The following is a 116,221-nucleotide window of genomic DNA, read 5'->3' on the forward strand; positions in this document are numbered from 1 at the left end:
GAGCCTGCCATCCTAACCGTTAGCTCTGAGTCCAGGAATTCCCTGGTCACATTAGGGATAACACAGAACCATTGCTGTATGATTCTATGACAGGCAAGACTCCTAAACATAGTATGTGGCACACTGAGATTTTGCCAGTAAATTTCTTATCAGCAAAACTATGATATCTGCTCCAAGTGAGTTCTAGGCCTTATAACATTCTTTTAAAAATGTAAAGCAGTATGGTGATGTCTTTTTTAAAGACTGAATAGGTAAGAAGTGGGGTTGGAAATGTACAGGAAAAAAAAACTAATAAAAATATAGATAAGCTAACTCAGAATATCCTGAGGTTTCTTACATATGGGGACATGTGGTAACTTTCCTTCCTGAAGCCACAGCTAGGTAGACCAGACTAAAACAAATATTCTTCAAATTATAATAATGAAAATCAGTACTTGTACGTACCAGTATGAGTTTTCACACTTTGTGCTTTTTCTGAATATGGAATACAAGGAGAAAAAGAAAGCCATGAGGTTTTATTTAATAGGGAATAGAGAGTGTGTAAAAACTGGTAGCACACCAGAGCTCAGGACTGTAGCAATTTACGGGACATGCAAAGTCTAAGACATGGTACAGGAGACTTAGGCAGTTGGAGCTCAGGTGAAGCTAATGGTATATGCTCCAGAACCAAAGCAGGGAATGACGCCATCTCCCCCAGGACGCACACATAATCACGGCTAATATACATGTACATAAATAAACACAAGGGCTCCCAGGAATGTACAGTCTAATTTTTGGTGGACCTATTTGCTGCTTCCTACTCTGCTATCTTTTTTAACCTGGTGTCAGCAGCCAGGTACAGATCTTAATGGTCCCAACCACCTTTTAGTGGAATCCTTACATTATGCATCAACCTTCAGGTGGGTCACCAAAAAGTTATTCCAAATCTGTAAAATACAAACAATATTAAAAAAAAAACCTCACCACATACAAACATAACTTGAACAATCGTTTAAAATTCAGTGGGAGGGAAATTCTTGAGCATTATCGGCTAGATTCTCTTTCCTAAAATATATATATATACTGAATCTACCCAGAGGTTTCTCACACCGAGAGGAAACTTAACATGCACGAGTCTGGAATAAAACATATTTTGGTGGCTGAATAATAATCTTACTGAATAAGAGACACAATTTTTGTAAACTACACAAGAGTATCAACGTTTCTTCAGTGTGCCTTTAACTAGATGTCTGTTTCAACTGGGGAGTTGAGACCAATGGGCTTTCCCCTGTAAAGGTGAGGCCAGGGGGAGAAGGCACACATCCTGTGGGAGAGCTGCTGTCGGAGTTTCCCAGTCATGTTTTCGCCAGTGGGTCAAACACCTGCAGCACCGTCCTCTCGTCCTTGTCACTGGTTGTCACCCAGTGACCGAAGTCTTCTTCTCTGTGCTCCAGTGGCAGCTCCTGGGCAGGTGAGGCACTGACTTGCTGGGGGGCTGTGTGTGCTCTTCTGAGGTTCCTATTCCCCGACTCCAGGGGGTCAGGGCTCTTGGGAAGGCAGGAGTTACTGAACAGGTTACGGTGGTGGAGAAGGCTCCAGAAGGGATCCTGATAATCCTGATAATCACCGAGGAGGGGGGCGGCCTCTGGCTTCGTGGCCTTGGTGCCATCAGCCTCAGGGCTTGCAGGTGATGAAAGGCCAAGGAAAGCCGGCTGGGGGAAGAGCGCGCCCCCAGCAGGCAGGGGTGCGGGGGGACAGTCGCTGCTGGGGCTGCTGCAGGGGGGCCCCTGGAGAAGCTGGCAGTTGCTCTGCAGCACCTGCAGGTGCAAGGCCGCCGGCGCCGACTTCTTCCTCCGCGGGGGCACCTGGGGCACGAGGGGCGGAGCCTCCGGAGGGGGCGGGGCGGCCGCGGTCGGGGCCTCGTCCGGCGCTGGCTTCCCGGAGGCAGCGGCACCTTTCCCGGGCTGAAGTGTTCTCGGTTTGGGAACGGGAGGGACTGTCGCTACAGGAGGGGTGTCAAGGCTCGTCTCCGGGGGCCCGATTGTAAAATGGACGGCCTGATGCCCAAACTGTTCTTCTGGTGACGCGGGCTAAGAAAAGGCACGACAAAGAGCGTCAATAAGCAGCCCGCCCCGGGAAGCTGGGAATCAGAGCACACAGACGCTGTCCACAGGCGAACAGAGGAGGGGACAAGCGGACATTCTAGCAAATTCAGGATTTGAGAATGTCTGGGATGCGGGAACGTGACCAGGCAGGACGGAGCATGGGAGAAACACACGTATCAAGGAGGACCAGCAGGTCCGATGAAATATGAGTGGGAGCTCTCAAACCAGGGCCACCGTGAATAATCTGAAACAAGTTTCTGTTACCTAGGAAACAGGGTGATGCTCTTCCTTTCTTAACAGCAAACCTCTCTGAAAACTTTTCTTCGAGGCCGCAGCTTTGATAATTCAGTCTGTACCACACTAAGGTGAAGGAGCTTATGTCACGGCATTAAACTAATAGAAGGACTAATGGGTATACTTGCTCCTTGAATCTTTGATATTTAAATAAAGAAGAATGGAAAATTTCATACAGGAACTTCACTTCCTTGGTTCTGATTCAAAAGGATCACAAAGAAAACAACTGCATGAGGCCAGAGGAAACTCTTGTACACACACGGCTGTCGGTAGCTTAAGCGTCCGCATTTCAGTACTTCCACTGGTTCTTTAGGAAACTAGCTGCAAAAACGACCCTTTCTCCGACAGCCTTTTACTGCAGCTCCTGTGCTGTGGGTGGGGAAACTGAATCCATTTCTACCCCTGGCTTTGAAGACAAAGCGAGAATAGAGAAGAGGAGGAAAGAGGTCTGTTGTGTAAGGAGGCGTGGAAAATAGGCAGATGAATGTGCAGACGTGGGACAGCGAGCAACCCAGAAAACACAAAGCAGGCTCTGTAAGGACCACGCACCCAAACCACGCTCATGCTTTCTACAGGTGGAAAAGCAGCCATTCTGTAATGACCAGCCAAGGGATTACCAGGAGTCCGTGACTAGCACACTGAGCTCAAACGGAAGATCCAGATGTCTCTAGAGGTGCCAGTCTTTGGGCTGCTACTGTCCTGACAAACTCATGTCTTTGAAGCAGCAAGCAAGGCTGAGAAGCTTGAGAGCGAGAGCAAAAAACAATCTGCAAGAAAAGTGGCAAGAAAAGCTGTCGAGCCTCCAGGGTCCGGGGCCACACAAGCGCTTGTCAACAAACATGGCCAGTCCAGGAACCGGTGATTGTTTTTCTAATGCAGATAAAAATCTGTACAAGTCAAACTGTGGGCATAGGACACAGACCACACACAAATGGGAATCATTGGGACGCTTGGAATAAAGCACCCCACGGTGGTTCGGTTTGGGAACTGAAATGGAATATTTGGGCAGTGTGATACCGCCAAGCTGTTCCTGACTCGGTGAGAAATTCCCAATGTTTCTGCTCAGCTTGAGCCAAGAAGCAGCAGGGATGCGAAGAAGAAAGCGATTGCTGGGCATTTTCCTCGAGGATGGGGCTGTGTCCGGGACTCGTGAACATGTATAAAGAGACCAGACCCATCGGAGACGTAATTCTTATCTAACAAGACATTTGAGCAACCCAGGAGCAACAGGCTTGTGCAACCAGGTTCTTACCTTTCCTGTCCTCCTCAAGGTTGGCTTCTTGATGGCAGGAACTCTGGGTGCGGGCCGACGGGGCAGGAGTGGGGCCACCCCCGCTGTGGGCTCTGGTTTGGAGGATCCCTGGTCCCTCAAGGCTGTGGCATTTAGGGCTTCTCCTGGGGCACCTGAAACATACAATTGCATGGCTAAAGTGTAAAGGACAAGGCATCGAATTATCCTTATTCTAAGAATAATTTACTAATGCAATGTATTTCTTTGCTATCTAAAAATAAATCTTTGAAGGTTGTCAGGACCAACCACTAGGTTTGGTCCCCAGCTTCTCATTCTCACCTTCTCAACAGGGATGGTGATCTAGGGTCTGTGGAGGGGAGGCTCAGTGACGCCCTAACATCACGTGCAAAGTTTAACGTGTCCCTGTGCTTCTCAGGGTAGATGATGCAAAACTCAAAACCTCAGCAGGGCCCGTGACCAAGAAAATGTTAAGTTGGGACCCTGGGTAGATTTCAAACCTCAAACCTCTGCATCTATAGACTTAAAAAAACAAACAAACAAACAAAAAAAAAAACCTTTACTGCAATATAATTCACGTACCGTAAAATCTACACTTTTTAAGGATATAATTTGGTGGTTATTAGTGTAGTCACAAAGTCGTACAACTATCACCACTATCTAATCACCAGAATATCTTCCATCACCCCAAAAAGAAACCCCACACATTCCCATAGCAGTCACTCCCCACACCCTCCTCTCTCCAGCCTCTGGAAACCACTATAACTTTCTCTCTGTATAGATTTGACTATTCTGGACACTGCACATAAATGGAACCACACAATACATGGCCTTTTGTGTTTGGTTTCTTTCACTTAGCACACTATTTTCATGATTCACCCATGATATAGCATGTGTTAGTACTTCATTCTTTCTATGGCTGAATAATATTCCATGGTATGGATATACCCCATTTTATCTATTCATCAGTTGATGGACACTTGGGTTGTTACATCCATACAATTTGAGTTATTTTTTTTAATAAAAAAGAAACCATGGTGTTATCCTACAAAAGTGTTTCTCAGCCTCTTAATCCATGCCCTCCTTAAATGTTTGGGAATTCCAAATAAATTAAATACCTGGACTATAAGCAAATCAGGCAACTGTAACTGCATCTGGCTTTTCAGAGGGCATAATTTTCCCTCTTCAAGAGATTCTAGTATAAAATCGCAACAAAAAACCAAAAAATGTTAATAACCAGTGATTTTGAATGCATAGAGGAGATTTCAAGTTAAAACTTGGTTAACATGGGTAAGGTGAAGTAACAGCAACAAAAAATTAACAGGCAGTACGGCAGAGAAGGGGTCCCTGCCTGACAGTGTCCCTGCCTGAAAGAATCTACAATTGCTGGCGATTTAAAAAAACAGATGTTTTGCCTGAAAGAGAACGCCTACCTACCTATCTCTTTTTATAGAGCCAGCAGAATGAGTTAGTGCCCGGAGCACCAACCTCTTCTAAAACTCGTTTTTGTTTATTTCAGTCTCTCCCTTAAGTGCACTTAATAATCTTGGGATGATTTTTACATACTTACTGAATTTTAAATATATAGTTTTAAATGGACAATAAGTCTTAGTAGCTGAATTTTATAAAATGTTGCTAAAGGGTACTTTCATTGAATACTGCCTCCAGAAAAAAGAGTGTTTTTCTCTTCTAGGCCCCTTGTAGTAGGAAGATGAAAAGAAAAGCAGAATTGGCAGGAGAGCCCCAGGGGAGCACCCACCTCCTCTGGCTTCCAGGAGACATCGGATTGCTGCTTCCGCCTCCTGAGCGTTGGTAGTTTTGATCTGCTTGACGTTATAAGGCTTACTTATCCCAGTCCTAGCTTTGGGCTTGAGGACAAAATCAGGATTAAAAGCATATTAGCACAGGTAGGAAACAGCCTCACCTGGTGAGTTCTCTGCCTACCGATCTGTATAGGAGCGTGAAGTTGACAGAGCTCCTTCAGACAGGGATTAAAACACAACTTCAACCCAAACCGCATCCCTCAAGCCTCTTCCCCCCGCCCAGCACTCACATATCAAGCGTGGGGGGAACACAATAAAGTTTAGACGACCCTCGTCTCCTGAACTGGACGATTCCAGGATTTTGCAATGTGAACAAACCATCCTCTATCTTTATTTCAATAACCAGGTAAAAGCCAGAAAGCATAGTCAGAAGCTACTCCTTCCACAGTCCAGCGGAGTCATTAAAACACTTTTCCAGATGTTTTCTCAGAAGCGCTCTTTCTACCTCTTTGCTTTTCTGCCTCTTAACTGAGACCTCTGGGTCGCCTTTGAGAACCTGCTTTCATCACTACAAACCACTGAGGTCGAGTCAACCGCCTACTCCTGCAGTGACCATGACCGTCGGCTGGCCCAGCTCTACACGCTCTCCTGGGACACGTCAGCTTCCACCCAGCCCCCCGCTGCACCTCCCCTTCCCTCAACCTCTAGTCCATTGACCTTCACCTACCGGCTTCTTTAGATCTCACAGCCATCCTCCAGAACTCCCCGCCTCCAAAACCCTACACGACTGTTATGATTACTAATGTCCCTACTGCGTTATTTGGGCCCCATTAGATCTCTTTTTAGCCTCTTCTCTCAAGACAACTGATCTGAACTTCTCTTATTTACCCTTCTGTCAGCCCCTGCTCTATACACCAAGGTCAAAGGCAAACACTGGAAGGGAGAGAAGCAGGTGGGTCTGGAAACCAACAGTCCCTCCCTGAAGGGGCACTTGGGAGTTTTCATCAAACGTGATTTTCTCTCTCACGCTCTGTACGACCATTTAAAAACCCTATGAAGGGCCTGGTACTAAGTTATGGGGTTTGGGGATGAATGGTGGACAGGCAGAGGGTTAAAGAGACAGACATATATATATTCACTGAAAAGAGGTGATCCTGCATCATGTTAGGGGCTGAGGATGAACCACGGGGCAAATCTCTTGGGTTTGAAATGCTGACCCATTTCACTATGATCTGAATACAGGAGAACTCACTGCTTGCTGAGGTGCTCCTGGCAGAAGTTTTGCTGTCTGCAAAATCGAATACTGCCCGTGGGTGCCAGAGGAGATGGACACATCCGAGGCTGACTTTTTCACCATCAAACCAGCTGTAAAGACCAAGGAGGGCAGAGTCTCAATCTCAGTGAAGTTGCAGCTGCTTCGATGCAAATTCCCAGCCAGCTGAGAGCAAGGTCACAGTTAGGGCCTGAGTACATCCATGGCCTTTGGGGATTCAGAGGCGCTACTGAGTTTCACTAATAACTTGGGCTTACTGATGTAGATTCTCTGGAGAAGCACTGTTTGAACGAAAATTTTAATCTAACATCCTGGGGGAGTTAAATCTGATATAAACTCTGATCAATCATTTTTAAGTGGTTTAAAATACACTACTATTATTAGGACCAAATTTTTAAAACACTTTGTGGGCAAAATCTAACAAAAAAAAAATCCCAAAGTAGGGGAATAAGCTAGATTAAATAATACCTGCAGCCATTAACAAGTCATGTCTTAGAACAACAGTTAATACAGAGACATTAGATGAAACACAAATGACCAAACAAAATGGACACTAATTCTGTAAAAAAAAAAAAAAAAGAAAAATTGTGTATACAGGGCTTCCCTGGTGGTGCAGTGGTTGAGAGTCTGCCTGCCAATGCAGGGGACGCGGGTTCAAGCCCTGCTCCGGAAGATCCTACATGCCGCAGAGCAACGAAGCCCATGCGCCACAACTACTGAGCCTGTGCTCTAGAGCCCATGAGCCACAACTGCTGAGCCTGCGCGCCTAGAGCCCATGGTCTGCAACGAGAAGCCACCGCAATGAGAAGCCCGCGCACCGCAACAAACAGTAGCCCCCGCTCGCTGCAACTAGAGAAAGCCGGTGCACAGCAACGAAAAGCCAACGCAGCCAGAAATTAATTAATTAATTAACTAATTTTTTAAAATTGTGTATAGATATAGATATATCTAATTGGAAAAAGGATGGAAATCTTTTGGTTAACAACTATTATCTCTAGTTAGGTGAAATTAAAAACTTTTATTGTTTATATTTATCTCTTCGTAAATCTCTACAATAATATAGGACATAAATTTGTTTTTTATTTATTTAATATTTTCTTTTCTGAGTATCCACTCAGAAAAATTAAAAAAAATATGCTTAACAAGTCATGTGTTTCTGGCTTGCCACTGATTACTATTGTGATGTAAGCCAAGATGAACCCAATTCTGAAAGTACAGTCTTAGAAAAATGTTTACCGTCACACTGCGGGGGCAGGGGAGGGAGGAGAAGTGAACAGTGGAGGTAAACAGAAACTGATCAAAAGCATGGCATGACTTTATTTCAGATGGCTAAGGAATGGCTCACCGACAAAGCACTGCTATTTTTGAGGAGCCAGGAAGAAAAGTGCTATCCTGAGACCCGGGCTAGGAAGTGCTGTTCTCAGCAGGCTCGGGCTCACAGACGGGACGGCTCCTGCTTAGAGGTGGGCGTGTGGTCACCTTATGGGTCAGAGCACCTGGGCTTACTCGAGTCCTCATATGCAGATTGAGGGTGGGCAGCAGTCCAGGAGAGAAGACGTGGAAAGAAGCCACGGGAGGTGGGGGAGGAAGGAGCTCAAAATGTCCCTAGCTTGTCTGTGGCCCCAATGTTTCCATCCCATAAGGTTTCAAACTGAAAGCAGCTTAAAGCAAAAGCACAGCCTCGGGAGGACGAAGAACAGCTTTATAAAGGACTCACGTGATTTGCCGTGAGAAACATAGCTATCTCTGATATCCAACTTGCCATGGATTTAAGACAAAAAGGAGCCCGAGGAGGGGAAGAAAGCACTGTGGAAACTCAAAGGCTAGATTTCGAGCCGTTTGTGCAGTAGCAGGAAGCACGCAATTATTCCCAGCAGGCATCGTGGTGAGCGGAAAGCGAAGTCTTACTTGGAGGGGGGGGTCTCTGCGGTGGGTGAGGCGCCCGAGGCCTATTGGGAACCGACAGAGACCGACTCGGAGAGCGGTGGCGGAAGTCCCCAACTGCTTCCAGCTCCTGCTTTAAGGCCACCAGGTCAGCATCATCTGGAGGACATGGCAGGGCGTGAGTCAGATGAGTCAGACTCAGGTCTGCAGGGACCCGGCAGTGGCAGGAACTCCTCCCACAGGACAGCTTCAGGGTCCCTCTCTGCTGGCATGGGGGACGGGGGAGGGGACCCAATGCCTGCTTGGAACATTCAGTGAACCGTGGACAAGGTGTGCTGTCCAGACACGAGAGACACTGAAATATTTTAAAGTGTAGGCATGCTTCCTTCTGAAATAATCCACAAGACTTCCACACAGAGTAGAGAGTTGAAAACCAGAGCCCCTCATTCTGAAACAGGACAAGAGTTCTGGACTTGAGAATATTTTCACTTCTCTGCCAGCAGGGCAGCCTGCCAATCCCTTGCCAAGGTTCAGCATGGAGCGTCCCTGCTCATTCAAGCCCCAAATCCTACAGCCCATGCCAGCTACTGCCCAGGCATTCGCCATCCTGACTCACCCTGCAAAATCCTTCTAAGGCTAAGAGGGGTGTGGGGAGCTGACGGCTTCTGTTTTATTACATGTACATTTATTACACTTAAACTCAGGACGATTGTAGGTCTTCTCGCCCACACTACAACACACTCTGATTCATCTTATTCTGGCTCATACCCCATCCCTCAAATCCAATAACTCAACCTCATGTGTCTCTGGCGTTCTGTTGGGACAGGCAGGATTTCTCCTTCTGAAGGGAGTGCCTGGACGCCCTATAGCACTGAGGAGATGTTCCCTTGACGTCCACCAGGGGGCAAGGCTGCTCACAGGTGAGAGCCCCATGCTGCTCTATTAATTCTTCATTCCAAGGGGCACATCTGCCCAGCCCTTGAGAGGATGCCTGAATGATGGCCACCCTGGAGAATAGGACTGCTTCTTGTCTCAAGAGCACATCCCTCCAGCCATTTTCACTCCAGGGCAGGAGCCCTCCGGACGTGCAATGTGCAGAACCCCCTGGATTCGCTGATGAATCCAGTCCCCAAACCTGGATATGCGTTCCCAATCACCTGCGGAGCTTCATGAGTTGCCAGATTTCCAGGGTCCCAGCCCACACCTGCCAAACCCACATCTCTATGACGGGGCTCAGCAACCTGTAAGTTTAAAAGCCCCCTCTGGTTCAATGAAGCCAGGCTACTGACCGGGTTTGGGACCAAATACAGTCAAAAAGGCTTGGGGGTTCTTTGTACCTGTCCCAGAGAAGTACCTTTTCTGGGAAGCATCTTATTGTCAACTCTGTTCTCTGTTCTCAGCCGCAGCTCAAAGGGTCCTGACACGTGGCTAAGCCCCTGCACCTGCTCTCCTCCAAGGGGGAGACACAATGTCCAGCAGCTGGAAGGCACTCGTGGCTATGGCTGAAACTGAGCTGAAGAGTCTGATGCGGAATATGAACTACTCTAATTATCTAGGGACCTGGAGTTCAATCCCAATGACTTTCAGTCCCTCTTAAGTCTAAAATGACATAATGATGCTAAGGTGTAATATTACTGTATAATAATATAACGTTATATGAATATAACCAGACACCAGCAACTCAGGACATAGATATTGAATATGTCTCTTATGGGATTGAATCAGAGAAGTTTTGGAGAGGGAAAAAAATCACAAATGTAAAACCAGTTCAGAGCTATGACAATTTAAATTGCACAGAGGAAACTAATGATCATGAATCTGGTATGTTATAGGGGTACCAGTTGTTGGAAAAAAATTAAATCACTAGAGGAAATCAGTGTGGTGGCAGCTGGATTCCTTCTCAGAGCCCAGTTTTCACCCCTTGCTCTGACCTCTTTTACCCCTTTGCTCGTGGGCCATGCGTACTTGATGGCGGCATTATGTGATGCCCAGCTGCTGAGACAGTGACCGCTATACCAGAGGTGATTTAGAAAAGGAAGGTCCAAGCTACCTCTGTAGGTTGGATGCTGCTTCTTTTTGGTGAGTGCTGGTGACCGGCTGGGAGGCGCCACTGCCATGGAGCTGGGGGCATCGGCGAGCTCGTCTCCCCCGGCTTCACTATCTGAGACCACAGGCTGACTCAGCTCATCCACCAAATAGTCTTCGTCGTCTTCGAGAATATCCCCTTGGAGAAGGAAATGTCACAGCAAACAGTTAGGGGGAAAGGGCCTAGTCTTTTATCTGTGGGTCTGTTTCAACACCGAGGCCTAAGGCTGGTGTCAGGACACCTGAGGCATAGCCACCAGCAGCCCAGGGCATCCACGTGGCAGCAGAGCTGGGACCCCAAGTCCATGGATGCCTGAGACACAGGACAAGCCCACAGCCCTGACATCCTCCAAACTGTCTGCAGTGTAATTTTAGACGCCTCCCATCTTGCTTGTCATTGTGTGCATCACTCGACATGTGAATACCACCCAACTCTGGCACGGAGAGTAAGCCTGAACTTAAGCACCCTCTCTGACCTTCCCGAGGGTGGGTCTTAGAACGGATCCTGAGGCTCTCGTGTGGGTTGCTGGGAGAACGTCTCTCCTGCCCGCCTCACCCTACGCACCGGGAAGTCCTCACTCGCAGGATGACTCACCTTCTGACTCATAGTCCAGACTCGTGAAGTCGAAGTTTTCCTCCAGCAGACAGGAGTTGGCGGTGGGGGACACGGAGGCCACGCTGTCCCGCTTTCCAATGATCTCCTCTTGCAAACCTTTCAGCCAGTCCTTGGTCTTCGGTCTAATCTTCACAGCTCTGCCTTTCACCTGTGAGGACAGAGAGGCCACCTGTGAATGAGCGCAGACGTCAGACCCTCTGACCCCAAAGTGCTTCTCGCTCAAACGCATGCATCGGGAGCCTGGCCCACCTTCACTTTTGCCAAGAAAGGCCGAGGGTCTAGACCTCAGGTGGGACCACAGCACAGCTCACATGTGGCCTGAAGAAAAGTTGAACTGTCACTTTTCATTCCATGTGAACTTAAAACCAAGATATTATCAAAACGGAAACTACCTATGAGCTGCATGTCCCAAACCACATGCTCTTAAGTGAAGGATCACAACACTCTCATGGGAGGGTGTGAGTGCAGACAGACCCAGCAACACAGGGGGAGCTGGGCTCCAAAACGTGCGCTTTCTCCCCAGTTTTACGAGGAGCCAGGGCTGCAGAGTAGACGCCTCGACGAAGCTACCAGAATCAGATGCCGGAATGAAGAGGCCCAGCTCCCGCTCTCCTGTGGCGTCTACACCCGCAGACCCGGCCACGTGAAAGCACAAGAAGCCCACGGGGACAAGCTGCCCCACTCCCCGGGTGACCAAGCACAACTCACCTTCATTCCATCCACATCCAGGACGCTGAGCGCCGAGTGACTGTCTGCAAAAGTCACCAGCATCTGCCCTTGGTTGATCCTGGGAGAAATGAGATTTGCCAGGTCAGCCCCGGGAGCGCGCCCTCCAGCGAGGCGCGCACCAGCCCCGCCATGCGCGCACCAGCCCCGCCATGCGCGCACCAGCCCCGCCATGCGCGCATCCCTACCTGACAAGCAGGATCGTCCCGTAACTGCCCAAGGTCTGCATGAGCTCCATGCGCACGTCCTCGGGAAACTCGTTTTTCTCTTCGGAGGTTGGCGACTGAAGGTTGACGACGACGGTGGCGTCCCGGGGGCCCTGGAAAGAGGACACTTCCTGGAACACCCTGTCCCGAGCACCCACATCGACTTCTTGCACTTCCACCTCCACGATGGCCAGCACGGGTCTGCGTCAGACATGGAGGGAAGACGGGGCACCGTTAACTCGGGACAAGACAGCCCCCAGGCCCATCCCGACTCCACTGTCAACAGTAAACCTACACCATGACACAGCCTGTGTGTGTGGCCCCCTCCCCCTGCCATGGTCCCCGGAACTAAGCTCTCCGGTCCCGGGGTTTCAGTCTGTCTTTCCCCAACCTTATTCTCTTGGCATTTCTATCTAAGGATAATGTGAGAGAAAACCACAACAGCCACGAGCAAAGCTTCTTTACGTGCAGCCCCAGGACAGCCGAGGATGCAGAGAAGAAGGGATTCTCCCTGGGCTAAGGGTTCAAGCTTTTTGGGGGGCTGTTTGGCAACTTGTATTAGGAAACTCAAAAATGTTGATCTTTCAACCAACAACTCTCAATTCTAGAACTTTGTTCTAAGGAAATGACCAGACGGTCAAAGATTTATACACGAGGTTGATCATTACAGCACTGCTGATGGAAGGGACAAAGGGGAAATAATCTAACTGTCCCAGGATAGGGAAGGCATTAGGTTGCGATGCAGCCACATGACCATGTGCCATGCACTCATTAAGAATAATGTTGTAGAAATCTATCTGACATACACAGAAAAACAGATCAGCAGGAAATAATGCAAACCTTGTTGTAATTTTTATACAGGGGTGGGTTTACCCTACAAAAAATTTAGAAAATCCTTTCTTATGGAGATTATGTAATCTTATTGAAGACATGTACAATATTAGGTGGAAACAAAACATAATACAAAATAGCATATAAATACGGTGGCAACCTTTAAAACCAGGGAACATTGAAAAAATTAAGAGATATGGGTGGTAAATCAGTAGTATCCCCCCAAATTCATATTAGTATTATTAGATTTTTTTTGCCTCTAGAAGCAAAAAAAAGACGGAGAAAAATCTGACACAGGAATATGCGCTGAGGGTTTTTTAAAACTTTCTGTGGGAGAAAAACTTTCCCGAGGAGCCTCATGTGTTAGAAGCGGAGCATCTCTGATGAAAGTGGGTGCGGACACGGGAAGGCAGCCTCACTCACTCAGCAGTGAAAAGGGACCAATCACTGACACACCAGCAACTGGAAGAAGCCCCAGAGAATCCTGCCAAGTGAAAAAAGCCAGTCCCCCAATTCTGTTCCATTTTATAACATTCTTGCAATGACCGAATGCTGGAAAAGGAGAGAAGAGGAGTGGTTGACGGGCGTTGGGGGGGGGGGGGGGAGGAGGGTCCCCGTGGTGACAGACGTTCTGTCCCGACCACATCGACGTCAATATCTGGGTGGGACACTGCGCTGTAGGTTACAGGGTCTTAGCGCTGTGGGGAGCTGGGTAAAGGGTGCACAGGATCCCTACATAATTCCCTATAACTGCAAGCGAGTCTGTAACTACCTCCTAGTAAAAAGCTTAATTAAAAAAATTAACGTATACTCAGACATAAAAAGAAACGAAGTTGAGTTATTTGTAGTGAGGTGGATGGACCTAGAGTCCGTCATACAGTGTGAAGTAAGTCAGAAAGAGAAAGACAAATACGGTATGCTAACACATATATGTGGAATTTAAGAAAAAAAATGTATGAAGAGACTAGGGGTAAAGACACAGACCTACTAGAGAATGGACTTGAGGATATGGGGAGGGGGAAGGGTAAGCTGGGACAAAGTGAGAGAGAGGCATGGACATATATACACTACCAAACGTAAGGTAGATAGATAGTGGGAAGCAGCTGCAGAGCACAGGGAGATCAGCTCAGTGCTTTGTGACCACCTAGAGGGGTGGGATAGGGAGGGTGGGAGGGAGAGAGATGCAAGAGGGAAGGGATATGGGAACAGATGTATATGTATAACTGATTCACTTTGTTATAAAGCAGAAACTAACACACCATTGTAAAACAATTATACTCCAATAAAGATGTAAAAAAAAAAAACTAATGTAGCAAGTAAGAAAGCAAATGGTAACAGTTCACATAACATAATCCTAATTTTCTTATCCACATTTAAACATCTATAAGCTTGCATGCATGTCAGCACACACTACACACACAGGTTAATGTTTCGGTGCAAAATGTATGTGGAAAATGCAGTGGAAAGACACATAACGAACTGTCACCAGACATGGTCTCAGAGCATCGGACTATGGATGATTTGTCTGTGTATATTTCCCCTAATTGTCAAGAACCAAGATGTTCTGGTTTTGTAATTAGAAAAATCAATAAGTGTCTAAGATGCGTCTCAAACCAGGATGCTCAGACCCGCACTGCCCAGTCTTCCTAGCTAAGTAAATGCTACTTCATCCTTGTAGCTGCTCAGGCCCAAAACTCTGGAGTCACCCTCACCTCGTCTCTCTCACACCCACACCCACTCCATCAGCCAGTTCTGCTGGCTCCACTTTCAAAACCTATCCAGGACCCACCACTGCTCACCATGGCAACCCACGACCCCCCTGGCCCAAAGCCACCCCGTCCCTAGCTTCCTCCCTGCCTCCCTCCTTCCACGCTGGCCCCGCTGGAGTTTCTCCAGGTGACTCTGTTCTAACCCGGCCACGCAATGCCACTGCGCTCACAGTGAAACCCAACGTCCTTTTTACGGCCCACAGGGTTCCACGCGGGCTGATTCCTGCTCATCTCACCTCGTTTCCTATGACCCTTCCCCCTCTAGCCTCTCTATTCTCCGAACTCCTAGATGTTCACTCCACACTCCCGCTCTGGAATGCTCTCTCCCTGATACCCACATGGCTCACACTCTCCTTTCCTTCAGGTCTCGGCTCCAAGGTCACCAGAGGCACCTTCCCTGAACACTGGGTATGTAATAGCACCAACCCCTTGACTGACCCCAGCCACTACTTTTTTTTTCACTCATGGCACTTCTGTTTCTTGTCTGGCTGTCCTCACTAGAAAATTCCTTGAGCGCATGATGGTATCATCTGTTTTGCTCACTGCTTATCCTCAGCGCCAGGAATAGGGCCTATATATCAATATAAGGCCCCCCAATAAGTACTGGTTAAAGGAATGCTTCTAAATATACTCACTGAACTAGCAAACCTGAAAGTCATACATCTGTAGATATCCCCACGCTCACTTCTAGGAATGTATTTGCCACAGCAGCTTTCTCAAGAAATCAGAAGCATCGAAAGATTTCGACCTAGTGGTTGACCAATCGCTCACCACCAACTCTCTTTCTTAATTTCTTTTCTTGCAAAAGTTGAAATGGACATGATAGTTTTGGTAGCAGCCGTGGGAAGGTCAAATGCCATCTTCTGTCTTTAAAGATGTTCTACAAGAATAACCTCCCTCTGAGGCCAGTCCCGGTGCGTGCCGAGCTGACAGGCCTCTGCTGCTGTGCTCCACCCTTAATCCACAACGCACTAGGCCAAAGCAACAGCTCAGAGCATCAAAAACCCTGAATGCAACACTGTAAAACCCTATGGTGTTTGCAACAATGAAACACTGGAAAAAATATTCATCGGTAGATGAATGGGTAAATCGCATGGATATATTTAGCGGAATACCGGACAGCGGTTACAAATGGAAGAGTCAGATCTCTAATAATGACGTGACTGTATCTCAAAAATGGTAAGTAACAAATAAAGCAAGTTGCACAATGACATAATGTATCAGAATTTAAAAGACATAAAATACCACAGGTTGTGTCTTTGCAATTTTCATAAACGATGTTACCTGTGACATGGAGAAATGACAAAATGTTAACAGTGATTAATTCTTAGTGGCAAGTACACAGCTACTTGTCATACTGTTCTCTGCTCTTTACTGTGTGTCACACGTGCATTCGGATGGGGAAGGCAGGTCCGTTCTCTGCGGGGAGCAGCCAACCCTGCCTTCCTCAGCAGAGGATGTGCCCACGGCAGCCAGGACCATACCTGTGGTCAGACGCTTGCAGCTCTGCTCGGCCGTAATACTTGAGGGCGCCAGGAGACCAGGCATGTCTGACTTTGGTGTCAGCGTCCAGATCACTGTCTAGAAGGTTGAGCTCTCCAGCTACTCACGGGGATTCCAATCAAGAGACACAGATACAACACAAAATTGTATCAACATTCATGATTGCCCATTACAGACACGTGCACCAGGGAGCTGCGTCCCGGACCACCTCCTGTCTCAGACTCAGTCGTTCTAACCCCCTGGGCTTGAAACCCTGTCAAAGTGGCCTTGGGACCTGGGGTAAAAACTCCTCCCCAGCGGGCAAACTGGGTGAGAACACAGAAATCGCTGCTGCAGGGATTTTGCCTCAGGCCCATGGGAAACAGGAGACCTGCAGCTCTTTGTACAGCAGGAGATGCAGAGACTAAGAACCTGAAGGCATCCGGCCTCTTGCATAGATGTCCACAAAAGTGATCTGAACAAAAATGCATCTTCTCAATCTGCAGGTGAGATTTCTGGGCTTTGAAATCTCAGCATCCGCCTCACCAGAAAAGCTTAGTTGTTTATGTGTTAGTTTATAGGCATTCGAATTTTAAACAAACTGCACTTCCTAGCTGGGTATCAATAACTGTTCAAAACATGATAGACCACTAACTGATAAAAAAACAAAAACAAAACAAAACTCTCATCTTTCCTGGGTCTTGCTCATATTTGATTTGGAATTGGGGCTTTAAGCAGATGAGAGTTCGGCTGAACAAAAGGGCTGGAAAAAAGGCGTGAGTGTGAGAGGCAGAAGCGCCAGAGAGGAAGAGCTGTAGCCTCTCTCCTCATCCCTGCCGGGAACAAAAGGTGGCAGGGTGGTGTAGGGGGACAGCCGTGAGGCAGGGATTGGGGGAGCCAGGAGCAGGGTCTCTAGAAAGAAGCCAGAGGGGAGCTCCCCCAAAATACAACTCCCACAGCTTAGGGCTAACATCTGGGGCGACTTTTGAGTAGTTCTGGGTTATCAAGAGAATTGTTATTTATATAAGAAAGAGCGCTGGACTACAGAAAAGTGATCTTCCTTCTATGGTACTGGTCACTCGCCCTCTTCCAGCTCTGACAGCGCACACGTCCCAGGCACCTGTTCTGTCAAAAGGATGCCTCTTGCTCCACCACAGGACCCGGTCCGTCCAGGCCGGGGTGCGGCATTTATCACTTGTGTCGTACGCAGCAGAGCCGACATCATACTTGTAGGTGGGTCCAAAGTCAATGGTGCCTTCGTGAAAGCCTTTAAAAATCTGTTGGGAGAAGAAGTCACAGGACCATCTTACTTCTCCTAGACCGTGTACATTACATGCAAATAGAAGGCAGGTTCCAGAGTGTTTTTTTATTCCTAAAGTAACAGAAGCTGTATCATATTTGCAAATATGTCAAAAACTGGACATATATGTGCCTTTTAATCGGCAAAAAAAAAATGATGATTGTCACTTTGCTCTGCTGACTTACACACCATTGGGTCTCCCCCCAGCCTCAGCACCCGATCTGTCACACGCCTGCTTGTCAGCGCCCGGGTGACACTGACAGGCACAGGCCGAGGGGAACGCCTGGCCCAGCCCCGGCAAGGCCTTGATCCATATTTGTTAACAAAACCAATTGGGTAAAAAGCAGCCCAGAACTGAAGTCCGGCCCTCCTCCGTCTTCACTTAGCCCTGGTCCAGCCCTGATGCTGCGGGAAGACCCAGGAACAGACAGTCACTCAGCGCCCGAGGGGAAGGATGTGGAGAATATCGACAGGAGGAAGGAAGAAAGACCCTTTGCAGGAAGGAGTGGTGTGGCTACTCTGCCCTCTGGCCACCCCCAGAGACCCATGTCACTGAGGGGGGACGACAGGAAACCTCGAGGCACATCCAGATCTCACTGCAGGCGGAGCCTTAACCTCCCTGCCTGCACCATCTAACTCGCTGCATTTTCACCAGGGAAATGGAATTTAGCTGTGCCTCCCTCCCCTCAGCCTGTCCTGCTAGGAAGCAAACAGGCACCAAAACAACAAACAGTTTCAGGTGGGAGAGAAGATAAGTTCTGAGTCATGTGGAGGCCAGCCAGTGTGACCCTGAAGAAGTGAGGACAGATGCTATGGCTGAATCCTCCCTATTACATCATGGCCTAAGGAGGCACACTACAAGACCACACCAGGTCAGGGAGGGGAAGTCTCATCGGGACCGTGACAGTCTTGGGCTCTGTCATGCCTCTGTTTACTGACTGTGTGACCTTGGACACGGTGTTTGACCTTGGCCTCAGTCTTCTTATCTATAAAATGGGTGTAATACCTAATCTGTAGGATGGTCTTGAGGATTATGTGTACAAATTGGCGTGTAAAGTGTATTAGACCTTGTTAGTGTATTAAATTAATTTGTTAGTATGTTCACTAACAAGAAACAGAGATATCACCAAAATAAAATGTTCTGAGCAGAATCTAGCGTGTCACTTGCTGGTTTAGTGTACCTGACACACAGCCGTCCCTACGAGCGTCACCCTGAGTACAGGGCACGTGGACTGCGTACATCACACCCACCAGCCTCACCGGCCATGTGCTCAGATGCTGACATGGGGCTGTCTGAAGCAGCTTGGACTCAAACTGAGCACAGCTGGACCAGGGCTCAGCTTGTGCGAAGGAGGAAGGGATAGCTGACCCCCCCTCCAACCACAGAGCGTGGGCAGAGAGGCTCCTGTCGCCCTGAGCTCCTGCGGTGGCTTACATGTGTCCAGTGTCCTTTCATAGAGCAGTGGCCCCTCTGGGCATGAGAAGACACAGATCCTGACCGTGGCCACCGAAAGGAGGAACAGGACGTGAGTGTGGATGGACACTCACGTTTCTCTAACTTCTTACGCCAGACACCTTTTTTTTACCATTATCAGAATCAGTTAAATTCATGCATGAAGCTTAATTCGCGAATGCTAGCGTGTACATTTAGCAGAAGCTATTCCATGTTGGAGCAGGTGTTAAAAACTATTTTAAAAGCACAACTTACTTTTCCACTTGATTTCTGTAGCTGTAGCTGATCAAATTCCAGGAGCTTCTTCCAGTCTTGGCGTTTAACAAAATAGAAGACTTCTTCGTAAGTGAGATCAATGCGGTAGTTGAAATCGCCGCACCAAAACACATAATCGTGAGAAAAAATGTTTCTTCCCTAAGTCATAAAAAAAAAAAAAAGATGATTCGGCCCATTGCAAGGAAGGTGGGAGAAGGGAGAAAAATAAACTCACCGTACAGATGATAAGCAGATGTGTTTTTAAAATGTTACTTAAGAAGAAAAGTCTGCTAGAGCATCTCATTTTTCACTAATCCCATAAACTTATTGAGGGACTTTCACATGGCTTAATTTTCAAATTTTAAATAGTGTTTTCGAGTGGTTTGGAGAAAGCTCCAACTCTAACAGAGGGAGCATGACTACCAATATTGGTATTTACTCTGCCGAGTGGATCTCAGCCATCAGGCTGTACCCCTGCTTTGTTATGTCTGCATCCTAAGAAGAATTGCCCTAACATTCAATGTTATGAGAATGAGGTTTAAGAAAATAAGTATAAATGCTCAGGACATGCAACTTCGTAAAACCTGTCGGATTTCATACACTTTCATCCTGTGATCCTCCACCTCTCTCTCTCCCCCTCCCCCATCTTGCCCAGGGCAGCCCTGGAGAGCTGTGGCATCTTCCCCTCCCTTCCCCAGGAATCACAACAACAATAGCAGCATGATATCAGCTGTCTACAATGCTGGGCTCTGTCCTGGGGCACACTGTCCTCCCAGCAGCCCTGTGAAGCACACACTAATGGCTCTCTGACAGATTAAAAAAAGTTCAGAAACTTTGCTGAAGGTTACACTGCTAGTACATGATAAAGACATGAACTCAGATCTGCCAAGCTCCAAAATCTGTTTCCGTTATACAAAAGACTGAAATTATCACAGCCAAATAAATGTGCAGAGCAGCACTGCCTAATAGAACACTCCGTAGTGATGGAAATGTTCTCTACCCGTGCTGTCCAAAACAGGAGCCACCAGCCACATGTAGCCATCGAACACTTGAATTGTGGCCAGTGTGACCGAGGGATTTTTAGTTTTATTTAATGTTAGTTATTTTACATTTAAATAGCTACTTGTGGCTAGTGGCTACTCTACTGAACAGGTACAGAGTATTAACTTATAGGTACCGTCAATATTTCTGTTGAAATAAGCTATAGTATAAACCCTTTAATTATTTTAAATGTGTCCCATGTTTGCTACTTTGAAACAGCACTTTTTAAGTGAGAAGGGTTGGACTTTTCTTTTTTAACTACATAGACCCACAAAGAACATGTTAGCCCTACATAATCTGGAAAACGACAATTGCAATTTTCCCCACTCACTTATTTTTTAATCCAAGAAATAAAAACTCCAACAAGGATTACAGCACTTCTTAATGAAAACTAAGGAATTTTTGCCTTGAGGGCAGCCCAGTGAACAGGATGTCAGTTTTAAGGGACCTGGCCTCACATGGAAGAGCTCCGTGACCCAGCCAACCTTGTCTCAGGCACGAGCAGAATGTGTGGCAGGGATGGCTAAAGTCTACCCTCACTGCTGGGAAACAGGTGCCTGCACCAGGCTGAAGGTGTGCGGGACCATCATCTTTGCACAGAAAGGAAAACATTCAAATCTGAATTCGAAAAGATCCCCCGGCTTCAGAATGAAAACCTCTGGACCACCACTAGAGGGCGGCACGACGCACGGTATTGGCAACCGCGAGACCATACCAGGATCCAGAGCTCCTGAGCCAAGAATTCACTGGTTTCAGAAACGTGTACTCTCTTCTGAGCCACAACGGAATGTATGTGTGAGTCTCAAGAAAACCAAGTCTTATACTGGTTGGATTCAAATGTTCTTCACCAACTTGGACAAAGCATGGACGCACTGGTTTTCTTTCCCCATTCCGTACAGTTGAATTAGAATAAGAAAACGCAGGGCACATCAGGACATTCAGGAAACGCACAGAGATACAGGAGGCAGAATACTCCTGGGCCGGGCTCCCTGCTCACCGCTACTGCAGCACCCCTGGTCATTTCCCCGCCGCCAGTGCTGAGCCCCCAGGGGCAGGGGCCCTCCTACGGTCGTATCGCCACCGCCTGCCCATATCAGCAGCTCAGAAAACCGTGTGTGGGGCTGACCCGAGCAGGGGGGCCTCGCACGTCACTGCCTCGCTGCTCACCATCGGGAAGCTCAGCCTCTGGGTGATCTCCCTGTAGTCCTCGTTCCTCTCCTTCACCTGGGACTGCCCGGCCGTCAGGTGGCTGCATATGAAGCAGAAGCTGCTGCTGTGGAACTGGAAGCGGATGGCCACGGCGCCCTTGTTCCCCGCCTTTCCCCCCATGCCCGTCTTCACTGTGTCAATCGCCACGTCCCTGGAACAGAGAATGCACACGCGGGGGGCCTCTCAGTGGCTCCGAAGGAAAAGCACGAGCAGCTTTGCTACAGAGAAGATCCAGGCGGCAGCGCAAGGCCTGCGGATCTGAGAGCCTCAAAGGCATCAGCTCAGAGGCTGGTTCATCCCATCTTCAGCGGCCAGGCCGCACAGGGACAGCGGGACTGCCGTCAGCTCCGCACCACTCCTGACCCTCCTCTCATCGTGGGCAGCTGCCCCGTGGGAGGGGCTGGAGCATCCTCTCCACGGCCCCAGCCCCGAGGTGCTCACATAAGCACCCCACAAAGCAGCATGGAGCTGAATCACCTCCACCCCGGCCCTCCGCTGCCGGTCTCGCTGCTGCGGCAGAAGCAGCAGGGAGTTCCCCGCCCCCAACCCCACCCCACACGGCTCTCCTGCAAAGTACAGGGGGTGCCATCAGGTGATCAACACATTTTAGAAAACAGGAACCATCCAGTTATCTATGCTGGGCTGGGCGGGTGGTCTCCAAGCAGACGCCTGGCACTAAAATGCCAACTTACAATGCACACAGGTGCGTGCGTAGGTCCACAGGACCAGGGGCCGAAGCCTCCACCTGCTCCCTGGGACTGTCACCCAACAGACAAGGTATGGGGAGAACCTGCCAACAGTGTGCAAGCTTGAGGCTAAAGGGACACAGGTGTTGGGGCCTTAGTTGGCACCTGGGAAATCCGGAGCCCCTCGGCATCATGTTCTATCTCTGACCTCTACCCTAACCTCACCTTTACTCTGACCGTAACTGACTTTTACCCACTCACTGTGGACACTGCCAGACTGTTGCAGCAAACAACTGGGGGACAAAGACTTTAACATTTCCCAAAGGTCATAGAAGAGGATTATGAGCACAGAGCGCAGTCTTGCTCTCCAAGTATCTCTTTGTCTGGTATCGGCAAAGAGAAAGACCAGAGGACATTCCGACAACGTGAATGAGACCAGGGAGCAATGGGTGTTCCTCCCAAACCTTAAAACCCCCATGCACGCACACATGCACACACACACACAGACACGCAGGGGCTTTCTAAAAGACACGCTTTTCCTAAGCTTTTTCCCTTTCTGACATTCACAAAGCTGTCACTTTGGAGACCCAATAATGGGGTGACAGTGGTAGAGGCCTTCTGCCCACACATCTTATTTAGAATGCTTTTAAAAAGAGACAAAAGAATTGGCATTTCCTGATGAGTTACCCAGCTCTTGGTCAGAGGTTTCCTGTCTTACATTTCAGCAAGGAATCCCTTTGCTTGTGCAAAACTGAGCCTGGGTGACAACGATCATGAAACACTCTTTCTAAAAGGGTCCAGCTTCCTGAGCTAGAAGGTTCCCACTGTGGCTTTTTAAATGCTACACAATATTCTATTCAGCTTGGTTTTTCCTTGGGGGTTTTGTTCCATTTATCTAAAATAATGGCAGGTCCCGATTCCTGTTGCAGGAAGGGGGTGGGGGGAAGGAAGTCAGAATCCAACAATCCCGTGTTCCCCCAGATGTTTGTAAGCCAAATGTTCTTACCTGATGAAAGGGACGTGGTACGGACGTACAAAGATATAAAGACAGACGCCGACCAGCTGTGCCGAAGTCAAGAGAATATACCTATGGGAGCGTGAGATGGCTTTCTGAAGCTGCTCACCCCACATCTTCCTGTTGGTGGTACTGGAGAAGAGAATGATGCTGTTTAGCGTGAGCTGGAAGCAGGCTCTCCCTCCTATCAACTCCTCTCGCCCTGAGTTGGTTCTTTATTGACGTCACGCTGCCTGCGCTCCTGCGTTAGTGCCACGTGAGCCTTAATCCCTGCAATGGGCTATCCGCGTATTTCTGGTTGTGTTGTACACACCAAACATGTGCCCCACCCAACCCCTGCCACCTGAACCCCAGCACAGGGCCCTGCTCATAAGACCTCCATAGAACCAGGTTTTATTATTTGTTCAGAAAGTGCCTTGAAATGGACCAGGAAAGAAAGAGCCCAGCTGACCTCGCACCAAATGTTAATCCAGTGGTTTTCTTTCCTTTCTTTCTTTCTTACACTCGCACACAGGAATCGTGAGTCAGCCGCTGCCCAGCCCGGCCCATGCCCTCGGGGCTCACACATGCCAGCTCGCAGCACCCATGGAGTACAGCCTAACCCACCCTTCCTTCTATTTCCTTAATCAGCAAAGAGAGAGGAAGGGAGAGGCGTGTGTCCGTGAGGACGCAGCGGGAGCACAGTCAGAAGTGCAGAGGCTCCCGGCTCAGGATCCCACCCCACCACGCCTGGCCGCCTACCTGGCGTTGACGATGTTCCCTGCGCTCAGTTCCACCATCTCTTCAAACCCCACGGCAAACACGTCAGCTGGGTTGCTGTCATCTGCAGAACAAGCAGAAGACAAGGGAAGTCAGACCCACGGAGGCCTGTGCTGGCCCACGGCCTGGTGGCCCCTGCAGACCACGTGGTGAGCTCCACGCACCCACCTCCCTCCAGCTCCCACTGCGCCCACGGCTCTTCCCTGGCTACATCCTGGAAACGTCACTAACCTCTCCAAACTCTGCTGCTTGCTCTGCAAAAGGGACGGTAGCGGCCACCTCCCAGGGTGGTCGTAAAGCGTAAATCGGAGAACACGTGTAGAGTGCCTGGACCGGTAACTTCCACACGCAGCAGACCCCCCGCCCCCCAACCAGACCCTAAGTTGCCAGGGGGGAGCACAGGCTCATACTTGTTTGTATCCCTCAGTACTTTTCACAGCACTGGGCCAGCCTTGCCGGGATCATGTCTGACCGTGGTCCTGTCCCAGGGCACTGTTGTCCTGGTAGTCAAAGAGGACATCCAGCCCTGCTTGGGACCCACTCTGATGAAATCTGCCCCAGACATGCCCGTTTTACAGGGAGCACAGCGAGCAGACGTGTTGCGCATCCCGTTCTCTCTTTGCCCCTTTTAACAGGGAAGCTTAGGTTAATAGAAGCCCTGAAGACACCTGCTGCCTGCCTCCAGATGTGTCCTGACGCTCAGCTGCCTGAGGCATCCCAGCGACTCCGAACAAGGTACTCGAGCTACCCTGCCCCCAACCCCCTGCCACGTGCGGACAGTGCACAGAGAGCGGGGACGGGGCTCTGGGCACCAGTCCCGGACAGCTGTCGATCAAGGTACGTAAGCAGAGCTGGCCCCGCCCTCTGCCGCACGTCAACAGGCAGGGAACCAGACCACGAGTCTTTCCAGAATCCAAGTGAGCGGGAAAAAGCAAAACCCCTACATAAACGCTGACTGGAGAAAAAGCACGTGTTCGAGTCCTGAGTTCTCAGGCCATTAAATATTACCTTGCACAACGTAAGACAAAAGGTGAGGTATCAACCTTGGAATTGTTTTATTCTTAAAAGGTACACAGGGAATTCCCTGGCAGTCCAGTGGTTAGGACTCCACACTTTCGCTGCCGAGGGCCTGGGTTCGATCCCTGGTCGGGGAACTAAGATCCCGCAAGCCGTGGCCAAAAAAAAAACACACGTGTCTGTGGTCTAACCTTCCACAGAGCTTTCTAAACATTCCAAGGAGCAAGAAGGCCAAATACCCAACTTCCCAAGTCCACCTGCGGACGAGGCGAGACGGCGGACAGGGCTGGGGGTCTGCACCTGCCTGTCCCGGCCACACTCACCCTGGGATCCAGAGACTCCGGAAAACACGGGCGCGTCCAGCAGCCAGTCAGCCAGCTCGGCAGTGCCCAGCAGGTTGCTCCTGAACTGCTTCCCTCCATTCACGTTCCAGGTGCCCACGGCGACGCGCACCGGCTTGAAATTTGTGAACTCTGACTGGCGCTCCGACATGGCTCGCAGGATCCTGGGAGTCACTGCTGGGGGCACAGAAAGGCCATGTTTGCACCCCAATCCCCATGCACCCCCCCCCCCAGAAACACGGCCAGGCTCTCTGTCAGAGGGGGATGCACAATCCCATCTATATGGACCAGTGGATGCTCCTTATAAAGGTGCTAAGAGGCTAAAAACCACCCACGAACACTTTCCTGTGGCACTTCTGCCCTAATGTCCCCTCCGCTCCCTTCCCCCAACAGAGCCACAGAGGCTGTGACATCAGATCACAGGGAATCTCATCTTCGGTGGTCACGCCACGATTACTTGGGAATTTAATCAAGGGGACACTGCAACTTTCCATATTAAATATATACACACGGAACTTTAAGGGTCTGACACCCATTTTTGCATTTTCCACCTACCAATCTGCATGCCTGAAATGTTTTGTTTTACCTCAGACTTAAGCCTTTAAGAAATCATTCCTCTGAGCCAAGTCCATCCTCTAGAGAAGCCAAAACATAGTCCATTTTTTAAACTAGGGACTCAGCCTAAATATCCATCACATTTACTTTGCTATGAAATAAGATAAGACTCACTGTACTACTCAGAGCTTCTTTCCACATTAATGAGCGGGCCTTGTTTCCAGGGCTGACAAAATGTCACCTTGGCTACCAGAAGCCAAATAGGAGTTCCCCCCAATGATGGAAGAAAAAAAGTAGAAAAGGGGTAAGAAGTCATTTTAAGCATGGGTAAACTAATTTTTCAAAAACACCCAAAATTTCTAAACCAAGAGTTATACATTTTTATAAGGAAAAATGCTGGGTCTCTCCTTCTTTTCCATGAGCCCTCTAATGTTTACAGGCTCTGCGGGATAAGATGCCACTAAAATTTTCCCAAAGAAACCTCCAGCTCACTTATATGTGGACTCTTACACACACACACACACACACAATGAACTCATAGATGCAGAGAACAGTTGTCAGAAGTTGGGCTGTGGGTGTGGCGAGGTGGGGGAAGGTGGTCAAAAGGTAGAAACTTCCTGTTAAATAAGTCCTGGGAATATAATGTACAGCATGGTGACTACAGTTAACAATACTGTGTTGTATATTTGAAAGGTGTTAAGAGAGTAGTTCTTTTTTTTTTTTTTGCCGTACGCAGGCCTCTCACTCTTGTGGCCTCTCCCGTTGCGGAGCACAGGCTCCGGACGCACAGGCTCAGCGGCCATGGCTCACGGGCCCAGCCACTCCACGGCATGTGGGATCTTCCTGGACCGTGGCACGAACCCGCGTCCCCTGCATCGGCAGGCGGACTCTCAACCACTGCGCCACCAGGGAAGCCCGAGAGTAGTTCTTAAAAGTTCTCATCACAAGAGAAAGAATTGTAACTCTGTGTGGTGATGATGTTAACTAGACTTTCTGTGGTGATGATTTTGAAACATATACAAATATCAAATCATTATGTTGTACACCTGAAACGAATGTAATGCTATACATCAACTGTATCTCAAGTAAAGAAGAAAGAAAAAAAGAAACCTCTAGCTATTGAGGGAATCATGACAGTCTTGCCCCTGAGAGTGGAAGGTGTCCTCATCCCTGGGAGATTTCTACAGGGTCCTGGGGCCAGAATAGAAACAGGAGGCCACCCTCATGGAAGACTCCCCACAAATGACACCTGGCAATGGGAACAAGAACCCTTTCAAGCTGAGAAAGATTCCTGGATGAGTTAACACGCAAAGACATCGACTCTGACCCCAGGGGACCCCTCTCCACTTCTCCCCGCCTCTCGGTTTGGAAATGGTGCAAATTAAGTAGAACAGTGAGCTCTCACGTGAGTCCGGAAAGCACCAGGAACCACAGTGACAGCTGGTACTGTGGACACATTTTTATCTTCTGTATATTGTGGTGTCTGACCTTCTGGCTGGGGAAAGACTGCCTCTCCCGGGGCTAAGCCAACTCTCAGACTCAGCCAGAGCCTGTTACACGCAAACAAGCCACCCAGAGCCGTACCTCCTCCTTCTGGCCGGCACACCCCGGCGGTGATGTTCCTCTGCCTTAATCATCCGAGGACCAGGTCCCATCCAACGAGAGCCTATCCCTGGCCCAAAGCCCCCACGGTTACTCAAACGAGCCAGTCCTACACCTTGCCCAGCCTTCCCTACGGAAACCCCAATAAAGGCTGTGGCCTAAGTGCCCCTCTGGCTCCTGACAACCCTGGCGTTTTCCATGTGGTCCCGAGTGGCATTTCTAGGACCTGTGAGTGTATTAACTTTGTTTTTTCCTAAGCCTCTCCTCTGCCTCGTGTGGCTGCACCCGGCTGAGCATCTCCTAAGACACGAAACACGGCGGCAAGCTGCTTAGATCAGCTGGTCAGACCATGAGACTGATCACGCTGGGGCCGTAATAGAAACAGGAGGCCACCCTCATGGAAGACTCCCCGCAAATGAGGGTTGGCAATGGGACCAAGAATGCTTTCAAGCTGAGAAGGATTCCTGGATGGGTTAACGTTCAAAGACACGGACACTTCGAGAACAGTCAAGGGTCAGATCTGAGCACAGAAGCTCCCTCCTGCTGCCCTGCAGCTCAGGGGGCGCCTGCCACTCACCATCTGGGATGACGTGAGGGGTGGGAAGGCTGCCTAGCACCCCCCAACCACCGCCCTCTGGATGGCAGGGCAGCCGGACGCCTCCCCAGGCAGAGCGGGAGCCCCTCACCCAGCAGGGCCTGGTTGTCCAGCAGCATCCTTCCTTTGTCCGCAGACTCTTCAGTGTAGACGTCCCCGACCAGCAGCAGCTTGATGGCCTCCTGCTTCACCCCGTCGAAGAAGTTGGACTGGATTGTGCGAGACACAGACCGGGCCCCGTCCTTCAGCTTCCCCACCTGCCACGGGCCGGACGACAGGCCGTGAGAGGGGCCCCTACGGGCACCCCCCGCCCCCCGTCCCCCGCGGCCTGCCCCTACCTTGGCCTTCCCTTCCAAGGCCCGGCTGCCCGTGAACATCTTGCTCAGGCTGTGCCCGTTCAGAGACCACATGGCTTTGAAGGACTCCACGAAGCGGTCGGCAATGGGCTTCGAATTCAGCCCTAGGCTCTCAAGCTGCAGGTGGAGGACCTGGGAGACGAGGGGACGGACGGTGGTCACCAACTTCTCACCCGGAAGCTGCCCCACAGACGCCCAGGGGACACCACCAGGCGCCATCCCCGCGAGTTCCTACTCAGAGGGTTGCCGTGGGTGACTCTGTGCCCCCCAGAGGACAAGGCACCCTCGCAGCAGAGAATGGGGCTTCTACAGCTCACCCAACTTTATCTATACTTCACCCAGCCCTCCTCTGACACCCTCCCCCCTCCCTCCCCCATACCACCCGCAAACAGGACAGCAAGGGATGGACGGCAGGCGGCGCGGACCCCACTCCTCCTCCTGGCAGTCAGTCAGGAGAGGCCACCCAGGCAGCAGACCACAGGCTTCAAACTCCCTCCCAGGCTTCAAACCCAGCCTCATCTCAGGCGGTCCCACCCTGCCTTCCTCTAAGGGAACATTCACAATAATCACTGCCCACGGCTACCGTTTCTCCTTTGGGCCACCATGTCTGGGGTGCATTCCAAAGTGTGTGAAAGCGTGCCTGTGATAGGCCAAAGGCATCTCACGGCATCGGCAAGCCAGCTACCCAGGGAGACCTCTCTCTAGATGCCGGACACATTACTGTCCCCTCCCCTCAGTGGGAACGTCAGCCCAGTGAGACCTCCCTCATCTTGCCGACAGGGTGCTGAGCCCAGCCCGTCCCCCTGAAGGCACAGGACACAGATGGCCCGAGAGACACACCTCGAGGGCGATGAAGCTCTGCACCGTGTTGGTTCGGTCCAGGCAGTCGAGACAGTTCATCCGCAAAGTGCCTTTCTGAAAACTTCGGGAAACAACACACACAAGTTACAAGTGCTGCTGGAAGGAGCACTGGCCATGGCACAATGGCCCATCTGACTGCAGGCCCCCAAGGAACCTCGTCCCGAGAAAGAACCCCCCACCTCCTCCCTGGTAGAGCCCACCGGGGCGGCCCAAAGCCACCAGAGTTACTCAGCCCGGTGGATCCTAAGCTGTTTGTCTTTCCCACGGAAACCCCAGCGGAGGCTCCGGAACGGTACACGGCGCGGTGGTCCCAGCAATGCTGCAGTGGTGGCCGAGCCCAGAGCGCGCTCTCGGCGGCCTGCACGCCAGGGCCGTCACAAAGACAGTCAAATCCCGTTATCACCATGGTTACGTTCTAGAAAGTTTCATGAACTGTTAGCGAATCCAACTGTTAGCAAAGCAGCAAACGCTGAGTCACGCTCCTGGGGGCCTATGTTCCCGTGAGCCTCTGGTCATGGATTTTCATCAACTGATCAATATATCACCTCGTGTTATGTATGTCTCTGTTTAAAGAGACCTACTTTAACAGATGTTGTTGATTCATCCACCATCAAGTCTTGGCCATCAGCACTGTAACTCGTGCCTGAACGAAACTTCTCGAACACACGCACTCTCTCCGTGAGGCACATCACACCCTTTTTGGGCTTAGGACCCTGGACAGCACTTAGCACCACACCTGGGGGGTATTTTAAACAGTGAAACCTCCGACAAGATGCACAAAAGAGCGAAAACGTGGCACCAAGCAGACGGCACGGGAACACCTGTTTGCAGGGTGAGTTGAAACAAGAAGGCCGAACGGGGGCCTGGCTCCACCTCCGCCGGGAACATGCACGGCAGGCGCCTCGGATTTCTCACTGTTCTGGGCAGGTCTGGTGAACGACCGTGAATGCTCCAAGAGTTTGATTTGGGGTCACAAATAAACTTTAGCAAGTGGGCAAATCTGCAAATATGGAATCTGTGAATAATGAGCATTAACTGTACTGACTTGCGGAAACTGGACTTCTTCTCCTCCGCTCTGGGCAGGGAATCCGCGTCCCAGTTCCCTTAGGCAATCGGGTTTATGCCAGCTGGACCCCCCCAACTCTTTGTAATTTTCATCACAGCTCGGATGATAAGTTATACGGTCACCGTGGCTCCACCGTTTAACCCGGTCCCCGCCATCAGTACATTTGCCAGAAAACCATGATTTATCATCTGCTCACAAAATTCACAAGCAACTCCGATTGTGGGAAGGGAAAGGAGAAGGCCAGAACCCAAGGTGCCCGATACCAGCGAGCCTGCGGCCCCAGAAACTGCAAGCGTAGGAGCAGCGAGGGAGGGAACGTTCCCGGCAGAGCCCCTGTCACTCGGCAGCTCACCCGGCAGGAGGACGAGACGCAGGCGAGACTCACCGTGGACTTACATTCTTGCCCCTGGCGAACACATCAAAGTCATCCCAGTGCAGCTTCAACTGTGGCCTCAGCAGGTTCTCCAATTTCTCTAGCTTCCCGCCTTTGGCAAACTGATGGAAGTCAAAGTTGATCATAGGCGTGTCGCCGGCGTGGCAAGAAGCCCAGAGCAGCTTCTGAAAGGGGAGGGAGAGGGTGGCAGGGCACCTGAGCGGCCAGCTGCGTCACTCGACACCGGGCAGGGCTTGGCTTGAAGGCTTACGGTGGACCCGGTTCTTTACCAGCCCCGACCCGGATCGGGCAGCACAGAACAAACACCCCGGGGACAAAACCACAAAGAGCATCTCGCCTGCAAAAGGGCAGAAGGTCCACCTTGGACAAAAGACAGCCAGAGTGGGCGTGGCTCCCCGGGGCAGCCCAGGGCCCTGCACCAACATCACCGCCCAGAGGGCTCTCTGGAGGATGCCCAGAGGGAAGGACCGCTCTGTTCTGCAGGCACCCGCGTGCCACAGGCACACCAGGTACAGGGCAGCGCAGCAGGCTGCGGAGCTCATAATCCAGCTCCTGTTGCCCTGGTAACCAGTCCCATCCTGACGAGCCAAGACTCCGGGAGGGCGTGCTCAGAAGCGGCCAAGTACCTCGGCAAGTCCTCCAGGCCGCCCAGTGAGGGGAGGCGCAGCCCAGTGAAACTCCAGGGAGGGGGAGACGGGCTCAGGGCCCACTCGGGCGCGGGTCCAGCATGTGAGCTGAAGGCGGAGCCAGACGTGAGGAAGCACGGCCGGGGTGCCGGGCAGGCGTGGTGCCCTGGCAGAAGTCTGCCTTCCACACCAGAAGCCTCAGCCAGCAACTCCTCAGCACTCTCACCAGGCAGCCCCGGGGCAAAGGATGAACCACTGCCTTCCCAGGGCACCCAACCTCAGACCGCCAACCACACCCTCCTGTGCGGCTTCAGGTCAGACTTGTCCAGCATTGGCCCAGCCAGAGTCTAGTGACTCTGAAGGACTAGAAGGGCTTCGGGCCATCTGGTCCCGAGGACTCTGAGCGCCCATCCCTCCTGTGCTGGAATGCAAATCAACGCACAGCTGCCGTCATCAAGAAGGTCTTGTTGGGAAGTAGTCAGCCAAGCTGAAGCATTCACCCTTGGTGGCTTCATGATCTGGAGCAAGTGCCTGGTCCCCTGTGGCCTGATAACCACGGGTCACACGCCGGCTGCCTGTGCGTGGACCTCAGCATGGCAGAGCTGGCAGGCTGAGGGAGCTCCTTCTATGTGATACCCCAGTTGGGACCACGACCCAGGTCTCTCCAGGTAAGGTCCACCTCTTACCTCCTACCTGCCCAGGAGTCTGGTCTCCCCTGCTGGGCCAGAGGCCTGCAGTCATCTCCTGCCTTTCCAGCACAGGGGCCCACCAGCTGATGGGGGCGTGCTGAGGACACCTTCTCCCCAGAATCAAGGCATAAAGGGGAAAAATTCTTGAGGGTTTTTTTTTTTCCTTCTTCTTCCTTAAAATAAGCTGCCAACATGGCTGCCCAGATGGGTGGCAGTGGAGATACTTCTCGAGCTTGTTGCCAATAGCAACAAACCAAACAGGAAAAGCAGGTCTGGCCAAGTGAAACTGGCCACCAGAAAGTCTCAGCTCCAAGCACATGGCTTTCCTAAACAGGGAGAAATGAGCACCCAGCTGGATTCAGCTTCTACTGGCCAGGGGCCAGGACCACAGGGAACACTCTTCCCGTGAAGTGAGGTGTGACTTCAAACTCTCTCCATAAGGGGCTTTCTTGAGCTCTGAACAACCACAGGCTTTTTTTCCCATTCAGCAGGGAACATGGGCTGCTGGGTAAGGACTGTGGAGGCCCACAGCCCACCGCTCAGTCTACAGTAGACTGAATACACGTGGGAGCACTAGGAACGGAGAGATGCAGGCGAGATGGGCGGAGCCTTTTGCTCACTGCTCCCTCCTCGTCCAGGGTTTCTCCATGCATCTCCCTTGAATGTGTGCCGGAAGCCGCGGGGAGCCCACAGAAAGCTGGACACAGGAAGCAGCTTTCAGGGGCAGCCCAGACAAGGATGGATGACTTGAAGGCTCCAAGTTCACAGGAGGACATTATCTAGGGTTGCTTGCTTTAAACCGAGCAGGGGCTCTAAAGAGCCACTTAGGCACAAGTGCCCTGCGGGTGTCTGTGTGAACGTGCCAGAAGGTGCTGGCCAGCAGCTGGGCCGGACCAACAAGGGAAGAGGGAACTCCGGCTCCCTGAGCAGGTCGGGGATGCGCGGGGTGAAGCCCAAACATACGTGTGCATGTGCATGTGTGTGTGCATTCACGCGTGTGTGTGTGTCCGTCCAAGAGAGCCAGGGAAAGGCCTGGCCACCCCGAGTGGTCGATGCCCCAGTGGGGAGCAGTGGAGGAAATGCAACTGGAGATGGGAGATGCTTTGTTTTCATTTTGAGCAAATTCTCCCAACCATTGCTTTACAAAAATTAAACTGCATTTGTCAGTAGCCCAAATCACCTAATGCTGAAGCTCTGATGGAGAAAGTCTCCCCCAGCATGGGGAAAGCAGGGCTGTTGTCCCCAGTCCCCATGGAAGCCCGCCCTGAGCAGGGGCCCCTCGGCTCCCTCATTCCCTGCCCCCCAGGCGGGGAAGCCAGTTACCTTGAAGGCTCTGTTGAGCACCTCCTCTCCGCCTCTGCTCCCCAGCAGGTTCACGACCACTTGCTTCCCATACTGCTCCTTGAGAAGCACCATGTGCCTGCAACAGAGCAGGGCCGCGCGTGATGCCATGTCCCCGCGACACACACTGACGGCCCCGCCCTCGAGGGGACCTGCCAGGCACTGGAGGTTCTGGATGAGCTGTTCCCCATGAAAGGCACTGGCCAAGAGTACACAGCACATCAGACTTCTAAACACACGTGGTATCAGGTGGAGGATATGCTGGACTTTCTGTAAAGTCCTCCATTAGATCCAGAACAGCTAATCTGGCCTTTCACTAACAGAGCCTTATAACTGTGACGTACGTATCTCTGAAGTTAATCCACTTCACTTGGTACCTTCTCAGAACTAGAAAAACTGGTAGGAGAGGCATCAACCTCAGGGCCCAATGTTTTCATCTAAGTGCTGCATTTCATGATGTTTAACCTCAACCAGAAGGTATAATGAAATTTCAGTTTTTAGGAAAATTCTTTGTATACCAGAGACTATTTTTAAATACAGATATTGAAATAGCAGGGAGAAACTCTAATATTTGTCTTTTACCAGCAGCTTTTGCAAAGTAACTTTATAAGTTTAATACTGTTAGAAATATTTAAATGTAGTTTTTTTTAAAAGGGAAAATACACAATGCAAAAAGCAAATGTAAAATTAATTTAATACTGCAATCTTAACATCTAAAACGAGAAAAAAATAACACACCACAGTGTTAAAAGTGGTAGAATTTTATGTGATTTTAAGTTCTTTCCTTCTTTAAACATTTTTTGTATTTTCCAAATTTCTACAATAACACGTTTGTCTCATAAATGGAATTTTTTTAAAGTTAATTATCACAAAAGAACCATTTTTAGCCCAATAAGAGAAAAAGGGACTCTCTTACTAACTCGGAGGGACAGCACCGCATAGAGGAATATGGATCCTGAAGTGGGAAGTTTATGTCCCTCTGCAGACAGCGGAAGACGAGCCGCCCGAGGGCTCCGCCCCCACGAAGAATTCTCCAGGGCCATGCTCCTGGCAGCCCTGTCCTGTCTGCAGTCCCTCCCAGGGGGAGGATGCAGGACTGGATCAAATCTGGGAGATCAGGGCCTCCTCACAGCCATAGGCTGTGCACGGCCCCTGGAGCCATGCTATGTGGAAGCCCCGGGGGAAGGTGCCGAAGAAATAACATGCAGTGGCCTGGCCCCTCCGGCTCTTTTGGTTCCTCCTCCCCGGAGAAGGTGCATCCTGGCCTGAGGTCTGACAGGTGCAGACAGAGCAGGCCCTGCTCAGGTGGGGAGTCTGAGCTGCTCAGCGCTGAGTGTGCCCTGTGTGTAACATGCTAATTAGGGGGGCACAGGTGGGCTGGTGTCACCAACCTTAAGGTAAATAAGAAGGCTGCAAGCAAATTTAAAGTCCAAATGAAGCTTCAGCTAGAATGATTCAAACATTTAAAAAAATTACTTTGAGGACTTCCCTGGTGGCACAGTGGTTAAGAATCCACCTGCCAATGCAGGGGACACGGGTTCGAGCCCTGGTCCGGGAAGATCCCACATGCCGCGGAGCAACTAAGCCCATGCGTCACAACTACTGAGCCTGCACTCTAGAGCCCACAAGCCACAACTACTGAAGCCCGCGCACCTAGAGCCCGTGCTCCGCAGCAAGAGAAGCCACTGCAATGGGAAGCCCTCACACCGCAACGAAGAATAGCCCCTGCTCACCTCAACAAGAGAAAGCCGCGTGCAGCAATGAAGACCCAACGCAGCCAAAAGTAAATAAATAATAAAGTAAATTTTAAAAAAATTACTTTGAGAAGTATTTTATACCCATTAAGATTATTTTAAAATTAACATTTAGAGTAAAAAAACAAATATTTTAAAAAGCTATTAACTATTTCAAGTACAAATTACCAAGAGTTCAGGTTAGCGATGTCTTTTCTTAAGCGAGTTGTAAAACAGTAAGTGTGTAATGATCCAATTTGTGTTTTAAAAAATGAACTATGGGGACTTTCCTGGTGGCACATTGGTTAAGAATCCGCCTGCCAATGCAGGGGACACGGGTTCGATCCCTGGGTCCGGGAAGATCCCACATACCGCGGAGTGACTAAGCCCATGCATCACGACTACTGAGCCTGCGAGCCACAACTACTGAGCCCACACGCCACAACTACTGAAGCCCATGCGCCTTGAGCCTGTGTTCCACAACAAGAGAAGCCACTGCAATGAGAAGCCTGCACACCGCAACGAAGAGTAGCCCCCGCTCGCCTCAACTAGAGAAAGCCCACGCACAGCAATGAAGACCCAATGAAGCAAAAAAAAAAAAAAAAAAAAAAAAAAAGAACTATGTATAAGTCAGAATTTTTTCTAGAACGATATGTAGAAAACTAACAGTGGGAATTGGGAGTTAGGGTACTTCTAATTCTTCCTTTATACCTTTCCACACTGTGACTTTTTAAAGCCTGGGAATATGTTACCTTAAAAACACAAACAAACCAGCTTAGAAATATCCTATAGTTTAGATGATCCCTTATTAACCAGGACAAATAGATAAAGCTTCAGTGCAGAAGGAACTGATAAGATAAAATAATTGCAAAGTGTTACCTGAGCATTTATGAATGAACCTTCAGGGAAAACTGAGAGCAAGTAAAAATTCCATTTTGTAAGCTGCCTTTTTGTATAAAGGACCAAAGTAAAAGGCAGATTCAGATTCCAGATTTGGGGTCTCCCGTTTCCCATGGCACCCTGGCTCCTGTGCTACTGTCTGATGGGAGGAAGGACAACAGACTTAGGATGCGGCCGGACGACCTACCTGTCGAAAGCAGGGGCGTTGGCTTCCAGGCCTCTGTTGAGTCTCAGATGATGGGAACCCACCTAAATCAAAGCGAAAGGACACCGGTGACTCCTCCCGCCCTGCAAGCCCAGCACACGCTGGCCTTCCCACTCGCCCTCTTGCCGCCAGCCAGGCCACAAGCAGCAGCCACTCGGCCCCTCCATGGCCTTTACAGCTCAGGACGGCCGGGCCCTGAACGCAGGTCCTGCAGCCTGAGTCTGGCTCTGCTTCAGCCCCGTCCTAACGGCAGCATGGACCACGTGGGCTGGGTTCTTCTACAAACAGAAGACAAACTTCAGGGTAAGACCACGAGGCCCACATCAGATCCACAAACCCTTCTGTGGTGCAGAGGTGAGGCTAAGCCAACCGGGAGAAAGAAACCGCTTCCGGCCTCTTCTGCAACTCCAGGGATCCTGACTGCCCCTAAAATCTGAGCTGTCATAAACTACTTGCAAACGACTTTGCCTTATTGTTGAGAACTACCTATTTGACACTGGAAGCTTAAAAAACAAACTTAAAACTACTTATTGTTATTGCCTGAGGGGACTCTCTCTGGACAGATCTGGGACAATCCGAACATCGACTAATATAAGGACACAGGGAGGGTGGGAGGGAGGGAGACACAAGAGGGAAGAGATATGGGGACATATGTATATGTACAGCTGATTCACTTTGTTATAAAGCAGAAACTAACACACCATCGTAAAGCAATTATACTCCAATAAAGATGTTAAAAATAAATAAATAATGTAAGGACAGCAGTGGATTATAACCTGATGAATAAAATAGGAATCCATGAATCTATGCAGATGAGAGCTGGATGGATGGGTGGATGAGTGGATGGACAGATGGATGGGTGGGCAGGTGCACGGATAGGTGGTTGCCTGGGTAGATGGCTAGCCGGGGGGCACGTGTGGGACAGGGAGAAGAGAGGGTTCTTCCTTACAGAAAACACCAACTGATAAACATGGAGGGAGTGGTGGAAAATCATCATCTTATATCAATCATAGTAAAACATTATTCAGCAAAAATCATCCACTGGCCATAAATCTTGGGGGAAAATTTGATGAGGAGTAGGATACTTGCATGGTCTCAAAGTGTCTCCATAAATCACTTGTTAGTTGAAAAGTAAAACATATTAAGCGTAAGTGGAGAAACTGAAGAACACCTTACCCAAGTTATCAAAACTAATACCACTAATGAGGGGCCGAGGGACACTGGGGACTTCCAGATGGGAAGGACCTCTGAGAAGGACATGGTTGATCGGCGTTCTGGCCAGGGGTCAGTACCCTGAGCCTGATCATAATGCAATACCAGGAAACTCCCAAATGAGGAACAGTCAATTTACAGAAAAAGAAGACCTACATTCTCCAAAAACATCAACTTCAGGAAAGACAGAAAGGCAGAGGAACTGGTCCAGATTAAAGGAGACTGGAAATGTGAGAACTAAATGCAGATGGGATGCTGGCCTGGATCCTGGGCTGAAGGGGAAAAGGAGCCACGATGGACACTAATTACTGAGAAAACTGATAAACCTGGAATATGGGCTGCAGATCTGATTAAAGTCCTGTGTCCACGTTAAATTTCCTGAATGTGTACCTACCCTGTGGTGACGTAAGAGAATATATGTGCTCCTTGGGAAAACATCCTGAAACATTAACAAGTAAATAGACTAAATAGATGTATGCAACCTACTCTCAAGGGATTCAGAAATAAATAAAGCATAGGTGTGTGTGGCAAGATGTTAACATTTAGTGAATCCGGGTAATGATGTGTAAGAGTCCTTTCCGCTGTTCTTACGACTTTCCTGTAGGTCTGAAATTATTTCAAGATAAAAAGTTTCTTCAAATGTACTGCTCAGTTTTGCTTGGTATTGAAGGTTGTAGAAGTGGTGTCCTTGGATTCATCCATATCATCAGATGTAGATATGACTGAACATGTGAGAAGCGTTATTTTATGACCCTTAACATCGCAGATAATACATGTGTCCCTCTCCATACGTGAGGAAAGTACCCACCTAGAAAACTCGTGTCTCAGCAATAGATTTAGAAATTACTGGGATTAGGTTTGTCCACATAAATGACTCTACAAATAGACTGTAGTCCCTTTTGGTCCTCAGAAGCGTTGGTCACGAAGGAAATGAGCCAGTAAACTAAGGCATCAAAAGGCATCGAAAAGGAGGCATCTTGCTCTTAACTGTGGGTGTTCCTAGGAAAGTCTCAACCCAAACACCTTCATTTTGTGTGTATTCTGCCCTCCTCTCCTGATGGCCATTGACGCCTGGCTGACGAAATGCCAGTTACTTAACCCCCAAAACCATCACAGCCCCTGAGTTCCCAGAAGACAGCCATGTCCTGCACCCAAGGCAAGTCAGCTCCTGTCTTTCTTCTGAACTTACAAGGAAGGTGCCAGTGGAAAGTGAGTCCACGCTCCTCCAGCCACCCTCTGAGGGGTCTCTGAGCGCCGGGGGCCACTTGCTCCACGTCTGCCTGTCAGTCACCGCAAGAAATCCCCCCTGGCTTCAGGGAGAAGCTACGGCTGTTTTTAGACTCACTCCCACGGGAGCAAGTAAGAAAATGGTTCAGGCCTCAGAAGCTTGATCTCTGGCTCTAAACTTGCCCTGTGATAAAAATTACCTAAGTCCCGTCACGAACTGCATAACCCGTGCAGGCCTGAGTTAGTGAGCCTGACACCTCGGGTCCACGTGGCACTGGGTGCTATGGAGGTGGCCAAGGGGTGGGGGACCCTGAATTCCCGTCCCTGGCTGACTACCACCAACCGGGTCACTGTGCCAAGACCCCGAAACACACTTAAGTGTTTCTAACGAGTCTGCACGACAAGTGCAAATTCATTTGATGGAAACTGTGCCCCTTCAGGCTGAGAACCAGCAGCGTAACAGGGTGAGGTGCAGCAGGCCGTCTACTGCATCAGCAGGACTCGGGGAAGCTGGGGGCCACACAGGAAGCAGCAGCCCACAGCAGGAGAGGGCACGGCCCTTCGGATGCCTCTGCCCTTTCCCCCTCACCCAGACTCTCTGGTGGACAGGGCAAGGCAGGCCCCTTGTAGGCATGTTCCCATCCCCACAGCAGTCAAGCCAACGTCACTGCTGAGGACACCTAGGGCACCCGCCGCAGTGAAGGACCAGAGCAGTAAACGGGCAGAAAGGATCCCCGACTCCAGCGGTTCTCAAAGTGTGGTCCCCGGACCGGCAGCATCAATGGGCCCTGAGAGCTCGTTAGAAATGCAGATGTAAGGGCCCACCTCAGACCTACTGAATGGAGGTCTCCGGGGGTGGGGCCAGGAATCTGTGTTTTAACACGTCCCCGGGTGACTCCTGCACAAGGTGGGTCACATAGGCACACACACGCCCCCCACGCTACAGTCTGAGAGGGGCTGCTTTCTACCTACTCATCGTCCTCGTTCCCTTTTTGCCGGGGGTTTGAATGCCTGTGAGGGGACAAGGCAGCGGGACGAGAGCAGCCCAGGGGTCTGTGTCTACACCCTCACACAGGGCGCCCTGCCCACAGCCATGTCCCCCCACCTCCTAAGTGGACGGGGCATGCGCAGAAGGGGGGCCTCGGACACCCTCCGGGAGGTCATTTGTCCATCAGCTCGACAACCCATTAGTCCAGCTGCCTAAGGCCGCACGTCCCGACACTGACCCGAACCTCTCCTCTCTGGCGTCACCTAGTCCTGAGGCCACAGTCAGGGCCTCAGGGAGCAGGTTCACGCAGGGCTGAAATGAAACCACTGCTGGCCCCGGCACATAGGAACTGACCGCGCTGCTTTTTTTTAGTCTCCCTCCTCCCCTGGCCAGGTGGACACTCGGCCACTCACTCCTGTCTGGTCCCTAAAGTCAGAGGTTCAATCCTAAAGACTCCAGGCTGAGCCTGAGGGAGTGGCTGGAAGAATAATGCCTGGCTGAGTCCACGCAGAGCCTCCCTGAGCACCTGAGAGGGTCCCAGGACCACAGACGGCATCTCCGAACCCCTCCCTCCCCGTCCACGGCCTCCCCTAGTTAAAGCCGCCAGCATCTCCGATCTGGATCCACGGCCTCCCCTAGTTAAAGCCGCCAGCATTTCTGATCTGGATCCATGCCACCATCCTACCTGGTGTCCTTACCTTTCATCTTCTTCCTCCAAACTCCAAAGCTTACTTAGGCCTCCTCACCCGCCCCTGGAACCCTTTAGTGCAGCGTCCAGAGCATGCACAGCCAGCTCCTTCCGGCTCACAAGCCACGGTATGCACACCTCTTCCCAGCTCCAAGTTCAAGCTGTTGGCTTGAAATCAGCTCTGATAGGAGTATTTACACCACAGAAATGGGCAAATGCTACAAACCAAAACTTCTCCCTCCTGGCCCTAAAAAAACTGTTTTACCAGCATAACCTTGAGTGATCCCCAAGCCTCTGCACACGGGAGTCATCTAAGGGTCTTCAAAACAGTACCGATGCCTGCTCCCACCTGCAGGCGTGCTGATGTAACTGGGATGGCACGCACCCCGAGTGCCAGGAAGTTTATGAGCTGCCCAGGTGATTCTAATGTGCAGCGGTTTGGGCACCACTGGGGTAAAATTCAAACTCCTTAGCATAACATACAAAGCCCGTGTTCATCTGGGCCTCGCCAGCCTCTCCAGTCTCACCTTTCACCACAACCCCTGTCCCCCATGCCCGGGAGCACAGGTCCCCAGATGTGCTCTGATGCAGCGGTTGCAACACCTGCATCTGTGGTTCCCTCTGCAGGCTGCCTTCCTGGCCTGGGTGATTCCACCCAATCCCTCTCAGGTCAGTTCAGACACCCACCCCCGCAGCCTGAGTGGACTGTCCGTCCCCAGAGCGGCCACAGGGATCTCAGCCTTCCTCTCCCCCAGCTCTATTCGTACAACACGGTCATGTCCTGTCACCTCCACCCCGAAGTCGGGGGCGACATCTGATGTCAGGTGCCTGCCTGTCCCAGGTGCTTGATCAGCGTCTGTGGGATGAATAAATGGCTTCCCCCGGGGTGTGTATGAGGGCTGAGAAGTGGAAGAGCCTAGGAGACTGGGGTTTGTGCCGCACGTGAACGCAAAAAGGTGAGGACGCTGTCACTGCACCGCATGGTGTCCTCGTGGGGCCTTCACGGGAAACTCCTACTCCGCCCGCAGGACGCAAAGAGCCGTGCTTCTCCTGATGCAAATGCAACTTGTGCTTTCTGTCTCTTAGATGCTATAACTTACGTTATTAATACCATTAACAGCCACCATTTTTAGTACTTTTTAGATTCTAGGTACTGAGCTAAATTCTAATACATACTATGATATTTAATCCTCTCCATAACCCTACGAGATTGGTATTGTCAATCCCATTTTACAGAAGAGTAAACTAAGGCTATTTATAATCTGCACAACCTATTAACAAGATAAAGATGAACTGCTAAAGGTACATGGTTGCTGGAAATGCAGTCAGGAGTTTGTAATGAAGGCCCTATGCCCGTGATCACGTGCAGACAAAGCATCATCCCAAGGTCCTCTCTGCGCACCCCCGCGCCCCAACCCCGGCGGGGCTCATCCATTCCCTTGGGGTAACTGCAAAAGGGCGAAGGTGCAACACTGCAACTTAAAAAGCAAGCTATTTACCCCAAAATCTTTGCACTTTTCATCTAACCTAAGTGAAGAAGGAGGGGGAATTTTTCAAAATAGAGAAAAACAACCAGGATTGATCATCAGGCTTGCTATTGATAGTTCAGGTAGGGTGACTGAAAGTTGCCCTCCTGTGCCCTAGGAAGCTGACCTCATCTCTCTTTGATGATGGATAGTATTTAGAGGATAAACACGGGTATTAAACCCAAAGGTTAGCAAATCCTTAAGATTCATGAACGCTAAAGCCTTTTGAAACTTATTTTGAAGAAACCACGGAGGCTGTGGAAGAGGCTTAACAAGTGTTATGAGTCTAAAAGATGCTACAGCTACAGAAAAGCAAGCCACCCAAGGTCCATGGATGCTGACCCAAGTCAGACTGGGGGACAGTTGTTCCAATGCAGGGTCAGGCTGTGTCTGGAGCACCAGAGGAGTCAAGCTGGAGACCAAAATTAAAGAGGGGACTGACAAGTTTTGTTTTGTTTTTACAAGAGGGAGACCAGAGTGTGGAGAGTCCTAGAAATAAGACAGAAGTGGCCAAAGGAAGGCCCTGGAGAAGACGAAATGGAGAAAGGGAACCACGAAGGTTCCTGAAGGTCTGAGAATTCAGACTTCGTGCGGCACATCCCCTGAACACCCTGGAGAGACAGACTGTGTGCAAAGCAAGGAGAGACTAGCTAATAATAATAATAATAATAATGGAGCCATCCCAAACTGGGTGAGAGGGTAAAACAGATGAATTTCAAAGGGTCCTTCCCAAATTCTAATACTCTATCATGACCATCTCCCAGTTTGGGGGTTTCTTACAAATCAAAGGAAAACTCCAAATCTAAAGAAACTCAAGTTTCAAAACCCCTTTTAGAATGTCCAGAAGAGGCAAATTAGAGAGACAGAAAGTAGAAGAACAGTTGCCCAGGCCTCGGGGAGGGCTGGGAGGGAATGGGGAGTGACGACTGATGGGTCCACGGTTTTCTTAGTGGTGATGAAAGTGTTCTAAAATTAGATTTGGTGATGGTTACACAACTCTGTGAATGCATTAAAAACCATAGAATTGTACACTTTACATGGGTGAGGTTTACGTACGCAAATTATATCTCAATAGAGCTGTTTAAAAACAAAGCTCTCTTGGGCTGGCCTCCAGAGGAGTTCTCCACCCATCCTCAGGGGTGCACCTCTCTGCCACCACTTAATGCCATCAGCTGCTGTACACGTCTTAGCTGTTCCTTCCTCTTGGAAACACTGAATGTTAATAGAGCTTTTGCCCACAGAACTGAGACACTCATCCACCTGTCTCACCTAAGGGCTGACAAGGTTCCTTTCCACGGCTTCCAACTGCACGATGACAGCATGAGGACAAAGTGCCCATGGCTGAGGCTGGGTCAAGTCAAGGGCGGGTGAGACCCAGCACGTCAAATACTCCAAGAGCCTGGCAGGTGGCCCTGGGCCTCTTTAGCCACCGGCTGGTGACCCAGCCACCATCACACAGAGCGCTCGGGAAGGAGAGCCAAGGCGACGCAGGCCCGGGCACAGGGGTCTCCTGAGGGCACCAACGTCCCCTCCAGCCAGGTGGGAAGACCGGGATCGGTGTGGAGGAATCTCAGGTCCCCTCGGCCGTGACCCTCCCAGGTAGGAAAGCACTGTGCCCCTCCACCAACGACAGACGTGCTCTTGGACCCACACCCTGAACTCGTCCCAGGAGACAGAAGGCCAAATACCTCTGGCTCCGGCCAGGGCCCTGTTGGGACGGCAAGGAGTATTTTTAGAAATCACACGAAAGCTCCCGTGCAGTTCGCACGCGGTCCCACAACAAGCACCTCCAAACGCCGGACCTGCCGCACGGCCGCTGGGGCCCCCAAAACCTTTCAAAGCTTTCCGGGAGAGTCGCAACTCCCTAAAGACATCTCAGGCCACGCTCTCAACACACTGAACTTGGGTCTAAGTGAAGGTACCTGCAATCACATGATGTGGTCCACTTACTTGCAAAGACCGTCCACCTCACCAGCGTCATCAGTGAGCTCGAGATCGGAAAATCACACAACGTATATGTCTCTGGGTAAACCACCACACACACACACGTGCACACACACTGTGACAACTCAGCTCAATCCAACTGGGCTGGGGAAAAAGACCAGAAACTGTGCCATGAAAGAAATATGACTAAAAGAAACAACTCACAGCCGTTTAGAAGAGAAGAGTGGGTGAACAATGACACACGTGAACAGGCTTTTTTATTACTTACCTGGAGCCCTGGCTGCTCCCAAAACAGCGGAACGGAGCCTCTGATCTGAACAAAAGACGACACTCCATCATCCATGTAAATCGCCTGCACCACAAGGAGACAGAAAGGGAAAGGTATTCTTCAATGAAACCGAATGTCCTGGGGCCGGGTAACGGGATCCGGCTGCCTGAGACCCGACACCAGCCAGAGCGAAGGGTGACGGCGGGCTTGAGCGCCCTCTGCCCCTCTCCCAGCCTGGCCGAGCTGCTCCCCGCCCCGCAGGCCGGCCGGCGCTCACAGGCTTGCTCCGCTGCCCCCCAGCCTCCGAGGAGGAGGGCGCGGGTGGATGGAAACCCCACAACCGGACCGACCTCCCCGAAGAGCCCAGCAGTCCCCTCCCCACCAATTTTAGGAACAGAAGCAAATGGGCTCTGGGATTTAACTAAGACCTTCCTGGGAGCCCTCTAATGTCACCCTGTCAACTGGCGAAGTAGCAGACAGCGACTGGAAAGGGACTGGAGGAAATGAAGTGAACCAGCTGTAGCCCAAAGCCCTAGTTAGCTGCACTCGTCGGTCCTGCACTTGACAATGCAAGTCAAGACTTGACCTGAACTCACGGTTGGTCCTGGCCCTACACCACTGTGTTCTTGAACGTGTCAGGGAGTCCACACACACACACACACGGCCTCCACAAACTTCCAGGGTGACGGTACCTACACAGACACAGACCATCCTTCACAAGTTAAAGAACGTATCTCCTTCCTACCCCACACACAGTTCTTTCAGGCTGTACCAACTCCTCATCCGTCTGCAGGCCCCTATTGACGCTCTAGTGCCAGGGAGGTCTAAAGGGACAAAAAGTACAGTCCCGAGCGTCACGAGGGTGAGGGCTGTGGCAGCTATCAGATGCTGCCCTTTATCTGAGTAACTCTACCCTGGCCTGGCAGGGCTGGCCCCAGGCGATGTTACTGGCCCTTTCCATTTCTTACCGGCCTGCTCCCTTACAGGGTAGCGTTCCATGCGGCTAGATCACGCTCAGATCACACATGCATTAGTAATTCTGCAGTGGAGGACCTGAACATTAGACCTGAAGGTTCCCTGAACTTCAGGAATTACATGAGCCTGGGAGTTACAATGTTGAGCTGAAACTCTATCCTTTAATCTCCAAAGGAAAAAAATGTACTGGGTGAAGAACTCGTCTGTTTCCAGATACTGATCACCAGCAAATTGGTTACGCTCCATTATGCTACTGACAAAAGCAGAAGAGAGTAGCAGGCTATTTAAGCTACCGCAGGGAGCACTGGCTACAGCGAGATTAAATGTATACAGCCTCTCTGCCTCTGTTCAGATGGCTGAGAATCACCAATTCAGCCAATATCTCTATGTAAAGACAACTCACAACAGTGCCCAGGACCTGACGGAAGCTAAGGAACGATTACCCTTCACTTTACTTAATACGCGCTAAAAGCACTTCTTCCAGCATTAGACCACGCCCCTCTTGAGCTGGAACTTAACACAGAACCAGCTTCAGAAAAACACCGACAAGCAGTCCCAGCACTCCGGACCCCACCCCGGGGGCAGAAAGAAAAGATGCCTCCAAATTTCTCCATTCCTCCTCCCGCATGAAAATATTCTAGTTCTGTGCCCATCCTATCATCAGGGACACCCACCTACCCAAGGTGGTAGGACAACCCCGATCATCACACAGTAGTGATGGATTTAAGGTGCTTTCCTTTCTGGGTGAAAGAACACAGGTTTTAAAACTAGTGGGAGCTTCAACACCTGGCCTGACCTCACAGAGGTAGTTTCAACAGAGGGCACCTGGGGGCCCTGGGGGCAGAGAGACAGGATGGAGAGTGAACACAGGTCAGCGCGTGAGCTCTGGGACCCCACCGACCCGGGTCCCACTCCCCTCTGCCCAGCGGGGTGACCCCGGCTCTGTTCCTTAACCACCTCCTGCCTCGGTTTCCCTCTCTCAATGGAGTTAGCGTCACCTGATCACAGAGGGGTGACGTGCCCTGAAGCAAAGGAAGGAGCATTCCGGAGCCCAGGGTGGTCACTCCTTCCCGTTCAGGTCGGAAGACTCCTGCCCCACAGAACATGGGAACAGGGCTCAGGCCGCGGGCAGGAGAGGGAATCTAGGAGGGGACAGACAGAGGTGGGAGGGAAACGCAGAGCAGGAGGGGCTTCAGGAAGGGGGAGCCACCGCGGCGTGTGGCTCGAGGCCAGGCCTGGCACCGCCGGACCTGGCACCGGAGCGCCCCCCTTTCACAGAGTGGGGGAGCAGCAGCCCAACAACCGTAACGAGAAAGGGACAAAGCAGGAAGACCTGCCACTGGACAGAGACACTTTTCTCCAAAAGGCTTTTTGCTGAACTTCTGGTCCAGGATGAGGTGTTTGCAAACCAATTCCTTCCAGGTCTGCATTCTCGGGAGGACACTCACGGTCATCCTAACCTCCCTGATGAATCAGTGGCCTTATCTTCAGGAGCCAAATCTTTATCTTTTGTTTTCTTTGGGTAAATGAGGGGACTTTCTGTGCCGCGAGTCATGGTGGCAGAGCCAGCTCACCAGGTGGGACTCCCCGCAGAGCCGAAAAGACTCCCGACTCCGCCCAGGGAGGCCAAGATGCCGTCCACACCTGCGCACACATGCACCTACGCAACACAAACGCACACACAACATATACGTGTGCGCACACGAGCAAATACACAACACACATATGCCTGCATGCCCACACAAAACTCCCCTATCCACAAACGTGCACACATACACAGCCTGCCTTGGAGGAGAAAGATTGTTCTCTTAGGGAAAAACATAAAAGCAAGGCAGGAGTGGATGGTTTGAAAACACCTCCCTTTTCTGGCTCCCTGAGAGTTAGTCTCCACGTCAGGGATCCAGCCTGCTCCATCTCGCCCCATCGCTTGTCTGAATGACAGAGGCAAGCAGCCCATCAGCCACCTCATGCCTCTGTTACAGGACCTCCCCTCCCCAGTGGCTAAGGTCTCAGTCCCTTAGCAGAGGGCACAGGCCGGAGGGGACCTGCAGGCAACACAAGAGGGGCCAAGCTGCCCCAGGCAATGCTCCTTCCTGCCGCGGGCTCAGTACCAATGTCCTCAAGTCGATGCCTGCACCCTCAGGTGCGGACATGAGGTTTCAGATCCTGCCGTTTCTCTAAATGCCAGGTCACGAAGCAGGCAACGCCTTGTGTCTTACTCTCCCTCCGTGGTTCCCCACTTCCCAGAGTCCTCCTCCAAGACTCCCCACCTCCCAGGGTCCTCCTGCAAGACTCCCCACCCCCCAGCGTCCTCCTCCAAGACTCCCCACCTCCCAGGGTCCTCCTGCAAGACTCCCCACCTCCCAGGATCCTCCTGCAAGACCCCCCACCTCCCGGCGTCCTCCTGCAAGACCCCCCACCTCCCGGCGTCCTCCTCCAAGACCCCCCACCTCCCGGCGTCCTCCTCCAAGACCCCCCACCTCCCGGCGTCCTCCTGCAAGACCCCCCACCTCCCGGCGTCCTCCTCCAAGACCCCCCACCTCCCAGCGTCCTCCTCCAAGACCCCCCACCTCTCGGGGTCCTCCTGCAAGACCCCCCACCTCTCGGCCTCCTCCTGCAAGACCCCCCACCTCCCGGCCTCCTCCTCCAAGACCCCCCACCTCCCGGCCTCCTCCTCCAAGACCCCCCACCTCCCGGCCTCCTCCTCCAAGACCCCCCACCTCCCGGCCTCCTCCTCCAAGACTCCCCACCTCCCGGCCTCCTCCTCCAAGACCCCCCACCTCCCGGCCTCCTCCTCCAAGACTCCCCACCTCCCGGCCTCCTCCTCCAAGACTCCCCGCCTCGCAGGGTCCTCCGCTAGCACACAGGCCTCTCCCTGCCCTCACTTGCTCTGCTGTCTTTCCTTCTCTCTCCAGGTAGGAGGCTCACAGCTGAGCACGGACCACTCACCGTGGGAAGCACCCCCGAGGGCCAGCTGGTCTGTCTCCTCCCTGCTGTGACCCCACCCTGCAGGCTCCTGATCAGACTCAGCCGAGGGGCTCAGGATGTGCATCTGTGTTGCCGACGAGGACACCCCTGGATCGGCTCTAGGAAACGACCCCTCCCCTAGGGTCACCTTCTCCTCCACACGCCAGGGCGGTCACGCTGTTTGGGGGCCCCGCTGGCGTGAATCGTCCGGCTCCTCCCGTGGTGTAGAGGTCCGTGGGGAGCAGCCTGAAACGCACGCGCCCTACGAGGAAGTGCTTTGGGTGCAAGCCCACGACCTCCTGCCCCATGTGTGTCTGTGAAAACGAAATCACCGTGGGGCTCACTTGCAGCCTCTGGGTCCCGGCAGGACAGCCGCTGGTGATGTCTGGCTGTCAGCTCATCCGCTGCTCCCCGGAGCAAGGTCGGGGCGAGAGCCTCATCCAGAGAGCAGCCCGGAGGAGGAAACGGAGGAAAAACACAAACCCGGAAGCCCGTAAAGCTCACAGGAGCCAAGAAACCCCTCCCCGAGCCCGAGAAGGGAGGCAGGTGCCGGCAATTTAAGTAACAGCGTGGGCTGCAGGAGCGGGGGGCAGGGCGCTGCGGGCTCCAAGGGCTCGCGGGCCGGCCGCGCGCTGCTGGAGGAGACAGGGTCCCTGCCTCCGAGCCCGAGCACGGACACGGGGCAGGCAGGACACAAGCACAAGTCACCAGGCACACTTAGACAGAACAACCAGAGCAGGGGCCCAACCCTAGGCTGCAGAAAAATGAGAAGAGCAAGGACAACAGGGAGGCTGTTCATAAAGCTAAGTGTACTGCAGTTAAAGCACAGCCCTAACCTGTTGATGTCAGATTATGTCCTTGTGTTGGATTGAATTGCGGCCCCCCTCAAAGATATGTTGAAGGGGCTTCCCTGCTGGCGCAGTGGTTGAGAGTCCGCCTGCCGATGCAGGGGACACGGGTTCGTGCCCCGGTCTGGGAGGATCCCACATGCCGCGGAGCAGCTGGGCCCGTGAGCCATGGCCGCGGAGCCTGTGTGTCCGGAGCCTGTGCTCCGCAACGGGAGAGGCCACGACAGTGAGAGGCCCGCGTACCGCAAAAAAAAAAAAAAAAAAAAAGATATGTTGAAGGCCTAACCTCCAGCACCTGGGAATGTGACCTTACTTGGAGATAAGAGCCAAGGCAGATGCAATTAGTTAAGAAAGGTCAGGTTGGAGTAGGATGGGCCCTGAGTCCAATATGCCTGGTGTCCTTATGTAAAGGGGAGAAACACACACACAGGGAGAAGAAGCCACGTGGTGCTGGAGGCAGATGGGACCGATGCTGCCACAGCCGGGCGTCAGAAGCTGCCAGCGGGAAGGCTCCTCCCCCAGAGGCTTCAGAAGGAGCGCGGCGCTGCGCACGCCTTGATCTCGGGCTCTGGCCTCCAGGACTAGGAGACAATACATTTCAGGCCTTTTCAGCCCTCCCCCACTCCCGTCATTGGTCGTGCTCGTTACACAGGAACAGAGGAATGTAGGAAACTACTACATCCTCTTACATTTTCAGTGTTAAAATGTCTTATCATTTAGGAACAGACAGTGATAAGGAGGCCAGCTGCTTTTTCAATGACTTACTTGACAAGACACAGTAGATGGGACCCCAATTTTTAAAAAACTGGTTGAAATCCAAAAACATTTCAGGAGCACTAAACAAGGTACTCTCTGCCCAAGGGCGGGATGGAGAACGAGGCGAAGGCTGAACCGCAGGGGCTCGCCCCAGGGCTGCCCGCTGGAAACCTCCTAAATCCCGCTCAGCTACCAGGTTCAGGGTCTCTGGTATTTTGATTTGTCCAAAAATGCTTTGCATTTTTGGCCCCCACTTCCCAGCACAGCGCTCAGCCTGTGGCAGGTGAAAAGTAATTAAGATCTGTGGAATGAACTGAATGGTGCAAAGCCTAATACCACAAGGATAAAGACCGGGATGGAACACGGTGAGGAAGGCCCCCTTTCGGGGGCCGCGTTTTCTCTGTCAGTTTTAACCATCCGCGTCTATGTCCAGGAGAGCTGCAAGTCACAGGCAAGAAACTGCCCCTCTGCTCATCTTCAGGCTGCTGACTGACAGCCCCCTACTCACCATCTGACCCCAAGAGGACCCTCCCCGCTCTGTGCCCTCCGAAAGCCCAGGCAGGTCCAGCTCACACACCGAAGGCAAGTGCTCAAATCTGTGCTGAATTAAACTGGCTAAAGTCCTGGTAGGAAACACCTGTCGCAGCTGCAGCCGTAAGAGGGGATGCAAAGTCCCATCACCGCTAAATAAACACGGGCTGTTTGCAGCTTGACACCCACGGCAATACTACACCTGTGCCTTTCATGGGCTTTCCTTCGATTTATTCTACCTGTTAGTCTACACCGTGGTGTTATCCTACCGTGTAGGATAATATCGCATGTTAGCATGCTCGCAAAAAAATCGCCTGTTAGCAAAATAATAATAATAATAATAAATAAAGCAGTTGTAAGACAGCATCTCTGGGAATGAGAACAGAATTTAGGGGGGAAAAACGTCAATGAGAAAATTAAGCAGAAGGTTCTATTCCACGGAGCTGAAAGCAACGGCTGCGTCACACGCAGATTTCACAACTCCCAGCTGCTAAGACTTGCTTCCAGGAAGAAGCTTCAGTGGATCGAGAATGAAAAATAACTTCCTTCTCTCATCCTGCCATTATTCATCTACTTACTTTTGTCTTAAAAAGCTTTCAAACCCTATTGGTTCATTTGTCGGCTGCTCTCTGAAAAACCGCCACCCTTCGTGATATCACGGCAAAAATTCCTTCTTCTTTTTAGCTGAAAATACCCCTGGGTAAGCAACACTTTTCCAGCATGAGAAGAGAATCAAAAAAGATACAGCACGCAGGGACTTCCCTGGTGGCACAGTGGTTAAGAATCCACCTGCCAATGCAGGGGACACGGGTTTGAGCCCTGGTCCGGGAAGATCCCACATGCCGCGGAGCAACTAAGCCCGAAACTACGGAGCCCGTGTGCCACACCTACTGAAGCCCACGCGCCTAGAGCCCGTGCTCCACAACAAGAAAAGCCACCGCCATGAGAAGCCTGCGCACCGCAGCGAAGAGTAGCCCCCGCTCACCGCAACTCGAGAAAGCCCGCATGCAGCAACGAAGACCCAACGCAGCCATAAATACATAGATAGATAGAAAGAAAAGATACAGCATGCAAACCCGAGGCCACATTTGCAGACAGAGCCCCAGGGACACACTCTGTGCTCCTGGGAGAGGGAGGAGCCACATTCATGAGAAACTGCCTCTGGCGCCCCCGCCTCCAAGGGAAACAAGTTTGCACAGGTTCCTCTGCTCTGAACCAGCGGGGGCCACGGGCCGGCCTGGGCACTGACCTGCTCCGTCTCCACGAAGTTGGACACGTGGCCGTCGTCGTTCACGCCCCGGGTGTGGAAGCGAGCGCCGGCGCGCTCGCAGCTGATACGGGAGATGAGGCAGGCCTTGGCCTGCTTGTGAGAGGCGTACACCGTGCGCACGGCCACCGCCCCGCAGATGGCCTTCAGCAGCCAGTCACAGCAGCGCACCTGGTGCTGCGTCAGGGGCACGTGCCACAGCTGGTTCCTGCAAAACAGAGCCCCACAGCGGCTCAGGCCGCCTCACACCCTCGAGGGAACCCCGTGCCCAGAGCAAGTCGGGGAGGTGCCTAGGGGCTGCTTTCCCGCACTGCACACCCGCCACGAACTCCACACTCGGGACACACAGCCCGGGACGTTCCTGGGCCTTAGAGACACGCCAAGCGGCAGGGCCACGGAGACACGTGCAGCAGGAAAGGGCTAGGAGTCCTTTCCTGAAGCTACTCCCAGGCGTCAGTATCAGGGAATGGAATCCAGGTACAGGTGTGAGTCAGTCACAGGCCTTTCAGGGAATCTCAGAGAAGCCTCTGTTTACACTGGTGGCCTCTGCAGTTTTTGATAATAAATCCCATCAGTAAAAATTTAATCATGTTTTATGATGAAAGGAGAGTGATAAATGATAAACTGACAAATCATAAAAATAATTAAAAATATGCATGCTTACATGTTTACTTAAATTATATTCAGATCCCACAAGGTGAATGTAATGAGAGCATGACAAAGCAATGGATAATAAATAAACGGGATGAGATGAACATAAAACCTAATGAAAGTTCTAGTACTTCCTCCCCATACCCAGTGGATTGTTCTGGGTCTCGGGCATCCACGATGATAACCATGGGGATAACAGCCAACGTTTATCAAGGGCACCGAGCACCGTTCTAAGTGCTTTGGGATGGATCAACTCACTTCATCCTGGAAACAGCCCTATGTACCAGGTGTTATCATTCACCCCATTTTACAGATGAAGAAACTGAGGCACAGAAGAGAAGTACTTGCCCGAGGTCACGGTGCCAGTAAGCGGCAGCGTGGAGTTGGAGCTCTGCTCTTCACCCCGAGCCTCTCCTGCTGAAGGCCCTACCTTGACAGCTGCACCTGTGCATGGCCACACCCTGCTCTCATCTCTCTCTCGGCCTCCCCAGCGCCCACCGGCGCTTACCAAGCAGGTAAGTGGTTGCTCTGAGAAGTGGGGCTCGGAGGGTGTGCACGGGCCTCAGGCTTCTTCCGGGCTCCACACGGTTCACCCAGGGGACCCAAGCAGTGCCATTCTGAGGCCCCTAACACGCTCCCCAGGAGGCAGGAACCACCACAGGGTAGCAAGCTAATCTAGATCACAATGCCCTGTTTGTTTAAAAAAGGCAGCAGTGTTCCTGCCCTAAGCAGCTCTCTCATTTCTGGAGAAGGGTGCTGTGAGCTCTGACGTCTCAGGCGGCTTCTCCAAGTGGCAAGAAGCAGCCACTCCCTGCTCTCAGACCAGCCTCCCTGACGTGACCGCGTGGGCACTAAGGGACACCCCCCCCCCCCGCAGGCAGGGCCGTGCCTGACCTCTCACACCAGGGAGCTGGTCTGCCTAAAGAATGATGAGCATGAAGCATTACTTTACAAAAACACCTTCCCCTCTTCTGAAACCCTCTCTAAAATTCAGATGATAAACCATCTATAGTAACCCACACATGAAATCAGCATCAAGGGAAGGCCTCCAGAATATTCCAGCGTCTTCCAGCCCCACGGCTATGGCTGCCATCAGTCACTAGGGGTCAGGAGAAGGAACCGTTTGCCAAACAGACAACTCTAAATAATCCTGTTTGTGGTCACACTGGCCTAACCCCCTGTGGGAGGACAGCTCATATCCTTGAAGGAAGAAACCCAAACCTATAAAGGAAAACAGCTTGCGTCTCCTTCCAGGACTGGATGGTACTAGGAAGCAACGATCGGTGGGGAACAGTAACCAGCCCAGAAAAATGCCTTCACCCTGCTGTACACCAGCCACGTTCAGCGTTGGCCCCATCTGACTCCAGATGTGGGTTCAGACCTTGAACACTGCACCCCAAATGGTGGGTTCAGGCCATCAAGCCCGTGACCACACAAGCTGGGGCTGACTCAGCTGTGGTCAGCTCCATGGGTGCCGCCCTGAGCCCAAACACCACGCCCTGGAGTGTGGGATGGCCCAGCAGCCTAGCACCCTCCAGAGCTCAAGACAGTCTAGTGTCCACGTGGGGCCTCCCCCTTCCCAAGCTTCTCTCAGCCTTCACTCTGTGATTCTCTGCTTTGTCTTTGTGGATCTCAAATCTCCAACCACAGAGCTGGCATCAGGAGGCCTGGAAAGAGCAGGTACAAAGGGCAATCCAGATTCTCCAGGCATCCGACAAACGTTATAGCCTCTGAGACCTCTAGCCTCTGCTCATCAGACAGTCCCAGCTGAAAATGAGCCCCCGGCCTAACAAAGACCCCTCGTAACCCACAGCCCCTGTGTCCCTGAGCTTGGCTGCCTTCAGGGGCACCTGCACCTGCAACATGGAACTAGTGATTCACAGACACACCATCCCCTGGGCCTGTTACTCAGAGTGTGGTCCTCAAACCAGCAGCACTGGCGTCACCATTGGCTCCTTGCTAGAAATGCCGAGTCTCGGGCCCCTGCCCAGCCCTGCTCAGTCAAAATCTGCATTTTAACAAGATCAGCAGGAGAGTCACATGCTTGAAGTTTGAGCACGCATCTGCCCCCCAAACTCAACAAAACCAGAGAACCTAAGATTTGGTGGGGCAGGGAGTATGGGGACACATGGAAGGATAGGGTGAACCCCCTTTCTCCAAATGGAAGTCAGGAATTCACTTGTGGGAGTCCCAAGCACCAAGGTAAGTACACTTATCTGGTGATGGAAACCTATGACCTCCTTTGTTTGGGTAAGGGAGGGACGCATAAAGAAAGGGCACAAAGGAGCCTCATCAGTCCTGACTCAGGGCTAGAAACTGGTGTTACCCCGAAGGCCAACACTGGAATCTAGGGACGCCTCATTATGTGACGTGTATTGGAACAGTACCTACAGCAGGATTTTCATCACTTTTGCTTCTGACTCTCATCTCCTGGTAAATCTGAGGGGAACAGCTCCATTGCATGTGAATCACTGTCCCCACCGGCTCTTTCACAGGACTGGTGAGGGTCATGACCCCTGGAGCCCAAAAAGGGAGATAATTTACATATTTATAGGGTCATCCACACCTAGCTAGTCCCTGAAGGAGCGCCCAGATGACCCTAAACATACAGAAACCCAACCACTCTTGCCTGGGCTTCAGGTCTGTCTTATCACACTACTGCACACCACCTTGGCAGGATGACTCAGTTTTGCCGTTGATACAACTGGTTTGGCTTCGTGATTAACAGCATGGGATCTGGAGCCAGATGCCTGGGTTCAAATTCCCTCTGTTATTCAAGCCTCTGTCTCCTTACCTATAAAATGGGGATAACAGACCCTACCTCATTGGTTAATATGCGGATTATGTGAGTTATGACCCCCAGAGAACTTAGAACAGTGCTTTATAAATGTCGGTGGTAAATGTCTGTACGCTGGAAGATAACCAGGAGAACTGAGGGGACCAGGGGCCAGGGAAGCACTGAGCACAGCCCAGGCACTTAGGAGAAACCGGCAGATGCTGGCACTTACGCTCTTTATTTATGGAGCCGATTTTCCTTCCTAAATCTGCATTAAACCATGTTGAACACCCTCCCTGACCCCTGGTGGGGAGTGGGGCTTGTTTTCCTCTCATTGTGCGGAGAGTGAGCGGGCACAGATCACAGCTCTCATAGGTGACCCACATGCCGGGGAGGATGCAAAGTAGAGATCAAGGATGCAGGCGCCCATCAGAGCCCGCCCTCCATGTAAGCTGGGGGCAGGAGAGCCCGGGCCCCAGGGCCTCACCAGAAGAAGGAGTTGCCCCACTCGGAGCTGTCATCGCCCTGTTTCTGTGCCCGGACAGTGAGGTCAAAGCAAGACCCATCATTGGGCCACGAGAAATAGAAGACCCCTGAGTTGAGGATCTTCCTCAAGGCTGTGAGGCGGTCCTCCTCCTTGGCCTCTTCCTGAAGTGGGTAAAAGTCGGTGGCGGTGATTTTGTAGATTTCGGCCTCTGGAACTCTGCCCACAGATGTGCAGCCCGTCACCAAAACCAGGAAGCTCAGGGAGGTGCCACCTGGAAGGGAGTGAGACATGGGGGCTGAGGATCACGGGCGGCAGAGCGGCGGGTGATGGGCAGCCGGGCTTTCAGCTGCAACCACGCAACTTCCTGTTCTCGCCTTCGCATCCCCCAGACCTCGCCTTCCTAAACTCCGTGGCTCAGGGGTCCGCCCTGTCACCTGAGCCCGAAGCCTGGAGCCGTGGTTCCAGAGCCCGGCCCCTGTCCAGCAGCGGCAGTGTCACCTGCAGCCTGTTAGAAATGTGAATTCTCGGCACCACCCAGGCCTCTGGGGCCGGGCCAGCAGGCTGCGCTTACCAAGCCCAGGTGGTCCCGCTGCCCTCCAGAGTCTAAGGATATGCCTGCCTGGAGCCTTCCCAGCCCCACACCTCAAGCCTCTCAAATCCACCCTCCCCACGAGTCCTCAGGGCCCCAGCCAGAGTCAGTCCTCCAAGTTCCATCGCTGCAGCGGCCTCCCAAACCCGCTTGATCGCAGACCTCCCTCCTTTGCTGAAATCCTTCCAGGCTCCCACTTGCCCACAGGGCTGAAGTGGGAACATCTGGGACCTCCGAGCCGCCCCTGCCCACCTCCTGCTCCTTCCCACACACAGCGCCCAGGGTCCAGCAGCTTTTACAGGCCGTCTCTGCAGCTCCTCAGATGCGCCCTTGCACCCCTGGGCCTCTGCCAGCGAGGCCTTCCTCAGCTCCCTCCCCAGTCACCTTCCCACCCTCAGCCTCTAGACCAGCAAGAGCCTTCCCAACGCCTCTACCCAGCCCCATTCCCAGGAGAACTCCTCTCCACCCTTCTGGGGTCAGGTCGGCAGCACCTCCTCCAGGGAGGCTTCCCTGCTCTCCCAAGACACTGCTAGGTGTCCCCTCTAAGGGCTGAGTGGTAGCGCTCGTCACACACAAAGCTAACAGCCTCCTTCCCTGCGTGTGTCCCACAGTAGACTGGGGGTTCCTTAGGGGCAGGACTCTGTTTGGTTGTCATATCCCAGCATCCTGGCATTGCATACGGCAAGTGTTTGATGAACACTTCCTACATAGGCCAATGAGAGAGCAGCTCAAGCCTCCCCTCCCCCGGTGAAAGGTTACCCCAACCAGTGGGGACCCCACTGCCAGGAGGAGGATACACCCCTCTCCGGGGATGCCACCACACCATCTGTGGCTGTTTTCTGTTGCAAGGCAATGCTCTACTCTGGGGACACTGGGGACACTGCCCCATAGTCCTCTTTTTCAGGAGAAGGCCCAGGAGATAACTTGGGTAACTAGCCTTTAGGGGCTGGTGTGATTCTGGTCCAGAGCACACTCCTCCCATCTTACTGAGGTTTAAAGGACCCGATTCCACCAAGATCTACTCCAAATGTTCAGTGGTCATTATCTGGAGCGATGGTGGTCAGCGTCCTTAGACCTCTGGACACTTTGCTGAGACCCCTAAGACTACCAATTCCACTGCTCACTTATGCTGGACTCCTTCCTCACACTGAATGGGAAGAAGTCCTGCTGGGGGTCGGGTAGCATCTGGTTTTTATTAAAGAACCCTTCATTTGATAAACAGGTCACCACTCGTACCAGGCCTACTGGGGGTTGGGGGTCACATACAACAGGCAACCATACTGGCTCGTAGCCCACGTCTCCAGTCACATGATCAGGAAATCATTTTGAAACAACAATAAGGCAGTTATGCTGTGGACAGTGACAGGTGTCAGGGGGCTGAGTTTCCTAAGTAGAACAGGTGTCGTTTCTGGAAGACAGGTGGGGTTTATGTGGGGGTGACATCCTCAAATTTCAGCCTGACAAATACAAATACTACCTCAGCCTGTGCCAGAACCAATGTCCAGGCATTCCATCTGCCTCTTCCGATGGGCTCAGCACGGGGTGAAGCAGAGTTCGAGAACTGTCCCCTCGCAGTGGCCAGAGGACAGCCCGGTGGTCTAGGCTGCGAGCCCAGGATCAGACTCTGGAGGGGGTGGGTTCCAGGGGAGGCGTGGGAAATTCTACTTCATATCTCTCCAGCCGAGTCGTGAAGTGGGCCTTCTGGCACCACTTCCTCAACAGCCTCTGCGTCGGGGGACCGAGTCCCTGGCAGGAGTTCCAGGGCGCTCCGAAGGCAGCACGCACTTCCCGCACAGGGCAGTGGCCCGGGGGAGGCGTGGGGCGGGCGTGCAGCTGCAGGCATGAAAAGGCTCTTGAAATATATGAGAGCAAAGGGAAGGGGCCGCCGCCACCGAGGCATCGGGCTCCCGAGTCCTGGGACGAGGGGCTCAGGAGAGGGTGAAGAGTAAGAAGAGCCACCATGTGGGAGCACGTTGGAAGCAGATGCTTTAGTGACAGTTAATCCTGAGGGCGATGCTTACCGTGTGCCAGGCACCATTCCACAAACTTCCTCCCAGCACCCCCATTAGGGAGGTACCATTTGTAGCCCCATTCAAAGGAAGGGAGACAGGGGCACAGGGAGGGTGAGTAGCCTGCCCGAGGTGGCACAGCGGGGAGGTGGGATTCGAATCCACTTTCTGGCTATCCCACCCGGGCAAGTTACTCAAGCCAAGTCTGGTTCCAGAGCCGGTGCTCTTAACCATGTCCTTGCAGAAGGACGGCCAAGCTGCCTAACAGCGCTGCTATTTTACACAAGAGACTGTCCCCGGGGAGCTGAATCACCCGCCCAGTGCACAGCTGGTCTGTGTTGGACCAAGATGCAAACGTGGGTCTCACCTTGGCCCAGGCTCCATCTAGCCATAAGGTCCAGCAGCCTTCAACAGCTTCCGCTGTTGTCTAAGAATTGTGGCTGACCAATGCACCTCTAGCTCATTTTCAAATTGACACCAGAAGTGTTCATTATTAGTTTAAATGGTCGTGAGTGATATATTTTCCAGCATGTGCTAAGTATTGACATGTAAAAGTAAAACCGGTGTGGGCCTCTTTACCAGCATCCAGTGGAATCTAGACGGTGATTCATACTCATCATCACCTATTGTTTAAAGGAATCCATGAACAAGATCTTCTTTAACAGATGGGATTTTTTCTCCTATTTCCAGTCCACTTTCCCCACAGAACTTCATCCTAATGTAACGTTTTGTGCTTCACCTGATCATATTGTACAGCAATTGGATTCTGAAGCTCCAAGTCTCTAAAAGGAGTTTCTTCTGGCTTGAGTTATCACTGCAATGATTTTTAGTACATGATTGGTCAAACAGTGTAAACAAAACATTTTTGTTAAATAATTGTTTAATAGGGCCTCCCTGGTGGCGCAGTGGTTAAGAGTCCGCCTGCCGATGCAGGGGATACGGGTTCGTGCCCCGGTCTGGGAGGATCCCATATGCCGCGGAGCGGCTGGGCCCGTGAGCCATGGCCGCTGAGCCTGCGCATCCGGAGCCTGTGCTCCGCAACGGGAGAGGCCACAACAGTGAGAGGCCCACATACCGCAAAAAGAAAAAAAATAAAAAATAAAAAAATAATAATTGTTTAATAGAAAAAGTAAAGATTTGTTGGAAAGGCTTCTCTTAATGGAATGGATGGGACTTAACAGTTCATGGATAAATATTATTTATTGATGGAATGAAACTATCAATAGATTTTATATCAATTCTAGTTCTATTTTCCATTTTTATAGCAGTGAACACTAAGAGACCTCGTTTACATTAAAAAATAGGTGGGAACAGAAAGGGCTTCATTATAGAAATGTCACTCAACCCTTCAAAATCCTTCTGAGCTACACGTTACAAAAAAAGAAATCACCATAATCTATCAACAAAGTTACTGTTAATGCTGTCAGCTGATGCCCCAATTACTTCTTCCATTTTGTGGAAAGCAAACAATTGACTATCATCTGGCTTGTCAACAAATTTGTTACCTAGTCACTGAGGTGACTGACTTCCTTAACGGCTGACAGTATTCTGAACTGTCCCTTTGTCTGGCATCCTAGAGGCATTTACTTCTGAAGCAGCCCACCACGATGAGGCAGGGGAAAGGTAAGAGGGCAGACAGGTGGTTGTGGATGGAACAGAGAGGGTGAGAAACCAGCCCCTCATCACAAGACATTTTTAGGCAAACAGAATACTGGAAGGAGTGGAGGGCTTGGAAACTGTTCTCCTCAGATCTAACCATGTCCTGCACCGTGGACAGTCTCTGTGACCCCCAGAAGAACAGCCCTAGGCCTCGGTCCCTCCAGGAGGGGGACCTGCCTGGCCTGCTCAGCCTGGCAGGGGTCACTCCAGCCCTGGCATCACCCCATCTACCCATCTGTGTAACAGCCCCTGTGCTCTCATGCACTGCAGGAGACAGGGGTTGGGGGTGGTACCGTGAGGATGGTGTTAGCCTGCGATCCCACACGGAAGGCATCTCTAGGGGTAAAAGTGAGGCCGGTGGGACGCGCCACCCCACCCCCCACCCCGGCGTGTGAGAAATCCCCTCTGCCGTCACCTTGAGCATGGGATCCAAGCTGTGCTTCCAGTAACCCAGGATCAATTTTCTCACGGCCCAGAAGTAAACTGGGCCTGGGACGGGGGTGGGGATGTCTCAGAAGTCATTAGTCAAGGCTGAGTCCAAGGGCTTGAAACCAGTTAGGGCCTTGTAGCAAGGCAAAGACAAAAGCCAAGCTGGCCTTGGCCTCAGAAGACGGGGCTCTGGGCTCTGCACGCCTCCCATGGCCTCTGGGGCCTCAGACAAGTCCCAGGCCCTCTCTGGGCACCAGATGGGCTCCCCGTCCCTTCCAGCTCCAACACTCTGGTTCCAGCGCTCTGGCCCAAGCAAGACCATGCCTGGGTGAGAGGTTGCCGGCCAGAGTCAGGTGAGGAGGGGGTGAGGGCAAGAAATGGGTCACAGGCCAAAAAGACACGCCACAACCAGAAGAGGTCACACCCGCACACAGAGGCAGCCTGAGTGTGCAGCGTGGGGCAACGGAGTGCAACCAACTCGATAGATATACTTGTTCACGGGGACAGGGCTTCAGTTTGGGAAGATGGAAAACGTTCAAGAGACGGATTGGTGGTGATGGTTGCACAACAATGTGAATGCCACTAACCTGTACGCTTAAAACTGCTTAAAATGGTAAATTTCATCTCATGTATATTTTACCACAATTTAAAAAAGCCTCCAAAACCTCAATATCAATGTAGAAATCCTCTCCCTCAAAACCCTGCTCCAAGTCAGAGATGCCCAGGAGAAACCCCGACCCCTGCAGTGCCAGGGCCCGAGCCTCATCTGTGGCCACCTGTCGCCCATCATCTGGCTGGGAAGGGCGGACGCTGGAGTCACGATGAGTCAGGGGCAGACACAATGGTTCATTCAGGGACGATGCTGGGCATTTCTGTGTTGGGTTTTCTCTGTGTTCGCTCGGCCTTGGAGTTCTCTCCCCGGCCAGGTGCGTACTGATCTCAACCCTGGGTGCCTACAAACTGTCTTACCTACTCGTCTGCTGGTAGAGGATACTCTCAGATCCGTGAACATGGGACTTAGGGAGCCTAGGCTTCCCCAGCTGTGAAGTGATGAGCTGTGGCCAGAGGAGCCCGGAGCTCCCGCCCCTGCCCCTTACCAACGAGCTCAGAATTCTAATTATCTGTATCCACCTGCTCATCTCAAGTACCTCTTTACCCTTCCCTACCAAGAAGATGAGAGCAGTGAAGGCAGTGGTGCGCTGGCAGCTTTCACCAGCTCCCGGGAGCCAGCTGTGCACATCACATCCCAATTCCACACTGGCCTGAAGTCAGCCACGGTGGGTGCATTTACACCACAGAAATTGGCAAACGCGACCTGTCAGGGATTTCCCCCCAGAGAGCTGGAAGTCAAACAGTGGTACAGCACACCACTGGGTATAAGTATTAAAATAAATTATTACAACTGACAGCCATCCCCTTTCAAGACTTGCTGGAGGACACTGCCTTCCCCGAATCTCAAAGGCTCAGAGAGACTCAAAATTCCCTCTCCAGAGACGTTCCATTCTGCGGTGACTGCCCAGAGAAGTCAGCCCTCGGCTGGCCTGTGCAGACTAACCACCACCAGCAGTCATCGACCTGAAGGCACTCAGCCTGGGCCACACACCTAGTTCTCCCAGAAAGACCCATCCCCTGCAGGACAGCCTCCCCCAGCATTCAGTACCCAAGTTCAGTCCATGTTCATTCTCTCACATAAGGCCCTTCAGAACTATGTAAGATAGACTTGAGGCAGTTTTCTTGCTTTTAGAGGAAATTAGAGATTAAATTAACTCAGGTCAGTCTGTTGAGAAGCCGAAACTAGATTTGAGGAGGGCTGTCTGGCGGAAGGTTTACAGGACTGGCATGTACAGTTTCACAGGCTGTGCACTGCACAACTCCAGGAGACGCAATTCATTAGAGACCTCAATTTCTTCAACCCCTGAGGCTATGAAAACAGGGAGGCCTTGAGAGCTTAGGTGAAAAGGGAGTTAAATCCGTATAATCATTGGGATAAATTCTTTCCATAACTATACTCTCACTTTCTATGCTTTGTACTGTCTATGTGTCAGGAAGCCCGGCTCCGGGGCTTATTGCGGGGGCTCCATCCCCTTCCTGATGCCATTTCAGAGAGGAAGGAGGGCCTTTGGCTTCTCCATGAAAATCTACGAACCTGTATATGTTTCTTAATTTCTAACATAAAAGGCTATTTTCACTGAGGTAGATTGAAACTGAACAACTGCCCCAAGTTAAGAGCCTGAGGGGAAGTCTCTCTCTTTGTACAGAGGCCTTCAGCCTAAGAAAATCAAAAGGGGCGGCCGACTCCCACTCAGGCTGGTTGTCTCAGGAGCAAATGAAAGTTGGAATTTCACTCTGTGCTGCTGACACCCTCCACAGGTGGGGAAAAAAACAAAACAGACCATAGAACTGGGGTGGGGACTTGCAGTGGGAAAAGAAATTCAAGTTAAAGCCAAACACTCCCCAGTGTAGCCAAAGGGAATTTGAAAAACTCGATGACAAGGCCCAATCCTTCCATCCTTCAGATACCCTGGGCACTTTCAGAAACGTGTTGAGAAAGGCCAAATAATCCTGACATTCCAAAAGTCAAACGCACTCCCACCATGCTCAGGGAGCCTTCACAGCCCACCCTGCAGGGTGACACTGGTGGGCAGGGCTGAGGGTGCTCAGAGGACACCAGAAATGGGGGCTGGGGACCAGAGGTTGTGCTCACTCACCCCTCAGGGGAGGGTGGAGGGCTGCAGGCGGGGAGGAGGGCCTTGTCCAGGGCAGCTTTAGGAGTTGGTCACCTCTCTCCACTCCCTGCCCCGGGATGAGCCTGCTACAGCTGGGCACCCGCAGACACCCTGGCTCACTCTGACAATGTCTCTGGGGGCTGCCACCCTTCCCAGTTAGGACCAGTTCCCTGGACCTGATCTCAAATCATAGCCCAGGAAGACAAGCTTTGCCCTGGGATGTGGGGAAGGTACTGCTTTCCTGGCCTTGAAATCTCAGCCTTTCTGTTGCTTCCAGGACAGAACAGCCTGGTGGTTGAAGGAAGCCCCTGCAGCCAGAAAGCAAGAGTTTAAAACCCAGTCGCCACTTGAGGACTGCCCGACTTTGGGCTAGTGACATATGAGAAATGGACCATTAATTTATGTACAGGAAGAATGTTGCCAAGTATAACTAAGATGCCAACAACTGTAACATATCTTAAATGTCCAGGTGCTGTAATATAAAACATGTGTCACAGAACAGATGAAATACAACTCTTAAGCTCTCTGCCAGTAACAGTCCCTACCTCACAGGTTGTTGGGAGAGCTAAGTTGATAAATTAAAACACTTAAAACGGTGCTAGCACAGAGTAAGCACCATGTAAGGTTAGCTGTCATCCTCATATCCTCATGACTGAGGAAAGGCCACAGGAATTTTTCATAACCTCAGAAAAAAAAAACTGCTGCAGGGGAAAAAACCTATAGAAACCCTTGGCAGGCAGCACATCTTCATGAAAAAAGCAAGGGTCTAGAGGCAGCTAGATCCAGGTTTGAATCCTACCTAAGCTTCTCAGGCAAGTATCTTTTACCCTCTGAGTCTGTTTCCTTTACTGAAAACGAGGATAAACATACCGTATCCCACTGACTTGTTTTTAGGATTAAAGAATCTAATGTATACTTAGCCATTGGCACAAAATAGACATTTAATAAATGCATTTTGTCATGTGGGTACTGAATGCTTTTCCTAAACACTGTTGGGAGATGATCAATGTCATCATCATAGTTCAGAAAAAAAACCATCCCACTAAAGAAAAGACCAGAAAAGTAATGGCAAACAACAGGGCTGTTCTGTCAGCTTTCAAAATCCTCGATCCAGGAAAACAGCTGCTCCGTGGATGTGGAGATGCACGCACTCAACTCGGGAAGAGCCTGCGTTTGGTAAACTCACAGCCTGCTCTGGTCTTGGCCCCATAAGTCCTCGGAGACACTCAGCTGTAAATTAGGCAGCTGAGAGGGGAGGAAGGACACGGGGGCTGCAGCCCCAGAAGTACACCAGGGCTCCCAAGAGGTCCAGGAGCGCAGAGGTGAGCCAGGGGTCCCACACGGAGGCGGTGACACCCCACCCCAGCCTACGGCTCAGCCCCTCGAGTGTCACACCGAGCAGGATGCCCACTTGCTCCTGTGATTCTCTGTCCCTTCTAGTCACACTACGCAGCCCAGGTCTGAAGCTCTTTCCCTTGTTCTCGCTCACACCCACCCTTGGTGCCCGACGGTCAGGTGCTGGTGGCTTCTCTCTCCTTGCCAACAACGCACCGTCCCAGCCCCTCTCCCCCAAGACACACCCAGCAAGTCCAGGGGCTCCGGGCCTCTGACCGCCACCCCATCTGGAACACAGATCTCTTGTAAACAACAAACAAGCCCCTGGGTTGACCCCTCCACCTCCAGACCAGGCTGGAAAACCTTAGATCCTGGTGGGCACACGATGAAGGTGAGCTTCCTCGGCATCCAGGGCAGGAAGCAGCACCGGCAGGTGAGGACCAGGCTGCGCTCACCTGGACCCCCTCCCCAGCCCAAAGGAGCTGGCTCAGCGAAAGAAACATTTGAAAAGATGATAACGGTTAGAATAAAACGCCTAAATCCCACAGTCTTTCCACACTAACATAAGAGAGGCTCTGCCCGGCACCAGCAATCTATCTAGCCAGGGGGGTCTGACAGCCGCTGCCCCTCGGAGTGGGTACTCACCGGACTTCAACCTGAGCTCCCCCAGGCAGCCGTAAGCATCAGTGAGCTTTCCATACTGGCCTTTAATGACCTCCTTTTCTTCGGGAGCTGGGGAAGAAACACAGCACAGACAGCGTCAGCCGAGCCTCCTGATGCAGTTCATTCACTGCAGCTTCCAGTGCAGCTCCCACCCACTCGCAAAAGAAAACGCAGAGACAACAGCTCGGCCCCAAGTAATATTTGTGGAGGTTTGAGGATCAGCAAATCACTGAGCTACAGTAACTTAGACCTTCCCACCAAAAGCTTGCTCTGTGGAAGCTCCAACAGCTGCCTGCGGGCGGGAGAGCCAGAGGGGAGTCCCTGGCTGGCAGAGGTGTGAGGGTTCGAGCCCAGGGGCAGTTGCTGCAGGCCGGCCCCGTCCCTCTGCACCGCAGTCCACATGCTCAGAGACAGCAGTGAGTCACGGCTCCCTGATGGGGAGGACCTTCCTTCTTAACTATCGTCCACTGGAGGCTGCCCCCAGGGACCAGCTAACACGTGGGGGCTGAGCAGGAGGCCTGGGGCCAGTGAATCCCAAGGCAGGCTGATGAACAGAGGCCCCGGGTCTTCAGCAGTTACTGGAAACGCCCAGGGCAAGACCCAGCCTGGTGCAAAAGCAAAGGAAGAAAAACTGACAGAGAGGAAGACTGTTAGAAGCAGGGAGCCCTTGACCTTGACGATGATGCCACAGACGCCATCGGAGATGGCGCTGGCTGTTACAGGGGCCAGGCCTTTGTACCCCTTTCTCAGAAAAATGTTTCTAAATGCACAGAACAAAACATAAACCTGGATGAATCCTCAAATAAGGACCTGGCAAATACCATTAGGGAGACTTACTAGGGAAGCAGTTACTCAGCCTCAACTGAATTCATCTACTGAGTTGGCCAAAAAGTCCGTTCGGGCTTTTCCATAACACGAAAAAACCCAAACGGACTTTTTGGCCAATCCAATAATACAAGGGCTCTGCATCTGGGGAGAGGAAGGCCTGGGCAGATACCAGAGCTTCACGGATAGCTTCTGGGGGAATCTGTATGATCTCTAAAATCGTACGCAAAATTTTTGATGTATATTTTTATGAGGCTAAGATCTATAATTTTCATCAGAATCTCCAAGGAGTTATATGGTTAAGTTATATGGTTAAGAACCAGTTTAATAAATGACATTTTCCTCCAACAGTCGTGTGAATTTTTCTAATTGATTAGGGGTTTTTTTGGTGGGGGGGGATCAGGGAGAAGAGTAACCTGAAGGTAGTTACCATAGCCCTGCCGACTCCATCGACTTGCCTCAGAGAGTGCGGGACGGCTGGGAGGCGGTGGAATATGTATTAGTCTCCACCGCTGCGGTAACAAATGACCGACCACAGACTCAGGGGCTCAAGACAACACAAATTTGTGATCTTATAATTCTGCTTGTCCGAAGTCTCTGAAATGGGTTTCACTGGGTTAAAATCAAGATGTCAAAAGGATGGGGCTGCTTCTGAAGGCCCTAGAGAAGAAGCCATTTCCCTGCCTGTTCCAGCTTCTAGAGTCACCTGCATCCTTTGGCTCCTGGCTGCTTCCTCACTCTCTGAAGCCAGCAATCGCATCACCCTGATCTCTGCTTCCATCTTCATACTTCATTCTCTCTCCTTCTCCTGCCTCCCTCTTCCATCTGTTAAGGACCGTTGTGAGTACACTGGGCCCCCAGATAACCCCAAACAATCTCCCAACTCAAGGCCCTCAACTTAATCACATCTGCAAAGCCCCTTCTGCCACGTGGGGTCACATTCACAGGAACTGGGGATTAGGATGTGGACATCCGAGGGGCTCCAGATGGATACAACCCAGTTCCTGGAGCCCATGGGTCTTTAGCTCCGACGCTGATGATAATGAGGACGCGGCACCCTCTCCATCCCCAGGTCTACTCTCTGCCCAGGGTGGTGACAAACCCGCCATTAAGGGACGGGCCCTGTGCCCTGTGCCATGGAGCCCTCCTGGAAGTGGCCTGCTCCCTGCTCTAGGACAGGTGAAGCTCTAGGACAGGTAAAGCCTGTGAAACCCCAAGCCCACAGGTGGAAGCGAACTGCCCCCTGCAGGCCCTGTTCAGGGCCACACATGGTGTCTCCCAGTCTAACCAGGGAGCGGTAAACAGGAAGCTCCTGGTCCTCACCTCGGTGGACAAGTTGCTCAATGCAAGAGAATAATTCTGACATGAAGAAGTCATATTTTAACCCTCAGAGCTTTACAAAGCCTTTGAACAGAACCCTGAAGCCAGAGTAGCATCTAGGTCTCACTTTGCTGACCCTAAAACAAGGCGGTCTTTGTGCATTCATGCACCTCTGCAAATAGACCCGCCAGAATAAACAAAACCCCGGGAAACTGCCAGCCAAAGTAATGTGGTCAAATCCACACTTCAGAGGTGGGAACAGGGCTTCAGGAGAAGCCGTGGAAACAGACTGACCCCTTGCCCTGCTGGATCACAGAGGACAAGCCCACACACCACGTCCCCCACCCCCGCGCCGGGAAAACTAAACAAACACAAACAAAAATGACTTTTCATCCTATTTTAGAAACAAACAAGCACAACGCCACGGGGCCACTTTGTCCCATTCCAATCCTGTAAATGACTGACTCCTGAATATATAATCAACACCATCATCCCCGACGTTCACACGTGCTAACTCACAGCAGGTCACGACCTTATGCACGTGACAGTCCTGGGAGAAGATGCTTTTGCTCCACCACAAACAGACTGATGGTAAACAAACCAGGTGGCCTAAAACATCGAAACTTCCTCAGCTCTCGGTTCTGGAGCCTGGAAGTCTGGAAACAAGGTGTCAGCGGGCCACACTTCCTCTGAAGGCCCCAGAGGAGGGTCCTCCCGCCTTGTCCTGGCTTGTGGCGGTGGCCATCGATCTTGGCCTTCCTCGGCTTGCAGCTGCGTCACTCCAACCCCTGCCTGCATCGTCACGTGGCTGTCTTCTCCCTGTGTGGCTCTGTGTCTCTCTCCTCTTGTAAGGACACCCATCGCAACGGATTTGGGGCCCCCTCCAGGATGACCTCAACTCAACCTAACTAATTATACCTGCAGTGACCCTATTTCCAAATAAGGTCACATTCCGGGGTACCCTCTTTTTTTTTTTTTTTTTTTTGCGGTACACGGCCCTCTCACTGTTGTGGCCTCTCCCGTTGCGGAGCACAGGCTCCGGATGCGCAGGCCCAGCGGCCATGGCTCACGGGCCCAGCTGCTCCGCGGCATGTGGGATCTTCCCGGACCGGGGCACGAACCCGCGTCCCCTGCATCGGCAGGCGGACTCTCAACCACTGCGCCACCAGGAAGCCCCGGGGTACCCTCTTAAAGCCTAGACTCCCGGCAAACCGTCTCTCCTTTTCTCCACGCCCTCCTCTCCGAGGCCCCTTCCGACCCCTGCAATGTGGAAGCAGGATGCGTCCCATCCCTGTGACGCAGGCCCCCTCGCGGCCCTCACAGCCCCACCTCCAGCACTCCCAGAGGCCTGGCCTCCCGGGCAGCCTGCTCCGAAACTGCCCAACATGCCGCCTGCCCCAAATAACTGTTTCCTCACTTATTGTCAAAGGAAGAAGAAATCCATTTTGCTCTTCAAAAGGGAGCTCACAAATCAAGTATGTACAAGCCCTCAGGCAGGTAATGAATGAATGAAGCTGCTGGAGGGGCCATGGGTGACCAGAGGACACGCGCCCCTTCTGATGGGGGCACACGGTCCGTTCCCACCCTTTTACCCTAGGAGGACAGGCCAGCCCAGTGCCAGCAAGCCTCCAGGTTTTCAAGAGAAGTAGGATACTTCTGACTTTTCAGTGCTGGCAACCAGTCCAGATTTATTTTAAGCATCGTGTGGGCCGCACACCTCTGCAGACCGTATTTGATCTGCCCGTTGGCAACTTCTGTCCTTCCTTACTTAATGTCTCAAAAATAGACTGTGCCTGTTTTCCACACTTCTTTGCATTTCCGGTAGGTTTTTCCATGTGAGAATGTTTTTGCTTCCCCCACCCACATCCCCCTCCCCCCCGCCACTGGCCATGACTTTCCAGAAAGTCCTCTCGTTTACACTCCCACCTTCGTCCTCGTCCACCTCCTGCCCAGGGATTCAGCCGTTCATTCAGTGGGCATGTATCTGAGAGCCAAATGCGGCTGGCACTGTCCCAGGCACAGGGACCCAGCAGGGATCCAAACAGACCCAAATCCACCTACACCAGAGTCAGCCGAGGCAGACACTGGGCAGTGGCAAAGAAGGGACACATGTCATGAACGATGAGTGATGACCGTGGAGGCCAACCCGCTGGGGCTGGGAGCCGGGAGCCGGGAGCCGTGGCACTGACGAGGCTGCCGCAAAGGTGGTGGAGCGGCAGCACCTACTCGGTGCCAGAAACCACACAAGCTTCCTGCCAAGGGGGACAGATCAGATCAGTAGCACAATACAGACAGTGATGTGAGCTAAGGAGAAGTGAGCAGGGAAGAGGGGTAGGAAGTGGGGGGAGTGTGGACTTTTACAGTGGGGCCTGACAAGGCCTCACTGCAGGGGCGACCTTTGAAAGTAGATGAAGGAAAAGAGAGAGATGGCTGAGTGGACGGTCGGGGAGCACTATGGGTCCAGAAGAGCACATGCAAAGGTCCTGAGGCAGAAGCATTCTTGGCATATGCAAGGGTTAGCGAGGTCAGCGTGTCTGATAGAGGAAATGGAGTCGGGGACACATTGCAAAGTGCTTTCTAGGTGATAAAGAGACTTGGGGTTTCACTCTGAGTGAGAGGGAAGCATTGCAGGGTTTTGAGGATCACTCTGGCTGTCCTGCTGAAAACAGATCCTAGAGGGGCAAAGGAAAGGCAAGGAGACCAGTTAGGAGGCCCTACAATGACTGAGGCAAGAGAGGATGCTTGGACCAGGGTGGTAGGACTAGAGGTGCTGGGAAACGGTCAAATTCTGGTAACACGCGCATGTGCACGCACACACACACACTTTTTTATTATTGAAACTTCCAAAGAAAAGCAGACTAGTGGAATAAACCCTACGTATCCAACAGCTCCGACTGCTATCAGTTCACGCCCAGCCCTACTTCATTCATACCCGTCACCCACTCTCCTACACCTCAGATCAGTCTCCTAATGTGGGCCTCAGACAATAAGCATCAATCAGTGTCAGGAATAAAAACTATGGGACCCCATCCCAGCCCTACTGAATCAGAAACTCTGGCCTTAAGACCCAGAAATCTGTGTTTTCACAAGTGCTCTGGGTGAGAACCACTGCCCGAGATTATTCCAAGTAAATCCCAGACTTCACGTCATTTTATCTATAAATATTTCTGTACGAATTTCTAAAAGAAAAGGGTTCTTTTTAAAAAGGGAGCACAATACCGTGATCAAATCTAAAAAAAAAAAAAAAGTAACCGTAATTCCTTAACATCATCAAATATCTGCAGATATTCTGAAGGCAGAACCAGAAGGATCTGTGGACAGACCGGATGTGGGACATGAGAGAAAGACAGGGTTCAAGGATGATGCCAAGTCTTGCTCCCGAACAACTGACAGGACGGCGTGGCCGTGACCCCCGGTGTCTGTGAAGACAGACGGGCCAGGTCTCGGAAAGGCACTGGGAGCTCAGTTCAGACAGGCCCCAGATTTTGAGGATGGAGTTATGCCATCTGGAGTTACACAGAGACATCGGCTGAAGATACAAACTGGATGCCCCCAGCAAACAGAAGGTACTTAAAATCATGAGAGTGGGGGAGATGGTCTGGGGAGTGCGTGGAGGGGACAGCATGTTTAAAGGCTGGGGAGACGGAGGAGAAGAAGCCAAAAATGGGCTTCCCTGGTGACGCACGGTTAAGAATCCGCCTGCCAACGCAGGGGACACGGGTTCAAGCCCTGGTCCGGGAAGATCCCACATTCCGCGGAGCAGCTGGGCCTGTGCGCCCCACCTACTGAGCCTGCGTGTCACAAGTACTGAAGCCTGTGCACCACAACTACTGAGGCCCACACACCTATGGCCCGTGCTCCGCAACAAGAGAAGCCACCGCAATGAGAAGCGCGCGTACCACAATGAAGAGTAGCCCCCGCTCGCTGCAACCAGAGAAAGTCCGCGCACAGCAACGAAGACCCAATGCAGCCAAAAATAAATAAATAAAAATTTTAAAAAATCAGTTGTATTAAAAAAAGAAGAAGAAATATAAGAAGCCAAAAAGATATAAGAAAAGCCAGCAGTGTGTGGTGTCAGGAGGCCAGAGGAGAGTGCTGACAGGAGGCACGAAAGGTCAGTGAGGTTGGATGCCGCCCTGAGTCCCGTCCCACCAGGACTGAGCATTCATCACTCTAGGTTCACACAGGTGAGCCAGGAAAGAGCAGTTTCCGGAAAGTTGAGGGACAAAAACCTGAATGGAGAGGAAGAGAAAAAACAGACCGTGAGTAGAGACAATTCCTTGAGGAACTCGTGTGTGTGTGTGTGTGTGTGTGTGTGTGTGTGTGTGTGTGTGTGTGTGTGTGTGTGTGTGTGTGTGTGTGTGTGTGTGTGTGTGTGTGTGTGTGTGTGTGTGTGTGTGTGTGTGTCTGGGGACGCGGGAGGGTGAAGGGGATATAGGAGCATCACTGAAGGGCCTGGGGACCCTGAAGGGGCAATGAGACCCAGCGGTGTGGTGGGGGGTTGTCTCCAGAAACTTCCAGCCACACAGAGGCAGGTACAGGCGAGGAGAGGAGGGCCTACCCAGTGGTTTACCAGGTGAGTCGTAACGAGCAAGAGAGGGCCCGGGGTGGGAGGGGGAGGGCAGGGGTGGTGTGTGACGGGAGGAGAGGCACGGGGGTCGGGAGGCGACTGGAAGGGGCGGCAGGTTCACCTCCTGCACTGTTGGTGGGAATGTAAGTTGGTGCAGCCATGATGGAAAACGGTGTGGAGGTTCCTCAAAAGGCTAAAAATAGAGCTGCCATATGATCCAGCGATCCCACTCCTGGGCATATATCCAGACAAAACTCTAATTTGAAAAGATATATGCACCCCAATGTTCATAGCAGCACTGTTCGCAATAGCCAAGACATGGAAGCGACCTAAATGTCCATCGACAGATGAATGGATAAAGATGTGGCACACACGCACACGCACACACACACACACACACAGACACACACACACAAATGGACTACTACTCAGCCATAAAAAGGAATGAAATAATGTCATTTTCAGCAACATGGATGGTGGATTGGGGGTTTGGGGTTAGCAGATGCAAACTATTATATAGAGAACGGTTAAACAACAAGGTCCTACCGTATAGCACAGGGAACTATATCTGATATCCTATGATAAACCATAATGGAAAAGAATAGGAAAAAGAATGCATGTCTATGTAAAAAAGACATTTTAAGAGAGGTGGCAGGTTCACGGGATCGCAGTCCCAGTGGGGTCAAGGTGGCTGGAACTGGGGAAGTGAGGGATGAGCTGGAAAGATGACAGTGGAGGATGAAAAGTGGGACGTCTGACAAGAGGGTGGATGGCATGTCTGGGCCGACAGCGAAGAAGGTAAAATCATCAAGGAACCAGGCGATTTCAGGGAGGGCCAGGGGGCAACGAGGTTCCTTGGTGTGCGTGGACAAAGGGTCAACAGAGCCTGCAAGAGAGTTTGACCCTAGATTAACCTCCAAGTCCTGTTTCCCTGGTAACCTGATAAACCCTGTCTACAATACTAGAGGAGATGGATTATGATAAAAATAGACCTGTCTGTTAGCAGGCGCTGGACCGGGGGAGGAACCACAGGTGACCAGAACAACGATGAGGCCACAGGAGACTCTTGGGATGGAGCTGTCCTTTGAGGGAAACTGGAAGCTCAGCTGACCACCGACACCAGATCCTATCGGGGAGTGAGGCTTCTCAGCAAGACAGCCCTGGCATCCACACCTCCCTAGCGTCCACACCCCGTGAGTGACCTTACAGAGCTGCTGTGAGGATGACTCCAGAGAAGAACGCTCTGTGCAGCCCCGCCAGCGAGCTCTGGTTCCTGTCCTGGATGCCAAGTGGGGTGCTGACAGTTTGGATGTTTAGACGGGCCTAGGAAGACCTCCTGGTGGGCGCTGGACATGATATTCCTAGTTGACTGCTTTTATGGTGGAGGGAAGGAGGATGGCCTGGAGGTGGCAAAGAGGAGCCTGGGGGGACACGCATCCCACCCCCCAGGTCCAGTGGGCCAAGAGGAGTGGAAGAGAAAGGGCTCCGCTGCAGCGGGAACAGTGCTTGCCCCAAAGCAGAGCAAAGCTGACCCGGGATTCTGGATCTCAGGACAGACCTCTGTCATCAGACAGAGCTGGGGCCACGGCAGGTCTTGTGGGAGCCCCGGGCTGCGGCGAGAGCCTGCCCTGCTCCCGGCCAGGCTGGCCGTGTTCCTGGTCAGCGGGCCAGCAGTCCGGATCAATAATCAAACCAACCACGCGTGCTTCTTTCTTCCATAATATTTTCCACAGTAACACACTTTAAGCAAATTCCATCAACGCCCAGCCCACAGGTCAGAAAAATAAGTAGGTCAATTTAACAACGCAGACGGCCCAAGTCTGAGGCACCATTTGTGGCTGCGTTCTTGTGCCTGACATTACACCAGCTTCTTCTATTTCAAGGTCTCAAGAGGACAGAATCATCAAGATCAAGGTCAACGACTTCTTCACGTGCTAATCCTGAGCTCAGCTCAGACTGGCTTGGGGCTGCTCCTTCCAGAGTTATCAGTTAGGAGCTAAAGCAGCTCTCCAGAAAGACAATGGTTTTCCTCGGGCAGCAGGGCTGGTGGACGGAGGCTGCTGCAGGGTTGCTAAGCAACGTGGAAATCAAAACACCGGCCTGAAACAGAAGCTTGAGAGCGCGGACAAAAGCCAACTGGGCAGACACATCAGTCCCGCTAAGAAACCTTCCTGCTCCCCCCACCACCTCTCCCTCTCCCAAAAGTCCAAGCCACGTGAAGGGCGGGTTGGGGAGTGCACCCCAAAAACACGCCCTAAGCAGAAGCCCTGTCTCCCAGCAAGGCTGTGTATACGTGCGCCACCCAGCCAGAGGAAGTAAGAGGACAATGTATGGTCTCCTGCGGCCACAGCTGGAGAAGCAGCTGGATAAACTCCCCTCCCTGCACCAAGGTCAGCAGTGGCTGAGGTGACCAGCCTGGAAGAGGAGGCCGGCTCCTCGGACAAGACGGCTTGAGCGCTGGGCTGGACACTGAGGCTTTAGAGTTGAGTCTTTTTTTCCCTAAAAAGAAGGGATCCGGGCCTTTAAAACATACTGACACAGTGCTGACTAGGCTTCTGATGGAGCCAGGCGACGGGGGCGGCAGAAGTCCTGGTCAGCAGTGCTTATACGGGCAGCATGGGCTGGGTAAGGGCACCTGTGGGGCCTCCCACCCAACAGAGAACAAGAATGAGCATCAGGGCTTCCCTGGTGGCGCAGTGGTTGAGAGTCCACCCGCCAATGCAGGGGACACGGGTTCATGCCTCGGTCCGGGAAGATCCCACATGCTGCAGAGCGGCTGGGCCCGTGAGCCATGGCCGCTGAGCCTGCGCGTCCGGAGCCTGTGCTCCGCAAGGGAGAGGCCACAACAGTGAGAGGCCCGTGTACCGCAAAAAAAAAAAAAAAAAAAGAAGAATGAGCATCAATGACCCCCTTTTCCACAAATGCGTGCAAGCTATCTTTAGACATGGGGGAGAGGTAGATCCTTCAGGGCAGAGTTCATGGGCTGACCAGAGACCTCACTCCTGGGCCTTTTGTCCCCCTCCCAGGCCCCCACAAGGGACTCCCCCCCAGGGCAAGTCCCGACGTGTCCCGCTCTCCCTCCTATAACAAACCCTTCAGCGTGCTTCCCTTGACTAACAACTTAGACCCAAGGCCTGGGCCGGGTGCTGAAGGTTCACTCCCAGCTACTTTCCCAGTTTCTTCTCTAACTGACCAGCCCAGCCGGTTGCTGAGTGTTTTCCCCTCTTTTCTTCCTTACTCAGGAAGAAGTACTTCCTTACTCTACCTGAGTGCCCCTCCCAGCCCTGCTACGACCCCACTGGAGTGCCTCGTCCCTCACCGAGAAGCCGTGTTTCCATGCATGCACACACACACACACACATACACACACACACACACACACACACACCTGTACCTTTAGAAACCACGTCGTGTGATCCCTACACACCTTCTAATGCTACATGAGGTGCAGGGAGGGAGGGGGAGAGAAGGGGAAAGTCACACCCTTTCACACTTCAATCCCATCCCTCAACAAGGATGCTGGATGCCTACTGTGTGCCAGGTGCTGCTCCAGGCACTGGGGGAAGCAGCAGTGAGGCAGGAATATGACCAGGAGGAGAAGCATCCTTCAGGAAGCAGGTGTGATCACCTGGGTGATGGCTACGGGCGACCTGCGTGGTATCCGGCAAGGTAGCCATCTCTGGTGACCCTGATGGAGGGCTTCAGAGTACCAAAGGGCGAGCACCAAAGCCTGGCTGAAACCGTGTCACGGACAGTGGGAGGAGGGAGAGCGGAGGCGGCCCCCTCACGTGGGGGAACGGAACAGAGAAAGGAGGCGGGGCGTTGGGGTCGAGAGAGGGTGTTTCTAAATAAACATGACCCGTCTGTTGGTGTGCCGGTGGACACCATCCAGCTAGGAGGGGAAGGGAGGAAGCGGGGGAGCAGTCTTCAGAGGCGGGAGGGGACGGCAGCAGAGCAAGAAGAGAAGGGGCCCAGAGGGCGCGCGCCCTAAGGGAGGCAGCGGCGCCGACACGGGGCAGGCGGAGGAGGCGACGGGGGTTGTCAGAGTTCTGTTTTAGTTGCTTTCATTCTCTCAGTGAAACAGGGAGTGAAATCATTAGCGGAGAGGGACAAGGTGTTGAAGGCCTGAGATGAGAAACAGTCATCCCGGAGGGCGGAAGAGAACCCTGGCTAGGCAGATGCAACCAGGCCACCGAACCAGCACTGGAGACCCTTAGGAAGTTGTGACAGTGTGGTCGGGTTTTCCTCCAGCTGCGTCCAGCAACATGAGGGTGTGCACGTAGTGGGGGGAGAGGACTAACTCAGGGCCAGGGGGTTGTTTTTTTTTTTTGCGGTACGAGGGCCTCTCACTGCTGTGGCCTCTCCCGTTGCGGAGCACAGGCTCCGGATGCGCAGGCTCAGCGGCCATGGCTCACAGGCCCAGCCGCTCCGCGGCATGTGGGATCTTCCCGGACCGGGGCACGAACCCGTGTCCCCTGCATCGGCAGGCGGACTCTCGACCACTGCGCCACCAGGGAAGCCCAGGGCCAGGGGTTCTGCCTGGCAAGTATGAAGGAGAGAGTGGTTGAAAGAGGGGAGAGCGTGTGCGAGAGGAATGATCAGCGTGGATGGGAATCGAAGCAGGACAAGGAGGCAAGAGAGGATGTGAGGGGAGGGAAGGTGCTGGGAAGGTTCGGAGGCCACAGACTCCAGGTCTGAGTAGGGGTCCTGAGCAGGTGAGGAGGGCAGAAGGTGGCGGAGAGGATGCTAGATGCTGAACTTCCAGGGCGGTGTAACGTCTGGTGATAAGAAGGCCAGCGGCGCGACGGGGGATGGGAGGAAAGACTCGGCAGCGAGGAGGTGAGAGCAGCTAACGGGCACAGCTCGGCCCGGGACAGGAGGGGCGGCGGAAGCGCTGCGCGAGCCAGGAGCCCAGCTCCACCCCGCCCCCCATGAATGGGAGCGCGGCCAAGAGGCAGGCAGTCTTCCAGGGAGAGGTAGGGACCTGCGGGCGGGGGGAGCAGCGGTGAGGAGCACAGGCGATGACCCCGCCTCCAGCAAGGCCGCCGGGTTTGGGGGAATGCACGAAGGTGAGGTCGGGACACAGTTCCGGGAGGCTGGGGTGAGAGCTGATCGATCTCCCCACGGTCGATTACTACTCTCTATTTTTAATCCAGAATCCAGACCACAGTCGATAACTCATTTCCTACGCTTCTCTGATTTAGAAATTTTTTTGTTTGGTCAGATTCATTAGGGATCTGACAGAGCAGTTTGTTCACCTGTGTTAGATGCTCAGAAACTGTCACCGCGCTGCAGCCACACTCTTTGGGGACCTCTGACAACTCGGGAGCACGCAGGTCCAGGGAAGATGAGGGAAGTTCAACTCAGCGCAGACACGTTATTATCGCTTTATTACCGACACCCCACACATAGGTAATATCTGGGGGCGTAGTTTGTGACCGGTGTGGCCTCTTTCTCCATATACGTCTATTAACTAAACACACCTGCTTACTCACAGAGGCCCCACCCAACATCAACGGGAAGCGGTCACAGTTTTGGGGTTTTTTTTTTAACAAAAGGGCGGAAGAAACCTTCTCCAATGAACCTAGTTACACTGTTTTGTTGATTTGGAAACTGTCTCCTCCAAATTACCCTCCAGCCAAAGGCTTTCTGTACCTGGAATGAGCTCTAGTCTCAAAAACAGAGAAGCCTGTGGCTGGCTCAGAACCTGGCCTTAGAATCTTCATCCCCTCACAGCAGGGATTCCCCAAGTGTACCCTAGGGACACTGGTCACCGTCAGGTGTTGATGTACGTTCTGTGAACTAAAGGTCAAAGGTGTTTGGGGAAGGGAGGGCTGTCTCAGGCGGTGGATCTACGGCAGGGCCTGGCCATCTTTCATGTGCTCACTCATGCTGGACACCTCCAAGGGGTCACCGTGTCCAGGCTCCCCCAGTCATCTGCCACAAAATCCTTTCGTTTGGGGAGCCCCTCTCTGGGGAAGTCTGCCTTCACAGAACGCCTCTGAAGCCTGTCCCACACTCCTTCCAGGGGGCCAATTCTGTCGGCCCCAACCCTGGCTTTTTTTGACAGGTGCCATACCTCTCACCAGCCCCAACCTCTGGCCATGGTGGCCCTGTCCTACTTACTGCCACTCCTGGCCCTGCCACAGCTGTTGTTCATCCCAAGCACCTGAGCCCTGCCCTGACGTTCCCAGCACTGAGCTGGGCTGGAACCTGGGCAGGTGTGTCCCCAGAGGACAAGTTAAATCTGGGCTTGTCTGGGAGCCCACGGGGCTGACCTGGGGAGCCAGTCATGAGAACCAAACATCTGCTGGGAGAGGGGTGAGCCTAAGGGGACGGCCAGGTATGTGGGCACAGCTGCAGGCCAGAGGGGAGGGGTGGATAGGAGGGGTGATGCTGCGGAAGTACATTATCTGTCACCCGGGGCTTCCACTGAATCTCAGGAGGGAGAAGGCAAGAGAAGTGGAGCAAGAGAGAGAAAAGCACTCGTCCATCTAACACGGGTGACTGCGCTCTGCAGAGCCGGCAGTGTTCGCTACCCTGCCTGGGCCATTGGTATTTTTCCTCTTGAGAATTACTTAGTATGGCTTTTGCCAATTTTTCTGTTGAATGATTGGTCCTCCTTCTTCGTGATCTGTAGGCGTGTTTTTATAGCATACAGTGATCATCAGTCCTGTATTTGTCCCCGTATATGTTGCAAAGGGCTGTACATAGTTTCCTTCCAGCCTGCTGCTTGTCTTTTAACTATATTTATGGTGTCTTTTGATATCCCAGAGTTTAAAATGTTTCTGTAGTCAAATCTATCAGTCTGACACGGGGCAAAGGAGGAGCAGGGGGCCGTAGGGTGCCACCAACGCTGTTTCCAGATCTTCACGCTGGTTATGCGACCTGTTCACTTGGTGAAAATTCACGCAACTGTCCACTTAGGATTTGTTCATTTTTCTGTATATGTTATACTTCAATAAAAAACAGTTCTTGAATCTCTCAGGTTATTTTTTCTTCTACGACTTCTGAGTTTTATGCTTTGCTTAGAAGGGCTTTCTGTACCATTACACTGTGGAAGCTTCTCCTATGTTTTTTTCTAAAACTTTAAAAGTGGGATTTCTTTACATTTAACTCTTCTTAAGTACCTCTGGAATTTATATATGATTTAATGTAGGGCTCTAACTTAATTCGTGTCCAGATGGACTTAACAAAACCTTTTTCTGACTCTCCAGCTCTGGTTTCCTGGTAAACCCATAAAGGTAAAACATAAACCATAACACAGGATAACACTGCTTATGGTCAAAATGAACTTCATGAATTAGGAAGCCCCAATGGGGACACCAGGCTTGGGGCTTCCTTAAGTGTGACAACTTTTGCAGCTGAGCATGTCTCTTTGTGAACCCCGGAAACTATACCTATGGGGGTTTTATAAGGGATCCTAGCTCCTGCAGGCACAAGGCTGTAAGCTGGTGAGAAGCTAGCTAGTGACAGACAGCTGTGTGAACAGTCACCTGCATGAACTGCGCAAAGACCACTCACTCCCTGGAAGAGGAACCGCCGGGCATTGACCTGTGGAGCAAGCCCTTCTCCCTTCTGACCAGACAGCCAAGGGGGACCTGCTCTGAAATATTGGCTTCAAAGGAAGCGCCAAGTTGCTCAAACACCCTTGACTGAGCATCCACCTTTTCCCCCAATGATTTAAATTGTTACCTTAACAATAAACTAAATTACTCTATTTACCTGAGTCTGTTTTGCGCCCTCTCCTCTAGTCTATTGATTTTTGCCTATTAAATCATTGTTGAGGCTTTATAGTATGATTTACTGTCTAGTAGATCAAGACTGTCCTGATCTTTTTAAAAATCTTCTTGGCTATTCTGGCCATTTCTTCATCATTTGGCAGCGTTTCCTGAGCCTCTCCTCACGTCAGACAGTGTTGAGAAGACCCCCCCCCCCATTAGTTTCTTGGGGCTGCCGAACAAAATACCACAAGCTGGAGAATTAAAGCAACTTGCACTTAATTAATCAACTGCAAAATCCAGCTGTGGGCAGGGCCAGGCTCCCTCCGGAGGCTCCAGGGAGGATCCTTCCTGCCTGTTCGTGCTTCTGGGAGCCCCAGGCATTCCTTGGCTGGTGGGAGCATCATTTCCATCTCCACCTGTCTTCATGTGGCCATCTCCCCTCTGTGTGTGTGTGTTCACATGACATTCTCCCCTCTGTAAGTACCTGTCTCTGTGTCTCCTCTTCTTACAAGGACACCAGTCCTACAGGATTAAGGGCCCACCCTACTTCAGGATGACCTCATCTTAATTCACACCTTAATTATGGTGACAAAGACCCTATTTCCAAGTAAGGTGATATTCAGTTAGAGGGGTTAGGACTTGAACATATCTTTTTGGGGTGGACAGTGCAACCTACAGCATCCTGCTCCCAAGGAGCTGGCATGCTCAAGACCCAGCAGATGTTGCAAGCAAATAAATAAGGTAATTTCAGTGACACGTGCTATAGAGACAAGAAAACAGGTGAGGGAACAGAGACAGTTGAGGCGTGGAGGCCGTGGGCTTGTTTGGCTAAGGGTGGTCAGGAACGTCTCGCCAAGGTCACCGAGTTAGGCCTGAATGAGGACAAGGTGGCGAGGCAGAGGCCTGGGAAGAGCACCGCGGGCAGAGGGCACAGCCAGTGCAGAGATGCTGAGGCAGGAACCGGTCAGGGTCACTCAAGAAGAGTGAGCCCGGGAAATGGGGGGAGACAGGCTGGAGAAAGAGCCGGGGCAGAGGACACAGGCCGTGCAGGCTCGGTCAGGCCGCTGTCTGGGGTCAAGGGGACGGCCCGGGAGTGGCAGCCAAGAGGCCACTTAGGAGGTGGCCAAGGGAGAGAAGCAGTGGCTGGACTAGTGCTGTAGCAACTGCAACAGGGGAACCGGTGGATTCAGACATATTTTGGAGGTAGAGTGGTCTGGAGGTCCTGGTGGATTGGACGGAATTGAGGAGAAGATAGGGATCTGGATGACTCACAGGTTCTGTCCAGAGCGACTGGCCCACCCACGGGGGGCTGCCATTACTCAAAACGGGAGGATTAAGATAAGCACAAGTTTAAGTGGTGGGGGGAGTCCCAGATATACTTCAAAGTCAGCCTGTACGTTTTATATCAAACTCCCGTGGGGGCTTCCCTGGTGGCGCAGTGGTTAAGAATCCGCCTGCCAATGCAGGGGACACGAGTTCGATCCCTGGTACGGGAAGATCCCACATGCCGTGGAGCAACTAAGCCTGTGCACCACAACCACTGAGCCTGCACTCTAGAGCCCGCAAGCCACAACTATTGAGCCCACGTGCCACAACTACTGAGCCTGCGCTCTAGAGCCCGCGAGCCGCAACTACTGAGCCCACGTGCCACAACTACTGAGCCTGTGCTCTAGAGCCCACAAGCCACGACTACTGAGCCCACGTGCCACGACTACTGAGCCCACATGCCACAACTACTGAAGCCTGTGCGCCTAGAGCCCGTGCTCCACAACAAGAGAAGCCACCGCAATGAGAAGCCTGCGCACCACAACAAAGAGTAGCCCCCACTCACCACAACTAGAGAAAGCCCGTGCACAGCAATGAAGACCCAACACAGCCAAAAAGAAAATACATAAATAAATTTATATTAAAAAAACCCAAACACTCCTGTTGATTGCATTTTACTCATAGGTACTTGCATTTACAGATTTATTGAGAACATTTTTACAATGTTGATGTTCCTTTCCCAAGAATATGCTGTATCTTACCACTTATTCAGTGCGTCCATAAAGTTTTATAGCTTTACATATTTTATTATGTTTATTCCCAGAAACTGTTATTACTGCGAGTCGAATCTGTTTTTCCTATTACATACTCTGACTAAGGATGGTATATGGGAAAACTACCGATTTTCATCTGTTGAGCTTGAAAAGCAGCCAGTTAATTAATTCACTACGTCTAATGAACTATCACCTGCCTATCACCCAGCTCCAACAGGCATCAACATTTTCCCAATCTTATTTCACCTGCTGTGTCCCCACTGTGTGTGTGCACGTGAGTCCATCTGTTTGTCTCCTAGAGGGCTGCCACACAAGTGCTAGACGTGATACCACTCCACTCACAGAGACTTCAGGGACTGAATCCTGGATTTCCTAAGTACACAACCTTATCATCCGCACCCAAAGACCTGAGAGTGTTCAGGAGCAGGGAAGACAGAAGCCACAAATGTGACGACTTTCCTGCAAGACCCAGGAGAAAGGTAGGGACCAAACCGAAGTCACAAAGTTCATCCTCTACAGCTCGCAAACTTTCCTCACAGGATCGCTCCTCAAGTTTTCGTTCTGAGTCTATTTTCTCTTGTAAGACAAAGTTCTAATAAGCTCTCAGTAACCTAATTTTCCTAACAGCAAACTAACCCAGAAACCTAAAGGGGGAGCACTGCTGAAGTCAGACACACACCCAGAAACCCCTGAAGTCTGGAGCCATCCGTGTGCAGGCAGTGGTATTTCACTACAATTTCTCACTCCATATATGTGTCTTAGGTCATTTGGTCCAGTTCTGTGGCTGGACTAAAATTTTATCACTACCACACGAGTTAGAAAAGGCCATGATGTGTCCACCTTTTCCAGGGCAGTCTCCAGCTGGTATGGTGCCTTTCTGTGAATTAGCAAAAAGCGTCCCCTCTGGACAGATTCAGACCCACAGTCGCAGCTTGGAAAGCAGGGGAGCTTGGGAGGGGACAGGAGTTCAGCCCGCCCCTCCCAGCCCTCCCACCCCACCACCTCACCCCAGAAGCTGGCACGGAGGCCTGGACCTTCCCCTGTGTTCCCACCCCAGACTCCTGGGGTCTTTGCAAATGTCAATATTCTTAACATCCTAATGGGCATCATACCTTTTTCCCTGTCAACAAACAGCAAAACTTAAAGAATAATAGCAATAAAGTTCTGTTACTTCTGGTTAAAATCAGTTTATACTATCAGACGAAATCTCTGAGTCCTCACTCCAAGCACTGTGTGTCTGGAGAAAGCAGAAAGCAGCCCTTAGAAATGGGAAGTGTAAGATTCTGTTTGTCCACTCCAGAGACCTACAGTTTCAACAGGGAATTCCATTCCTGCAGCTCTACTGCTGGCCCTCTTGTGTTACCCCCACAGATGTGCTCTGACCATGGCTCTTGCCCCCTTGTCCAGCAGCATAGGGTCCTGGTCCACAGGCTCCTCCCCTCCTGGTCCACAGGTTCCTCCTCCCTGGTCCACAGGCTCCTCCCCTCCTGGTCCACAGGTTCCTCCTCCCTGGTCCACAGGGTCCTCCCCTCCTGGTCCATAGGCTCCCCCCTCTCCTGGTCCACAGGCTCCTCCCCTACTGGTCCACAGGCTCCTCCTCCCTGGTCCACGGGGTCCTCCCCTCCTAGTGGTCCCAGTGAAAAGAGAAGCAGGTGCCACTAGGCAGATGGACATTGTTATAAGCGCCTGGCTCAGGCCTGGATGGGTGGCAAGTTATTTCCAGCCCTTGTTTTCCAATATTCCTTTCTCTATCCACACCATTAAATGAAAACAAACAAGTCCATTGTTGAAACAGGCCGTGAGGCGAGGGTCACCGTTCTGTTAACCGGAGCCTGTGCACTGCTGCCGCAACTGACAGCCTTCCATCACTCCTCTCCGCCAGCAGGACCCAGCTCAGCTCTGCCTGGCTGGGAAGCAGGACCGGCAGAGGACTATCTCTGCTTAAAGAGTTTTTCCAACAAACAATATTTATCAGCCACGGATAAGATTCACAGTGAAGCTAAGTCCATGCAATGTATAGGCAATCAACACAGACAAACAAGCCCACTCATCCCCAGACACACAACTTGCCCCACTCCAGTCCATATTGTTAAAAAAATGTTATTCGGGCTTCCCTGGTGGCACAGTGGTTGGGAGTCCGCCTGCCAATGCAGGGGACACGGGTTTGTGCCCTGGTCCGGGAAGATCCCACATGCCGCGGAGCGGCTGGGCCCGTAAGCCACGGCCGCTGAGCCTGCACGTCCGGATCCTGTGCTCCGCAATGGGAGAGGCCACAACAGTGAGAGGCCCGCATACCACACACACACACACAAAAAATGTTATTCAATATGAGGAAAGGTATGATTTTCAGAATGCCAGTGGATATTCATAAGAATCTGCTAAAAGAGCTACTCAATTAGCATAGCATAGTTTAATAAATACTGTATGTTCCTAATTTAAGCTTAAATTGTTATGGCTTAAAAATTTTTTTTTGCTGGTTACAGTCAAGGGGCAGAATCAAGGGAGAGAATTGCATGCATTTTAATTAATTCATAAGAGTCTCCAATAAAAAATGTGTAGCATCAGACGCCTAGGTTTAGCGCAGACTTAGATCTCAGCCATCTTGGATTTTACTCTGCCAGGTCATTTCTCCTAAGATTCAAATTTCTGGGTAGTTTATAATTTTAACTAGGTGTGTAAAGTAGGGGTGTTGCTTATTTGCTTATGCTTAGTGTTTAACTTTTTGTTTTGTTTTGTTTTTTTAAAGACACATGGAATCTGAGAGTAGGGAAGCTGGAATAGGTTGTCATGCATTTGTTTTCAGATTAGGATTCTGAGGCCTGGGGGAATTAACTAAATTCCCCCAGATAAGGAAGAGCTTAAGGAGTCAGGGTTAGAATTCAGGTCTTCTCTCTCCTGACAAGAGGCAGGAAAGGGAACAGATGAAGGGTTTGGAGAACTTATCACTAGAACATTCCAGGGTCAGACCTGAGGAAAGGAGTTTGCTTTTTCTGAGTAGAGATCACTACCACCTGTCAGGAATGTCAGTACAAGTGGAATACAAAAAGGCAGCCGGCCAGCAGAGATAAGCCGTACAGGGTGCTCACCTTAAATCTGGCCACTTTCCTAGCTCTTGATGGGTGACCGGACCACCCCAGTCCTCCGCTGGGTCTGAGCATCAGTCCTGAACACCCTCCCCTCTCCCTACCCCACCCCCAAATCCCACATCAACACGGTAAGTGGGAGAGCATTTGGTGGCCCAAGTTCTGCTCCATGAGACCTCACAGTGCTTTAAAGGGCACAGGAAAAGTCCCTCTTCCTTTCTTACCACCTGTTTTGCCCTGAGCATCACCTCAGACCTCGTCAAAGAGCAGAAGTGGCAGAAGACGATGCCCTGTTCTCAGGGAGGGTATGGTTTCAGTGAAACACACAAGAAAGAGTCGGACAGTAGAGCACAAGGGTCCAGCAGGTGGGGCGGGGGGGACGGCCCCATCACGCCCCAGCAGCCTGGGGAGGGGAGGAGGCGGGGCGGAAATGGGCACAGATGCAGGAACAGACTTAAGTACCAGCTCCCGTGATGTCACAGAAGCCTCTCCGGGAGAGCCCCATATCCTCAAAAAACTGCCTTAAAATTCAGTTCAGACTTTCGCATTTGTACTTTGGAATTGCTCCCATGAACTGGGCCCCCAGAAGGAACTGCTCTGCCCACCCTGCACAGCTAATACGCTCAGAGTGAATCCTCCCACCTGGAGTCATCTTTTTTTTTTTTGGGGGGGGGGTGGTACGCGGGCCTGTCACTGCTGTGGCCTCTCCCGTTGCGGAGCACAGGCTCCGGACGCGCAGGCTCAGCGGCCATGGCTCACGGGCCCAGCCGCTCCGCGGCATGTGGGAGCTTCCCGGACCGGGGCACGAACCCGTGTCCCCTGCATCGGCAGGCAGACTCTCAACCGCTGCGCCACCAGGGAAGCCCCGGAGTCATTTTCTGAACCAAGAAGCTATATAAGCAAATGGCGACCCTCCAGCTTCATAGGCCCCGAGTCCAGACTGCTGCCCCCCCAGCACCCGGCCAGGTGCATCCAGCCTTCCTGGATGGGGCCCTGTGCTCCACAACAGGTGCCCAGTGCCCACCTTGGGTGCAAAGCAGTCTATCCACCCACGTGGCAGAGCCGTCCTCAGGGCCCCAGAACAGAGGACAGGAAGATACAGGACAGGAGGACAGGAAGACACAGGACAGGAGGACAGGAAGATACAGGACAGGAGGACAGGAAGACACAGGACAGGAGGACAGGAAGTGTGCAGGGCACCCAGCACACTCACTCAGGAACCTTTCCCCACTCAAAATCGAGGAGAGGTTCAGGACGACACCAGCGTGTTATCTGTTTGACTGTCCTCACGTTGAGATGCACGTCCTTGGGGAGCCTGGGGTCCACTGCCACCTCTACACCGAGAAACCCAGCACTTCCTTCAGAGCCTTGAGTCCTAACCAGGCTCTGTTTTAGGTGTCGGGACATCCACTCAGAAGAACAAGACCCGGCACAAGCCTCAGCTCTGCTAGAACACAGGACTGAAGCCCACGCACTTCTCTTGAAGATCTCCCCTTTGTAATATCACACGCACTGCTCAGAAAGCGGGTGACTGCTTCCCCAAGCCTGAACACCCTCTACAAAAAAGTGTCAGGTGGAAAGCCAGTCACAGTCGGGACGCTATGTGATGCTTACACGCACCAGCAGCCCTTCTCTCCACTGACTACACGTGTGTTTTGAAACCCAAGATAAGCAGACAGACAACAGGATACTGCTAGTGGTTTTCATACACACACTGAAAGTTCTTTTGTTCTAAGCACGGGATCTTAGCAAACATACTGCTCTCTGGAGCCTCCTGGACTTGTTCAAATCACAGCTCGGCCACTAACTAGAAACAGAACCTCATGCAAGTTCTTATACTTCCCTGTGCCTCAGTTTCTCCAAGTGTAAATGGAGATTATTAGGACCTGCCTCTTTGTGAGGACTGAATAAGTCAATACATATAAACCACAAGCAGCGCCTGGTACATGGTAAGCACTCCGTAAGTGTTAGCTACTATTATCAAGTGAACCAAAGGTTACTTGACCAGCTGAAAATTCAAAACACTTTGCAATACATATCCTGGAAGCAAAATGAGTTCATGTGTGTATTTCCTGAGATCGTCTACCCATAGAATACTGGATCAAGGATGGGCATGCTTTTAAGGGTTTCATTAAACTGTCCTCAATAATGCCTTACATTTACATAACAGGGTACCAGGCCTCCTTCCAGCAAGTCCTTGAAACAGGAAATGCCTGTAACTGGGCTGTTTTGTGTTGACTTTCGCTGAGGATCCTCCATCTAGCAAAGCGCCCACTGTAACTGCAGCCTGGAGATGCCAGCGCAGCGCTAGGGCCTCGCTTTCAAGCCCTCAGCTTACCTGGGTGCACGCACCTTTGCCAGCCTGGTTTGATTTTCCCCTGGAGATGGGCTGGCCACCACACACACCCTAATAATAAGGACCCCAATCTAATTCCCTGGTCTGAGCCTGGGGCAGTTTGCCAGGGCTTTAAGGACACTTTGAGTGGGGAAAAAAACATCATCCTCAGGTGAAAAGGTGACACAGAACAGAAACTGAGCAGCCAAAAATCACAAAGGGGTGCCTGGGTGCCCAAGGAACGCCCCAGAGTAAGACCCAGGCACACCTGGCTTGACACTTACAGGGTCTGAGCCAGGTACCATTGGAGCCCTGCACCCACTGTGTGGAACTATTTGTAAGGTTTCAATCAAGTTCACAAACTGTTAAGTAAAATACGTTTTATCCTTTTGGCTTGAGAAGAACACCCCCTGGACTAACTGGAAGGCCAGGTCCAGAATGTGCCCAGTAGGGAGAGCCGCCCCCAGCCTGGCCCCCTTTTCTTCCCACCGACCCCAGCCCCCTCTGAGCTTCATACCACCTTGTAGGGTCCTCGTGCCCACACCTGAGGACACCCCAGCAAGTGTGCGTCCCCTTCCACTCACACCCTGCACCCTTGCTATACCCCTCCTCCAGACCTGGGTAGACACACCCACTACACAGTCTGTCAGGGGCCCTGGGAGACCAGAGCAGGCTGGATGCAGGCCGGGCACCACTTATGCAGGAGATTCCAGGATCCTGTGTACCTGGACTGCGGCCCAGAGGTACTCAGGGAGAGGGCCACAAACAGCAGGGGAGACGGCCCCTTGGTCCGACTCCTCATTCCGGTGAGAGGCACAGGGCAAGGCCCCCTCTTGCCGTGGTCTAGGGGCAGTGCCTCCACTGGGTCCAGACCATCTCCTTCGAGCCCATCAATGCTGTACCAAGAGGGGGGACACCCGGCTCTTCCAGGCTGTGGTTTACTCTTCCCGTGTGATCACTTCACTCTTAAAAATGTATCTTGGCCAGAATCTCAGAATCAATTCACACCACCATTTCTGTTGTTGGTCACATTTCAATCCATTAAGTAAATCTGAACTTACACACATACAAATGCAAGTCAGGAAGAAGAAAAAAAAAAAGCCAAATTAATTAAAACCTTGCTGGCAATAAACCAACTAAATTTTAGGAAATTTATTTTTCATATAAAATACAGGGACGGGTGACATAGAATTGAACTGTACTGATAACCATCCACAGTGAGTGACAGATACAGCAGATTCATTTTTCCTTCCACTTTTGTGAACATCTGAAAATTTTCACAATTAAAGGTTAAAGGAAAAGTTTTGGAGCCACGCAGCCCAAAAAAGGAGCCTGGCGAGATCTGATATCACATTCCTCCTGGTGAGTTACAAAACAAGCCAGGCAGAAGCACACTAACTCCGTTTGCCATCTTGTCAATATTACGAGGAGCAAACCTACAACTGGGAAAGGCCTGTTCATAAGCCACAGACACAACAGGCCGCTGCGACCTGGGGTCACCACCCAGGTTTCCCAAGACCGGAGCCCGAAGCCCCCAGCAGTCCCTACCTGCGCTTCAGTCTTTACCCAGGAAGCTTCATTCGACTTTCTGAGATGCCCTTAGGCAGGTCAAACTTCAAGTCACTGACCAAATAAACCCAGGCCACGAAGCCTGACAAAGTGGCCAAGGTGGCGGTTTATACAGGGCCTTGCTCGGCTCCATGGCCACGTCTCCAAGTCAAACAAAACTTGACACTGTGGCCTCTCCCACAGCAGCTGGGAGAACCCAGGCCCGTGTTTACACAGGACCTCTTCCCTCAGAAGCTCAAGGTAATTTCGGGACACTCACTAATTAGCTTCATTAAGTCTCACGGAGCCTCCTGCCCACCCCGCTCCCTGCTCCACAGCATGCATGGCTGGGGGTGGGAGAGGCAGGGCTGCACGACTCACACCCACGTGTAAACACATGCGCACTTGCAGACCACCCTTCCTGGGGGGCTGTCTGGAGAACACTGAACTCTGGAGCATCGCTGCTGGCTCTAAAAATGGATGAAATTCATGAACAATAGGCACAGTTCCCTTCATCTGGTCTGCATGACGTCTAAAAGCGACAAAGAGAGAGAAGACAGCAAGCGCTTTTTGTCCCAGTACATAGATAAGAGAACATCTGTAGGTTAACTGTGGACGGCAGACCAGGGGAACTGTTACAGGCTCTGGCTTTGTATCTATACTTGAGATGCCTCCTACTGTTGAATCAGGTCATCGAGAAAACTTTGTAAAAACCTTTGAAATTGGTGCCAACCTGTTTGGCTTTTTTGCCTCTAAATTCCTGTTCCCGCTGATCCACATTAAAGATAGATTCTCAACCTAATTCTTTTAGAAGCTGGAACTTGGAAGTATTCCTCCAGCAAACCTCCTGCTGGCAGGCTGGGTGGCCACCTAAGTCACGTTGGAATAGGACTAACCTAGAAATCGGCCAATGAATGATCATCAGTTTTTCCTAAACTCACCACCCAACTCAAGCCCCTATCTCAGCACTGCCTGAAAACACCAAGCAAAGGTGAGCCCCTTTCAGTGGGAAGCCTTTCCAAGTTATGATCCTTACGGGTTGAAATGTGCCTTGAAGAGCTGTGCTTATGCCTGTTGGGCCCACCTAGCTCGCCTGCCAGTCCCCGTAAAAGCAGCAGCGTGCACCTGCCGCAGAGCTGTACAGATTAGGACCACTCAGGGGCCAGGGAGAAACCACTGCCCTCGACAGTGGGAATAAACCCTCGACTTAAGTCTGCTTGACCTCTCATTCCTCACCGGGGAGACCCATCACAGGAAACCACAGCTGACGTGGAAAGTGAGCTGCCCCCAACCTTGAACCTCATGGAATGGCCAGGGTTCCACTGCCAGCCTTGCCAGCTGCCGGAGGTGTACCGCCCCTAGCAAAAGTAGAGACTGCAACCTTCTGGCGGGAAAAGAAAATGAAAGCACTCTTAACCTTATCCAGAAAAGGAAAGCAAAAAGCTAGACCTTTAGAACACAGATGGGAATTTCAAGTTCAGAGCCAGTCTATCCAACTGTGATGTGTTTGGATACTCTAAAAGTCTGGGACAACAGCTTTCTAGTAACAGAAGGCTCCGACAATCCTTCTCTGAACCAGCAACATCACCAAATGCTACAGCTGCCTTTAAAAATAGTTTCACTTGAAGAGACCATTGTTTCCGGGTGCGCGAGGACAGGGGATTCAGAGCACCGCCTAAACAAGCTCCGGAGACGGGCGCGAGCTGCAGCTATCAGCGCGGACCCCAGAGACGGGCATGAGACGCTAAGGCTGCTGCTGCCGCCACCAAGAAGCCTGTGTGCAAGCACAGGTCACTCTCCACACCTCCCCTCCCGGGAGCCTGTGCAGCCCGCCACTGCCAGGGTCCCGGGATCCAGGGACAACTTCCCCGGGAGAACGCACGGCGCGCCTCAGGCTGGGGCGACATGCAGGCTCGCCCCGCCTCCGTACCCCTCCCTCCCACCCGGCCTGAGTGAGCCAGAGCCCCCTAATCAGCTGCTCCTTTAACCCCACCCTGTCTGAGTCAAGAACAGACGCCCTAAGGTGACCTACACGCAGAGGCGGGGCCAAATCCAAAGCTGAACCCCAGGAGCCGTGCGAACAAAGAAGAGAAAGGGAAATCTCTCCCAGCAGCCTCAGGAGCAGAGGATTAAATCTCCACAATCAACTTGATGTACCCTGCATCTGTGGAATACCTGAGTAGACAACGAATCATCCCAAATTGAGGAGGTGGACTTTGGGAGCAACTGTAGACTTAGGGTTTGCTTTCTGCCTCTAATTTGTTTCTGGTTTTATGTTTACCGTAGTTTAGTATTTAGAGTTTATTATAATTGGTAGATTTGTTTATTGATTTGGTTGCTCTCTTCCTTCTTTTTTTAAAATATATATATATTTTTTCCCTTTTTCTCTTTTTGTGAGTGTGTATGTGTATGCTTCTGTATGTGATTTTGTCGGTATAGCCTTGCTTTCACCACTTGTCCTAGGGTTCTGTCTGTCTGGTTTTTGGGGGTTTTTTAGTATAGTTTTTATCGCTTGTTACCATTGGTGCATTTGTTTTTTGGTTTGGTTGCTCTTCTTTCTTTCTTTCTTTATTTTTAATTACTTTAAAATTTTTTAATTTTTAATAATTTTTTACTTTAATAACTTTATTTATTTATTTTCTTTCTTGTTTTCTCCCTTTTCTTCTGAGCTATGTGGCTGACAGGGTCTTGGTGCTCCAGCCAGGTGTCAGGCCTGTGCCTCTGAGCGGGAGAGCCAAGTTCAGGACACTGGCCCACCAGAGACCTCCCAGCTCCACGTAATATCAAATGGTGAAAGCTCTCCAGAGATCTCCATCTCAATGCTAAGACCCAGCTCCACTAAACAACCAGCAAGCTACAGTGCTGGACACGCCATGCCAAACAACTAGCAAGACAGGAACACAACCCCACCCATTAGCAGAGAGGCTGCCTAAAATCATAATAAGGCCACAAACACCCCAAGACACACCACAGGATGCGGTCCTGCCCACCAGAAAGACAAGATCCAGCGTCATCCACCAGAACACAGTCACCAGTCCCCTAAACCAAGAAGCCTACACAACCCACTGAACCAACCTTAGCCACTGGGGGCAGACACCAAAAACAACGGGAACTACGAACCTGCAGCCTGCGAAAAGGAGGCCCCTAACACAGTAAGTTAAGCAAAATGAGAAGACAGAGAAACACACAGCAGATGAAGCAGCAAGGTAAAAACCCACCAGACCAAACAAATGAAGAGGAAATAGGCAGTCTACCTGAAAAAGAATTCAGAGTAATGATAGTAAAGATGATCCAAATTCTTGGAAACAGAATGGAGAAAATACAAGAAACGTTTAACAAGGTCCTAGAAGAACTAAAGACCAAACAAACAATAATGAACAACACAATAAATGGAATTAAAAATTCTCTAGAAGGAATCAATAGCAGAATAACTGAGGCAGAACGGTAAGTGACGTGGAAGATAAAATAGTGGAAATAACTACTGCAGAGCAGAATAAAGAAAAAAAGAATGAAAAGAATTGAGGACAGTCTCAGAGACCTCTGGGACAACATTCGAATTATAGCGGTCCCAGGAGAAGAAGAGAAAAAGAAAGGGACTGACAAAATATTTGAAGAGATTACATTTGAAAACCTCCCTAATATGGGAAAGGAAATAGTCAATCAAGTCCAGGAAGCACAGAGAGTCCCATACAGGATAAAACCAAGGAGAAACATGCCAAGACACATGTTAATCAAACTATCAAAAATTAAATACAAAGAAAAAATATTAAAAGCAGCAAGAGAAAAACAAAAAAAATAATAACATACAAGGGCATGCCCATAAGGTTAACAGCTGATCTTTCAGCAGAAACTCTACAAGCTAGAAGGGAGTGGCAGAACATATTTAAAGTGATGAAAGGGAAAAACCTACAATCAAGATTACTCTACCCAGCAAGGATCTCAGTCAGATTCGACGGAGAAATTAAAACCTTTACAGACAAGCAAAAGCTAAGAGAATTCAGCACCACCAAACCAGCTTTACAACAAATGCTAAAGGAAATTCTCTAGGCAGGAAACACAAGAAAAGGAAAAGACCTACAATAACAAACCCAAAACAATTAAGAAAATGATAATAGGAACATACATATCAATAACTACCTTAAACATAAATGGATTAAATGCTCCAACCAAAAGACACAGACTGGTTGAACGGATACAAAAACAAGACCTGTGTATATGCTGTTTACAAGAGACCCACTTTAGACCTAGGAACACATACAGACTGAAAGTGAGGGGATGGAAAAAGATACTCCATGCAAATGGAGATCAAAAGAATGCTGGAGTAGCAATTCTCATATCAGACAAAATAGACTTTAAAATAAAGACTAGTAGGGCTTCCCTGGTGGCGCACTGGTTGAATGTCCGCCTGCCAATGCAAGGGACGCGGGTTCATGCCCCGGTCCGGGAAGATCCCACATGCCGTGGAGTGGCTGGGCCCGTGAGCCATGGCCGCTGGGCCTGCGCGTCCGGAGCCTGTGCTCCACAATGGGAGAGGCCACAGCAGTGAGAGGCCCGCATACCGCAAAAAAATAATAATAATAAAAAGTAAAATAAAATAAAGACTATTACAAGAGACAGAGAAGGACACTACATAATGATCAAGGGATCAATCCAAAAAGAAGATATAACAATTGTAAATATTTATGCACCCAGCGTAGGAGCACCTCAATACATAAGGCAAATGCTAAGAGCCATAAAAGTAGAAATCGACAGTAACACAATAATAGCAGGGGAATTTAACTCCCCATGTTCACCAATGGACAGATCATTCAAAATGAAAATAAATAAGGAAACACAAGCTCTAAATGATACATTAAACAAGATGGACTTAACTGATATTTATAGGACATTCCATCCAAAAACAACAGAATACACTTTCTTCTCAAGTGCTCATGGAACATTCTCCAGGATAGATCATGTCTTGGGTCACAAAGCAAGCCTTGGTAAATTTAAGAAAATTGAAATCATATCAAGTATCTCTTCCGACCACAACGCTATGAGCCTAGATATCAATTACAGGAAAGAATCTGTAAAAACTACAAACACATGGAGGCTAAACAACACCCTACGAAATAACCAAGAGATCACTAAAGAAATCAAAGAGGAAATCAAAAAATACCTAGAAACAAATGACAATGAAAACACAATGACCCAAAACCTATGGGATGCAGCAGAAGCAGTTCTAAGAGGGAAGTTTACAGCAATACAATCCTACCTCAAGAAACAAGAAATATCTCAAATAAACAACCTAACCTTATACCTAAAGCAATTAGAGAAAAAAGAACAAAAAAAACCCAAAGTTAGCAGAAGGAAAGAAATCATAATGATCAGAGCAGAAATAAATGAAAAAGAAATGAAGGAAACAACAGCAAAGATCAATAAAACTAAAAGCTGGTTCTTTGAGAAGATAAACAAAATTGACAAACCATTAGCCAGACTCATCAAGAAAAAAAGGGAGAAGACTCAAATCAATAGAATTAGAAATGAAAAAGGAGAAGTAACAACTGACACTGCAGAAATACAAAGGATCATGAGAGATTACTACAAGCAACTCTATGCCAATAAAATGGACAACCTGGAAGAAATGGACAAATTCTTAGAAATGCACAACCTGCCAAGACTGAATCAGGAAGAAATAGAAAATATGAACAGACCAATCACAAGCACTGAAATTGAAACTGGGATTAAAAATCTTCCAACAAACAAAAGCCCAGGACCAGATGGCTTCACAGGCAAATTCTATCAAGCATTTAGAGAAGAGCTAACACCTATCCTTCTGAAACTCTTCCAAAATATAGCAGAGGGAGGAACACTCCCAAACTCATTCTACGAGGCCACCATCACCTTGACACCAAAACCAGACAAGGATGTCACAAAGAAAGAAAACTACAGGCCAATATCACTGATGAACATAGATGCAAAAATCCTCAACAAAATACTAGCAAACAGAATCCAACAGCACATTAAAAGGATCATACACCATGATCAAGTGGGGTTTATTCCAGGAATGCAAGGATTCTTCAATATACGCAAATCAATCAACGTGATACACCATATTAACAAATTTAAGGAGAAAAACCATATGATCATCTCAATAGATGCAGAGAAAGCTTTCGACAAAATTCAACACCCATTTATGATAAAATCCCTGCAGAAAGTAGGCATAGAGGGAACTTTCCTCAACATAATAAAGGCCATATATGACAAACCCACAGCCAACATTGTCCTCAATGGTGAAAAACTGAAACCATTTCCACTAAGATCAGGAACAAGACAAGGCTGCCCACTCTCACCACTCTTATTCAACTTAGTTTTGGAAGTTTTAGCCACAGCAATCAGAGAAGAAAAGGAAATAAAAGGAATCCAAATTGGAAAAGAAGAAGTAAAGCTGTCACTGTTTGCAGATGACATGATACTATACATAGAGAATCCTAAAGATGCTACCAGAAAACTACTAGAGCTAATCAATGAATTTGGTAAAGTAGCAGGATACAAAATTAATGCACAGAAATCTCTGGCATTCCTGTACACTAATGATGAAAAATCTGAAAATGAAATCAAGAAAACACTCCCATTTACCATTGCAACAAAAAGAATAAAATATCTAGGAATAAACCTACCTAAGGAGACAAAAGACCTGTATGCAGAAAATTATAAGACACTGATGAAAGAAATTAAAGATGATACAAATAGATGGAGAGATATACCATGCTCCTGGATTGGAAGAATCAATATTGTGAAAATGACTCTACTACCCAAAGCAATCTACAGATTCAATGCAATCCCTATCAAACTACCACTGGCATTTTTCACAGAACTAGAAGAAAAAATTTCAAAATTTGTTTGGAAAAACAAAAGACCCCGAATAGCCAAAGCAATCTTGAGAACGAAAAATGGAGCTGGAGGAATCAGGCTCCCTGACTTCAGACTATACTACAAAGCTACAGTAATCAAGACAGTGTGGTACTGGCACAAAAACAGAAAGATAGATCAATGGAACAGGATAGAAAGCCCAGAGATAAACCCACGCACATATGGCCAACTTTTCTTTGATAGAGGAGGCAGGAATGTACAGTGGAGAAAGGACAGCCTCTTCAATAAGTGGTGCTGGGAAAACTGGACAGGGACATGTAAAAGTATGAGATTAGATCATTCCCTAACACCATACACAAAAATAAGTTCAAAATGGTTTAAAGACCTAAATGTAAGGCCAGAAACTATCAAACTCTTAGAGGAAAACATAGGCAGAACACTCTATGACATAAATCACAGCAAGATCCTTTTGGATCCACCTCTTAGAGAAATGGAAATAAAAACAAAGATAAACAAATGGGACCTAATGAAACTTCAAAGCTTTTGCACAGCAAAGGAAACCATAAACAAGACCAAAAGACAACCCTCAGAATGGGAGAAAATATTTGCAAATGAAGCAACTGACAAAGGATTAATCTCCAAAATTTATAAACAGCTCATGCAGCTCAATAGCAAAAAAACAAACAACCCAATCCAAAAATGGGCAGAAGACTTAAATAGGCATTTCTCCAAAGAAGATATACAGACGGCCAACAAACACATGAAAGAATGCTCAACATCATTAATCATTAGAGAAATGCAAATCAAAACTACAATGAGATATCATCTCACACCAGTCAGAATGGCCATCATCAAGAAATCTAGAAACAATAAATGCTGGAGAGGGTGTGGAGAAAAGGGAACACTCTTGCACTGCTGGTGGGAATGTGAATTGGTACAGCCACTATGGAGAACGGTACGGAGGTTCCTTAAACAACTACAAATAGAACTACCATATGACCCAGCAATCCCACTACTGGGCATATACCCTGAGAAAACCATAATTCAAAAAGAGACATGGGGCTTCCCTGGTGGCGCAGTGGTTGAGAGTCCGCCTGCCGATGCAGGGGACACGGGTTCGTGCCCCGATCCCGGAAGATCCCACATGCCGCGGAGCGGCTGGGCCTGCGAGCCATGGCCGCGGAGCCTGTGTGTCCGGAGCCTGTGCTCCGCAACGGGAGAGGCCACAGCAGTGAGAGGCCCGCGTACAGCAAAAAAAAAAAAAAAAGAGACATGTACCAAAATGTTCATTGCAGCTCTATTCACAATAGCCCGGAGATGGAAACAACCTAAGTGTCCATCATCAGATGAATAGATAAAGAAGATGTGGCACATATATACAATGGAATATTACTCAGCCATAAAAAGAAACGAAAGTGAGCTATTTGTAATGAGGTGGATAGACCTAGAGTCTGTCATACAGAGTGAAGTAAGTCAGAAAGAGAAAAACAAATACCGTATGCTAACACATATATATGGAATTTTAAAAAAATGTCATGAAGAACCTAGGGGTAAAACAGGAATAAAGACACAGACCTACTTGAGAATGGACTTGAGGATATGGGGAGGGGGAAGGGTAAGCTGTGACAAAGCGAAAGAGAGGCATGGACATATATACACTACCAAACGTAAGGTAGATAGATAGTGGGAAGCAGCTGCATAGCACAGGGAGATCAGCTTGGTGCTTTGTGACCGCCTGGAGGGGTGGGATAGGGAGGGTAGGAGGGAGGGAGACGCAAGAGGGAAGAGATGTGGGAACAGATGTATATGTATGACTGATTCATTTTGTTATAAAGCAGAAACTAATAAAAAAATAAATAAAAAATAAAAATAGTTTCGCTTAATTTAAGAAGACTTCACAAATATTCAGCCCTAAGTCTACTGAAAAATGAATGCTAGGTTAAGTGACAAATGCGGACTGCCCGTGAGCTGAGGCCTATTCCTGTCATTACACCCTCTGTTCTAGAGTCCAGACTACTGTAATCACCAACATAATATACACGATTTCAGCCCAAACCTAATTTCCAACGGAAAATATGCATTGCATTACTTTCATTAATCATTTTAAAATCTTCACTTTTGAAAAAATAAAGTCTTTTTATCCCAGTGGCTTGAAAGGAACTCAAATATATAGGAACCTTGCTTAAAGCTGATGTCATCCAACTGAATAATATTTTAATCTCTTTGATGAAGTAGTAGTTTTGTACTATGCAACTTAATCTCTCAGCTCTGATACACGTGGTATGAAGTAGACATCTAAAATGGAATGGAGATTTTTGTGGTTTTCTTTCAAGACCGTAGCAAATGACCAAACTTGGACTTTTCGAGTCAGAGCACAAATTGGAATAATCTGATAATAATTTAATCCATGATTACTGCACACTTATGGTGCTGACAATTCTGGAGATGTTGTTTTAGTAACCAAGGGACTGAAAACAAGCCAGATAACTATATGCTAACGAAGTGATTAGGGAAGCAGAAATAGAGGAGATGGTCCTTCCAAGATGTACACAGAAGAATCTAATTGAAGAATTGATGCATACAACCAATCTGAAAAAAAAGATTCCATTATAAATTGTGGTGGGCGTCAGTGCACAGGTCATCTACCTAAAGGACTGGTGACCCTCCTCTGAGCTTTGTTTAGCTACAAACAGGGGAGATGCTGGACACCAGTTGTAAGCCTACTCTCTAGTGTTCAGGTTGAAGTTCTAACAATTCTACCTGGTTTCGCTCTCTGTTACCTGGCCTTCCTCATGAATGTTAGCCACAAAACAAGGTGATTCCAAGAAGCCGCACACTGTACAACAATACAGAAATAGTCACTGGAAGTCAGGTAGAGCTGTTTGTCACCTTGGGCAAGCACGTTTCTTAGCCTCTTCAGGCCTCAGTTTACTCCTCTGCAGTATGGGGATAATACTAGTCCTTTTGTAGAATTGTGAAAATTAAATGAGATGGTCTCTAAAGTCCTTGACACAATGTTAGTGTCAAGACTTCCTGGAGCTCACAAGTGAAATACACTGACTTGGCAACTGCCTAATGTCAAATACACCCAGCACAGAGTCACCAGGGGTTTTGGGGGTTTTTTTGTTTTTTGTTTTTTGTTTTTTTGCCTCCAAGTTCTATACTTTGCAGTACTGACGCTTCTCAGCCAAGTATTTACATGAGGCAAAGGTGCCATCAGCGCTTTCTCCGGAGTCTATGTTATGGTGCTTTTGTCCCCATCCCCCCGGCAGTGAAGGAGGCCATCCCAAGGGAACGGGCATTCACTGGTTTCATCAACAAGTGCCAAAGAAAAACAGCGGCAGGCACTTGGTCGGGCCGCCTCCTAAGTCACCCCTCTTGGATGGTCTTGAATCTGTAACGGGTCCCGGGGGAGCGCGGGGCAGAAGAGACCAGAGGCGGCTCTCCAAGAACGGACCCCGCCGGCAGGCGCACAGACCGCAGACCCCTGTGGGCCGCCTGTGCACCCGGGAGCAGCCACACGTGTCTTCTGGCGTCCCCGGCGTCACTTCATTCAAACTGGCCACCCGCCACCCTGCGCGTGCGACGCCCACGCCTCGGCCACCTCCGCGCCGCCCGGGACTGGTCACCTCGGGGACGGGAGGTGCCCGTTTGTCTAGGTCTCAGCAAAGGCAGGCGACCTTCCCTCCCGGCATCCTCCCCGGGACAAGGGACCAGGGCGCCGCCCGAGCCCCGTTGCCGCTGCGGAGTCGCCGGCCCGGAGCCCCGGGCGGCGCCGCCTGCCGCACTCACCGAGCGTGGCCACCGTGCCGGCCTCGAAGAGCAAGCAGTCCCCGCGGCCGCGCGCCTCCAGCAGGATGCTGCTCTCCCCCGAGGCCTCCAGCCGCCCGAGCAGCCGCAGCCCTTTGCTTAAAGCCATGGGCGCGCGGCCCGCCGCCGCGGCTCCCCGCGCTCCCGCAACTTCCAGGAGTTTCACTTCGCGCCCACGCCGCCGCCCGGCGCAGGCTCCTCCCCGGCTCCTCGGCGGCCTCCGCCCCGCCGCCTCCTCTGCGCCCGCGCGCGCCGCCCCGGGCAGGTGAGGGCGCGCGGTCGCCTCCCCGCCTCCCGGCCGGCTCCGCCGAGGCGCCGCGCTCCCCCCAGCGGCCAGGCAGCGGTGGGAGGCCTCCGGGCTCGCTCGGGGGCTAATCCGGGGCCCGGGTGCGGAGGGGAAGTCCCCCTGCGGTGGGCGGCAGTCAGGAAGGAGGATTCCACGCATTCCTCGGCGCGGAGGAGGCTGCCGTCCGCCGGGCGCCCTAATGTGCCTGAAACGTTACAGGACGCCCGCGGCCTTATATGGGCAGCCGGGGCCTGGCCGGCGCCGCGAGGCTGGAAGCCAGCGGGGCCGGGCCCTCCGTAGTCTACCCGGCCCTCCGTCGTCCTCCCTGGTCCTCCCCGTCCCGCTCACGCCTCCCTCTCTCGTCTACTTCTGCGAACCTGGACGAGTCCCTAGTTCTCTGTGCCTCAGTAGCCCTACGGGTGAAGCGGGATTAGGAACTGTACCTACTTCGTGAAGTTGCGGTGAGGATGGCGTTAGTTCGTGTAAAGGGCTTGGTGAGTGCCTGGCGAGTGGACAGTGTTCCGTTAAGCGTTGCCTTCTACTAGCTTTCTGTACAGAGGGTACTGCAGTCCACTGTCCACCCCCAGGTAGAATTTGGGAGGATCAAAGGTGTGTTTTCTCGGAGAGAACTGAGACCTTGATCTCTAGACCTGCCACTTACCGTGTGACCTTGACTCCTCTGAGCCCGCTTTTCTCCTTTGTCGGATGGTGACCGGCACCTGCCCCACCGGCTTACAGGGTGGGTGCGGAGGAGCCGAACGCTCGGGAGTAACGCGCAGGGCCAACTGTGAGACGCTGATGCGTGTGGGTACGCCAGTGCGGGGCCCTTCCCTTCTCTGCCCGCGCCCTTTCCCTCCATCTTGCAACCCCTCCTCCCGCTCTGGTGAGTGTGTACAGTCCTTGACTTAAGGGTAGATACTACAACAAGCCAGTTTGTACTCAGACATGTGGACAGCAGCACACATCCGTGCATCCTCCACTGGAGTACGTGGACCTGGCAGCTAGGCAGGGCCCCTCTTGGCACTGGGTTTTAGCCAGGATGTCGGGACTGGTCTGCAGGGGAGGGGAGAGAGAAGGGAGGAGAGGGCTTCCCTGGAATCGCCCTTCGGGTGGGTTTGGGCGGCCTCGTTTCCTTCCCCTGTAAGGGGTGTGTATGGATGGCCCTGAGACCTCCGTCAGGATGTTCCCAGCAGGCCCCACACCCAGCTGGTTCCTCTCACACCCATTCTGCTCACATGGAGAAGGCTGTGGGTTAAGCCATTTGTCTCTCGGGCAAGTTCCAGAAGGAGGAGAGACCCCGGTGGCAAGCAGGAGGGTGGCGCCCTTGCAGAACATTCAAGAATGACCAGGAACGCTTCCTGTCTGGGCCAGGGCGCGCGTGGCCCACGCCGAGCGGCCCAGACGCCTCGGCTGCGCCTTCAGGCTGACGGAGTGGGAGACAGCTGCACCTGCAGTAGCGGAGACCCCCGACATCAAGCTCTTTGGGGAGTGGAGCATCGATGATGTGCAGATCCACGGCATTTCCCTGCAGGATCGCATCGCAGTGAAGGAGAAGTATGCCAAATACCTGCCCCACAGTGCAGGGCGCTGCACGGCCAAGTGCTTCCACGAGGCGCAGTGCCCCATCGGGGAGCGCCTCACCAACTCCATGGTGATGCACGGCCGCAACAACGGCAGGAAACTCATGACTGTGCGCATCGTCAAGCACGCCTTTGAGATCGTCCATGTGCTCACAGGCGAGAACCCCCTGCAGGCCCTGGTGAATGCCGTCATCAGCAGTGGCCCCCGGGAGCACTCGCCCCGCATTGGGCGAGCTGGAAGTGCGGCGGCAGGCCGTGGACGTGTCCCCGCTGCGCCGTGTGAGTCAGGCCCTCTGGCTGCTGTGCACAGGTGCCCGTGAGGCCACCTTCCGGAACAGCAAGACCATTGCCGAGTGCCTGGCAGACGAGCTCATCAGCGCTGCCAAGGGCTCCTCCAGCTCCTACACTATCAAGAAGAAGGATGAGCTGGAACGTGTGGCCAAGTTCAACCGCTGATTGCCTGGCCACAGCTGCAATAAACCTGTTTGCCCTTTGGGGTGCCCCCTCCAAAAAAAAGAATGACCAGGAACCACCAGACATTCCATCCTCTGTGGATACCGTCTCAGGGAGTGATTTGGGAAATAAAGGAAATGTGAACAACAGCAGAGATTCAAGTCATTCCTGAGCCTACTGCTCCCTTGTCACAAATTCAATGATGTGGTGGATATCCCGGCTCTGATGATATACGCTATCCAAACATTTGTAAAACGGAGACATTATTTCCTCCTGAGAACAGTGTGCCCATTAAATGAGGCAGAGTAGCGTTTGGCCTGCTTTTTCTTTCCTGTTAGATGCAAAGCTCACTTCTTCCAGGAAGCCTTCCTGGGATGCTGAGGTTCCAGACAACAGTGTTTATGTACCCTCAGATTCACAGGTGTCCACTGCAGCTCTCACCTGCTCATATGTTGCTTGAGAAGTGTTTTCAGATTTCTCTTAGCCCTGTTTCACAAATTAGGTCATAAGATCTTAGGAAGGGGACCAAGTCGTTTCAAATTTTCTCTCTCCTCTTCTTTCCTGCCTTTCCTAGTATCACATAATTTACAGCTCTGCACAGTGGCATGCTGAACATATTTTAGAAAATTTCCTATAGTCCAGACCAGCACTTGAGCTTTACAGCGTATGGAATCTAAGACACAATCAACTGTAAGATGAACCACTATGTTATGTACTACTGAGAAAGAAAAAATGGTGCCAATTAAACCATGTAATTAAATTGTTAGCAATGCCCTGATTTCAGCAATGCTATAATGTGCATCTTAGACACCAATAATGGCTGTTCCCCTACCTCTGAGAATTGGTACCTGCTGTGTTTTCAGGTCATGGTTTGGAGTGGGATGGTCCACAGGGGCAGCAGAGGAAGCCCCATCCTTACATACACACTGCCTTGATAGGCTGAGGGTCACTCGGGCACTGGCACGTTTAGCAGATGGAGAAAGTATCAGATCTTGAGACATTCGAGAAAAAGGTCAGCTCTGATACCTAAACCATGAGTGGAAGCTGGGAAGACCAGTAGACCCATGTGAGTGGGGAAAGCTTGGGCACATCCCACTCCTGAGATGCAGAGCTCTTGGAGGTCTATGATTGGAGGGGGAGGAGGTGAGGCGGCAAGGAAAAGCCAGCTCCGTCACCCCTGGAGTAGACAATGGCAGGAAATGCAACGGGGCTGTGGCCCGGGGAGTCAGTCAGGACCTGGGGAGCCAGGGAGCCCAGCAAGTTATCAAAGCAGAGAGAGAAATGGGAGAGATACACGAAAGGCTGTACTTGGTGCCTATTGCATGAGAGGCAGGACAGCGAGAAGTCAGAAGGGAGCCCAGCGTCGAGAGAATGGGGGGGGGGGGTGGCCCCATCGACAGAGACAGGAGAATGAGGGAGGAAGCCAGCGTGACCAGAGACAGGAACGGGGGGTGGGGAAGTGGGCCTGGTCTGGCTTGTGCTGAGTTTAAGATGAGGAGGGTCAGCCAGTGGGAAAGGCCAGAAACGAAGAGTGGAGGCTGTGAGGGGAAGAGCTCTCTGAAAGGGGGTTGGGGGGGTGAAGGCCAGTCTGAGTGTGGGAGGGGCAGGAAGAAAAGACTAGAAAGAAGTGGCCTGAGATTAGGAAAGCCCAGGTGTGGCAGGGGATGCTCTGGGAAGCAGGATGGTCACTGGTTTGAGACCCTCAGAAAGGTCCCTAACAATGAGGGCTCAGGAAAGAGCCTTGGTTTGGTGAGGAGGTCATGGTGACCTCTGAATTAGAGGTTGGGGAAAAAGTCAGCTTGCAAAGAATTAAGGAAGAGGGCTTCCCTGGTGGCGCAGTGGTTAAGAATCCACCTGCCAACGCAGGGGACACGGGTTTGAGCCCTAGACCAGGAAGATCCCACGTGCTCTGGAGCAACTAAGCCCATGAGCCACAACTACTGAGCCTGCACTCTAGAGCCCACGAGCCACAACTACTGAAGCCCATGTGCCACAACTGCTGAAGCCCACGTGCCTAGAGCCTGTGCTCCACAACAAGAGAAGCCACTGTAATGAGAAGCCTGCGCACCGCAACAAAGAGTATGCCGCAACTAGAGAAAGCCCATGCGTAGCAATGAAGACCCAACACGGCCAAAAATAAAAATAAATTTTAAAAAAAAAGAATTAAGGAAGAAATGGGGGCAGTAAGCGTAGTCTGCTGACTCTGGAAGCCTGGCTGGGAAAATCACAAAATAAATAGGATGGTGGGCAGAAGGGACAAGAGACCTTTCTAAGATGGACCAGGCCTGCTTAGATGATGTTTCTATCAGATCATCCTAGCTGCTGAGTTGAAACTTGAGGGAGCAGTGGCGCCAGAGAGGGGGCGGCTGCAACAACCCGGGGGTGCTGGAGGTACGTGGACAAGGGCGTCGGGAGTGGGGTGGAGAGAAACGGCTGGGTTCTGTATAGGTCTGTGAAGGGTGAGCCCACAGGATTTGCCGTTAGAGCAGATGTGGCATAAGAGGAAAAGGCAGGACTTTGGCTGATGCCATGATCTTGGCCAGAGCACCCGGAAGGATGGAACTGCCATCATCTGAGATAAGGGCAGCCGGGGGAGGAGCAGGGGGCTGGGTGGGTGGGCAGATGGGGCACGCTAATTTTGGATGCCCGTTAAAAAGCCAGGTTGAGGTGCCGAGTGGGCAGTAAGTTACGCAAGTCTGGAGTCCAAGGGCGAGGTCTGGGCAGAGAAGTAAATGTGGAAGCTATCAGCATCCCGATGGTGTTTAAAGCCTTGGCCTGGGTGAGTTCACCAAGGGCCGAGTGCTAGTCAGAAAGGGAAGAGTGACGGCTGAGCCCACGGGTGCTCCGATCTGGGGCACTGACGGGGAGGAAGGGGGCCCCAGAGGCTACTCTGGGTCCAGTCGGACGAGGACTGGTCCTTTGAGTTTGGTCACATGGAGGTCGTGGCTGCCCCTTATGAGAGCAGTTTTGGGACATGGGAGGGGGTACAAGTAGTTCTTTTTTACAGCCCATTTCTTCTTGCGTGACCCTCTGTATAGCCAAGGATCTAGGTATTGACTCCAGGTGATTAAAAGCATGCAATACACTTTGAGGCTGTGATTTTGAACCCTCTCAGCTTCTCCCCGTAAAACACTCCACCACTCTAATTACACTTGGACCGTCTTCCAGTTTTCCTGCCTCTGAAAGTGTGGCTCACACCGGACACCATTCTCTAATAGGGCTCTGACTCATGTAATAATTAAGTGACTGACTCACGCATAATTAAGGTGATGAGAATAGGATTTTTCTGGGTTCGTTTCAGTTTCACGTACCTTTGAACTTTCTTTAAAAGGGGTTCTTCAAGCTTCCCTGGTGGCGCAGTGGTTGGGAGTCTGCCTACCGATGCGGGGGTCGCGGGTTCGTGCCCCGGTCTGGGAGGATCCCACGTGCCGCGAAGCGGTTGGGCCTGTGAGCCGTGGCCGCTGAGCCTGCACGTCCGGAACCTGTGCTCCGTGGTGGGGGAGGCCACAGTGGTGGGAGGCCCGTGTACCACAAAAAAAAAAAAAAGGGGGATTCATTAAACGTACAACTAATATGACTTAAATTTGATACCTTAATAAAAGTTTTCAATTAAATGCATTCACAAATTGGAAAATATCCTTTTGTCAGACCACATGCCCTTTTAGGGGTTTCAGCAGGATGTGATCACCGTAAGTATACTGGCAAAGCAAATCGGCCCATCAGCAAAATGAGCTTCATTGACCCCTATGTGTACTGATAGGCTGGCTTTCAAAGATTCTAGCCCTAATTTTTAGTAAAACTTCAAAGTTTTTCAAAGTACTTTTCATATGCAGTATTTCATTAGATATTAATGACACTGAATAGTTAAAGCTAAAAGCTAATATTCTCAAGTCACCCTAACTAACTAATTCATTCATTTACCCAGACTGCAATCTCCCATAAACTTGTTTAGTGGCCTTTCACTCCCTTAACTCTGAATCCTCAATGTCACCAAAGAAATTGCATAAGCTTGCAGACTGGTGTCATTTTTCTAAACAATAATTATTTAATATCATCAGATATTCTGTTAGTGTTCACATTTCTAACTGTCTTGTAAATGTCATCAATCGCTTTCCATAGTTTGTGTGCATCACACAAGTAATGCTTACACAATGAGACCGATGTGTCTCTTAGCCTCCTTTAAATGCATAGGCTTCCCTTCCATTTCTTTTTTCCCTTGCAATTTATTTGCTGAGAAAACTAGGTAGTATGCCCAGCAGCCCTCACAGACTGCATTCTGCTGAGTGTCCCTGTGGTATCGTTTAGCACGTTCCCTTGCTCTCTGCATGACCTATAATATAGCGCAGTGGTTGGAGACAGAAGCTCTAGCAGATTCTGTCTCCTGGGTGGGTGTGTTCTTCCCGTCAGGAAGCACAGGTCTGATTTTTTCTCTTTGTGATGTAGCAGCCATTGAGCCTCAGTGCCATAGTCCTTGCAAAACAGTCATGCTCTATTCTATCATTTTCTTCATTTGTAGCTAAAATTCTTCTAAAAGAACAGAAAATTCCCATCTACTATTTGTTTACCTGATGGTAACACAAACAAGGGAGGTAGAATAGGATTCTTTTCCTTTATTTACTAGTGTTCAAAATAATAAGTCATTTTGAACTCAGTGAATTGGTCCATTAACATCCTCCAACAGTGACCAATTAGGTTTTTTTATTTTTCACTTTCATTATGAACTCATATTTGAGTTTAAACGGACTTGATGTGTTCCAGTCCATTGCAGTCTTATCTTTATTGATGCTCAAAATGTCCCCTCTTTGGCCAGTGGGAGCATCTTTGAGTTGGTTCCAGGGTCCTCTTGATAGGACCCCAGTTGGTTGGGATTGATTGGTTCCTTGCCTTCTAGGGTGACAATATCAAGCTCATCTTGTACATTTTTTACTCCTAAGATCTGGAATTAATTGTTTCTTCAAGAAGCCCTGATTCTTTTTGGTGGAAAAAGGAATCTCAAGACCACACTTGGTCATTTATAAATTTTAGCCTCACGATCTCAGGACTTAACTACCTGTTAATGCAGAACAGTTTCACCCAGTTAAGCTCATTTCCTCTAAAACAATTGTTTCAACCTTCTCCTCCCTCACACACCCCATCTCCTTCACCCCCTACCCTCAGCAGTTTAGGCCTCAATACTTCCTTGAGAAAGTAGAGCCACGAGAAGAGAATTCCCTCATCTTCCATCACTGAAGCCTCCCCATTGTCTTCTTTCCTGCAGTGACAGGGAGGAAAACTTGAACATTACGTTCTTCTCAATTTTGTGTAAGCTCTGCAGTACGGAAAATATACGAACTTCAAACAGCTGCAAAAATAGTGTCTTGGGGGGAAAATAAAGTTTCTACCTCAATACAAGTCCCTGCTTCCCTCCATGTGCTCAGACCCCATCCACCTTCCCTTCCCAAGGACTCTGTTCCTTCTCTTAGCCCTACTGTTCCACGTCACCCATATCCCCTTCTCTCCTGGATCGTTCCCCGCAGGGTACAAATGCGCTCCAGTGTCTCCCACTGTAAAGAGGAGACCCTCCCTCCACCCCACGTCTCCCTCACCACGGCCCTTTTCAGAGGTCATGAACTTCGAACCGAGAGGAAGAGCAGGCCTCCCAAATGGGCTCCCACTTCAGGATGGGGAGGCCTGTTTCCCCTTCTATCCTTGACTCTTCTCCAGAAATACCCCTTTGCTGAGCGGGTTACTACAGGGGTCCCCGACCCCCGGGGCCGCAGACCGGTAGTGGTCCTAACACTTGCCCCCATCGCTCGCATTACCACCTGGACCATCCCACCCCCCGCCGTCTGTGGAAAAACTGTCTTCCACGAAACCGGTCCCTGGTGCCAAAAAGGCTGGGGACCACTGGTACAAGACCCATTGATGGAGAAAATGCCAAGTGTTTAATAGTAAGACCTGTACATTGTCACTCCAGAGAGCGGAGAAAAAAGTTAGAGGGGTGAGTTTTGGTTCAACATCCAGAAGACCTGTATAGCAATTAGATGTGTGTTATAGGTTTTTTTTTGGTGTGTGTGTTTTTAAAAAGGCTGCCTGTGTAAAAGTAAGCTCCCCATCCTTGGAGGGATGCAGGCAGAGGCTGGATACTGAACCAATCCTGTGGAAGTGTGAGAAAGGAGATACTTTCTTTATGTTTCTATTTTTCTGTATATTTGAAAACTTTCAAAATATAAATTTTTAATGGAATTAAAAATATAATAAAATATAAATTTTAAATAAAATACAAATTTTACAAATAAAATATACATCTAAAATAAACTGTTCTTTCAACTTTTCTGAGTGCTTAAAAATTATCAAAATACAAATTTAAAAAAATTTGCTCTTAAATTTTGCTTTTTTTATATAGTTTTAAAAATTAAAGTGAGGGGCTTCCATGGTGGCGCAGTGGTTGAGAGTCCGCCTGCCGATGCAGGGGACACGGGTTCGTGGCCCGGTCCGGGAGGATCCCACATGCCGCAGAGTGGCTGGGCCCGTGAGCCATGGCTGCTGAGCCTGCGCATCCGGAGCCTGTGCTCCGCAACGGGAGAGGCCACAACAGTGAGAGGCCCGCGTACCGCAAAAAAAAAAAAAAAGAGCGAGCCCCTGAGGACTTTGCACAATGATGGCTCGCATTAAAATCCTGTGTCCCGCTCCGACGGCTGACCTGGGTGATCAGCCAGAACCTCGAGGGCTAAGTGGAAACTGCCTCCCGCCCACTTGTGAAATTACTCATCCCTCCCTCTTCAAGACATTCCTTCTGTTCCTGTATTAAAAGAAAAATGAAAGAGAAGGAGAAGCAATTACAAGAAAAAGAACAGGACTCAGCTGATGAAATGTGAGATGAGATTCTGTTTAGGTGAGGAAATTGACTTTGTCTTTAAAGTGAGTCACCTAGACCTTTAAGAATCTGATGAAAGGTGCAATCCTTTTCCCCAGAAAAAATGTAAAATATGCACATAATATGCCTACAATCGCATGTGATTCATTGACACACGCACCCCAGTAATATATGGACGAAAGGTTAAGAATTCCTCTTTTGGAAGCAAGTTAGAAGAAGCTGCTATCAAAAGTATCTCTTAAAAGTTCTCATCACAAGAAAAATAAAAAACAAATTGGTAACTATGTGAAGTGATGGATGTGAGCTAAACTATTGTGGTGATGGTTTCACAATATACACATATATCAATCATTCTGCTGTACACCTTAAACTCATACGATGTTATGTGTCAATTATATCTCAATATAACTGGGGGAAAAAGCACCTCTACAGGTGGTTGGGGAGTAAATCTTAACCACGAAGGCATTTCCTCTGGCGCCTGATAAAGGCAAAGTTAACCTCATGTAATAGAAGAGGAGAGGACAGATGGTGCCTCACAGAAGAATTTCAGTTCACCAGGGTCAAGCCTCCTGTTGTAGACAAATACCTATAGTTTATGCTAATTTGTTTTCCATTCTGTTTAGATTTGTGGCAAGGGAAGTATAAATCCTTCTGAATTACAATGGATTGATCCGTCTGGAAGTGATCTAAACAACATCAACAAAAGAACTCAATCTCAAAAAAATGGTCCGTTTCCTTTTGTAGTTTTGCTTGGTTTTGCTTCCTCTGGCTCCTTATTTTCCGGTGGACTGATAGTTTTCCAAATGGTACATTTTCAAAAACTCCTGCTTCATTAAACCAACATATTTGTAGACACGTGTCTAGGGTCAGGGTGAACGCATACTCCGGCTCAATAAAGAGGGATTATCTCAGGCAGGACAGGCTGGTGTGGTTCATGCTGCACAAAAAACAGCTCCAGACCTCAGTGGCTCAACGTGGCAGGAGTCTCCTCCTGGCTCGTGCAAATTCCGCTGTGGGTCCCAGCCGCTCTCCAGGCCACCTCTCCTGTGTGCTTCAACTCTCCACCCCCCTCATGTCAACACTTACTCTCGCTGTCATCGCGTGACGGAAAAGAGGGGCTGAGAGATGAGCACTAGGAAGTGTATTCGATGCTCCCAACTCTATTTCTGTGACTAAAGCAAGTCACACAGTGATGCCTAATTCTATGGAGATGGGGAAGCGTGATCCCTCAGCGGGCGCAGAGGAAGATAAGAACAAAATGATGATGAAGGTATAACGTGCAGGGACCGCTAGAACATGGCTGAAAATTAAAGTAAGTTTTGAGGAACGTGTGCTGAGATGTTCTCTGTGGATGGGGAACTACCCCCACTTCAGACTTTAAAAATAAATGATAGGTTTTCTACTTCCAGCCTTGATGAAGTAACAGAGGGCAGGTTACCTCTCCTTAAATAGAGAAAAACAGAATATATGAAAAATGGGTCCAGACTTTAGACAACAGGCATCACAGGACTCTGATCACTGAGAGAAGAGAAATAGGTGAGCCCCATTATGGCCCCAGATTCTGCCTGAATGCAGATTCCAGGCTCAGTACAGGGAGGAGGAAACCACATAGAGCTCTGTGGTCTCACTGAGTCGAAGAGACAGATCAGAGCTCTGGGAGATGAAGGCGGCTAGGATTAGATGGGCAGAGTGCAGGAGAGAAGGGAGCTACAGAGAGAGAGACTGTGTTCTGCAGAGCTGCAGAACAGCTGCAGCTGTTAGCTGTCTCTCACCCCTAGAGACAAGGCTTTCGCTGAATATTGATTGCCCCATGCGCCCCTGTGAGGACACCACGTGAGGACAGTGATGCAACCAGCAGAAATCAATGGGCCAAACAATTCCCAGGACTCACACAGGGCTGGGAATAGGTCATAGAGTCAGCAGCTGCAGTGGGATGACATCCTGCTACAGGCATCTGGCAGGGTCCTCAGAAAGGCACCCCCTCAGTAGGGGCTCACGCGCGTCCTCCACGACCAGTCTCCCGTCTGGACTGGAGGGAGAGTCAAAAACGCAAGTCCACTCAGAGCTCTGGTTACTCCGGAAGCAAGGTCAGCCCGGAGCCGGGCCATGTGTCGTCGTCCCTCCTGCTCACAGCCTTTCGGTTCTGTGCGTCCAGCCTGCTTTGCCTGCCTGTGGCCTCTCTGCTTGCTGTCCCTTGGCCTGACCGAGGTCCTCTATGGCTAAGGCACAGCATCTCCTCGAGGTCCAGGTGAGTCAGTAGTCATAACAGCCAACGTTATTAAATGAAGGAGTGAATTGAATGCAGCCTGAGAAGTTTCTGTATCTGCGTGGGAAGGAGCCGGGGAGAAGGTTGACCCGGACAGAGGGAACATCCTACGTGCAACTCCAGGGGCAGCCCTGAGTCCAAATTTTCCGTTATTAACTGTCCCCCCTTGCCCTCTTCACTTGAGAATTAGCTACATCTGATGGCTAAAAAGCAAAATAGAAAGCCACTATTAGCCAAAAACGTATGGGTGCCACTCGGAGAACAGAATCGATTTAAAGAATAATCCAATTAGGCAGCAGGAGTGGGAAGCGGTGAGCTGCCCGGAGGAGGGATGGGCCCCGCCCCCAGCCCCGGGCTCCATTTCAACAAGGCCCCAGGCCTCACTCTGGGCCTGTCACATGCCTCACTGTTAGCTTTCCAGCCAAAGAGCATCACATGATATTGGATTTAATGTTCAAATAATAAGCTCACAGTGTCTCCAGGATTCTCTGAGAGACAGTGCTGCTTAGAAGGAAGCTGCTTGCCGAAGTGCCAGCAATAACTTTTAAAGCCTTGGAGACAACCAGTCTCCTCTCCCGTAGCCAAACTAACGCCCACACTAGGAAGTAGAAAGATTACAGAACTCCCTCATTAGTTTAGAGGCTCATCATTTTATGAAGGCTCCGAGTCTGTCAAGGCAAAGGGCACGAGTGAGTGCTGCCTGACGCTCGGAGCTCAGAAAGTGCCTGGCAGGTATGGAGCAGAGGGGGGTCACTCCTGCACGTCAATGTACCCATTTGTGACGACAGTGACAATGACCATTACGGAAGAGAGAATCGACATCTGCACCTCCCCTCACCAACTGCTGTGGAGTGGATTCGCGCTGGCTGACCACTTTGAGATCAAGGTTTGTAGGAAAAAAGAGGGTAATCCGACACTCACCCTGGATGCATCTGCTCATGAGCTCACCTCTGTCTCCTGCCAGGTGAGATGTGCCTAGAGCAGCAGGTGGAAGTCGGGGCCAGGTCCTGCTTTTGAATTGGCAGGATTGATGAGTGATGACGTTTGGGACACACGCTGCTCTGCCCTTAAACTCACTGGGACTGGGTCCCAAAGGGTCACTCGGGAGCCAGTCCAGGGGTGGCTGACCCCACTGAAGCCACGGGGTTGTGGGCCCACGCCCACACCCTGTCCTCGTGTGGGCGACTCAAGAAGGGCCCAGGGCTGGGAAGGGCTCTGGGACACATCTGTTCTTAGCCCAGCCACTCCGTGACTGAGGGGACTAGGGTCCAGAGAGCTCACATGACTTGTTCAAGGTGACAGATGTGTCAGACCTGGGACCACAGCCCAGGGATCTGACTCACAATTCAGACCTCTTTACGTTACCAAGGGTTTCCTTCACCAGGAGGAAGGTCTTCAAAGTTCTGATGGTTCCCACCTCACAAGGCTGAACTGGCAGATGAACCGAAGTCTGTACATAGAGCGAGAATCAGCCTCGTTCTGACGGGTGGTGCTAATAATGCCCAGGAAACGGATGATTTGGGAAACTAGATCATTCCAACAGCTTACAAAAATTTTTTTTAGTAATATCAAATAAACTTTTATTCATTTTCCCAGTTTTATAGGAAAATAATTGATCCACATCACTGTATAAATTTGAAGTGTACAGCCTGATTTACACATATTATGAAATGATTATAATAGGTTCAGCTAACATTCATCATCTCATATGGATACGATAAAAAGAAAACAAGAAAAGAAAAAAGGGAAAAAACTTTCTCCTTGTGATGAGAACTCTCTGGATCTACTCTCGACAGCCTTCCTGTATATTGTACAGCAGTGTTAGCTAGAGCCACCATGTGGTTCACTACATTTTTTTGAATTATAATACAAGATCATTGTTTAAAAACTCAGAAAAATATAATCTTATATAAAGATCACTCATTGTCTTACCCCCAAAGAACCACTGGAGAAGCTCAGTCTTAGCCCACGTGCTGCTTCCTGGTTCAGGTTTTGCATTCTCGGCCTTAAAGCCTCTCTGGGCACACTCTATTCCAGCACTACCCGGGGCACTCCTAGATTTTATTGATAATAGGTTTTTATCCTCATCCACATGCATCTGTTGAGTGCCATCTCTGTGTCCTGAAAACGCCTGTCGGTCCCAAGGCAAATCACAGTTGTGTCTGCTTTAAAGCAGCATTTCTCAGTTTGGGTACTGTCGACACTTTGGGTGGATAATTTTTCATGGGGGCTGTTCTGTGCATCGGAGGGTGTTCAGCAGTCGCTCTGGCTTCTACCCACCAGATGACAGTAAGTCCTCAGTAAATGTCCCCAGGCACTGCCAACGTCTCCCGAGGGCAATATTCCCTATGACTGAGGACCGATGCTCTGAGGACAAGTGGCGGGGCTACGTGTTCCCTCTGGGCCCAGGCATCTGACCATGGGCAGCCGCCATGTCCATGCTCACCACCACATGCCCCGACACTGTTTTATACCCAGAGAAGTGCAGGACTCTGGCTTTCTGGTGAACCAACATCATTTTCAGTTATGTCAGTGGCTTTTCTCTGGAATTGATGACTCACCACCAACCCCACCCCCTGGGCCTCCCCATCTTTGCTCCAGGCACCCCCTCTTCAGGGCAGCTCCCAGACATGAGCCAGGTGAGAAGCCCTCACCATTAAAAAAAAAACCCCGGGCCTCCCTGGTGGCGCAAGTGGTTGAGAGTCCGCCTGCCGATGCAGGGGATACGGGTTCGTGCCCCGGTCTGGGAGGATCCCATATGCCGCGGAGCGGCTGGGCCCGTGAGCCATGGCCGCTGAGCCTGCGCGTCCGGAGCCTGTGCTCCGCAACGGGGGAGGCCACAACAGTGAGAGGCCCGCATACCGCAAAAAAAAAAAAAAAAACCCAAAACCAAAAACACCAGTGCTTCAAACTTAAAAGCAGTTGGTCATGCATGGCCCAGGTTCCTGGTTCATGGTACACACATTTCTCTCTCTCTCCCCCACAAAGAGCTCTGAAAATCCTACAAACTGATTGCTTAATTGAATTTTGTAACTTTTTTTTTGGCTTAAGATATGGTTGTGTATTCCCACCTAAAGACCTTTGAACTTACTCTTGACTCAGAAGCTAAAAAATCTCCACAGAGGTTTAATGGCCTTCGGACAACCTCGCCCACTGTTGGCCTCTGAATTGTCAACAGCATTCACACAGCATGGGTACAGTTAAAATACTGTGTTATATATATGAAAGCTATATAAGAGGGTAGATCTTAAAACTTCTCACCTCACACACACAAAATTATAACTGTGAGGTGATCGATGTGTTCACTAACCTTACTAAGCTTGGCAATCATTTGCAAATATATACACGTATCAAATCATGATGTTGTACACCTTAAGCTCACACAAGGTTATATGTCAATTATAGCTCAGTAAAGCTGGGGAAAAAATCTCCTTCTGCTTTGCTAAAACTTTAGTTTGTTCCCAACTGCACCAATTTACATTCCCACCAACAGTGTAGGAGGGTTCCCTTTTCTCCATACCCTCTCCAGCATTTACTATTTGTAGACTTTTTAATGATGGCCATTCTGACCAGAGTGAGGTGATACCTCATTGCAGTTTTGATTTGCATTTCTCTAATGATTAGCGATGATGAACATCTTTTCATGTGCCTATTGGTCATCTACATGTCTTCTTTGGAGAAATGTCTGTTTAGGTCTTTTGCCCACTTTTTGATTGGGTTTCTTATTCTTTGTTTTTAAAAATGTTTTACATTAGTGCAGCCACTATGGAAAACAGTATGGAGGTTCCTCAAAAAGCTAAAAATAGAGTTGCCATATGATCCAGCAATCCCACTCCTGGGCATATATCTGGACAAAACTATAATTCAAAAAGATACATGCACCCCTATGTTCATAGCAGCACTATTCACAATAGTCAAAACATGGAAACAACCTAAATGTCCATCGACAGATGAACGGATAAAGAAGATGTGGTAAATATATACAATGGAATATTACTCAGCCATAAAAAAAGAATGAAATAATGCCATTTGCCGCAACGTGGATGGACCCAGAGATGATCATACTAAGTGAAGTCAGAAAGACAAATACCATATGATATCATTTATATGTAGACTCTAAAATATGACACAAATGAACTTATCTACAAAACAGAAACAGACTCACATAGAGAACAGACTTGTGGTTGCCAAGGGGGAGGTGGGTGGGGGAGGGATGGACTGGGGGTTTGGGGTTAGCAGATGCAAACTACTGCATATAAAATATATAAACAAGGTCTTACTGTACAGCACAGGGAACTATACTCAATATTCTGTGATAAACCATAATGGAAAAGAATATGAAAAAGAATGTATATAACTGAATCACTTTGCCGTACAGCAGAAATTAACACAACATTGTAAATCAACTATACTTCAATAAATTTAAAAAAAAGTTTTCTTACAGAAGTAACTGCTGGGTCTGGGATTTGATTTTGTTCTATTTACAAGCAAATTAGTTAGTCTGTTGCTGTTTCATGGATGCCCGCAGGAGAATGAAACCCCTGAGTCAGAGACAATGGGTAACTCAATTTCCAGCGGCACAGCCGGCTGGGGAGCTTCAGCTCACAGGCTGGTTCTCCCCTCCCCGCCTTGCAAGTCCATCAGGGGCAACTAGGGGGCGCCCGAGGGATGCCTTCTTGTGGAAAGGAACCTGGAACTTGGGAAACCCACATTTTATAGCAAGCAGTAGGAACACCTGCTCCTCTTCCTAGAAGACCTTTACCTCATCCACCAAGGCTGTCCGCTGCAAACACTGCTGACAACCAGCCTGGGTAAAAAGCAGTGAGGACTCTGCATTCTTGGCATAGCTGGCAAAGCCAGCTGGAGAGCAAGAGAACCTTGGGAAGGGAACTCAAATTCTTCTTACTTTCTTGGAGAAAAGGATTTTAAATCAAACAGGCTGAAAAAAATTAGGAAACACACATAGGAAAAAACTACCTTCCTCCCTCATTATCGTCATTAGTTCCACTCAGCAATTACTCAGCCATAAACACAGTTACTTGAGTGCTTTTACTACCTTAAATAATGGACATTCCTAGTTTGGATTCCCAACCTTTAAGACAGGATCTCTCGAGCCCTCCACTGAGGATGTGGACCAGGAGTGTGGGGAGAGGCAGTCTCCCTGGCACAGTCTTTCCACTCCTGCATGGCCACGGAAGAGTGAGCCTGGAACATCTCCATACCTGGAGATAAAGAGCCCTCACAGCCTGGGCAAGCCTATCTCTTTACTCAGGAATATCTTACCCTGTTCCGGGCTTGACGTGTGCTTCTTTGTCCTGCTTAATCGCCTGGCCAGTCCCACTGCTCCAGCTGTTCCCAGTGAGGAGGGTTGGAGTCCGTCACCTGCTGCAGGAGAGGGGTGGGTACAGACCATCTCCCACTGGTCATGGGGACCAACGCTCATTACTGAGGCTGGTCTCACTCTGTCTCTTCTTTACATTCCATCCAGAGCCTGTGTGAGTTGTGTGTTTCTTGGTGACCGCAACACTTACAAACCTTACAGGGAGTTGACGTCCTGGACCTGGTGCTTCTGGGGATGGGCAACCAGTGTCACACGATCGATAAGTGGACTGACCTTTTCCTCCACCATGCCTTTACCTCTCCTCTCCAGACACTTATCTACTAGTTTTACATTGTCAAGATTTATAAAAATTATAAATTATTCTATAATTAAAGCTCGTCTGTGACAGCTAAAGGCCCTGAAGGCTCAAGTCACACGAGGAAGTGGCCAAATGCCGCGGGAATGGCCCCCACTCCTGCGACACTGCCTTCTCCTCCCAGCCCGCACCTACGGCCTCACGGGGAGCTCCCCGCGGAGTGGCTGGGGAAGAGAAGACGGGGCCTGGGTTCTGC

At 50.7% G+C, this 116,221-nt stretch overlaps 1 protein-coding gene and 1 pseudogene across 5 annotated transcripts; one reads left to right on the forward strand and one right to left on the reverse strand.

The window, feature by feature from the left end:
- Nucleotides 1–504: 504 nt before the first annotated feature.
- SYNJ2 (synaptojanin 2) lies at nucleotides 505–99,155 on the reverse strand. Of its 5 annotated transcripts, none has more exons than XM_060114285.1 (27): nucleotides 98,871–99,155; nucleotides 64,765–64,851; nucleotides 55,373–55,643; nucleotides 51,441–51,666; nucleotides 44,115–44,198; nucleotides 36,244–36,305; nucleotides 33,406–33,502; nucleotides 30,759–30,931; nucleotides 29,287–29,368; nucleotides 28,429–28,578; nucleotides 28,182–28,299; nucleotides 25,321–25,515; nucleotides 23,963–24,044; nucleotides 23,213–23,353; nucleotides 21,479–21,671; nucleotides 19,271–19,429; nucleotides 17,383–17,539; nucleotides 16,265–16,382; nucleotides 12,163–12,381; nucleotides 11,957–12,035; nucleotides 11,228–11,396; nucleotides 10,598–10,771; nucleotides 8,572–8,706; nucleotides 6,643–6,755; nucleotides 5,387–5,495; nucleotides 3,631–3,782; nucleotides 505–2,069 (listed from the first exon to the last, which is right to left on the reverse strand). In XM_060114285.1, exons 1-27 carry the CDS (start codon nucleotides 98,995–98,997, stop codon nucleotides 1,335–1,337), a joined length of 4,407 nt encoding a protein of 1,468 aa, XP_059970268.1. In that variant the 5' UTR covers nucleotides 98,998–99,155; the 3' UTR covers nucleotides 505–1,334. The 5 variants fall into 5 exon arrangements, with proteins under 5 accessions (XP_059970268.1, XP_059970269.1, XP_059970267.1 ...); XM_060114286.1 differs by having other exon boundaries at nucleotides 21,479–21,560; nucleotides 28,182–28,347; XM_060114284.1 differs by having other exon boundaries at nucleotides 25,321–25,512; nucleotides 28,182–28,347; nucleotides 98,871–99,154.
- A 486-nt stretch (nucleotides 99,156–99,641) lies between these two features.
- Nucleotides 99,642–101,341, forward strand: LOC132499737 (small ribosomal subunit protein uS7-like; annotated as a pseudogene).
- Nucleotides 101,342–116,221: the final 14,880 nt, after the last annotated feature.

This window comes from Mesoplodon densirostris, chromosome 12 (assembly GCF_025265405.1).
Source record: "Mesoplodon densirostris isolate mMesDen1 chromosome 12, mMesDen1 primary haplotype, whole genome shotgun sequence".
NCBI lineage: Eukaryota > Metazoa > Chordata > Mammalia > Artiodactyla > Ziphiidae > Mesoplodon > Mesoplodon densirostris.

Coding starts and splice junctions, on each gene's coding strand:
- SYNJ2 (XM_060114282.1), bottom strand. CDS start 98,997: ATGGCTTTAAGCAAAGGGCTGCGGCTGCTCGGGCGGCTGGAGGCCTCG. Junction 44,199..51,440: donor ACTTCGTGGAGACGGAGCAG/GTCAGTGCCCAG, acceptor CTTGTGGTGCAG/GCGATTTACATGGATGATGG. Junction 24,045..25,320: donor CGGAGTCTCTGGATCCCAGG/GTGAGTGTGGCC, acceptor CTTGTTCTGCAG/ATGACAGCAACCCAGCTGAC.